We start from the raw sequence: 144,179 nt of genomic DNA on the forward strand, positions 1-144,179 counted from the left end.
TAGTATGATGTGGACCCTAAGGAGGTGCCCATTTAGGGGGGAGATGGACTAATAGTTACCAAAATACTAACAAACTGATGATGGATTACAGATGCATTGAGCCATGTGTATGTGTATCAAGGTATAATGCCCTGACACAGGTATTCACACTATTCCTAACAAACAGTCCATAACTAAGCCAGGCTCCAGCACAAATTAAGGGATAGGTGAGTGAGCTGTCCCCCATTCCTCTGAAAATCTCATGCCCAAGCAGAAATATTCACAACTGTAAGTAAGAAAATGCAAAAGTAAAAGCAAATTAAAGCTAAGGGAGAAAAAACCAAAAAGTACAGGAGTTCATCAGCTGATGGACTGTGCTGATATTGAGAAGCAATAGCTGAAACAGATGGAATGACAGCATTTGTTATTAGTTACTCTTTATGTTACCATGGAATGACCTGTCTGGTGTGGTTCTGTACATTTATGCACCCCCAAGGTGTTTTCTGCATTACCTCATGCACTGAAAATTCTGCCATTAAATAAGGGCTACATAAAGGAAGTTTCTTGGGCAGCAGCCATCTGGATCCAGCTTCTCTCCTCAAACCTTATGCATGGAAGCTACACTTGTGGGATAGAAAAAGGAATACGATAGGCAAAGAATTAATAAACCAAGAACTGCACTGCACAAGTGCGAGGACTGCACTCCTTCTCATTTTCCCAGCTTTACAATAAATAAATAAATAAATAGCACGTGGATACTGTATAATTTTTTAATCCAAGAGTATTAATGAGAGTTTAGGGGCAAATTTACAACAAACCCCTTGCTCCAGAGTCTTGAGGTGGTCCATGAGAACCTGTCGTCAATCTTCACGAGGAATTAGTCAGCACTCAGGACTGAAAGTTGGGTAGATGTACAGTTTGTCCTGTACACACCTAACCACCCTTCTGTAGAAAATTCTGCATTAGAAAGCGCCTTCCAAAACTCGTTCTATTGTGTCAGAGTTTATTTTCTTTGGGTTTTTTTTCAAACATGAGCTACATCCCTTACTGAACGGGCTGAGATGATCCCCTGTCGTGAATATGAATCTGCCACTGCAAAGGACAAGGTGGAAAAAGTAGTAACAGTTTCCCCCTGTGTGTTGTTTGAGGGCTATTTCTAACCCTCACAGACACTGTAATGTGTCACTGCACAACTTAGCCAGCTGTTATGCCCCTTGGTTGCCCAGTTCCAAGGTAATCTGCTGTTCTTCTGAAAGATTAATCATCTGGGTTTCTCTCTAGACCATACAATCTCTTTTCACCAGGTTGTCACTCTGTGGCAGAGACTTGGAGGTAGCAGCATTGGCTGCGTATGTTTTGTATTTATTTTTTTTTATGTTAAAGGATATACATATATTTTTGTCATTTATATGAACCACTAATTTTGTGGCCTCCTAAAAATTGCTTTTATTTCACCACTAAAACTTTTGTAACTGGGCTTTAAGTGCCCTAGGTAGAGTCAACTTTTCTGAAGACAGCGTGGCACTGAAAGAAATCCCACAAATATTTATTACACCTTAACAGCAAAGGTGTTCATGAATTTCCTTATCTCTCAAGTAAATAAAGAGAGATCATTCACTTGCCGTGTTCATACTCCAGAAAATTTATCTTTCCTGGTGCTGTGATAAATAGCCCCTGTGCATCTGAATTTAAGTTTCAGCTACATTACTTTCTCTGTCTTCACTGCTCAATTTTTCAACATAGCAATTTTCTCATCCGTCTCCATCTCTGTGCTAACTTATGGGTGTTCAAACAATGCTTTACACTATTTTTTCAAAGCAAAACCATAGGTAGTTAAATGCTAACTTTCTTTTTGGTGAATCTGGCCGTTCACTTTATTACAATATTTATGCCTGACACCTTTTGCCTCCTACAGCAAACCCTTTCAATCATCACTGGTCTGACTTAAATTTGGAGGTGGAAGTGCGGAGGGAGGAGGAAAAAACCTTTGGCAAGTTAACCTTAAAAAGCAAGGTTATTTCTGTGTATTCCTCTCTTTCTCTCTGAGCTCAGATGTGAGCTGCTGCTTGCTATTGATACTGAATTAATGACCCCATCAGCAAAACTATTCTCTGTCTCAAAAATCTTGCAAACCTCAACAATCTAGATGGCTTTCCTACTGAGTGCCTGTGCTATTCAGTAAAAAAAATTAATTCACTGTACATACCGTGCTTTAAACAAGACTAATGCACACACAACTTCAGTGTCCCTGTTGATGTCTCTTTCATTTTTCATCTCTTCCACATTATGCCTTTCATTTCTGTCAGCACCCATTCCAATGGTTTTCATGCTTTTATAAAGAAATTCAGAGGTGCTCACTGTGAAAAGAGTTATTTTCTTCAATAAGAAATATCAGCAACATATGATAAGGGTTTCTCATCCTGAGGGCACGAGTTCCTAATTCTTTTCTTCTCTGTGTTCAGTCTTTTCCTTTCTTTGTGTTCCACACTCTTGAAGAACACTTGGAGATTTTGCTTGGGCCTTACCACATAGAATCCTTTTAAATTTGACTTTAACTTAAAAAATAGCCTGACAAGAATCATGATCTTAATAGTTTCTCTCTTCAGCAGTCTCAGTCAGGATGAATCTTTTTTTGAACCTGGCTTACCGGAACTGTAAATTTCACACAAAGCTGTTTGTGGCTCCAAACCCAGTGTACAAAGTCCCTGCACTGTGCTTCAGAAGGTCTTTCTACTCCTTCCCTATTCTGAGATCCCCTTTTATTCTGGAAATGCATCGGGCTTTTGGCTTTGTTGGTATCTTCAGTGGCCCATCTATGTTCAAAACCGTCTCAAAATAGCTATTGTGCAATAGACGTTCTCCACTAGAGGTCCACTAAGATCCTTCTATTCTTATTTCCATTTTCCTGCACCTAAAGCACTTATAAGAGGAGAGAAGGTAAAAAAATCCTACTCCTCCAATTTCTATTCCACCTCTTCACTGGGGATTAATCCCTCTGCACAGGGAAGAGCACAGGATTCCGTGGAAAGTCTGGAGGACTGACTGAAATTGATGATGATGGTGAGTTTAAATAGGCCCCTGGACATCATACTGAGCAGCAGAAACACACCCTTGCTCCTCTTCTGCAACCTGTACTCTGTGTGCACTTGGAAACCTCCATGGGAGCAAGCTGTTACAGCTTGAGTGGCCACAGTTGTCTTGCAATGCCAAAAGGAGTCCTGCCCCTGCCTCCTGCCCAAGCATTTGTGCAGCCACGAAGTGAAGTCAGTTGTGGAAGTGGCTGTCAGGAAGAAATGAGCCCCATGGTTATTTTTGATCTCTGCAGATTCCTTGAGCTGGTTAAACCTCGTAGTCATATAGGGAACTGTACTGGAACAGTGGGTACAAGTCGTGGGTAACTGAGAGTGCCTGAAGGACTGGCTTACATAATTTTAAACCATTAACTGAACAACAGCTTCAGCCCTCTTTGGAAGTGTCTTCAGCTAAATTACGGGTAAGTATTTAGTGTAAAATAATTTAGTGCACTGAGAAGGAATATTGAAGAAATGATTGTTACAAAATGAGTTGATAAAGCACAGATTCCTTATGCAGACAGTTCTGGAGTCAGGACTGAAGAGGTTTCCTCTTAAAGATTTAGTGATGTGCCACAGGTGTCATTCAAATGGCTTGTTATAGCTCTTGTGAATAAATTGCCTGAATTTTCACTGAGATTTCTGCTGTTCATGGAAGAAATTCAAAATTCACTTACTCTAAATTATTCCTCTCCTAATTACCTTGGTTCTAATACTGTGTTGCCAGATACATTCTATGTTTCACCACTCCACTGAAATATCCCCAGAATGCTGTATTTCCCAGCATTTATTCTCTTTGTGACAATAGTTGGAATCAAATACCAACATTAGGATTGACCACAGCTTTTACAGACAGCATCATCCACTGAAGATGGAAATCTGAAAGCTGGTCCTTTTCCCTTCATTCTTTTGAGTTCAGCTGTTCAACTTCTCTTCCAGTGCTCTTACATGTTTCTTTTCCATTCTTATTTAAAACAGAAAAACAACTGCCAAGTAAAGCATGGGCCTTCATATTTTTGCCTGAATGACTCCACTAATAAATGCCAAATGAGAATGCATACAGAGTTTGTAAGAAGAGCAAAGAACAAATGATCTTTCACCAGCTTCAGGTTCACCAATAATACGCATGGATTGAACTGTATTTGTATACGAATTAAGAGTCAGATTCAGCCTAGCTCTTCTTAGCTATGTTAACTCTGTAAGACTCACAGGAATAAACAGTAGAGGACCTGGTTACTTGGACAAGCTCAAAGCTCACTCTAATACTAGCAAAGGATATCCAACCAGAAATTTAATCTAGTTTTACTTATGTTCTTTGACTGCTTACGTTTAGTTGATTGTTTGGTCTGTTCCTGACCTTTTCAGCTTGGACTTATAATAGTCTATACTTATAATAGTCTCTCCATATCTCCCTAATAAACAGCTACTTCAGAATAGAAAACTGAGTAGTTTTCAGGGTAAAGATGGACTTTAGCAGAGGATATGAACAGCTGCTATGCACAGATTTCAATAACCCTAAAATTCATATATTTAAAACTTGTTCTATTTAAAGCTAGTACAACATCAGTAATCATACTGTTCTATTATTCACAGATGCTGCCTGTATCATTTCCAAGGCTGTATATTCCTCTTGTAGTTTTTTGCACCCACACAGTGCTGCGTCATTTGCAACCACTTTTTCCATCTCCTAACCCGCTGGTTTGATTTTAATTCTCATTTGCAATTTTTCTATTAATCTGAGAACAACTTTTTTCAAGCTGTGTGATAGGACCGTTAGCTATACACTCGTCAGTGCTGAAGTTCAATCTGCAGATTCAGTTTACAGAAATAACCCTTACTTGTGCACCTTTGGACTTCTACAGAATCCGTCAATGATTTCATGTGGGGTTGTATCTCTTCTCTGTGATACTGAAAGACATTCAGTGCAGCTACAGAAGTGGGTTTAGATTTCACTCAAAAGTTCAATTTTCAGGTAAAAACGCTCACCAGTTACCAAACATTGTGCAAGCAAAACTTAGTGAAGTGAATGTGGACTGGTTACAGAATGTGAGCACTCAAGTGGTAAATGCCTGCACTTCCAAAATGTTTCCTATTGTCTACTAAACAGAAAAGTAAGTGAAATACAATGTAGAGAAACAAAAATGTAGATCGAGTTGAATTAAGTTGAATGAGAATGTATTTCGAAGAAATTTTACTGTAAGAAGACCTCTCTAAGACTGCAGATTACGTTTTCCTCTGTTAAACCATGGTGACACATTGAACTGAATAGATCCTAGGCTGTATATTCATTTTTGCAGTCTTTTATTTATAGAACATAAACTGCACAGGATCCTCAGAGAGCAAGAAAACCTAAAAGAGAGGGGGCTCAAAGTCAGGTTGGAGAAGAATGGTGATGAAAGAGAATTCCATAAACTAAGGGTAAACTTTTTCCAAATGAGGTTGTACAGCGGTGGGTAAGACTGCACATTCCACTTGGATCCTTTTTATATGTGTTTTGGGCACAGTTCTTATGCAAAATAATTTTCTTTTTTCTTGACTACTGCATACCAAAATGATACAAAGGCACTATTATCTGAATACTCCAGGGAACTGTTAGAACAATTCTCTGACTGCTGGTTCTGGGTAACAGTTTTAATTGCTTTCAAATATTGTACTTGGTTTTTTTATTCAGCTTCTTAGTTATGTTTGGGGATATGAGGGAATGGAACAGTTGCATAAATACTAAGCACATGTTTCTCACCACAGCTCTAATTCTAGCCCTAATTTATTATTATGAAACTCCAGCATTAGGAACTGAAGAGAGTTTGCTTCGTGGGAAGATAATAAACCCTTTTTCTTATATTGCTTTACCAGGTGAATACATTTAAAACATCGTAATTGGTCCAAGCAGAGTTAAGCCCTTCTTATCATCACTGAAATGCCTTTCTTTTATGACAACAAGGGCAGACACAGCCTTCTGCAGCTCTGATGAGGCAGCCTCCACCACACCAGCAGTGCTCACTGCTCCCTGATGGTGACTGACTTGTGATTAGTGATTGTGATCAGATGTGGACCTGTGATTACACCAAAAAAAAAAGGATAAAATACACTAGCCTGACACCTTAGATGATAAGGGGAATCCCAGAGTACAAACTCGTATTTCAGCATACCAAAACAGAGAGTCTTTAGGCCAGCTTTTCTGTTCTGGATTATAAAAACAGTGGATGGAACAAATAACCACATGCCTACTGCCCTGAATTATCCCCAGCCCCCTTCACTCAGTCTTTGAACAGGGGCAAGTGTCATCCCTCCCCTCTGAGACAGCAGAGGAGGAGGAGGAATGACCTTGGCTGCGTCAGACCTGACACCTGCCTTTGCTTTCTGATGACAGGAGATGGGATTGCTCCCATCCTGTAACCCCACCTGCCTCTTCGTGCTGTTGCATCCCCTGCGTCTGAGGATGAGGAAAGGCTCTTCCTTGGCAAGGCTGATTGTGCCTCTGGGGGTTGAGTGGGGCTGGGCAGAGGAGGGGACACCTGTACAGGTACACCTTTATAGTGTGTGACCTACAGCACTGGGCAGTGCTAGTAGGGAAAGAAAAAAGACAGCAGTCAGCTCCTGGTAAACCCACTGCTGGTCCTGGTAATCACACTGAGGTAAACATTTTCTGTCTTGAAGGGGTATCAAGTGAGAAAACACCATTCCCTGCAAATCCAGAACGGAATTACCCATCTTCTTGTGTTTCTTTGCAGGGGTAGTGCTTAAAATTACAACTGTGCCACTTGACCACATGGATTAATTTTGTTAAGTTCTATTTCTGGGTATTCTTGTGGTTTTTTCATTTGGGTTTGTTGCAGTGCAGGGCACATGCAGTTCAACTTACCAGAGCAGTAGCCCTCCAGCACCTGCAAAAGAAAGCTTGGATGGAGGCTGACTTGGGTAGTGAGTTACAAGTTATTCTCCTCGTTAATAGCTGTATCTGACTGCTCCATCTAAAGTTTCATCACCAGCTTCCCTGCAGGAGGAGATTCTCCTTGACCAGGAGAGGTTAAAAAGGAGCAGCAAGTTGTTCAGCAGCATGTTCAACAACTGCTTTCTATTTTGCAAGAGTTTAAAGGAATGTGAGCAGTCTGCCCAAATCCTCCTCATGTGACCAAGACCACAGCAGCAACCTGGAGCCAAACGAACAACTGAGCTCTTAGGCACCAGTACCAGGACCCAGCTGGAAGAGCATAGTGGAAGTCTAGCTTCAAATACAGTGAACAGGATTTTTAATCTCAGCAGTTTGCTCAGCTGGCTACTTTTCCACTATGGGACAATATTTTAATCGAATTCCCACCTCACCATCTTTAGCATATATTCCTTTATGACTTGATGTTTTTTATCAGATCTTTGAAAACTCAACTCTTTGTCCTCTCTGAGGGTAAAAAGTAGGAGGGGAAAAAAAAAAGGCTGTCTGCCCTATGAAATTTGTGACTGTTGGTTGTTACTTCTTGTTACTTCTAGTTCTATGATTTTGTGCTGTAGGGTTAGGATAAGAATGGGTCTCCTATACTCAGATGGGTACTTGAGCTGGATCATTATAAAAACAGAAATCAGAGGCATTGCCTGAAATGCAGAGATTTTGGAGAGGCTAAGGACAAAATTTTGGCTTCACACAGAAGGGCCTAGGTATAAACCACACTGAAATATGGTAATAGGTAAAAAATTTTCATTCTGTCTTCTGTGGACAGCAGCTGTCTCGTGTTTCAGGGCCTCTTATTTTTTCACACTTGAGTTGAAAAGCACAGACATTTCATTCATCTGTTTCTCTACGTTAAGCTGTGTCTCCCTTTTGGATATAAATAGGTTGCCTTATACCATCAGTTGTCAAGCCAGCTCACTGCTGTTCTAAACCTGCCCTTGAAAATTAGTGGTATGTGGTGTATCTCTATTCAGTAAAAATATATTTTAGCAGACAGTTGTCAGTGTTTATGAATGGGAAGTTATTTATTATGTTATATGTTTATTAACTGTTTTAAAGGAGGAAGTCCTGCTTATGAATTAAACATTTTAATTGTTGCTGTAAGTTTTTAATATATGTATTTTATGCTATTATTTATTTGCACACATGTATGTTATATACTATAATATATCACTTTATACTTGCCCATGATAGATATGCAAAACCAGAACAAAAATCTACCTTGGGGATACCACATATTTAAACAACACCTAACAGTCTGAGAATCACAAGGACTTCAGGGGACTATCTTTATGCCCTTCAGTATGAAGTGGATAATTGCAATGCAAACAGCTCCCCTCTGAGAACTAAAAGCTTGTTTCTGATACCCCCACCACCTGATCAGTAGAAATAATGAGCAGAATTGCTACACAGTATCCTTAAACAGGACAGATAGGGTGCTCACCAATTCTTGAAGTGAAAGGCACCATTTTCATGACAAATGTTCACTAATTTCTTTACACTTTGCAGTTTGGTTGCAGCCAAACTGACACTTTTCTCTAAGCCAGGGAAAAGCTCCATTTCACCTCAGTTGCCAGGAGAAAGGAGTTGCTGAACTCTTCAAGCAATGGATGGCAGCACAGGACAGCGAGGAGCCTTCTTTGGCAGTGACAGTACAGGGTAGACTAAGAACAGGAAGATCAAACCTACAAGAAACAGTGTCTTTTGCTGCTGGCTGGCTGCTTTTGGAATCCAGATCTTATCTATCCTCAGACTGTGCCTTGTGTTCAACAAGGCAGAAACAAAACACAAAACAGGAGAGGACTGCAGTTCAAAGAAATCAAATAATGGACTTTAAAATTAAGACTGTAGATGTTATCTTGCAGGAAAAAAATCAAATATTTCATTCCTTCCGGGAAAAGGGACGAACCTCACTGTGAGATGGTAGAACAAGTTTAAATCTGTTGTCAGTAACTGGTTATGAAACAGCAAAACATAATGCCAACAGCTTAGGAACTAAGCTATTGAAACAACTGCTTGCCTTCTTAAACCGTTCTGTAAGAACAGTGTAACTGGAGAGGTAAGACTGTAGCAAACTTTATTACGGGTGGCAATAATAAATGGTTGTTCCCTTTCAACAATCCCGGGTTTGGAATAAAATATTGTTCTTTGTGGGTGCAAAAGTATACTCATTTTTGAGCTGAACAGGCCAGAAGTCTGCCCTCCCAAGTATGAATCAGACCACAGCAATTTTAAAAGTTGCCATAAGTTCTAACTGAGGAAAAATTTCAGCTGATTGTGAATTTCAGACACTTGTCTATGCCACACATAAAAGTCAATTTAAAGTTTAACTACCCTTTGTAAGGTGATTTCTTTATAAATTATTGTTGTTGTTGTTGTTGTTGTTCCCAAAGCACAGTATAATGGTAGATGAGGACTGGAGGTCAGCTGATGTGTAGGGCTCCTCTTACATCTGGCCTGGCTGCCAGTAAGTTTTGGTTCAGGTCTATGCAGTCACATTTATCATTTCTTCTTTTTTGTTTTGTGGGTTTGGCCAGGCTGGTGATTCAGAAGTTAACAAACACACATTCAAGCTCCACCTCCTTTCTCACTGTGAAGGGCTTTTTTATAAGCTTCCTGCTTCCAGGATAGCTTTACAAGAATCTGTTCATGGCTATGAAAAAGGTGTTGTTTTTTTTGTTGGTTTTGTTTTGTTTTGTTTTGTTTTTTTAATCAGAAAAATTAATTATAAATAGGGATTTTCTTAGTGTTTTGAATCTTGTAGCTAAGGGTGTTGCCACTACCGTGTAAACTAGCAATATTTCTCAGTAGTTGGATTTAACCTCAATTAGCTACAGTAAGAGAGGCACAACAGCAACTTTTTGCTAGAACTGCATGTTGCAACAACTGCTTTCATGGTAACACGTGCTTTTAAAAACTGATTTGCAGAAACAAACAATTTTCCACTCAGCAAATGAGTGCATCCATGGCTAGGCTACTTCTGTTTTCCTGAAGAAAACTGGTGTTTCTGATGTGCCCAACCTGCACTGCAGATGGCTTCCTATCATGCTGGAAACGCTGTGGCTCCGCTGGTGTTATTGAGGACAGAACAAGTCTGTATGAGACAATTTGACCTCAACTGGCTGCGTGTCTCCCACCCAACTGCTCTCTCACCCTCCCTGCTCAACAGGATGGGGGAAGAAAACAGGGTGAAAAAGCCCATTGCTTGAGGAAAAGATTGGGAAGGTAACTCTGCAGTTATCACCACGGGCAGAACTGACTCAACCTGGTTACAATTATTTACATTCCCTGCCAATTAAGAGGAGGGTAACAAGAAATATAAGCAAGACTAAAAACACGCTCCCCCCCATCCCCCCCTCCTTCTCCCAGGGCTCTTCATTCCTTCATTCCTGACTCCTCTGCTCCTCCAGACAAACACATGCACCCCCAAGCAGCGCACATAACGCTTTGCCTCATCCTCATCCTGCTCTTTCCTTGCTACAACATGAGGCCCCTTGCACGGGACACAGCCCTTCAGAGACTTCTCCGAGAAGGGCCAAAAGCTATTAAAGGGACATTCCATGCCATGGAATGTCCTGCCCATTATAGAAGCTGGGGAGAGCTGGCTGGGAGGTGCTGGGCATCAGTCAGTCAGTGGTGAGGAATTGCATCGTGCCTTTCTCTGGTTGTACCTCTCTTCTCCTCTCCGCTACCATTATTGGTATTAATTTTACTGTGTTTCAATTGTTCAGCTGTTCTTAACTGAACCCACAAGTTTCACTGATGCCTTTTTTTATTTTTTTCCCCCCCTGATTCTCCCTCCATTCCACGGGGAACAGGGTAGGGGAGAGGGAAGCAAGGAAGTACCTGGGGGTAAGGCTAACTGTTCTGGTTTCAGCCACTAAAACCATCAGGAGTCACCAAAGTTACCCTGGAGAAGTTCTTTAAAACCATCAGAAGAGCTAAGGACTTCACCTAATTTACAGCACAAAGAGTAGTAGCATGTTCCCTAATTTCTTCATTATCATTATTAATAATGATAGAGCATATCCTTGAAATATCAATCCCCAGAAGGATACTCATGACTTCTTAAGGAAAAATTGATAAAAGTCAACAAAACTGTACAGCGAGGGAGTTGGTCTGATGTTTAAAATCAATGTCTTTTTACTCAGATGGTTTTATAAGGTCTACCAGCTATGTGATATTCCTCCAGCTTTCAGCTCTCATTTATACTTCTGTGTGCCACAAGGGTGTGTGGGAGATCAGTGCATCAGGAGAGCCTCAGTCTTCAAAAGAAAACTGTACTGAAGTGACACTGACTAACAAGATGCATTGCCAACAGCTAGCTTTTATTTGCTCTCCACCACTGCATTTTCAAAGTTAGTTTTACATGATCTTGCTTGAAACTCGCTGTAAGGGAGGAGCTGATGCTGTGGTGGTCTCAGTGATGGCTGCAGTTCTCCGCTGTGCTAGTCACTAAGGTGCAACTCATCTGGCTTGAAAGCCCTTTGAAGAAGAGGAGAGAAGCTGAAATCAGAAAGGGAACAACATTTTTCCACACCTATTTCAACACCTTTGGTGTCGTCACCCTCCTTGGTCCCCTCAGTGCAAAAATAAAAAGATGAGGTTCTCGCCTTCGCCCAGGGTTGCCCATTGGATCTCAGGGCCTGGATCTCACCAGGCAGCTTTCCTGCTTATTCCACAGGATTTTTCTGTTTTCCCTGTGTGTTCTGCATCCACAATGCTCGTCTCACAGGTTTCCTACCTGAACTGTTGTACAGGGGTATTCCTGCACCTTGGCTATGCAACTGTATCACAGGTCTGTTTTTGTCCCTTTGTGGTTTAGTATTATCTACGTATTGATCCATGGCATTACAAGATGCTGACAGGCTGGCACCAGTTATGTCATTAACAGTATTACAGTGTTACAAAATGCTTACATGTTGCTGTCATTTATACTGTTTTGGTGTATTTATGGCTACGTTCAAGGCATGCAAATATTAATTACACTCTTTTTTTGTGTGTAATCATACTTTATAGGAAGGGACAGTCTTCTATCTTAGCTACAATTTATTTCATCTTAAGCATTTGGCTTCCTTGCACTCAAAAATCAGCAAAGGCAAAAGAGCTCTATTTGCTGATTTTCACGTGAATTTATAGCTCCCAAAAGTAATGAATCCTTGAGCATGTGAGTTTGCCACAAAAATACTGCCAGGCACTTTCACTATAACAATTAATTGGGGATCTTTAATTGCAAGAGCACCATTTTGCCCTTTCCCAGGCCTCAAGGCCACCCAAAACTGCAGAATTCCATTTATTGGCAGCTGCTGTCGTGCAGTGTAACCAGCAAACCCAAGTGGTAAAATACAGCATAATGACTCTTTCTACATGGCCTTCTCCAACAACTATTTTTCAGTTCATTTTATTCTTAAATATGATTTGTATTCACTTCCCTTCAGTGCAGACAAGCAGTTGGCTGTTTCAGCAGCACTTTGGTTACCTTCTAGGACTACCAGGACACTTAAAAACAAAGTCTTTTACTGAACCAAGACATTTAAAAACAAAGTCCTTTACTGAAAGTGGTTTTATGCCATCTACCAGTCATGTGATATTTCATGGAGGCTTTTAGACAAAGTTTGTTACAGAAGCCCTGCCACTGAGTCACAACGTGCAGAAAGGATTCTCTAAACTCCTTCTCAGAGAGAAGCCTGGGTGTGGCTGGATTCAGTTTTAGCCTCAGATTTTGTCAATGGTTTAAATTTATTGAGTCACTTTGTCCCACAGGTTTTAATGATGGCAAACTGGGAATGTTCATATAAAATAAATAATTTGTTATTACAAATAATCATACAAAAGATCTAAATCATAATTATTTGCTATATAAAAGCTACATATAAAAGTATGAAAGCTAAAACTAGTAGTAGTATAGCATAACATAGGATAGTACACTACATTAAATCAATCATTGGAGCAATTACATTAAAGCTAGCAAAAAGAAATAATTATTAATTAGAGATGGATGTAACTTACCCATACCAACATTCATGGGGAGATCTCTTTCTCTTAACCTCGAGGGGTATCCCCACCCAGGGGAGGAATCTCCACTCATACATCCCAGGAAGGGTTGTGTTGGAAGAACCTGACCCTATGAAAGAGGACTGGAGCTTTGCAGTGAAGAGTGATTGACTGCCAGTCCTCTGACTCCAGTGGTTGCCTCAGCATCAGGATGTTAACTCAGGGCTGAAGCCAGACTGGTTTTAACACCTCCTCTCCTGGCCTGGAGGCCCTCTCAGCCCACCACTGATACATTTGCAAATAGGGCTTTGTCTTGGTCACATTCCTGGGGGGGTGTCCTGCCACAGACCACAGGAGACTGATGCAACTGTTAGGGCTGATTAGCTTCAGAGTATCTACCATTACAATTTAAACGGCTTTTAAATACTGTATTTTTTGTTTATCCATTTATTTATTTATTTGTATATTCCCATAGCCAGCGCCTTCTCTTGAAGCTGAAAGTTCTTGGCAATTTCTTTATTGTGCACTTTGTTTTTCAAGTCTGTTTATCAACTGCAGGTGATATGCAGCCTCCCAAAACAGCTGCATTTTTTGCTGAGAACAAACACCTCTACTACTAAAACATTAAGCATCCTGAGAGGTGAGAGCAGCATTAAACGAGCAGTCTCCTGTTTCTCAAGACAAAGATCTATTTTTACCTGAAGAAGAACTCCCCAGCTTATATTGCTACACAGCCAAATAATTGTCATTTTGTGACAACCAAATATAATGCACAAATTCATTTCTCAGGTGAATTTTGTCCCCACATCAAGTCTGTGGGTTCCACTAAAAGCTGATTGATTTTTTTTTTTTAGTAGAATATTTCCCGAGGAAGTGGGGGCTTTTTCAGCTAAAACACATTTTTTCCATAGGGAAAAAAAAGAACACCTGAGGTAATTTTGCTAAGTGATTATCTATGGAAACTACATTTCTGCAACTAAGTCAGTATGATTTTTTACATGCTCATCTCTCTATCTTGTAACCCCAGACAAGTTCTGGACCTGCTGGTTTATTCAAGTTAAACTGTTATTTAAATTTATAAAACTATATTTCTAAAAATGTTGTGAAAGCTGTGATTGCAAACAGCACAAAAAGTTCACTAGTAGTCCTTGGTCCAGGTAAGAAGACTACACCAAAATAAAGAAAAAGAATCCTCAATGACCGAAGTTTCCTCCTGTTCTGACAGTGGAACTTCAGCCAGAGCTCCTGATTATCTGCATGTGTAAACAAAGCCAACATCCATTCATCAGATGCAATTGTTTTAAGTGGTAACAAAAAAAATGCTGCTTTTTGGTTTGTGTTTCTGGGGGTTTGTTTTTTGTGTTTTGTTTTTGTTGTTGTTGTTGTTGTTTTTCAATTAGACTAATATGAAGTATTTAAAAGCTTATTTTAATTTTTGGCAGAAAGTAAGATCAAACTTTCCCCCTTTTTTTACCAGTAAAGAGAAAAAAATGTTGAAGCAGAGCAGCATAAAAGACTATGTTTTTTGTTTCTAATCTTTTTATGTGTTTTGGTGTGATTTTTTTTTTTTAAATAAAAAAAGGGTTTATTTTTACTTTCAGAACTGCACTTTGAGAACTTATTTCTCTGTTTCTTATGAACGCTAAGACATTTAATGAGCTTATGATTTTGTCAGATAACCAGGGGCCTTAACAGAGCCAACATAAAGACTAATTTAGTTCTCAAGGGATTAATTAAGCTGATTTGAAGGAACAACAAATTTTGTTTTGTTTCACTTAGACTGCTAAAATAAGCCTAATAATTTGAGGATTCTCCTCACTCTTTAACTGATTTATTTTCTTATGAAAGGAAAAATCTAAAAATTGACATGTGAGGGAAAAATGAAACAGCTTCTTTGCCAAGTAGTGAAGAGTTTGCACCATAACTATATACAAATTTGGTACAGTGAAGTGTCACCAGTTCTGTGTCATGAATTTATGCAGTAACTTTGCTTCTGTCACATCACTCTAAGTTCCTCCTTGTTCAGCAGCCTACCAGCTTCTCCAGTTTTATGTGTATGGGTCAAACACATTGGTCAAAATAAAATCACAAAGAGGAAACCAAAAATGGAGAAATAAAGGGGAAAACAAAAAAACAGGCAAAGCACGTGAGAAAGAGAGATAGAACAAATGTTTCTAGAGGTGAGACCACAGTCTCAAATATTTCCACTTGAGTAAAGTTATGCTTTAAGCTGAAACTACAAGAGGTCTCAAACAGAATTAAGTCTCCCCCAAAAAAATGTACAGTACAAATCTGTTCAGAGCCAGAAGTGCACAGACATTGAGTTTTACTGGCCAATGGTCACAGATCCAGAGGCAACAGAACCTTGAGAAAAAAAAATCTTGCAGAGTTATCAGATCAGCCAACAAGTTTAATGAGCTGTGGCAGAACAACCTCCTCAAAGCATTTTAACTTCTCTCATATTCAGGGAAGAGACTTTAGTCAGTATTTGTAAACAAATAGTTTTGTATCAAAGATAGCCTGCTGTGTCTCCAGTCTCTGGCTTGTGAAGACTCGAATATCTGACCAGTCACTTCAGTCAAAATGGATTGGAGTCAGTCATCGCATATTTTCAGTTTCTGAGCAAGTGCTGTTTCCTTTGTGTTCCATTTACACTGACATGTTTTGAAATTAATCACATTCTATGCATTGTCTCTGAAAACTACAAGGTAAATGTTTACTCATCTTGAAAATGCAGGCATGTATCAGTTTCCAGACTCTGCCATCTAGTGTACTGCAATATACTTGGAGCAACTTCTGATAGAGGTGCTTATCACAGGTTTGTTCGCGTTGTAGGTCTGTAGTCCCAGACTGCTGACAGTAAATTGGGACTGACAAAACTCTGGTTGACTATGGTGGTGCAGGATCCACCAACAGCTGAAGATGTTAGATTGGTTTAATGTTTGTGAACTGGGCGTGAAATTTCACTTGCCACTTGTAATTTTGAAATTCTCTTTAATCTTTGAATTGTATGACAAACTGCTACAATATTACAGTTGTCAGCTGTATTTAGATCTTTTTTACTTCTATTCACACTGACCCTTACAGTCCCATTTCATCCATGAATTAGAAGATAAAGAGAAGGAATGTACATGCTTGTTCACTTTTCAGATAACAGTTATGATCTCCTTTTTTTTCACAGGAATTTCAGCAAACGCTTCCATGGCTTGGAGCGTGACTAATCAGGGAAGAATTCTTAGGAATTAAGTGGGAATACATTGATCTGTCATCTCTCCCCACCTCCCCTCAGAAAATGATCATGAAACAAAACATCCTCTCCCAAAGTCTTTAACCTTCTTTTTCTCAGCTCTTCCCATCTTCAGATTAAAATCCTCCTGACCTCCTTGCTTGATGACCCTTTCTCAAGGTATGTTGCCAATTTGGGATAGGGATTTAGCACAAAGTGGGGCTCTGTAGTTTGAAAACCCCCAACTGTTATTTATGGGTTCGTGGTAACAATTTCAATCTAATCCTGTTTCCATCAAAAGCCAAATTTTCCAGACTGTGCCTAAGTCAAATTTTCTGTTTAAAAACAAGATTACCATATTTCCTCAAATCTAAATGCATTTGTCCTGAAACCATTTCCAAACTAGAGTGGCCAGTGCCTTGTCCATGGAACTCTCTTCCTTGGCTCACAGTGACAGGAAGCCACTGTGGTCGAGGTGCAAGGCTCAGTATTGTCACCCATGAATCAACAACTAAAACCAAACCAACCAACCAACCAACCATGGTGCACAGCAACTCTGCACTGTCTTTGGAATTTCAGCTCCCCCACGAGGTCTCCACCTCGTTCACAGCCCTCCTTCTGAAGCTCACAGATGTGTGCCAGAGCAGAGAAAGAGCTCAGCTCTTTGATTCGCATATTTTTAGCAAACAATTTTATGCAGACTCCACTGTGGCTGTGTTTTCTTTCCTTCTTTGTTTTTTATGCAAAAAAGAGCAACACTACATTCACTTAAAAGATCAGAATTAATTAATCGCCAATTAGGCTGACTCGCTGAGTAAAGCAAGCCAAAGGCTTCACCTAGTGAGTCCTGCATCTAATTTTGCAATAAACACTGGGTTTTATGTCTTCAAGTGGTGTGTGTTGTCTCATATTTGTTACAATGCTCAACTGTATGTCCTGTTAAAACAACAGTTCCTGCACAAACACTCCTGGTATCACCTGACAGCCACTGAATCTCAACACACCTTCACCTCCAAGACAAAACAACTTCTGGCATTGATGCCAGAAGAGAGATTTTGATTGAGGCATTGATGCCAGCTGTGAGAGTCAGTAGCATCTCCGTGAATCCACACTCTTCCTCCTCTCTGAGGGTTCTTTGTTCACAGGACTGCAGCATTCCTGCAAAAGCATTTGTTTCTGAATGTTGCTGCCACGCTCTTGCTCTTGACGCAGTGTTTCCTCATATTCACATGACTAATTATGAAGAATTTAATATTCACACTGAAGATGTGTAGGAAGAGGAGAAGTAGCTATTATGTGGAAGTAACTTTGCTTCTGCCTAATGAGACCACTTTTCAATCAGATATGCTCCTCAGGTCTGTTGGGTGCTGTTGCCATTACATCCTTGCCTTTACTTGTAGATCTACCTATAAAAGTCACGAACTCTTAAAAAGTAAAAGAGATGAGAAAAAATATGTGAATGGAAGTTAAAAATTAACAAATCTATGTTTTTGTTCAAGACACTAACAAATTTTCTGAGTTAAGGACCAGGCTTGTTTGGTATGCAATTTCTATTTCTCTTTAGGTTTTTCCACGTAACTGAAATATGGAACATATGAAAGAATTTTTCAGCTAACAAATGACTATTACTAACAAAACCTTCTTAAAAATTTAAGCAGAAGAAACAATAAACATTTAAAGAGATTGGACAGTTCCCTGCTACTAATGACTTATTAACCAAATTGAATTTAATGATTTCTAGAATAGGATACTTTTTAAAAAAGGATACTTATTAGTTTTGTATGACATCATAAAAGTGCTATGTGTGTATGCTCTTCACTGATGTATTCTCTGCTTGGGAAACTCAAATCTTCTAGCCTTCCTTTCTTTTTCTTTGTTTCTAGGTTGTGTTGGTTCTCAGGGACTGAAGACCCAGTGTAAGAGTGAAGAATCCTTAAGGCTGATGATCCTCTCCCAGAGGAAGGATGCTGTAAGCCATAAGCATAGCTTTTTCCTTCCGCTGGGAGAATTGGATCAAGTCAGTGGAGGAACACAGTAGTAAACTTCAGGTAAAATGAGTGTAGTCTGCAGATCTCAGGTGTTTCTCCTCCACAGCACATTCCAGAGGGAACATGATTCAGAGCTTCTTGGGTGTTTCACAAAGAATCTGTGTTTCACTGCTCCTAATCTTCCAAGTAAAAGAAAATTGCCTTTGTAAAGCTCTGTAAAGTCTGCTTCACTGGTGGGAACTATGGCTGTGGGCAGGCTTTTGGAAAGAAGGAAGTGGAAATCATACTTACACTGATGGTGGAATACTGGGAGAAAATGGCCATCCATTGCTAACTGAGCACTTGAAAGGCTTTCTGGAAGGTCTGAACAAAGGTGAGGTGTGATACAAGAATGCTGTCTAGCTCTGCTGTACTTGGTTCTTGAGTTCCTAACAGGGAGAAAGCAAGTAGGTTACTGGCATGTGCACACTCTCATTCTAGTATTTCTACTTGGGAGTCTGTATTACTGCTCAGGGAGTCAGTGCCAAACTGGAACTGGCACCTCCCTCTTCTCTTTTGTGGGCCTCATAGATAGACAACACAGCTTCCACCTCTTTAGTCTCCTGTCCTGATAAGACAGTGGATGTGGCTTCCTTTTCTTTCTAATACTTCCCAGTTCATTAGGAACTTTCAGGGCTGCAGGAAACTGGAATAGTTCCAGGAACCTAAATTCTTTTCTTTGCCAAAGACTAAACAACGTTTTTCAAGGATCACTGAATCACCGTGCATGCAAATAAATCAATCTTCTCTGAGGTCTTTATGTTGAAGGATAATGGCTCACTGTCAAAACAATAGCAGATTTAAAAAAAATAAACTCTTGGGGAAATAAGAATCTGAAGTAAGAATGTATCAAAGAAAGTGTGTGTGTGTTCTGCCCATGCTGTCATCATCCTGTAGCTAATAAACTAGCACCCTTCTCATGAATCATGCAGAGGGACCAAGGGAGACTTTATTCACATTGAAAACAAAGCCTTATAATGGGCAGATTGTGTAAATAAATAACTTTCCAGGCTTGATTAGAAGTGTCTTCAAGCACAAATATCTACCCACATAGACAAAATTACTGAGGATGATACTTTATTCACATATGCACAGGCATTCCTTAGTAATTGCGTTCTTGAACAAAAAGGGTAGTTGTCAGAATTCCTGCTACGTTTCCTTTCAGTATTAGTCCTTGTTCAGTCTCCAGATTCTCACAACTGCTTGAAACAAACTTGAAACAAACTGCTGCTAGGGAAAGTCAGCAATCTCAACATGCCTTGATTTTCACACTTAAATATAGATATAAAATAGGATAAATAGATTTAAATCTAAAGTTTCATTAAAAAATTTAAATCATGTTGACAAACAGTAATAGTTGGCATTACACAATAAATCCATAGCTATGCAAATTTACATGTGAGCTGAGTAAGAGCATGAATCTTCTTTCCTTTTTTTCCTTATATTTAATCTTAATTCCCTTTTTCTTCTGTCATAGAATGCAAATACTGAAATCCTCACCCTATTAAAATGTCTGGCAAAACTCCCAAGTCTGAAATGAAGCCAGGATTTTACTCAGTAAATCTGGTTGACTATTTTTGCATTTTAATAGTAGCACATCGTATATTTTTTTCTGTGTTGTTTTCATGCTATGTACCTCTATGAAAGTTTGTATTTGAATGAGCTAGCATGCTAATTACCTGTGAGTACATGTTTAGAGAAAAAAAATCTGAATGTTATTCTACCAGGTTTAAAATAGAGTACATGTGAGCTGCAGTCCTTTGTGCTCCTCTGACTGATATTCAAAAGCACCTGAAACCTCTTTTGATTTCTCACAACAATGCAAAACATCTGATACTTTCAGCATATTTCATACAAGATGTCCTCAGCAATTTCCAGCTAAATTCTGTGCCTCTCTTTCATTTATGGGGATGATTCCTTTGGGTAGGTCTTTTCAAATCCTCCACAATCCCAAGAGGTGCTGTGCAGTGAGATGCACAGGCATCCCCAGAAATGCCAAGGCAGCGGAAAGAATTCAAAAAGTTTATTTGGAAGGCCAGAACAGGAGAAACTTACAAATTACCCAACAGTGCAGTTTATGTACTGACCCCCAGGGAGAAAAGGGCAAGTTCCTGCTCTCTCAGGACCTCTTTGTCCTCTCAGTTTCTCCCCCGCCTTCCCAAGGCCCCTGTGCCTGCCTGTTGGGGTTATCTCTCTCCTCTCACATACCAGAGGGAGGCTGAGAACTTCTCTTGCTACGCAGTGGGGGGAGAAAACATTGAAACTGCCTTCGACAAACAGTTACCATTTCAGCAGAAAGCCTTCCTGGCAAATACAGAGTTTCCAGCTCTCCCCTTACAAGTTCTCCCGAAAAACGAACTACCCCTGCAGATGCTCTGGAGCACCTCGGAGTTAGGGTGTGCTCCATCTCTTCTCCTGTAAAACAACAGCTGTGGCTGAGCTAAAGACCAGTCAAAGCAAAAGCACCATTAGAGTTATTCTGTCCAACGGTATGTAGGTACCACATAAAAGGCAGAGCAGTAATAGAATCTGTGGAAAAAAAGTAGGAATATTTTAATGTTCTTAATGTTTTCAAGACAGGAAGATACCATTGGATCAAAGAGCAAGTAATTCAGATTAGCCTGCCTCTTATTTAATAAATTTAGAGGTGAACTTTCTTCCAGGATGATTTCTGCACACACACACACATACACATGCATGTGAAAGGACAGTTACAAACAACCCAGACTAACAAAACCCAAAACCAATACGGTGCAGAAAGTGGCTGGGAAAGAAAGGCTGTCACGGTCCCTAGATCTCTTGCACATGCATTTCACAGTGATAAGCCACCTGACAAGTAGGGTTTTGATGAACTTCACCTTCCCTGACCGCCAGGGCGTGCCACAAAGGCAGAAGCATTAAACTTTCAGCCATGATTTTCACTATGGGGTTTCGCACAGTCTTTCGAGTGTCCTGTACTTGGGCACTGGAGACAATTAGGAGAAAAAAGAGCATGTCTTTCATTTGTGTTGGGAGTCAATCCCACAGGAAAACAATGCAGGCATTAAAAAATTGCTCCTGGTACGCTGTTTCTGAGGAAACATTGCACACTGCTCTACACTAGCGGGGGATCAGCTGTGGCCTAATGTTTACACACACCCAAGCCTGCTGCCCCATTCCATATCAATCCCTCTAAAATTCCACAAGCGTATTTAGTCTTCTTTTCAAGGTAGAAGTGTAGGAAAACACCCCGAGGCCTGGACCAGGAGATATCACACAGGCACAGTGACCTTCAAGCCTGGAATGCTGGAGGAACGGCAAGGACTGTAAACGCTGTGATGAAGATGAAGATGAGGAAGAAGGGGTCCCAAACTCCCCCAGACTCAATTCCCAAAGGCGTGTGTCGGGTGGACAAATCTGGGGTTGGATGGACCTTATTACAAAATCACAGAACCCCTGGCTGAGGGGGCCATGTGGTATTTATTCTTCTGGGCCTTAGAAAATAAAGCTCTGCTTTGACTCATTGCTCTTAATGAGCTCAAATTTTCCTTTCCAGTGGTCACATACCTTAGTATGTAGGTTTCTAAGAAAGTGGATGTTGTGAAATCCACCTGCTACAGATATAATAATAATAATAATAATAATAATAATAATAATAATAATAATATTGGTACAACTATGGCTGGTCATTTGATCCCATACTAAAGTTTTTTCTAAGGAAAGGGCTCATAGTCAAACCCAGTAGTAATACCCTGACACTGAAGTTTAGTGGAGGGATCTGATTCTTTCCCATGCTGCAAGGTAGTGTTTAACATATGAACAAAACTTTGCTATTCCTGACTAATTGAACTGCTTTTTCATTTCTCTGTATTTACCGGGGGCGGAAATCCAAGTAGTATTTGATATATTATTTTTTTCAGTCTATCTCTTCTACTCTGCTCCTCTAACTGCCCTGTGGTGTGTCTTCCTCATATAATGATCTGGTGTCATTCATAACAGGACTGAATTTTTATTTTATTTTATGAATAACTTTATATGAAAAAAATATTAACTTTATGCTAAACTTTACTATTTGTTATGAATTAGTTTCATTGAACACCCATTCTTCTTCAAAGTACTTTGATTTTAAGGGTATATGCACATATGAACCCACATGAAACAACAGAAGTTGTATATTTATGTTCTTTTCTTCTGTTTTCTAATGTTTGTGCAAACACTTAGAAGGAATTTTATTTCTGTACTAGGCCCTAACTTTTTAAAAACACCAATCTGTCTTTCCAGCATGTTTAATGTCAAAAAAGCTGTTCCAGCAGTGTAGAGTCAAAAAAGGTGGTGGTTTATTCTGAAGCTGTGTTACATCCAAGCAGTGGCAGAGCCTCCTGCCTCAGTCTTCTCATACAACAGGAAGCTAAGAAAATGCACTTTGCCTTTCTGGCCCTATGTGAGGGCCAGAAATTCATCAGGAATTTACATTCACATATCTACCAAAGCATTAAGACAAAAATCATGTGTCCACCATCCTAAGCTGCACTTAGTTAACCTTGTTATTCAGCTGAATTTCCTATCTTCTTTCTTTCTTTCTTGTTCCTCAAGTGGTGGAAATGAAATGAAACAAGGCTTTGTTCCCAAGATGCTTGTTTGTCTGCGGCAGGAAAAGCAGTAGGTGGCACAAGGAGTGTGCAATATGAATATCTGAGTTTTGCAAATTTATCTTCAGATTATCATGGAGAGGTGAGTGCCCTAGTAACAACGTAGGAGAGGAAGTCTGCCACAGTAGTGGAGGAAAAAACTGACAAGTTTTTGCCCTGAATAACAGAGTATTATGTTCACAGAATCAGTTAAGATTCCATGGACATTGTTGTCTGACACTGGGAAATATATAATTTGTTTACTATTTTTGTCTGTTAGTCCTTTAAGTATATTCAAACTTCAGTGCAAAGCTAATTTCTCAATGCCAGGTACATAAGTATCCTGCTGACATAAACACACCCTAAGCAGAATAAAATCACATGGTAAGTACTCTATCTTTCTTTTTTTTTTTTTTGAAAAAAGTTGTTCCTTCAGCCAGAAAAGAGACTGGGAAGCTGAGATGTCTTGGCTGTGTATTCTTCTGAAAGTAACTTTTTTGATACAGCTGGACTTTTCATTTCACCCTTGATGTCACCCCAAAAGACTTAATACCTTGCACGTTGGTAAACTGTATTTATACACTATTTTAAAACATGAAATTGCTCAAATGTACTGCACAAAATTATATACACTGAAAAAAAAAAAAAAGTAATATATTCCAAATCAAATGCCTTTGTCTCAGACAATGAGCTTTTCCATGTTATTTCCTCCTCATGTCCTGCTAAGGAGTGGGGAGTGAGAAAGCATGTGAGGGCTTCTGGCAGCCACACAAGGTAAAGTACATTGTATGATGTTCAACCCCTTTTTATCCTTTTTCTGCACTCCTTGGAAGAGAGATGGTATTTGTAACTCCTAACGCTAATGTTGTACTGAAAAAGTATTGTACCATGCTAATACAACATCGTGCTGTTTGGATAAGGGAGCAACAGATTTGATACATAAATTATGGCATCACCTGGTCTGGGATTTATTTTCTGGGTCATTAGGGTAATTATGCATCGGAAGCAGTCCTTGGCAGGTTTCGAGGTAGGATGGTGGGAATTGAGCAGAATCAAATTTATTTTTAAGTTTCTGAATCTTTCACTTTGAGCGCTGAATTAATTTGAACTGACAAATCATAAGCATGAGCTCTGCAGCAAACGTAAACCCTTCTGCCTTGACAGATTTCTGGTGTGATCATAAAATATGTTCCCAGGTGTGGTAAATGGTCAGAATTGTAAAGTGTTGCCTTAAGACAATGAAGAATTGATGCAGCTTGTTGGGAAAAGCCCGAGGTGGGCCATCTGTTTATCTCACATCTGGCTCAAACAAGGCTTAAGGACTGACTGATGTCTGGAGCAGAGCAAGGACTCCTGTTCCGATGTTGTTTCAGTGAGGCACAGAAAAACATCAGCCCCTGTACCAGACAGTTGACACACTCCCTTCACCAGGAAAAGGAAAAACAATCCTTGTTATAAATCTGGTTCATTAAGGAGATAACAAAGCACACAAAGGCCCTCTGATGAAGGTCAGACAGCCTTTACTCTGCCTCAGAATGTGGAGGAGGACCAGAGTGTTTATTCCACCTCTTCTGTCAGTTATAAATCCTGACCAAAAGTAACCAAGACCCTCATTTATCCCCATTAATGTATTAACTACACACCCCTTGGGATGCAACTGAAGGAGAACATATTTTGTGAAATGCATGTGAGACCAAAGTCACCAAAACCCCCATGTGACTGTTCCACCCCCTTGGAACATGTCAGAATTTATAGTGTGAAAGGGGGGCTTTCAGGGCAGAAAACACTGGAGTGGGGAAAAACCTCTGGAGGAGGAAAAAAAATCTCTGGAGGGGAAAAATATCTCTGCTTGCTTGGGATTGGTCAAAGGATATTGTCTCTTCTATCTTGAAGGGATGCACTCAGGTGAGTGTCCTGGGTTACACAGAATTCTGGTATCCACCTTTTCTTTTCTCTTTTCTCCAAATGTACCTTTCCAGGTTTTTTTGATGTGTTGCCTTCTTTAAAGAGTTATTTTTTGACTTAGATCCAGGTGCATTTGGTGTCTCTCTCTGCGCTGTAGGAACCAGGGGTGTTAAATCCAAGGGAGGAGACTTCTGTCCGAGGTCCCTGCCCCTCCAAATTTACCTTTGAGTGTTGTGTACAGAACGTTTGTGCAAAAAATGCTGATCAATCTGTTCATGTGGGTGTGGCACCTAGACATGCATATATTCCCATATTCACTTTTGGCAATTATATCTGTCCAAGTGGGAAGAGGGATTAGGGTTGCTTTGGTAATGGGCTGTCTGAAATGGGTTTGTGACCCGATGACCTTTAAGACAATGGAATTTATCTGGGATTGTCGTGGTTTTGCCCACCGGCCAGCCCCTGGTGCTGAGGATGGGTTTGTCCAGGTAGATTTCTGGAGAAAAAGCCAGTCAAAAAAGTTCAGTGACACCTTTGCTAGTTACATATTTAAGAAAATGGAAGAGAAGGTTGTGGTGCAGTTGAAATTGGCAGCCCCCTCCCAGGTGGGGGCCAGGCCTCCCTCCTTCCCTGGCCCTGGGCCAGGGGCAGGTGTAGACTGAAGCCCCCCTTCTCTCCTATAACAGAGTAGAGAAAAAAACACTTTAGAGGACTGACTGCTTAGACAAAAACCACTGCAGAAGAATTCCGGCAGAGAGAGAACAAAGTGTTCAAGGCCAAAGCTGCAGCAGGGGAGAGAAGAGAAATTCTAAGTGGAGGGAGCTGTTTCTTCCTCCTCTCTTGCTCTCTTTCTGTCTCCCTTCAGCAGGGAAAAGACTGAAAAATAAATCCCTGCTACCTCTGGAAGATTGTTGGAGTGAGGAGACCCCCGTGCTGCTCATAGAAGAGCCTACACTGGAATAAGTTGATGCATGAAGAAGCCGAGACTTTATGAGAGACCTGAGGTGAGGCAGAGTCCTGTTGAAGATTTGTGACCCTGAGGGAAACCTCCACTGGAGCGAGACAGCCCAGGTGGGATGCTGGGATCCATGTGTGGGATCCATGCTGCTGCTGAAGATTTGTGACCCTGAAAAAGAGACTTATGCTGGAGCAAGAATGGCTTGGGTAGGGTGTTGGGATCCAAGTGAGGGATCCATGCTAGACCCATGTCAGAGAGGTCTGTCAAGGACTGTTCTCCCCTGGGGAGGGACCTCACAGGGAACAGGGGTGGACTCAAAAGCCATTATCCCCTGTGACCCTGTGGTGAAGATCCATGGTAGGCAAGTGTCCCCTTGCAATCCATGGAAGAGAAGATCTTCAGGGCCTGGGTAACCCCCCAGCCTCTGGTCTTAGCCCAGGAGGGGGGTAGGCCCAGCCCTGCCTGAGGCTGACACAGAAGAAAGAGAGAAAAATAAAGAGTTCCAGCTGCGACGAAAAGGAGTTGTCGTCCTGAGATAACAGAAGAGCTTTAGAGTGCTGCAGAGTTATTGAAGAGACCTGGAGCTCCGAGAGCAGAGAATGAGGCTGCTTCTCCTCCTTGGACTGATAAAAGGGGGGAGAGCTGTTTCTGTAAATACATAATACTTTTTACCTAAATAGAATTACTGTAGATGTAGTTCTTCAGTTTTATTTTGCTAGTAATAAATGTTCATATTATTTTTCCCCAATCAGGTCTCTTTTGTCTGCATAAACCTTCTCTCAGTTTAAAGTAATTGTGGGGAGGGGGGGGGTGGTGAGCAAAATTGACCCAGAGCAAAACCACGACAGGGATGTGTACTCCACGTTCCCTGCCTGCCCTAGCCCACCTTGCTACCTCTAGGGGTTTATTGACAACACCACTCAGCCTGAAAGGGGCACAAGGGAAGGAGATTTTGCCCAGCCTTTCTCTACCTTCTCTTTCAGGCCTGGTAGTGGAATCTTTGGGGACTTGGAGTTCTTCCTAACTGCCAAAGATTCTATATTCTTGATGATGATTCTTCCATATTTATTCACTACAGTCTATCCAGTGTTTAGAGACAGGGTGAGGATGTCTTTGGGAAGCTACCCCAAGATCTGCCCCAGAGAGTAGGGATGGTGTCCAGAGACCTGCCCTAGGGATTTGGGACAACCCCCAACAGCCTGCTCCAGACAAGAGCCATCCTGACTGGATGGGGATGTGGGAGAAGACAGGCCAACTTTTGAACATTCTGCCCCAATAGTTTGGAATCTCCACCCTGACCAAACACAGATCCCTAGTGAGATAGCAGAGTGCCGGAGGGAAAACCGCTCTATCCGTTCCAGAGGGGGCCAGCTCCTTGCAATGTGCTGGACCCCGGCCAATGCTTACTGCACAGAGGTCTTCACTGTACAGCACCACCTACACTCAGAGGGGAAGGGAAACAGTGCAGCAGGAAACAAACCAGCAGACACCACAGCCACCCAGCCTCCTCCAGCCAGACCAACAGCCACAGCCAGCAGCAGCCGCCCCCGCGCAAAAGAGAGGGCACAAAACTCCGCTGGTGCAGAACCAGGGAGAGATCAGGGCCCAGAATCATCACCGAGGCCCTGACCTCGGACGTGCTGTGTAATCTGTGGACAGACCCCAGTCAATGACCAGATGGGCCCACCAGGATTTGGTTGCTCCGAATTCGGGATGCCATCCTGGAGGGCACTCCGTGAAGGACACCTGGTCTGTCAGCATCAGAGGCTCTGTCAGTCGAGCTGGGCCTGCCCAACCAGAACTACTTCACAGTGTACATGGACAGAAAGTCCCCGTGGTGCACCTGAGACGTGTGTGAGGGAAACCAGTTTGGATTAGTCCTGCCTCAAGTAAAGGCAAACCCATCCCTGGGATTGCCTTGGCTCAAGGACAGCGTTTTACTTGGCGGGTAAAGCAGACAGATGGAGAAAAATGGCGCATGCACCATGAGTATTTTTGGGTAAAACTGTCTGTGACATTGTACATATATACCTGTAAGTTAATATATAGAGATGTATATAATTGAAAGGTGTTCATCAGGGCTTATTTGCAAAAAGCCAAAAAATAAAAAGGGCAATACAGGGGTGGGTAATGACCTGGGTCTCTCTCTCTTTACTGGAGAAACCAGGGGTACTGAATAGACATCTTATTGAATGTGATCAGAACTACAGTGCTGGATTGCTAAACGGCACCTGTCCTGATGCAAGTTCTTCTTTTGAACCTGACCAGACCTCCAGTGTTAAATTGGGTATAACTAGAAATTAAGCCCAGCCGCACACTCAGGCCCTCTGATCTCAGAAGACCAGCTGGAACACAAGGGGGTTTATTTTCTGCTAAATTCCCATACCCTTAATGTGATACCAGGTTCTTAATTTACTGTCTTTGAAATACGTGTAAGTTGACCTAAATATTAATTGTAAAATAGTAATAGTATTTAGATTAGACCACACAGTATTGCTGTGTTTGGCAAGTTAAATACCCAAGTGAATAAATAGTTAAATGTTGTGTACTTTTCCTTTACATCATGTTTTTTTCCAAGCACAGTAGTAGAAAACCTCAAAATCATGTATTTTTTGTATTCAAAAATATATAATTTTCTAGAATCCTGTCAGGAACAGCTATATTCTAGACGTAATTTTTGATCTTATTATTTATGACATTAAAAGTGACCTCCACAATAAGGTTGACCATTATTTCCAAAGTAGATGTAACTGTACCTAAGTAGAGATGAATATGTCTTGGAGAAAATACTTGCAAATTGTGCAGATCAGCCTTCAAAATTATGTTCAGTGTCTAAAAGCTAATTAACAGTTCATTCATTACAAATAAACAGGGCTAATCCAATCCAAGAAAAAGGTATGTCTCATTTTGTCACCACCTTGAATTCATCTCTTAGGCATCCTATCCAGAGTGAACTGATCATAGTTAGGTCAAGTTACTTTAGTGTTTTTTGCAGTACTACATGCTGCTACAAATATCTGCTGAGGGATAGGAGAATTTGTTCTCTCTCTTGAATTCAGCACAGTGTCATAAAGGACACATTAGTGAACATGTATTTATTCAAAATATTGACCAAAAAGATCTTTTTTTCTACTTCATTTCATGCAGGTTTGGAGCCAAACGAACCAGATAACACAGCTGCTGTCAAAAGGAATGGTCCAGCCATTTATTTTTTTCTTACCTCCTCCTCCCCCCTCTTCTCAGTAAGTGGACCCAAATAAAAACCCCTATTTTGTATTTTACATAGATACGTTTTCAATGCAAAGGCAGCTCCAAATCCCCACACAACTTCCTTGTCACGAGAGCCAACACAGGGTAATCAGTAGGAGTGAACATCAAAAGGGCAAAGAGGATGGGACCAGTTGGCAACAGCACAGCTTCAGCTTGATTTGAACCAGTCCTGAAGCAGCCCCTGAGAATGAAAGATGTGAATAGGATACTTCCCACTCTTTCTTTGCTTCCTCTCAAGCTCAGAGTAATTTTTGACTGCCTAGCAAAGTGGCAGCCTGTAGACTTGTCATATCTACCGAGTTTACAGATAGCCTGTGGACACCCTGAGTGTAGAAGTTCTGCGATTTCACTAGTCATGAACTTTGGTTGTTGTGCAAACACTTTTCTCTTCTTGAGAAAACGGAGTATAAACTCAATCCAAACACCTCCTCAGTCCTTCCCACTGCATTTTTACTGAGTAATTTACTGTGATTATTATGTTCTTTATCATGTTATCTTTAGACAACTGCTGTATACAAATATGAAACTCAAGTAGCAGTATCAAGACCTTGTTTTTCAAATAAACCAAACTTGTCAGACCTCTCCATATTATAGCTACACTGTTCCTTAGAATTCCTCTCATCTTGATGACTGATTCAGGAAATTAACTCTCCACAATTCAATAACAATGCAAGACTAGAATTATTTTACTTTGACAAAGAGGAGCAAAAAATAACTGTGAACTGACACAATTATTTCTCATTAGTACAGTTATAAGAGTAGTTCTCCATTCTAGGGTTAAGATTACTTTCCTGCAACATACCCACTCATTGGCAATATTATTCAGTTTTGCAGATTGAGAACTATTAATTATTAAAAGATATGTTGATATAAAACTTGCATTAGTTTGAAAAGGAGGTAGAGTTTCAGTGTGCCAGCCATGGGAATAGTATATCTTCCACTGCTGTTGGGGTGAAAATCCAGTAAACCTGGGCAGACACTTGTGCATCAATTTGATCTGTGCAACAACGAGGATTTTTTGCAGTTTTTGCAGTGAGGGCTGTTACAGGACACCAATAATGATGTTGTCTGTGCCAATATCCATTTTTTAGAAAACCTTTGCAAGATGTAGCTTTGATCTGCTGCTAATGGAAGGGGTTGGATACTATATAACTCATAAAGCATCCTGTTTATTAACCTGGGATAGATTACAAATGGCATGCAAATGAAGGTAAGTTTAGGAGACAGAGATGTATTTGAGGATTTTGTTTTTAAAGCTGTTGCCAAAGAGAGGATCTCTTATCAGTAATTTAGAATCATAGAATCATTTAGGTTGCAAAAGATCTTTAAGACCACGAAGCTCAAGCATTAATGTAACATTGAGAAGTCCACCACAAAGCCATGTCCCTCACTGACACATGTACATGTCTTTTAAACAGCTCCAGGGATAGTGGCTCAACCACTTTCCCAGGCAGCCCATTCTAGTGCTTGATAACCCTTTCAGGGATGAAATTTTTCTTAATATCCAATCTAAACATTCCGTGGCACAACTTGAGGCCATTTCCTCTTGTCCTGTCGCCTGTTACCTACCAGAAGGCATTGACCACCACACCCTTACAAGCTCTTTTCAGAGAGCGATAAAATCTCCCCTTGGCCTCCTTTTCTCCAGGGTAAACAATGCCAGCTCCCTCAGCTGCTCCTCACTGGAACTGTGCTGCAAGCACATCACCAGCTCCATTGCCCTTCTCTGGATACTCTCCAGCACCTCACTGTCCTTTTTGCAGTGTGGGACCGAGAACTGGACACAGGGTTTGAGGGTGTGGCCTCACCAGTGCTGAGCACAGAGGAATAACAACTTCCCTGGTCCTGCTCTCCACACTGTTTCTGAGACAAGCCAGGATGCTACTGGTCTTCTTGGCCACCCAGGCACAACTGCTGGTTCACGTTCAGCCAGCTGTCCACCAGCACCCCCAGGTCCTTTTCCACTGCACTATTTTCCAGATGCTCTGCCCCTGGACTGTATCACTGCACGGGGTTATTGTGACCCAAGGGCAGGACCTGTCACTTCATCTTGTTGAATTGGCCTCAGCCCTCTGATCCAGCCTGCTCTGATCCTCTGCAGAGCCTTCCCACCCTCCAGCAGATCAACACTCCCACCCAACTCAGTCTTACCTGGGAAATGACTGAGGGCGCACTCAATTCCAGATCACAGTGTCAATAAGGCTTATGTTTCTATACCTTGCAAAGGGCATGTCCACCCCATCCATGAGCAGCAAGCTTCTCCAGGACAGTGGCCTGAGAAACAGTGTCAAAGGCTTTACTAAAGTCTGGGTGGACAACATCCACAGCCTTTCCCTCATCTTGTCATAGAACAAGGTCACCTTAGCCTTGTACTTCGTTCTTCTCAAGTCAAAGTTCTCTCCTGATATAACTGTGACTTCCAGAATGTATAAACTACCTCCTAAATCACCTCAGCTTATTACATAGGTATTAGTGCATTAGTTATATACATGTATTTATACATATGTAAACTAAATAGGTATGATACAAATACCATATACTGTTAAGTGTATCAGTTCATGCTAGATAATATAGCTATTTCAAACGTGCTGTGAAGTTCAACAAGTCTTTAGATGGTATAGGTATAGTTTGTCTTTGTCTAGGGTAACTGGAAGTAAGAGGACCAGACACTGGAAGAGTACCTGAGAAAAGACCTGAGACTTTCTGAAAGCAAGAGTCAGAAGATAGCTTAAAAAAAAAAAAAAAAAAAGGGGGGGGGGCAAAAAACCCTCTTTTTGCCTTACACAGATTGTTAACTTCTTGTTGATAATGTCCATTATGTACTTATATGTATATTTAGATATGTATATAATATACATATTATAATATATATATTATCTACATATAATTGTATGTAAATAATAAGAAGATAAAAGGTATTGGGATGATGTTTCTCTTTCACTAAACTCTCTTCTTCAGAGGTGTTCATCTGCAAGTGCCCCAAGTCTTCTTTAGAATTTATTCTTGCAATTTCAGTACAGCTGTTGGAGTTACCTCCCTAATAGGCTGACTCACTCGCCCAAATTTCTCAGACACACAGAACTACCAGTTTCATCTGTTGCTGCAAGTAAAGAACATTACCAGGCTGAGGCAAGTTCCTCTCCTTGTTTCTCAGGCCACAGTAGGTTTGCAAGGCAGGAATGCATTCCTCCACTGTTATTTGTGATACCATTGACTGAAGAAATGTAAATATTCAGCTACTGAGATTAAACTGAAGTAAAATAATATCTCTGGTGTAAACTAGCTATCTTCCAAATTAGGAAAGTCATATGTTCATCTCAAGACTCCACCAGGAGTTTCCCACCTTCCTCTTCTAACACCACCACAGCTGTTTTGTAATGTTAAGTGAATTCAAAGTAGTTTTTCCTGCAGTATCACAAACTTGTTTTCTCCATCACTTAATTATTTGAAAGTGTGATCTTTGTTTAACAGTGTTAGTTGTATAACATACTGTAATTCTGGCATGCTCTGGTTGAGAGGTGAAGAGCGAAGAGTGCAAACTTTCAGGATCTTTGCTTTATAGGACCTTTCAACTTTGGCAGTGGGTATTTGGGAGACTGTGGTACTCACTTTTTGCACCTGATGAATAAATTCCCTGTTTAAATTTGTTATATCGTTCCTAATACCCTTTATATTGGAGAGTCCTTGTTTTTTATATCTTATTGTATAATACTTATTATTACAATAAGTAATCTCTTATTGTTGTAAGACTCTCTTATTGTATTAATACTGCACACAGAATAGCTCTTTTTGTACATCCCCTTCTGAATCACTCTAACCAGTAGTTCTCACTTTGACAAATCCATGTGAATACCCATTTATTCATGGAAATGGATTTGTTCATTACCATGTTTCCAAAGGTGGTGGCTTTATGCTCTCCAATTTACATTCTTTATATGGAAAAGTGTATGATTTTTCAATGTAAACATACACATGAATAGCTCCTGTATACTACCATGTGGCCTAATTTACTCATAATACCATCCAAGTTTTAAGAAACAGCAATCAGAGGGAGGAGTGAGTGTAGAATAAAACAGCAGAGCCATAGTAGTTTTTAATCTATCAAGAACATTTTCCCTTAAGCATACAGGCCACTGGCTGCATCGCTTCCACACACACTTCGCTTTTTCTTTTCATTCATCCCATTTAACCAGCAAAACAAACAGCTGTAGATTCAACCAGGTTATTGCTGATAGAAAGCTCTAGGAGGTCACACCACCGTGTAAAACATGAGTGCATCTTACACCTCAAATATCAACATCAAGGTAGTGTAGACACAACATTTAGTCTGGAAAGGCTTTACAAAGAAAAAACAAAGAAGTTTTACCTCGTTTGCTCTACAGTAAAAACCTCTAAACTGTGCTGTCTCTAAAGTAATAGTGTCAGTTTGGTCATTTGAAACCTGAACTTTTAAATGTCCTACAATACATAATTGTAAAGCTTATTCCCTTTGCTAGATTTGCTGTTGGTGTGAGAGAGGGAAAGAGGGAGACCCACAGCAGTCCATCCAAGAACCATTACGGACAATGGTAAGTTACCACTCCTAATAAATAACAGAGATTCATGAAATTGGCTCTCTCTTACATGGAACACCAGAAGGCAGGCGAGAGGTGGATATAGGATCTTTTGGTCCTGCTCTCAGTCTGACAGACATTTCACAGACAAAATCAGTGGTTCTGAATGTCCCAGTATGGAAGAAAGTGGTGACAACAACATCCCCAAAGAAGTTATTTTTTTCATTAAATATTCCTGGAGCACAAATGAGCATCAACTCCACCCACCCCCAGATTTGGAAGAGTAGAGCACTTTCTAGGCAAGCTGTAAGGCCCCAGCCCCAGAGCAACAAGCTAACTGGGAGTTTTATTTCTAAAAATATATAAGGCTCCAGAAATACGCCCACCAGATTTTTGAAAAGCGCTCAGTTCTTCAATACCTTGAGGTCGTGTAAAGAGAAGGTGGTGTACATGTTTTGTCAGGCGATACTTTCACTGATATGTGGGAGAAAATAAGAGATCTTGGCAAAAGGTTAAAGGGGTGACATACAACCAAAACAAAGCACTCCGCAAGGATACAACTCGGCACACGGCAACCCACGCAATTTAGCAAAATCGAACCCACCGGTTTTTAGTTACCCAAAATATTACGAAAAGAAATTCAGAGAAGGAGTAAAGAAAGAGAGAAGAATAAGAGAAAAATAGCTACCACCAGAGAGTCCTGTACAAGTCCAGCTTCCACACTGTGAGGGAGGTCTCAAGTGAGAGACCAGGGTGCTGTTTTCAGGTGCTCTGGCCCTCTGTGGCCACCTCTTGAGTTGGCTCAGACCCAATAATTAACATAATAATACAGTGTCTCACAGTAAGCCACTTGAAAAGATCGGAAAGGCATTGCGCATGACCACTGTAAATCTGTTTCCAGTGTTTAAACATGCAACAGATGCACTCTGCAGGCAATTCTGCAGTTCTCATACACTAGTCATCCAGGCTGCGGGAGACAGAATTATGTGGCTTCCTCCTGCCTGACTTACACGGATTTGGCACTGCAAAATAATCCAGGATACACAGAAGGATAGGCTCTCAGGTCTCAGACTGTTGGGATACAGTCTGGACCCAGTAAAATGCTTTTAAGGTTTCCCTGCTTGGATGTACTCAGTGGCCTTCAAATCTGTTCACTCAAGTCTTACTGTACTCTTCTCCATTATCAGGCAGACCTGCTTATTTGATGCTTGGAAGCTTCTTATCCATTAAGTCTCTGTGTGTGTGTGGGTATGTGTGTCTGTACGTAAAAAGCATTTATTTTCAAGTTGATACTCTGGAGACATTACAATCCAGTTTTACTACCAGCATACATTCTTCTTTTCTCTAAGGTAACAGGTATATCATGTAATACTGAAGATAACAAAAAAGTCTTTAAATCAGAAAAGTGGGCTCTCTCCCTTTAAATAATGTTTCATTCCTTTCTTCCATCCCATGCTCATTACTGTGATGCATTAATTAAACAATTAAAAATATTAATCACTATACTAGTGCAGAACTAAGTGTCAATTTACCGGTTGTTTTCTGCTCCTTTCACTCTAGAGATGTGTGATCAATTCACATTTCTTTCACTGAATCTTAACCAATAGAGGAGCACCACAGAAATTTAAACCTTCCTGCACTGATGGGAACAGGTGTGTAATAAAAATCTGAAATTATTCAGGCCTGTGTGAGAATTGCCTGACTTGATGTATTTACTAAGACCTGTTTATCCCAGAATTACAATGATTTTGAAGTCAAGGACTTAGGGAGAATATAATTCCTTCTACGTAACTATTTAAAATTATAGGTTCTGGATGACATTCACAAGTAATTGCAAACTCTTACTAGTTTGGTTACTGTGCCTTCAATAAGCCTGTGCAATGACTTTGAAATTATATGTCACTAGTAACGACATTAGTTACTTTAACATAAGCAAATTAACTGCATTAGCCCTGTATCTTTAAAAAATGCCTGCATAATTAATTGTATTAGTTCCTATTTCCCTCTGTATCTCATGATCCTTGATCAGTTGAGGTGAACCCAAGATCTCAGTTTCATGTAGCTCAGAGCAGAAGAATGAAACTGGTTCCTACACTCAAAAATACAAATCTTCCCCTCTTCCCCCAAGAAGGGAAGATTCAGCTTTTCCCATCAACCAGTGTGGTTACCTATAGTAGGATGCCTACTCCTGCTTGCTCCCAGAGCCTGCTGATGTGAACACTTTCCTAGAAGGCTGCAGAAGACAGGGACAGCTGTCTACAGAAGCTAAAGTTACATCTTGTTTGTATTTATGGGAGGAGCCCAGTTTAATCCTCTGAAATATTTCTGGATATTTAGCACACATTAGCTAATTACAGTACAGATAACAGCTTTCGTGTCTTCTTACAGTTCTTTTTTCAACATTAGCACCGCTTTGAGTTTACTAAAAATTGTGACATTCCCCTGATATCTCTTGATTTAGAGGGAAATAATGCTTCTGTCTCATGCTCTTATATGAGCAGTTTTCAGAAGTTGTTTGAGAAAGCTCAGAATTGCTCCACAGTGAAGGACACTCAGCCCTGATGCAGGATGAAGACATTAAATAACTAGGATTTTCTTAGCAGGATAGCATGGAAATCCTTAACTGGATCACAGAGAATCATTATGTTGGAAAAGACCTCTGAAGGTCACATAGACCAATTAACTGCTCGAAGCAGAGTCAGCTTCAGAGTTGGGATGGGGTTGCTCAGGGACTTGTCCAGGTTTGAAAATGTCTGAAGATGGAACTTCCACTGTCTCTGGGCAGCTCATTCCAGGGTCTGATCCCTTTATGAGGAACAAGCTGTTGTGTACATTGAGCCAGAATTTTCCCTGCTGTCTCCTGTCCTTTTGCTGTGCACCTCTCAGAAATGTTTGGATGATTAAGACCATAGCCCACCCATTCACATTGAAGAAAACTGCTTAGAAGCATAAATTTAGGTATCACATAATTAAAACAAAGCACATACAGATGAAAAAAAAAAAAAAAAACCAACAAAAGACTATCCTTGTGAAGGAAAAGAACAGGTGCCCTGTAAATCATGTTGAATTTACCTCACCTGCCAAAAGTGACTCTCCATAACATAGTTGTTCCTCCATATTTTGCATTTCCATTATGAACAGCTAAAGCAAATCTTCAAAGCTGGTTACACTGCAATACACTGGCATAAGTAACTAGAAAACTCATTGCAGCCCTTATCTAGATAGGATAGATAGGCATCTTGTAGCTAGATTATGGGATCTACCTCCGTCTCTGATCAAATGAGAGAATTTTAACACCACATTCCTTTTTTGCTCATTCAGCACCCCATTTTTAATACTGTTGTTGGTTAGACAAATTTTATTAGTAATAATGCTAGATTATTAATAATCATGCATTTTGTGTTTCAGCTGCACTTTCACTACAATAAAGACTTAAAGGAAGAACCATATGGCAGCTGTGTTCCAGCCAAGTGAAGTAACAGCCATCCTCATAAGAGGCCTTAATTTATTTATTTGTCATCTCATTTCTTTTATCTTCTTTCATTTTTCAACAGTCCCTTTGCTACATAGATCTCTGTACAGAAAATAACGTTGCAGTACTGGTAGCAAAGCTCGAAATGAAGAACAGGTGTTCCTATTTTAAAATTAAATTGATTTCACCCACACTGCCACATCCACGTACTCACAAGCACCAAGAAGTGTGTGTCCAAGAGGTCTGTCATCCGTCAGGCATCAGGTGCCACTTGGTGTGCTGCTGGGTGTCTTTACAGCATTCAGATTTCCTTTGGCTCACAATCTGGGTGTCCTGCAATGATGGACACAGATTTTTTGTTGTTTGTCCTGGTACTTCCACTCAGAGACATTCCCATCAACACCAACCTACACCTTTCTGTTGCATTTCTCTCTGTCCAGCTAAACAAAGAGCCATTTGTCAGGACTTAGCAGGGGCGACACAGACAATTGCTGGCCCCAAACTGCTCCAGGATGTGGGTATGCAGGAATGCCTGCTCATCTGCAGGTAACCTGCAGCAGTCCTGGCACTATTCACAACCACCTGTTGTGCAAATGTCGTGTAGGAGATGCTGAGAAGGTGAGCACAACATGCTAAGACAGAGGTAGTAGTAGCTTCAGCCCCACCCTCTTCCCACACAGGATGCACTTGATGTTGCTACTTGGAAAATCTGTGTTACTTGTCTCCTCTGATCCATGAGTTGTCCACACAAGAAAAAACCATTTATTTCGTACCTACCTGATTAAAAATTGTATCTTTGGATTCTCTGCAACCAGGGGTGACAAAACTTCAGGGATCACCTTCCTCTATTGTGCTACAGTACAAAACAACAATCTCTTAAAACCCAAGATATTCAGATACTATCCTGTTGCAAAGACTGATGATTTCTGTGAGCACTTAAGACTTTGTTACATGGTAAGCTTTTTTTGGGAGGGTTAGTTCTAAACGTCTCCTAATAGCAGGAACTTATACATTATTTTGCTTTCTTAATGGAAGCAAATTCACTTCAGATCAAAAATTAATAGGAAACATTTACCTCAGTATTTTTCAAACAATTTTCTTTCTGTAATGACTTTGCTGATAGGTTGGTTAGCTTATTTCAGATTCACTTGATTCATTAAAAAGTCAAGATAGAACAGTTTGAGTTGACTCTCCTGTATTTTTCAATATTGATTAAATTTCCATGAGGTATTATTTATTTATTTATTATTATTCCCAATCATCATATGATTATATAATATTTATCAATGTAGAAAAGAGTTAAATTGAAACTTTCACAAAAATAAAATTAAAAAAAAAGTGAAATTCTAACTCTGCTCAGACAGGACTATGTTTTCCACAGTGAAACATCTGAATGACAATCATTTGTGTTTGTTTAAAACGTGATAGAATGCTTTATAACCATCTGTATTGTAAGATCTGCAGGGTATAGAAAATAGTATATAACAGTAAACTAATGAACTCTGTATCATGAGATATGTTCCCAGATTACAAATTCATACACTGGATCTGAAACAGCACAGTAAAGTCTTGTCAGTCACTGCTCAGTACATTCCAAAAATACATGTTCATGGAAGACTGAGAGATAATGCATTTTAGAACTATCCACTTACCTGTCAGATGTTCATGTGAATTGTGATTTTAAAAGTATACAGTACATGGAAATACTCAAGATGTTTAAAAGGCACAGGTAATCCACAGAAAAGAATGGAAGAAACTGTCCTGCAATTATAACGAAATCAAAAAAATAGCACATATCGAGCTAAGAACACTCAACTGAATTGTACAGATCAACATCAAAAACTAGACAAAAATCAATGGCCTGCACCACGAGTTCGGCAAACACCAGCAAGGAACAGAGTAAAAGTGAGTGCTAGTAGTGAATATTTGCAGTGAAATTTTAGATTATGCATATAGAGAGAAACATATTACAAAAAAACTTCCTCACTGAAAGGGTAGGTAAGCACTGGAACAGGCTGCCCACAGGAGTGGTGGATGCATCTAAGGGGTGCAGAGATGTGACACAGAGGGACATGGTTTAATGGTGGACTTGGTCAAAATCCAGTATTTTTATTAAATTCAGTTAGGGATTTTTAGTCCCCTTGCATGAATGTTTGCTCCCAGTTTTGGTTTTGATGTTTTGTTTTGTTGGTGTTTTTTTTTTTTGTTTTTGTTTTTTTTTTTTTTGTTTTGTTTTTTTTTTTAATCTCCCCAGAAGGAAATTAAGGCACAAAGGATAGTTATTTTGCAAAAATACTAATGGTTGTAAGTGGGTGTCTCCATCTTTCAGGGACTGGTTCAGTGCTGGTGAGGCAGTGTTTGCTCGCTGTGGCACCACATTGTTTCCACGAAGACATATGATGGATGCAATGGAGTGCATCACATTCTGAGTGCATATATAAAATTCTTACATTTGATGGTTCAGCTGTGGAGGGTACTTAAAAAATAACTGTATGAATTTTCATTTCATATTGCAGTCTATATAGATGGGTTTTTTTCAGTTTTTCTTGCCGTGCTAGAAGTGCTGAGCCCCTCAAACTATATTTTCCTTGCATTAATCTTATTTTGTAAATTTCTTTTCAGGTTCTGTTGCAAATGCAGTGGGTGTAAAATAATTGAGGCTTTTATGCAAGCATATTTTTTAGATGGTTGCTGGTTTTATGAAGGAACTACTAATGCCTGAGTTTAAATGCACCTAGTAGTCCACAGGTTGCTATTTCTGTTCATGTTCATCATCCTACCAGAAGCTTACTGGATAAATATCACTATAAAAACAGCCCAATTTGTATCCTTAGACCATCACAGCTGAGACCATTAAAATACAATAAATCATTCTGCCTAGTTTTGTACAGACTCCAGTATCAGCACAGAACAGAGTAAAGCCTAATTTCCTTTTTACACAACCCATGCACAAGAAATGCATCTGACCTGAGAGTGACATGCCTGTAATTAAAGAAAAAAAAAAAAAGTAGTAATGAAGTTATTACACATAAAAAGTGAATGAACAAATGAAAATAACAAATACAAAGTACATGTTATGGAAAATTGAAACAGAATGAGGCATTATGCTCATAATGTAACTTGAAAATACCTTGTAAGATTTCCTAATTAAACCAACGCTACTGGGAGAAAAATCACACAAGGTCATCTACACAGTATTTTCCATCTTGTATAGAAATACATTTGCCTTTCTTAAAAATAGATCACTATTTCATATTTTTTTCTCTCCTCTCACTACTAAGTCTTTGAAAGAACAGTCTTAGTTGAAAGCTATTAATAAGTTGGGATGACACGCCTTTTTTTCCAAGATTTGTCACATAGGTTTTTTTCCTTCCTGCTGTGTACTTTTTTGATATTATTCTTTGGTTTCCCTGGAAAGTTTTAAAGCACATTACAGAGACAGCACGTGTGTCTCAAATCCTTCTGTACCTCCTCTAAAACAAAAACTCTCAGGATGGAAATGGTGGTCATGCAATTGCAAAAATGAGTTGTTCACTGAGTCTCTCATGTTTCAAAGTCCACATAGAGGAAATAATGAAAGAAAGGTATATTTTGGAACATGTATCTTCCTTGTTGGTCATGCAGATTTTCTCTATCTGCATGGATATTACAAAGGGGAGAAATGCTATACTTTGTCCAGCAAAAGGCTGAGAACTGTTGTTTTTGCGTACACGTGTGTGAAAGTGGGGAGGGAAGATACAAGAGTGAGGGAAGAAGGGTTTAAATTTCTGCAGCGGTAGTATCACCCATTTGGCACTCTCTCTTGCTCTGACCAAAGCAAGTATATGAAGAGGGGGTCTCATCTCACATGGTAGAAATTTTTATCTGTTTTATAAGGTTACTATTGTCAGGTTACTATCTGTGATTCTTCTCTTCAGGCATATTTATTAGACTCTTTCCCCTTCAGTAGCTTATCATTCCTTTAAATGTGGTAATAGATCATTCAGTTATGAAAGGGTTGTAACTACACTGGTAAAAAATATGACTTTTATTAATAGGAAGAAAAAAGTAATCATGAATTGAGACAAGTTATGAAAAAAATAATTAATTTTGCCACAAAGACTTCCCCATCAAACCTCTAAAACCTCAGTTAGTTTTTGCATTTTGCTCAAAATTAAGATTTAGTTTATTTTATACATTTGTTTTCATTTACTTTTTACATACATTTCCATTTGCAATTTACAATTTACAAATTCATTGTAAGCCAGGTCTGAGAAATTAAATACACTGATCAGAATTCACGCTCTCTTCTAGCAGAGGGTAGACACCTCTGACAGATCTTGAATTTCAGTTCAGTATTAGCTGGAGAATCCCTTTAAAGCTGAGCTTTATTCACCACTTCCTAAAGCATGCAAAGATTAATTTTAAGAAAGGTAAGTTTTAAAGTAGATCACCAACATTTGAAGCTTATTGCTGTTTTACTCAAATTGTTAAAAGACAGGTGTTTGCTTCCTGTAGAGAGGATATTACATAAACGCAGCTATGCCCTTCGGTAAACACACTAGAAGGTGGCCTGTGTTTTCCTTAATTTTAAATAACTTCTGCGTCAGCTTTATAAAAATTTGCTTGGAATAGACAGATTTACCAGGGCACCACCTAAAGTTACCCTTTAATAAAGACATTAAGTTCCCTTGCTTAGTACCTTAAAGAAAATTTAAACAACAGGCTGGCTGATCCCAGCATTTAAAGATGTTGATTGGAAACCAGGCCTGGAGGCAAGATGTCATTCCTCCTTCAAACTCACATCAAGCAAAGATTTTCCCACTTGGATTAAGAAGGTTCTGATTCTACCAACAAGTCAACAGAGCCCTGTTTCTTCAGTACTTAAGGTTGATTCTTCTTAGTCTAGGAAAACTGTTGGAAAAGAAAATTTTTCTGGAACTGGAGGGAACCTGGTTCCTACCCAAAGCATTCCAACAGCCTTCAAAGCTTGTGGGAGATTTCAGCCATACTGTGCCCAGGAAACTTAAAGCATTTCATAATTCTAAGAAGTCTTTGTACATCACTATTTTAAAAAAAAACACACTGATAAGTTAGAAGGCAGTTTGCAGGATATTATCAATTAAGCTAAGTTGCATTCTGAGTTCACAGTATGATTGTCTCCAATCTAATTCTTCATGAATCTTAGGGTACAGGAATCCAATTGAAGAGTGTTTCGTGGGTTGTCATGCATTAAAAGTTTCTTGTCTTATGTTATTGTATTAAAAAAGTCATATTATATCATGCTATGCTTGCCAAGCTCTAATGGAAAGCTTTCCAGCCTACTGGAACCTGAAAGCAAGGAGCACCAATGACAGTTCAGCACGTCCACCAGGATTGTGTCAACAACTTGTAACCTGTGCCTTTTTCAGCAGGGATTTTTGAAATGTTCCCCAACCCTCTTTTTTTATTCCCCTGTTCCATAGATGACCAAAAAGGCCACAGTTTTAAAGAAATCCTTCTAAAGGAACTACTCATCCTCCATTCCAAGAAATGTTTCTGCCTCTCTCCCATTAAGAAGAAAATTTAGCACAAAATGTAGTATTTGCTTTTGCTTTTGTCAGCATTTGAGGGCCTCTGTTGCTTACAGACACTTTGCCATGTCACATGAAGTGCTAATTAGTTGTCAGATAGCTGCACACTCCGGGGTTTCTCTGCACAGACATGGCCACCTCCAACTTCCTTGGATAACCTGAATGGACATCAGGCTCCAGGGCTGTGCTCTGGCAATCCACAGATTCACACAGTGTGGATGAAGGAGGAGGTCAGATCCAACGCTGCCAGGGTTACACAGTTTGTTGTGCACAGCCATGCCCACAGGCAGTCAGGCTGTTGGCAATTCAGAAGAAAGAACTAATGGCCTTGATGGGCAGTTAATTTCAAATGCTTCTCCATGGAGTGATCAGTCTCCCATGCCTCAGAGATAATAGCACCTTTGATGGGCATGGAATGGGAATTCATGATCATGCCTTTCTCCTTCCAGCCATGAAAATGGTACCTCCTTCTGTGGACAATTTCCAGTATCCACAGAGAACCTGGAAGAGTGGTTAGCTCATGAAAGCATGGATAGCATCCGAGGATCCTGTCTGTGAGTGTTTTCCAAGGTAACGGCTCTCCCCTTGTTCTCAAGAGAAGAAAATACAACCACTCAGATACAGCCCAGGACTAACAATTTCCCAGTTACAGTTTCTCTTTTAAGCTCTTTCTCCACCACCCCCAGTCCCCAACAACACAATGAAACTACAAGGAATGTCAGCAGTGCGTGCAGGACTGAATGCAGTCCTTGCTCTTAGGATGCAGGTATCCCTCCAGAAATTAAGTCTTTGTTGATTTCACGTGGTCTGATGACTTCAGGATCAATAAGACAACACCAGGTTGCAATCAAGCAGTATTTCGTTCAAGAAGCAGCCACATCCCATTTTTGTTCTATGAGCAGAGAAACAACCCTGTGGTACAGCTGGAAGGCTCGTGAGTCAGGGTGGTAAGAGCAGATGCCAGCAGTGCGCATTGTGATCTGGCTCCCTGGATACTTAGGCACATCTGGACTCAAGAACTGTGTCTGGAATTGGTTCTTATATGTGACGGACTGAGCAGAAGCTTCAGATGAAGTTTATCAGAGAGACCTTCCCATTGAGACAGAGGGGTCATAAAAGGCTCCCTTGCTTTCTAAACTCCTTCTCAGAGATCAGTCTTGGTGTGGCTGGACCCAGTCCTAGTCCCAGACTTATTCAACAACTTATGCCTAAAGGATTGCATAGGTGTAACTGAACCTTTACATGACTTTGTCCTGCAGGATTAAGGATGGCAAATCAAATACATTTATATGAAGTAAATAATTTAATTGACGATAGCATTTAAACTAAAACACTTTATTCAGAATTGTGACTACCAGTATAGTGCTAGATTCATTAAATCAATAATTTCAAAGATAGATTAATAATTATTACATAGAGGTTCATGTTACACACTGTAACATCTCACACTAGAAGGCAAGGGTAACTGAGGTTCTTGTTAATAGATCTCTTGGGGCAGATTAGAGTGAATGGGTATTGAACAATCGGTGTTTACAAGTATATATATATGTAGGGTTTAGTTTAGAACAATTTGATTGCAATGGAAAGTAGGTATGTAGCCATTTGGGTTATTATTATTTGGTAATATAGCAACATAAAAGCATTAAAATAACACCTTAGAAAATATATAAGGAAAAGAAAGAAAGAGAAGGAAAGGATAAGAGTAGATCCACCTGTGAATCCAGCAATGAGACTTGATTGTTGCAACTTAGACATCCACTGGTCTAAGTGATGGTTGCAGTCTTGATCCCTCAAGCTGGGAGAAGCCCATGGAACACAAAATTCAATGGGTTGATATATGTTTGGGTTCAGGTGGAAACGCCCAGGTACCTCCCCTGGGCGAGGGGAGTTTTACACCATCTGTTGTGACACTGTATCAAGGCAGTCCTCTGTGGAAGGCCCCTGAAATGAGTCTGGAGGTGTTTCAATGGGACTTGGATGGTTTGTCACACCTTTAAGACCTGACAGCTGCCTCTCACATCAGCACAACTGAGCCAGCTATGCCCCATAATAGGGGATGATGCCTATGTGAGAATGTAAATGTCCTAACACCTTCCCTGGAGGCTGGAGGAGGGGGGAGGGGTTTCACAAGGGAATCAGTTGTGAATGGGAGGACATTGGCATGACAAAAACCACTATCCCACCTCCAAAGGGTCTGCTTCTTAGTGGCCTTCTCGCTTATCTGGCTTGGAATCCACCACACAGAAACGTCCTCACCCTCGGTTGGGGGGGTGGTGCCAGGCAACAGCCACCTCTGCAAATGGCAGATTGTTTTGAGTGATTGTTTTGAGTGATTAACATTCTAATCACTCACACTCACCCCTGCCAACAATAAAAGGCAAAGTAGCCTTGAGGAAGTCCCCACTCAAGAGAGGAATCTCCACAGGCACTCCTAGAAGGAGTATGTTAGAAGTCCCTGCTGTAAAAAGTGGGACTGGGCTTTCATAGTATAAAGTGATTGACTATCACTAATATGCTTCTAGGCCAGCTGTGTCAGCTCAGCAGCCTTTAGCTCAGAACCTATAGATAAACAACGAGTATCATCATTGTCCACCACATTCTCAGCAGTGTCAGTTTCTGTCAGGACATGTTTTTCACATCCTTAGAATGAGGGATTGATGAGTCAGGCTTGTTTCAGCATTTTTCAACACCAAGAGCAACATGAACCCCTTCCCCCTCCATCACTGATAGCTTTTGCAAAAAGGATGAAGGTTTGAGCTGTTTTGCCCCCTCTTAGGCAAAGCATCCTGACACAGTGGGTGACAGCTCAAACCCACAACAGTGGGGACAAGACTTTTTAGCAGTGTCTGTAGCACCAGAACAACAGGCAATGATTGTAAGCTAGAAGAGTATGGATTCAAAGGAGATAGTAGGAAGAAACTTTTTACAATGAGGGTGATGAAACACTGGCACAAGTTGCCCAGAAAAGTGACAGATGCTCCATCTCTGTGAATATTTGAGTTCAGACCGGACAGGGCTCTGAGCAACCTGATCTAGTTGAAGATATCACTGCTCATTATAGGGGAGCTGGACTAGATGATCTGTGATCTTCCAACACATACACTTCTCTGATTCTATTCCTCTTTTAATTTCAGGAAAATTCAAGCCATGATTGCTTATCTCAACAGCTGTCTTGTCTCAACAGTGATATGCAAAGCTGGTTATGGATTTTATAACCCTGCTTGGACAGTAGAGCATTATTAAGCTGTGCACTCACCTTTACCAATCCTTGTCCCCTACTTCATGGTTTCTCACAGTCTTTCCCTTTCTCAGAAACATCTTTCTTTCAATTGCAAATGAATCATCTCCCAGAATCTGGCAGACTCTTTTGTCAGAGGAATTACTGGTGATATGGTCCCTTATTGATGAAATTAAAAATGGTGAAAATAGCAAAGAGCTAACTAAAAATATGATTCTTTGTTCTCTTGTTTTGCCAGTAACACTTTTAAGCAAAATATGTATATTTGTACCTTGTTCCCGTACATGTCCCAGTATTTTATTTTCTGTCACAGACTCTGAATTCACGAATTATGTGATCTGTGATTGTAATTTGGGAATCTGGATCTTACCCTGCACATTTGCTACCATTGAACCAAGAAATCCCAAATATTCATCCTTTGAAACAAATCATCCCTTCCCCAACTTGATTTCATTTTTTGGATTCTGAGTGCACATGAGGCTCTTAGCCACAGTGCAAAAGCCCTATGCACTTTACAGGCCCTAATACTTTACAGCTCCCTCAATGAATGGAAGTTTGTCTTATGATGGAATAGAAAAACTCTTGCTGTGTCAATACTCAATACACTTGCCAAGCCTTACTTCAAAAGAGTTACCAGTTAGATTTGTTAAGGCAGACCAGGCCCTAGCTGTTCTCCTGCTTTCACAGTTAAACTAATTTATTTGTCAGAAGATAACATAATCTTACAGATGTTTCCCCTTTTGCTGTCAGCCTGACACTGTGAATGGGTCTTGGAGGTCTACACTTGAATGATTTGACAAATTGATGGCTTAGGATTTGATGACATTGTATCATATTTTCATCAGAACACCTACAGATGATTTTACTTTTTTATTTCCTATGATTAAGTGCTTAGACACAGTTTCATCTGAAAATTTCTGGTATGGCTTACCAAATTTTTTGTGTCTCACTCCGCCTAGATCACGCACACTTCACTAATTAGAAAATACTGCCCATGAGAGTTAAGCAGCTTGCTACTTCTCTCCTAGGTGTCTTGGCATTTAACACTAATGGTTCAGAAGATGACGCTTATCTGTGGTCTGCCAATTGCTGAACAAATCTTGACTACTTGCAGGTTTTCTGTTCAACTGCCCCCTCAGGTGCTGTCTCTCAGCTTGCAGGGAGCACCCCAAGACAGCCCATGACCTCTCAGGTGTTCTCACACCTCCTCGTTTTGTTTCCCTAATGCATAGGTGACAACATCTCTTTACAGGAACCCTTAAAAGTTCTGAAGAAAATCCTCTTTCTCCATCCCAGTAGGGTCGCCTCCCTTGAAATGAGAACACAGTGCAGTGCAAAATGCTGTCGCTCGCATTGTTTACAAAGCACTTTGCCAGCTCAGGTGAAATGGATGTCGGCTTTCTGGCACCCACACCACGCTCCTGGGCTGCTGCTTCAGCCCCAAGCCTGCCCGGGCCCAGGTGTGTTTGGACAGCGGGGCAAAAGAGGCAGCTCCGAGGCACACCCGATGATCCCTGTGCTGGGAAGGGCTCAGGAAGGAATAACGGAGAGCGGAACCTGGAGGGTTCAGCCCGCCTGACGAGTCAAACCGGCCCAGTCCAGTTGGCTGAGCGATTACACAACCAGAGCTAAACCCAGCACACCGCGCCGCGGGGTCGGCCCGAGTTCAGCGGCTCAGCCATCGCCAGGGGAGCACCACGAAGGGTGCCCCCACAAAGGACCCTCTCGGTGAACTGCGCACTCTCGGGTGACTTCACGGGTGCATCAATCACCTCAGGCCGGGCGGAGCCGCCACAGCGAGCGCTGCCACGGAGCGCCGCCCGCTCCCCCGCGCCTCGCCAGCCCCCCCAGGCGTTTTGCTCCCGATTCCCGTGGCACGCGTGGCTCCCCTTAACTCGGGACGTGTTGTGACTGTGTGCAGACGCGGCCGGCAGCCCCCCCGAGGTGCGGGAGCAGCCGCGGCCCCTCAGGCGGCTCAGCGGGCACGGCCCGGAGCGGGCGGGGCGGGCCCGGCGCCCGCCGCAGTCGGGGCGGCGCAGTGCGCGTGCGCGGAGCCGGGGGAAGGGGGGGGCGGCGCGGGGGAGGAGGGCGGGGCGCGGCCCCGTGTTGTGAGCGGCGCGATGCGGGCGGCTCACTATTTGGCAGGAAGGTGAGCGGGCCTCTGTCCTGGCGCCGGAGCGCGCGTAGGGAGAGGGGGATCCAAATGTGGCAGAGGCGAGCAGGAGGCGGCGGCGGCGGCGGCGGGGCACGGGCGAGGCGAGGGGAGCGGCCGCGCGCGCCGCCGCTGCCGAGGAGCTGAGCGGCGCCGGCCGGGCAGGGGCCGAGCGGCAGCGCCCGCACCCCCGGGCGCCCGCCCCGCCGGCAGGTGAGCGAGCGGGGCGAGGGAGGGGACGGGGGGAGCGCAGCCCGTCGCGCCGCCCTTGGCCTGGCCCGGCCCAGTACCGGGCAGAGCCGGAGGGAGTCGCTGTGGGGGGACCGGCGGTCCCAGCCCGGCCGCGCCTCGCCTCTCCCGGGGCTCCCGCCGCTCATCCCCCGCCCTCCCCGCACGGAAGGCGCGGGGCGGCATCGGGGCCGCGGGGGCCGCGGTGCGGCGTTGCCGCCTGCGCCCTCCCTTCCCCCGCAAGCGCCCCGGCTGCCTGGCAACCCCCCCGCCCTTCCGGGCTCCGCGGCTCTGCCGCCCTCCCCCGGCACGGCCCCGCGCCGCATTCGCCCCGAGGGGAGCGCTGCCCTCCCCCTTCCCCGCTGCGGAGCTATTGTGTGCGGGCCGGGACTGGGGCCCGCCAGGGGCTGCCGGCGGATCAGCGGCCCCCGGGGGAGGCGGAGGCGGGAACGCGGGGCGAGGGGGCCGTGAGGGCGGCGGGGGAGCCGGAGCCGCGGGAGGGTGTGCGCGCCCCGCGCCGCTGCCATCCTTTGTCTGCCGCGCCGCTTTCCCCTCCTCCCTCGCTCCTCTCCTCCCTCCCTCCCCGCGTTCCCCTCTCTCCCTCCCTCCCTCTCTCTCTCTCTCTCCCAGGCTCCAAACGTTGCTGCAGCTGCAGGTTTGTAAATACTGGACCAACACTCACACACACACACACACACAACATGGCTGACGCTCGCCCTGCTCCTCCGCCAGGGTCTCCGCCTTCTCCCTCAGCCTCCGCCGCTTAGCCGCTCCTCCGGGCAGGCTTTTGTTTCTTACCCCCCTCATCGCACATCCCCCCACCCCACCCCCCCAGAAAAAAAAAACGAAAAAAAAAAAACCCAAACCAAAACAAAAAAAAACCAAACAAGGAGGAAAAACAATTCACCCTCCTTATTTGCGCGCATGGCGGGATTTCAAGGGTAAGGATCCTCGGTTTGGGAAGCTTTCTCCTTTCGTTTTGGCCGCTTTAACAACGAAACGAGACGTAAAATCAGCGGCGATTCGGGAACCTGGCAAGGCCTGGGGCGAGGGAGGAAGGGAGGGAAGGAAGGGGGGAACTGGGTGAGCCCCGCTGAGAGAGGCTTGATTGGAATGTGCGTATCTTTTTCTCGGTTTTGGGTGGGGGGAGGTTGGTGCACCAGAGTGCTGGCAGAGATGAAATACTGTGTTACACTTGCAGAATGATCTAGGGCCGTTTCTTTCATTTCAGGACATAGTTCGGTGTAAGGGATCAACTCGGCAACAGTCACATTTAAGAAGACCTGAACTAGTTATGTCAGAATAGGCATTGTGTAGGTAAAACCCGTAGCATAGGCTTTTTGGATTTCTTCGCGTTCCTTGTATCTCCTTGTCAGTATCTTGAACAGCTTGCAAATCATGGGATACAAAACTGGAATTAACACTTGCCAGGTCTTTGTGTTGCTGGTTTTCTGTCATAGATTAATTTGTCCTTGCGATGACAATAGCACGAACCGAAGCTTTTCCTTTATGCTAAAAGGAGCAGGCCTGCTTTTCAGTCTGGGTGGGTTTTTTTTTTTTTTTTGCTTTGGTTTCTTTTTTGATTTGTTTTGGTTTTAATTTTTCCGGGTTTGTGTTTGTTTTTTTTTTTTTCTTGGCTGTAAAAAAGGCATGGCGTCCTGAACTTAAGTGAGCTCCCAAACTAGAAACAAGACAGCATGCTGTTGACCTCTCTAATAGTGCAAGGCAAATGCTCATTTCAGTACCTATCCCCCCCCCCCCAGTTATTCAGAGCACCCCCTTCTGGCTTTGATAAATCTGGTTTGGTTTTTGGTTGGTTTTGGTTTTGTGGTTTTTGTTTTTTTTCTTCTTGTGACGTGAAACCAAAACAACATTTGAAGGTAGTTTGGGCATATCTAAAGTGATCTGCCATTAGACAGTTTTATTTCGAGATTGGAACCTGAGGGTGAATGCTGAAGGTGAAAAGACGTGATGCTTTATATTGCTTTCTAGACATGTTACTGTAACTCGTAGTAGATGTTCCATTTTTCAAAGATTGTATTTAAAGACGTGGTTTTTATTGAATCATATACACATGGATAGCCGTGCTCAAAAGTAGTAAATGTCCTAATGATGCCGTGTTTGTCTACTTTGCTTTAGAAACTTCTAGTGCAGGAGCACTGATATGGTATAATCACACAGCTTTTACTGAGATGGATACTACAATATAGGAATTAAATATAATCTATTAATACTTGTTTCTGCTGCTTTTTCCATCCCCACTGGATGGAATCAACAAACATTGGTTAACCAGAGATGAGGAGAAAATAACATGCAGAGAGTTTACAATAACGTAAAACTTAAGACGTGTCATCCAAGTTACAGGATCATTTTGGAATGTGTATCTACGTCATGGCCCCTGAGCCAAGTGTGCTACTTCTAGATGGAAAAGTCCCAGCAGAAGTCTGTAACCTCGGTAGATTCCTGCAGCAGTCCTTTACTTTTTTTTTTTTTTCTTTTCCTTTTTACGTTTTGCAGCCTGAAGGCAGTATTGGTAAAGCCACTGGAATAGTTTACCACTTGTAGTTAATTAGCCATTCATTATGGTAGCCACCACACTTTGAAATTATTGCTCTCATAGTGAAAATCTGAGGTGTACTGAAGCATTCAGCTCCTCCCTCAGTATAGGCCTTTGCATGCTTAGACCAATTCTTGGGACGAAGAGCAAAATAAACAAAATAAAAATAGGCCATCCACAACAAGTTTAAATAATTGATCACTTAAAAGCAGTCATGTTCAACTCTTGTACATTGTAGTTTTTTTTGCTGTAACTGAATTTTAGTCTGCAGAATTTGGCTCTACTTCATCAGCTTTGTAAGTTGCTTGTCTACAGCATCTTTAGCTTGCCGTTGCGTTCTTCTCTGTGACGCCTGGGAGATCTTTCTTTCTGTCTTGGTTGTGTTGATTTCATCAAAAATCAATATTGTGGGCCCATGAGGAGCACATATGGTTGAAGAACTTGCCAAATCTTTGTGCCTAAGTGAAGACACTCCAGTGTTTCTACCATTGTGAGTAATGCTAGGCTGTGTTTAACCAAATTAAAAAACCTGATACTAGTAAAATCTTTTCAAAAACTGTTTACTTCTACATACTGGCAAATGAGACTGAGGAAAAAGAAGACTGCAAGAAAATCAATTGCAGTGATCAGGTTGCTGGAAGAAGCTAGAAATGAACTAATTTTTTTTAAGAAGACATGCTTTTCAAAGCATCTTCAGTCAAGTAAATCATGACTCAGTGTAGTTTCTAAATATTTACAGAATTATCATTTAAAAAGTTCAGTCCTAAGGGGTAATAAACACTTGTAGTTGATCTCACTCTTCAGTACTTTCTTTGTATTTTCTCAGTCCAGTATTCCATTGACTTTTTACCCTATATGTTTCCTTGCTGTCTATCGGCAGGCTGCAGTCTTTGACATTTTCAGATCTGTAAACATCTAGCTGATGCAAGAGCTGTTTTAGAGTGTGTTTTAATGTAATGCATGATTTGCTTAGCATTTGACAAATTAAAGATTTTTGGTAGGATTCTATTTACTGAAGCAAAACACCATTTTTATTTTTTTTTTTTTCTGAGAATGAAGCCTGTTGCTGTAAACTTCTTATGCTTCCATTTTGGTTTTCCTTGTCTCCTTTCCTTTCTTTCCCCAGGTAATAGAAAGATCAAACTTGACTTCTTGATGGTGTGGTGTGAGATTCTGTTTTTGTCGGTGCCTAAAACTGATTCAGCAAAGAGGTTTAAAAATTACCTTTGAGAGCTGTTCATTGAAGCTGAAACAAAAGAGAGAAAGTTATTTCCTGTTGTATGGTTAGATAGCTTGTTTCTCGTGACAGGTGTGAGAAATTTTTTTGGTTTGCTGTTTTTGTCATTTCCCTTCTCTTACCACGTTCAGAGTTTGGTTATTTTATGATCTGAAGGTGAATGCTGATCTTTCTTCACATGGGTTTTCCTAATGAGTACTTCCCGTATATCAAAATGTCCCACTTGCTATCCAGGTGCTGTCTGGATGTCAACATCCCACGTGCCTTAAAAGAATGGGGAATGTAACTGCTCTTGTCTACGTGTGTAGACTGCTTCCATCCACATCTCTGTGACATGAATGCATGCTGAGATCCTTGAAACAGTTCTGGTAACTGATGTGTATTTGTCTGTGAACAGCTGATTGCAGAGACAAAGGGGCCTCATCACTGATCCACGTCAAACAATGGTGAAATAATTTGAACTAACTGCTTTCAGCGTGTGGTGGTTGCAATAACTTTCTGTTGCCGTGTAAAATGTGAGTCTGCTGGTGGCATACAGAATTCAGGAGGTGAATGCATTTGTCAGGTTGTGGAGTCTGGTTCTAGAAATACAGGTTACGTTCTTCTGTGTCTTTCTTGTAATACATGTTGTGAAACTGCTGTAAATCTGTGCTACATGAGGTCTTGAATGACTGACCTGGAGACTTCACTGTTGTAAGGGTTCCACAAACTGCTGAAATGTATAGAAACAGTTATGATTACCTGTGGTGACTACTAGCCTCAACTATTACCTAACCATATTTAAGTGTTGCAGTTATTGCAAGATGGTTGGAATGTTTTGAAACATTTTTCTGATTTTTTTTTTTTTGTTGAGATCTGCTTGCAGAATAAGTTTTACTGTAATCACTTGCAAGTGGGTTTTTGTAGTGTTTTTGGTAAGACTGTAAAGCTTATAAACCCCATGAAACTAATTTAGTATTAGTTTCATTAGCAAAATTCCTTCCTAGTGTGTCGAACCAAGGCAGCTTAAGTTCGGTGCGTTATCTTGTGGTTTCGGCTGAGATTTTTAAATATGGAAATTTCCGGCATTCAGATAAAATATTTTGTGAGCTGAGTAGCACAGGAGAAGGCATGTTCTAGTATGGTTCCCTGATGACAATGCTGCAAGGTTTAGTTGATAGGCTTTTAAAAATACCTTGACAAAATTAATGTTTGCTGAAATTCAGTGTAGTGCTTAGGTTTCTTGTGGTAGGCAAAGGTTAAGTTCTTAGAATGGACTGGGAAGTATTCCATGTGTTCTTCTGCATATCTGTGACTTACCTCTAGTCTTAACTGTGCACTGTAGAAATGTCTGCAGATTGGACTTTATGAAATTGTCTAGGGATGATAAAAAATAATAAAAACAATGCTTCAAGTGTTGTGTAGGTTGTGTAACTCATATAATTATAGTTGGAAGAGAGTTGGCTGTGTCTGATTCTGGACAGTTGCTTGCCTGTCCTGTCTCATAACCACGTTATGTATTAGACAATGATCTGAACATCACAGTGAAACCAGAATGGGGGCAAACATGTTAGAGATCAATTTACTTACTTCTCAAAACCTTGCTGTTGCAGAGAGCTTTGGATGTAACGACTTTTTTATTTGCTAATTCCCTTCAGAAATTCTTTGCTTTAATGGTGAAAGATGACACACAAATTCATTAATTGTTGTTTTGCTGTCCGGGGAGCTACATATGAAGTATTGTGATGATGAGATTTCGTGAGATAGGATAGGCCAAGACCCATACTCTGACGAGAATATATTCAAAAGGGAGCAAACAGCCTTTCCTACCTGTTGGAGTTGCGGGGGATTTCACTCCTGCCTTCAGTAACACCTGTGTGTACACACCAGTGGCTTGTGTGGAGATAGATGAGACAGATTAATGTTACATCGTGTCACAAGGAATATGTGGCTGTATTAACAGTGGATGAAAAGTCCATGTTCAAATGCTGTAACCTTGGTGGCTGACGAGGGTGAAGTAGGCATTGCATTGCAGGTAGGTTTAGGCTAGAGGCTTGTAGAATGTAATTTACATGGATTTGTTTGAGGCAGGGTTTTTTTTTTTTTAATTTCCTCTTATTTGTAATTTAATTGAAACAGGAAAAGCGATGGTGTGAATAAACATCTTAGTTTTCGGTCGTACTTAGGCCTCAAACCACACTTCTAGGAGACTTTATATTTGGATGGGTGCAGTTAGGAAGCAGGCATCAGCATAAAAGGCAGAGGTGTGGTTGTTCTTGTGTGTGCTCTGCTTATCAGTGGGACAGACTTCTAGAAGGCCTCACCTGCTTTTATGGGGAAGGATATCCTGTCTTTTGCTATCCTGTTTGCTGGAAGATACCACGTTTTTTCCCTTTGCAAATTTATGTTTCTCCGCTACTCTGCTGCTCAGTTAAACAGGCCCAACCTTTTTTTGAGCATCACAGGACAATTTAGTGGTCTGTGCAAATAAGCATGTGCATTTCAAAAGGGAAAAGGGGTGTGGGTTTTCTGGGAGGGTTGTTGTTGTTATTACCAATACCCAGGCTGATGCAGAATCTCAGGAAATACAGTTAAAATTTGTCAGTGAATCTAGTTCAGGTCAGATACAAAGCTTTCTGGAGAGAAAATTAGATTATGCAGCCAAAAAAAAGACTACCTGTTGCTGCTGCTGCAAGTTCTAGCTCCGAAGTCCTATCATTATTAATTTACTTTTTTTCATTTCACTTCCATTTGTGCTGCACGTGCAGTGGAGTAATTTCAGAGCAGTGTTTTTGAGGAGAGCTTATGACCAAAGTTAAAGAAAGGAAAGCTTATTTACTGTGGGTCAAGCAAGGCATGGTAGGGAACAAGTTATTCAGAGGTGGTCCTCATTCTGAAAGCCGTTCTGACTTCCTTCTTGCCATCATTTTGTCACCTTTCTGCAGCTACAGAACGAGAGGAATACAGTGTTCTAAGCCAGCTGTTTCTGAGCAAAAGTTTTCATATACTCAAACACATGCAGATGAAGTGTTAAAGCCTCAGAGTAACTTGAAGCAATTTGTCCTTCTCATTAGTTTAATGAGTATGCAGAACTATACCAGTTTCAGAGTTAATATTTTGTGTGTTTCTCTTCTGTGCTTTTTTTAAAAGCACAAGTGGTATGAGGATTGGTCTGTTCTGATGTCTCCACTGCTTTTAGGGAGAGTCATTGGTTTCACAGCTTGATATTTTTTTTTCCCCCCTCTCACTGTTTTCTTTCTCCTCTCCAATACACACACATGCTTTAAGCAGGATGTGTGGTGTTTTCAACCAAAAATCTGAAAGACCTGTACACTAGCAAAGGAATACCATGTAATGTCACAGTGCTGATTGTTCCCATCTTACAGAAAAACATATGATTGGCAGTTTAATAAGTTATCATTGTCCTTGGTGGTGGTTTCAGTGGTGACTGCAGTATCTAAATTAATAATAATAAAAATATCTGATCTAACTTCTCTACAGCTATACAGTTGTTTTAAAGAAGCAGGTTTTGGTTTGAAGTAGTATTCTTTCACTGACCCTCTGTATTTGCAGAAATGAGTGTAGTTAGCAGTAGCTAGAGCACATAATACATTGCTGAATTTTGTTTTCAGTGCCTTGCTGTTGCTGCAGATTAAAACTTTGACATCTCTTGCGGCTATTCACCATTTAAAGGTGATAATCTCTTTAGGTTGAGATTTGTATTAACATTTTAGATAGTGAGTAAATATTCCGCAGTTGATCTGGAAAAACTAAGTTTGCATTATTAGCTGGTAGCCATGTCAAGAGACCTACCACTCTTAGCAGCAGGTGTTTTCACTTTAGTGGTTTGCGTTTCCAGTGTAAACAGTTACCTGAATGCCTTTGAGAGCTGATTTAATATAGGCTGAAATGGTTGAAGGTGAAGGAAATGGGTAAGACAAATTCAGTTTATAACTGGCTGCTCAGCTTTTTCAAACTGCAGATTAAGGGCAAGAGATCACTTTCCCTGAATCCTTTTTGCAGTTTTGTTGTTTTTTTTTTCCCCTGATCATTGCAAAGATAGGATGAAAAACTACTAGTGGCTTGAATTGTCTAATCCTGTTTATCAGCTTTTCTTAAAACCAGGTGTGTAGAGAGAAATCTTTCTCTGCTTTGGGTGTGAACACTATCTATCTGTCTGATCATACTTCAGTTTGCAAAAATGGTATTGTTTGTTCCTTCACCGAAGTAATTCCTGACAGAATTGTCTGTTTTGTTGGGACTAGAGGAGGCCTTAGCTTACCAATAATTTCACTCTAATTCCTCCTCCTACTCCCAGCTGATTTAAGAAATAAGAGAACTACATTTTCATTAGAGTCAGTCAGTGTTTGTGTACAGTGGAGACCCAAGTTAATATCTCTGATTCATTAAACACTGTTATGATTGTACTTGCTGTGATGTTGATTATGGGGAAGTACATGTGTCTCAAATCCATGAGCAAATTGACTCATAGTACATCTTGTCATAGTTTTAGTGGTGTACAGAGCTTATGTGGGTGATTGTATTTTTCTAACTTGGTCCCTTTTAAGTATTTTGTGGCCCTACCGTTTTTTTTTTTAAATGAATTACTACTTATTTTTCAATATCATTGGTTACTTAGGTTGGGATTCATAACAGCTAAATTTTGACTTTCTAGTCAGTGCTGTGAATAATCAGTACCTTATCCTAAGAATTTTGAATGCTTATGTCTTTGTTTGCTTATAAAACTTGTAGGTAATTGCTGTAGCACAAATATTGATGTAATAATTACTTGGCTTACTTTGACATGCACAGTTTTTGTTGTGTTCTGGCCCTCTGATCCAAACTGGTGGACTGCCACAGCTCATCTTCAAGACAAGTATTGATTATGTCAAGAGCTGCAGAAATTGGACGTAACCGGTAAGAATAAAAGTATATCGTGAAAATTCTTGGTCTTACAAAACCGTCTGATGTCACAAATTTTTAAGTTTGGCTTAGGAAAATATCTTTATTAGACCTGGTGTCAACGTAGTGTTGCAGTGGCATCTTGTCCATGTACTCAACACGTGCCAAAGAATAATATAGTACTTATGCCCAGACCACTAGTGAGCTAAAACGCTTGAAAGTGCTCTGTCAAACGGCAGAGCATCCCCCCTGCCCGGTAAAACTCTGTGAAACTTATGTTCCCTCCATGTTTGAAGGTATGTGCAGCAGCACTGCTAGCCTGGATTGTTGAGAGCTGGTTGTTGTGCACTTAAAATGACACTTAGAAAGATCAGCCGGCCCCCAAAAGAAACGCAAACCCAAGGGTTTGATTTGCTGTGATCAGTGAACCTGACAGACTTAGTGAAGTGCAATAACTTACCACTCCATTACCTTCTAACAGCAGGGTTAGGTATGTTTGCCCTAGGGTTGCTCTTTGACAATGTTTGAGTGATCCTTTTGTCTTTGGAACATTGCTTCTTTGACTAACACAATGGAAATTAAACCTAGTCTTAAGAAAGGCTGACCTAAGTATGCACTATGCACTATGAGTAGAGGGAAATGCCGGACTTCTCAAATACATGTTTCCCTCTCTAGTTTCTAGAGATTTGTCTTTGTAAATGCTACCAAACCAAATTGAGTAAACTTGCTCTGAGTTGTTATAAATTATTTGGTTCAACTCCCATCTGTAAGAGCATGAGTAAGAAAAAAATAATTACACCATAGAACTTAAAGTTGACTTGCATTTAGCATAGAGTGGTAGCAAGCATAGTAATTGTACAGAAGTAAGATGCTACTGTCATATCCTGGACAGCCAATATTTTGTGCATATATTTTTTTGTGTTCAGGGGGAGATAGCTACTTATCAGTAAGGAAAGCTGCAGGATTACAGAGTGATTTGGATTGGAAGGGACCTTAAAGATGATCTAGTTCCAACCCCTCAGCCTTGGGCAGGGACACCTTCCACTCAACCAGGTTGTTCAAAACCTTGTTCAGCCTGGCCTTCAACACTTCCAGGGATGGGTTATCCACAGCTTCTCTGGACGATCTGTTCCAGTGCCTCACCACCTTCACAATAAAAAATTTCTTGCCAATATCCAATCTAAACCTACCCTCTTTCACTTGGAAGCCATTCCCCCTTGTCCTGTCGCTTCACGCCTTGGTAAAAAGTCCTTCTGCAGCCTTCCTGTAGCCCCCCTTCGAGTACTGGAAGGCTGTGTGAGGTTGTCCCAAAGCCTTCTCTTTTCCAGGCTGAACAAGCCCACCCCTTCTCAACCTGGCCTTGTAGGAGAGGTGCTCCAGCCCTGTGATTGTCTGCTGAGAGGCTCACCTGGTCTGTATTTGCCATGATGCAAAAGGACTTCAGGCAATTGCAGCAGCCTGTGCAAGTTGTTACCATGGTGTCAGTGCAGGTTCTTGCCTTGTGTTTAAGTGCAAGGTAATTTGCAGTAGACTGTACAATTGCGGGTGGGTTAAAATTTACCTTTATCCAAAGTGATGCAAGGAAGGTTATCATGACTTTGAGTGAGTACTGGATCCCTTCTTCAGATTTTTATAAAAGCTTTGTCTTGTAAGATTTCTTTAAGCGTGTAGTGCCATGTAGGTATTAAATGATCAGTTCAGTAAGTTAAACATACACAAGGTTAAGTCAGTGGGTATTTTTGCAGGTATTGCCTGTAAGGGGATGCTTTAAATAAAATAATTATACTTCAGAGTGTTGGTAGAGTATGTAAAGTCACAGGAAGAATTGTAGCAGTGTGGTGAAAAGAAATTAAATATTTGTTATTAAGTATATAATAACTGATTTTTAAGGTGTTAAGCTAAACTGTAGCTGTTCATGATGGTTCCATAGTAGAAGGTCAAAATAATACTGAAATTAAGCACTGCCTTCTGTTAGCACAGGCAAAAGAGGTTGTGCTTATCTGTGCTACTTGAGAGAAGAGTAGACTAGAGCTCTAAAACAAGTCTTTAAAAATGCACTATGTGTGTCTTTATTGTTCTAGTACTAAGGTGTGCACACTGTTGCAATAGTGGGAAAATTTTTCTTATTTTCAAAATTAGTTCTACTCTACCAAAGAGTGACTAAAGGGTATGTGTATAGGTAAAATGTTAGCCTTTAGAAAGAAAATCAACTTAGAAACTTTTTTTTTGTTTAAAAACTGCTACATGAATTAATGTGGAACTTAAAATTTGATGTTGACAAGCTCATTGTTTTTGGTGTTGTCTTTTTTTATTTAATGAAGCTGTTGGAAGCTCATTTAGCACCTGTCAGTTCTCTTCTACATTTTCTGGTCCTTCTTCTTTCTCTGAAGAATTCCAGGATAATATAGAGCAGCACATAATTAAATGTAATGAAGAAAGTTTTGATCAGAGGTTCCCAAACTGTTTCCAGTTGATTCAAAGACCCAAATAATGGGACAAGCCTTGATCTGTGGACTGTTGAGATGAATCAGCAGAGATGAACATCTCTTGCAGGTGCGAGTGTGTGTTCATCAAGGGAAGATTGATTCAAACCTCTGGACAGAGGTGGGCTAATTCCCACACAGCAATACTGGACTGAATGTTCCATTAGTTTCACTAGAGAAATTTCTTGCTGCCTTTTATATGGAAAACAAAGGATGAAAAATGGATGAAGCATGATTATAGTTCACCCTCTGTTGAAAGTGAAATCATCCCCTTTGTCCTTCTTTGTCCATCTATTTAGCTGGCCTCTGGTTTGCTTATTTGGTAGCAGAAGGGGAGTCAGTTCTGTGCATCTGCACTTCCAGTGTTACTGCAAAGATTGCTCAGTGTGTTATGGACATGCAGATGTTAGAGATGCTGTCTGTACAAGTTTGTGAGTTCAGAGAACTGTAATAATTTGATGGTTATATTCAACATAAGTCTGAGTACAGTTATGTTTTTTGTGTTGTTTTCACTCCAGTGACTTCTAGTCCTGGTTGTTAAATAAGGCTGCAAGTCTAAAGGTGGTTGTGGAGCTGTGGACAGTTAAATGTTCACAGGTTCTACTGAAGCATGTGGTGAGTTTATAGGTACTTCCCTGAGGGTTGAGAGGTGTCTACTCAATCACTGGTATTAAAAGCTCATGAGGGCAGAAAGAGAAATTCTTGCTGTTGAAGATGATTGGGTTAATATTTCTGTGGTGACAATGATGTTTTTTTGTATTGAGGTGTTGCCTAGAAGATCGCAGAGAAAGGCTCCAGGCCAATTTAATGTATGAGATAAGATAAAGAGAGCAGATACTTTCATCTAAGGCCCAGGGGAATACATACCACATGCTCCCCTCAGCCAGCAGTTCTGTGATTTTGTAATAAGGTTCATCCAGCCCCAGATTTGTCCACCCCCAGTTCTGCCCCGTTCTGCCCCCAACACACGCCTTGGGGAATTGAGTCTGGAGGAATTTGGGACCCCTTCTTCCTCATCTTCATCTTTGCAGCATGTGCAGTCCTTGGAGTTCCTCCAGAGTTCTGGGCGTGAAGGTCACTGTGTCTGTGTGGTATCTCCTGGTCCAGGCCTCAGGATGTTTTTCCCACCATTCTACCTTGAAAGGAGTCTAAACACGCTAACGGAATTTTAGAGGGATTGATATGACATGGGGCAGCAGGTTTGGGTATGTGTAAACATTAGGCTGCAGTGTGTGGGAAAGTACAACTACGTTAAAATCTACCTTCACTACCCAACTGCTTCTAAAATCTACAAAAATTAAAAATCAAAAAGAAAAGCTCTGAGGCATCAAGGTATAATTATAAAATGTGGTGAGTTTATAGGTACTTGTGTATATGGAATTGTCTGGAAATTTGTTGCTACTTCATCACTTATTCATTGTGGGTTTTTTTAAAATCACTGTACTTTTGCTCCATAAGGATCTGTAACTTGAGTCAAAATCTGGAATCTCTTAGAACAGAAGGCTTTTTTCTTAAGTACAGTGAAGTACTGTGAGGGAATGGTATCAGAAAATACATTATTTTTGTCAACTAAGCTTCAGATGAAAACATCATAGTTTAACTTACTGAAGCTGTATGTGTAATAAACTTTAGGTGTGCACTGAGAGCTAGTTTTTGTTAGGAAGACTAGTTTTTTCAGCTATAGAAGGTGCTTGTGTAGGTATGACTTGTTCCATCATGTTCTGAGGAGTTCTGATAAACCAGTAAAGAGTTTCTTCCTAATGCCTAATCTAAACCTACCCTCTTTCACTTGGAAGCCATTCTTGTCACTACATGCCTTGTAAAAAGTCTTTCTGCAGCCTTCTTGTAGGTCCCCTTCAGGTACTGGAAGGCTGTGTTTGGTTGTCTCAAAGCCTCTTTTCCAGGCTGAACAAGAGCAGCCCTTCTCAACCTGGCCTTGTAGGAGAGGTGCTCCAGCCCTGTGATCAGCCTTGTGTCCCTCCTCTGGACCAGTTCCAGCAGGTCAATGTCTTTTGTGTGCTGAGGCCTGACACTGCAGGGGCTCTCAGGAGGGTGGACTAAAGAGGCAGCATCTCCTCCCTTGCTGGCCTCTCTGCTTTTGATGCAGCCCAGGATGCAGTTGGTGTTTTGGGCTGCAAGTGCACGTTACTGAGTCACACTGAGCTACTTCTCCTCCACCAACACACACAAGTCCTTCTCTGCAGGGCTGCACTTCAGTGCATTCTCTGCCTACCCTGTGTTTTTTGCTGGGGATTGTCCTGACGTAAGTGCAGCACCTTGCCCTTACTCAGCTCTCTTGAACGTCCAGAGTTTCTCGCAGTCCCACCTCTCAAACCAGTCAGGGTCTCCGTGGCATTCCATCCCTCCGGCATGTTGGCTGCACCGCACAGCTCGGTGTCCTCAGCAAACCTGCTGGGGGTGCACTTGATCCCACAGTCTGTGGGATGGACAGGGCCGGTCCCCGTGCGGACCTCGGGGACGTGACTCGGCACTGCTCTCCGCTTGGGTGCCGAGATGCTGACTGCAACTCTGTAGTTCCTAGCCCTACAAACTACAGAGTTAGTTATATAGATACATAGTAGCTATACTGTTGAAACAAAGCAAGGAGTAGTAAGCAGCTCAGAAAGAATTTCATGTCGTTGCCCCTTCAAAGAGCAAAACTGTCCCCTGCGCAGATAGAGAATGAGTGAATATCCTGTTGATCTAAAACTGCGAATCAGCCTCAATTATTTTGCTGTCTTTAACAAAATAAATAGGAAAGCACTGTTCTCTTTCTCTAAAAATGTTGGTTATCTTACTCATTCTGTATACTGTAAGACTGTCCCTTGCTTAGTGTATCCGTAGTGCTCATCTGTCTAATGTAATAATTGTATTTTGTGTTCAACTATAGTAGGGAAGGTTTTTTCTGGGTTTAGAGCTGTCCTACCTCTTCAGTCTGTAAGGTGAAGAGATCACTTGAATTAACTAGTGTATTTCTTTCTTCTCCTATACACAGTTGTGTATGCATTGATACGTTGCTTGAAGTGCATTCTAAGCAGTACTGGTTCTCATTAGCAGTATTCCTGATGGATGATGAAGGGTGAAGAAAATCACAACTATTTTCAATTGCATATTAACTCATCAAGGGAGAAAGGCCTAGTGAAGTGTTTGGTAGGACTTGGCCTCGTAACAATATTAATTTTGTTTGATTTGCAGAATTGGGTAGATTACTTTTGGGAGTAACTGGAAGGAAATTCAAAAATGTTTCTAAGTCCTGTACCGCCTCATTGTTCTTAAAGTTGTGACTAGTCATGTAAGATCAAGTGTGTAAGCTAGTGAGTTCTATGCACTGTAATGAAAAATGCTGCTCTCATTTAAAGTACAAAGGCAATAGTTTGGACAGCTTAACTGGTACTTTAATATTTGAAAAGCATTTTTTCTTCAAAATTTATAAGGAATTGCAGTGTACTTTCTTATGTGTGTCCTGTGTTTTGCTGTTGGCTGGCTAAAAGTCTCAAATACTTAACTGAAAATGAGGTATGACATGATCTGTCAGGTATCAGTTAGTTTTCTGACAAACTTGGTTCATTAATGAAAATTCAGCACTCCACTGTAGTGAGTGTTTGTGGAGGAAGAGCTGCAAATATGTTAGAAAGCATATTCACAGGCTGCCCAGGGAAGTGGTGGTGTCACCATCCCTGGAAGTGTTGAAGAAATTACTGGATGTAGTGCTTGGTGCTATGGTCTAGTTGACAGACATGGTAGTGTTCTGCCAAAGGCTGGACTGGATGATCTTGGAGATCTTTTCTGACCGTTAGGGATTCTGTGATTCTTTATTTGTTATTAGCTGAGGAACTGAATTTATGCTATAGGCTTTTGATTAATTTAGATGACCTAATTAACTGTAAGTCGGTGATCTTTGGATGGAAGGCAGAAAGGGACCACTGGTTCTAAGACTTCGTAGTGAAACATCAACCAGTCCTCTGACAAAATGGTAGAAAGACCAGTGTGTATGTGGTCAAAATACATTGGTGTAAGATGAAGGATTAAAAATTGCTTCCTTTTGTTGCATTTTGAACTGGTGAGGTGATTGGTGTTGGGAGTTGCTTCTAAGAAGGCTTATAAGAATTTTGTGGTACTGCTTGCTTGCAGTTCCTCTTGACTGCCTGAGGTTGTCCATTAATACTTGCACTTCTTAGTCTGGATGTATGCTTAAAATTTTTTGAAGTACATTTACAATAAAATGTTAATCAGAATTTGATGATATAGCTACGAAAACCAGGAGTGTTCTTCCTGCAGGAAGAAACTGCAGCCTGCTTGATTAGTACTTTAACATTTAAATCCAAGGTGTGAAATTGAGGAATATAAAGAGTATCTCTTTAAGGACATAGTGTTTTTCAACTCGAAAAAGCAAACAAACAAACTAGGGAGTTGCTAATGAGTAAAATCGGCTCTGCAAAGACAAGCACTGAGCAGTTCTGGTTCGTGCATACATAGCGGAGACCCACTGGAGTTTGGCAGCCAGATCCGTAAGTGCCCATGTCCTTTGTGTGCAGCATTGTGCGGGCTGGGTAGGATTGCAGCCACAATTCCGTGGTGGTGCTTGCTGCGCTGCTGAAGGCAGCCACTGAGACTTGCTTAGCTTGTGTTCTGAGATCTACCTTGTGCTTTTTTAAATGGTTTTTGCTACTGACTGAAAGGCAGGCTGGAAGTTTTGTTTGTGACAAGTAGCCCTCAGTGAGAAACCAGAAACCACAGAGAAGTATGTATTGTGGTTAGTTTTGCAGGCAGCTTAGAACACAATAAAACTCTGCAGTGGTCTCAAGGTTATTGGTATGTAAAAAAACGGTTGAGCATCTTGTTGAATTAGTCATGGTGAAGTGACTGAAGGACTTCTTCTATAAAGTGGTGGTAAAATGGCTTATGTAAATGTAAGGAAGACTGAAGGCTGGAGTCAGGGAGGGGAATGATGCAAAAAGAGTGTAAGGGAGTGGTTGAGAAGTAAGGTATTTCTAAGGTTTTTTTTAAAAGAGGGATTCTTGGCTTGCTTTAGTTCAGTATTTCAGAGTGGCAGATAGCTTTAGAGACTATGATAGAGTGGCAAGTGCTTTTGACAGGTAAAGAGGCTCTGCCAGCGTGGAAAGGTAACCAGTGTGAGATAAACATGGGCAGAACCAGGCAAGCCTGGTTGCTGCCAGGGGCACAGACTGCACCTGATACCCTTGATAGAAGCACTTGAATGTGTGTATGTGGCATCACTGGTCATCTCTTCTGTGGGCTTGGTAAGGCTTTTCTCACCTCATAAATGGTTATTATGCACATACTTAAAATGCTGTGAAATGTGAGAAGAGCAGAGCTGTAATGAACGTGGAAATAATTAATTGTGGTTTTGTAAGGAAAGCTGTGTGATTAGAGTGAAGCAAGCTTACGGGGTGCTCAACTTTGCCTTTAATATTTGTTTAACTCTTACTAAATAGCAATGCATCATGGCAAGTTCAAAAGATCCTACTAGGAAAAAGGTTAATAACACTTTTTTAAAAAAAAAAAAAAAAAAGGCCTTGAGTTCAGTAGAACAAGTCTTTAAAAAACGTAGTAGTAATTTAGAAGCCTTCTTTAACTTATCAAGCAGTTGTCTGTATGCAGAAGCTTGAATTTAATTTTGCTATTTCTAGGTTTGATGTCTGAATTGGCTTTTTATTAAATGCAATTTTTAGATAAGGTTCAAGTATTTTAGGTTGGTTTCAAGATGCACTGTTTCAGTATTGTTCACTGCTACTTTGTTTTGTGGGGGGTTTTTTTGCATATTCTTGGAGCAAATTTTTTTTAATTGGTCTGAAATAAGAACTGTAAAATTAAAACGTTAACACTGCTATCTTGGAGTTCCAACAGCTTGGGCAACAGCAGTTCCTGCTTCAGATCTAGGACTTGATTGTGGGCTGTGTTTTATTTACAGTGTTCTTAGTAGTACAGAATGTGCTGAAATAAGATCAATGGAAAAGTGCCTCATGGTTTTAACATCTGTGTTGTGAAGTAAGGTTCTTTATCAGCTGTTTGATCAAAAACATGTATGGGGGTTCTTGTTCTTACCTTCTCTTCCATTTAACAACTCTTCTCTTAGAAGAATGTGAAGTCATAGCTTTAGGTAATTTTGAATGTACACTGATTCTTTTATCACTTGGGTGATAAAACGGAAGTGTGAGGACATCAAGAGCACAGTTGCCTGTCTCAAACACAGTCAGGGCCATAGAAGGAACTTGCCATAAGGTAAGTCTCTACAACAGGAGCTTGGGATAAGCACAGAAGGGAGGAATTTGCGAGAGGAAGATGCTAATTCCAGGCCTGGCAGAGATGAGGTCTGTTTAGTGCATCCTGGTTAAAGCATCCAGACAGAAATTCCAGCTGTGGCAAACTGTGTGAAAGGAAGCAACTGCTGATACACATATCACCAGTCAGACAAGGATCACTCCCAGTTATGGGAATACGCCTCATGGATACCCAGCACTTGGATTGTACAAAGCTGGTACCCTGGTGCGATGCAGGGGCATGCTCTGCCAAGAAGCCCAGGGTGAAGAAGGACCTGTGGGACCCTGCTGGATCCTCGGCTATTGATGTACCCTCTGCTTGATCTCCCTCTCTCACCCTCTCTCACCTCTTCTATTTCTTTCTATCTCTCTACCTCACGTTGGTTGTTAAATAAAATCTGTGTTGTTGACTTCGGCATATGGTCTCATTTTCACCTTACTTTGGGCAAAGGCATCTCTCACTAATTGGATCTTAACATCAGGTTGTCGTCATGGGCCAGATCCCTTGCATGTGGTAGTCATCAGTGCGGTGCAAAGCTGTTGCAATGTATTCTGGTGTGACCTGGAGCTGTTTTTTCTCCAGGAGAAAGTCAAGCTGACCCTCAGATGGTCAACAGGGAAAAAGACATTAACCCTCAGTGGGCTAATGACTGATTCCAAAGGAATGACCAGGAGTGACTGCAGAGGGTGAGTCAAATGGGGATGTCCCCTCCTGATGAAATTTAAGAGATAATGCTAAACCTTCTCCTCCTGGATCTGAACATGTAAAAATTGGCATGATCTACAGTCATTGGCTGATAAAATTGCAGTTCTTACAAAAGAATATAAACTAAAACCTGGCAAAGGAAAGGCAGTTGTATATGCTGTTTTGGTGCTGCCCTTACAGAAGCACAACAGGAGTGCTCACTGTTCTGAAATCTGAAATAGGATTTGGTGAAAGAACTGAACTGCTAGCTAAAAGAGGAAAATGATGAGGCTCCAGGCAGAGGCAGTGCCTGTTGCTGAGCTTGAAAAGAGGCTGTGGGTAGAGGCATTGCTTTCTGCTGAGCACCATCATATTGGAAAGTTTCAGGCACAGCTTTGGGATGCATGTAAGAGAGAACTTTATGGATTAAAATGGTGCCATATGCAGCTATTGTTGTATCAGTCTGGGCATAAATCAGGTGAGACTGAAATCCAGCAAGTGGAATCCTGTGAATGCATCCCATGCATTTGGATTCCAGTTGTTTCTCATCATCAATAACATTTCCAATAGATGTGGCAGTCCAACATTCCGTATTAATGCAGTGGGATGCTGAGAAGCTGGGTGTGTGAACTGGATGGCAAGGAGTTAAAATCACCATAGTAGACGGAGCAGGCATTATTTGCCAAGCTGCTAAGGTTAATTTATGGCTCCTGGGTGAGAAGCAGAAATCTGCTAACCCTAACAAATCCAGGGACTACAGTGTGTTTACTCCATGCAAGACCTGATTCGAGGATTGCTGGTGTATCACAGTGTAAGATTTTTGCTTCACCAAAATGGAATTTCTGAAGTTATAGCTGATGTGGCTCCTGTAACATCTGCAGTACCCAGTATTGCAAACCTAACAGCCGCAAAAGAAGCATTCACATGCTTGGTCATTTGATGGGGTGGTTTCACACTCCCTTTTCTCCTGTCTGGCTGGTGCATGAGCCAAAGAGACTGTCACAGTTTACAGTTTATTACAGGAGTTGAATGCTAATACTGCATCTTGAACTTCTGCTCAATTGGCACTTACCTGGAAGAGAGGTAATGCACCTTTAAAAGATTCCCACAGGGGTGTAGGCATTCAGCCACGATTGTGCAGGCTGAACTTCCACCATCTCACTCCCTCCAGCCAAGAAATAGATCGGATCAGACCCCCCTGACAAGGTAGGGAAGCAACAACAGCAGTGGGGCAAGTGCTTCATGAAATTTCCACCTGAGAAATACCAAGTCCAAGCTGTTAAACAGCGTGAGCCCCTAAGGGATAACCTGTCCACACCAATCCCTCTGAGACTTGTATTGTTTTATTTTTCCAGAAATGATTCTAGGAGTGCTGCCAGAACACCCCCACTGGAGATCATGAGTCACCCACTAGGGATGACTCCCTTCAGCATTGCAACACTGTGGTCCCCTCGGTCCTCCTGGAGAGCAGATTAACCAGTTGGAGTGGGGGACTGGGCAGTGAATTCATATGAGGAGCTCACAGAAAACAGCCAAGGAGATACAATAGTCACTTTTCCCCTAGACCCCTTAAAGTTTTTAGTTACTTGTGTGATGGGCACAGGAACAGAATTATCACTCAGTGGATTATTCCTTCTTTTTAACAATTGGTCTGTAGTGGGCTGAATTTTCACTTTTTATAGGAACCTGCTAACAGATGCCACCGAGCTGTGTGGAACTGATGGAAGCTTTAATTGCCACCATACGTACCTGCAGTTTATTAATTCTAGTGATTCGTTGGTGCTTTTATCATGAGTGACTTGTTGGGAGACAAGATATTAGTAGGATTATATTAGACCATTTTATGTATTGCTTGATTTTTGCTAAGCTTAATTTGCCTTTTTACTGGGGGAAAAAAAACAGTGTGAGAAAAGCTTTTACTTTACATCTTCCAGATGTTTAACTTTGTCTCAACAATCGAGAGTTGGGGAATTCAGCCAAATTCAGTGTGGGAGCTGGTACAAGGATTTATGCATATTTGGAATCATACAAATCAGGGAATGTGTATAACCCTTCCCAGTTTTGCCTCAAAAGGGTTTAGATTTGTAATGATTTGCCTAAATTTTTAGGAGATATTGACAAGTAAACTAGATTATTTTAACAAAACAAAAGAAAATGTTACATAGGAAATGATTGAGTCCCCTTTCTTAGACCAGAGTGAGGGATAGCCACGGACTGCAAATGGGACATGGATGGAATACCAGCTCTCATGTAACTCTTCCTGGAACCATTTATGGAACCAAATGTTCCATATCACTCATTAGATATTACATTACAAAATACCACTTCTGTTCCCTGTGTGACAGTACCATGGTGGGTTTTTCCAGATCTCCAAGAGATTTGTGTTCCCACTTGAAGACCTGATTGGGTTTCTCTTGGGTGCTGCTGGGTTTCCTACCACGTGTCCTAAGGGCCTTTAGCTTTACCTCATTTCTTTTATTTATATCAGTCAGTATGGTAACTACAGTACATTCTGCACTGCACGTGCATCTCAGTTGTGGGTGCAGTTTACTGTGGCAGCAATTGTAAAGGAAGGTCATGACCAGTAGTAAAGCACAGTGTTTGTTTTTTGTCAGGATTAAATCACAATAGAGCTCAACTCTGTCCCCTGGAGCAATAGAGTATGGTCCCAGTGGAAGGATGTGTTTGCATGAAAACCTGTTGGATGAGAACTTCTTGTATTTTGCATGAGAACTTTTTATGCATGGGTGGCCTAGCTGAAGGAACATACTCTCGGTAATGGGACTAGATGTGCTTTCAGAGACTTTAATTTGCAGGTCCGACAAGTGTCAAAAAATGGCTTTACAAAATCAGTTGGCATTAGGTGTGTTGTAATTAAAGAAACAAGGGGTATGTGGAATGTTAAATCTCACTAAAACCATGTGTTGCCATTCACAATGCAACAGCATCAGTTGAAGAAGGCAGAGCCAAAATGGAAGAAATCTCTGCTAATCAGTCCAACCCCAAGATTGGCTTCCAGGAGTTATCCCCCAGCTCCTGGCTGATGTCAGTGTTCTGATCCTTGGGACTCGCAGGGTGGGGGCAGTGGCTAAGGAGAATTGGGTTGATGGCTGTAATTGGATTTTTAGTGGTTGGGATAGCTATTGTACACTGTATGATTACCTGTGTTACTGCTTCTGCTGCTTCTGTCCTGTCTTCTGCTGTCCACTACATGTGCATCACCCCTGTGGATAACCTGTGAACCAAGGAAGAGTCCACAGAGGACTGTGTTGGAGCCACAGGGTGGTATAATAATACTGGTCAGACAAAGATCACCCCAAGTTATGGGAGTGTGCCTCTGTGGACACCTGGCACTTGGACTGAATAAGGGCTGTGTCCCCAGAAGAATGATTTGGGGACCCCCACCACTGAGAAACCCTGGGTGAAGAAGGACCAGTGGGATGCCAGTGGAGCCAGGTGGTGGCTATCTTCTGCTTGATGGACCAATCTCTCTCTCTCTCTCTTTCTGTCTCTCTCTTTCTCTCTCTCCTTCCCCTTTTCTATTTCTTTCTATCTCTCTAGCTCTGATGGTTAAATAAAATCCGTACTGTTGACTTCAGCAGATGGTCTAGTTTGCACTTTAATTCAGGCAGATCTTAAGACCGAGTGATGAAGTTCAGTTTTAAAACTCCTGCTTAATAATAGCAGTTTTAACATCATCACTTTTAATCACTTGGAAATTACATTTTGCTGCTACGTGAAGTACTGATGACAGGATAATGTCAAACCTCTGAGAAATTTTATGGGGCTTCCTATGTTAAGTGCAGTTCAATTTCATAACTTCTGTGTGACAGTCTAATAATATGATTACTAATACTGTGTAACAGTTTATTCTTAGACAATGTCTAGTCATGGTTCTTTCTGTAAGCAGTCCTCTGACCATGTATGAAGTCAGCCAAAAAACAAACGTGGCTCACTTGTTAGCACTTTTATACTTCTGATTGTTCTATCCTCAATTGTTTATCCTTATCGTATGATCTTAATTTCACCCTAAGAAGTGTGAGAAGACTTTCTGTGCACTGATCCCACAGATCTATGCACTTCAAGAGTAGGGTTTCCTTACCATAGCTTTCCTTACCATTTGTAATAAGGCCTTTTTTTTTCTACCCCTCAAAAAGAGTGAAAACTAGACTAGTACAACCTGGGCTTTTATAACCCTGAAGATGAAAAGCAGTTCTCTTATGATATGTTCATACATACTTACTATTTTGAGTGATGTGTTCACATATGCTGAAATTGTTATCCAGATGAAGAGTTCTGCAAAGAAAGCAAGGAATTTCTAGTTGTATTGTGCAAACAGATAAAGGTTTTATGAAGATTTTTCGGAAGGAATAGAGAGGGGAAAAAAATAATTTGAAACACATACAGGTTGCACTACAGTGCTCCTACTGTGGTCAACAGTTACTGCCAATAATCTGTAATAGTTTTAATCTAGATTGGGAGAAAAAAAAAAAAAAGGAAAGTAAGTTGAATTACACGTGAGGCCGTTCTGTGCTTTCACAGCACAGATGTCCAGAGAGCTGTTTTTCAGATAGCCATTTGACTGCCAGGCTGGCAGCTGACCTGCTGTTCGAATCACCTCTGGGCAGTTTGTCTGGGGCAGTTTGATCCTTACTCTGCTTGCACTTGTGGGCCACTGAGTAAAGTCTTTGATCTGTGCAGTGCATGTCATGGGGTGTCCTGTGGAGCTGTGTTTATGGTAAGCCACTTGTGAAGACTTTCACTTCTTGAGGCCAGAATTCTACACTTGTGTTTTCGATGTGGAATTTGTACTATATCCTGAAGGCTAGCATAAAATACCAAACCAGTCAGATGAGAATCCTGTGACATTACCTTAATTTGTAGTTGCCCAGGAAGTCTGAAATAATCCTTTGATTGCAGTAGGATTTAGATGCACTTTAGAAAGTGACAACTTGGTGTATTTCAAAAGAGTAGGTAGGCACTGGATTCTAGGTGCTAAAGGTTCCCAGAATGCTCTTTGGAGAGACTTTGCCTCCTGAAGCTGAACTTCCATAATCAGTTTCTGTGATGTGGCACCACTTAGATCTATGGACTCTTATCTTGGGCTGGAATACATTTGGGAAGCCTCACATTTTCCAGTTACTTTTTCACCTATGAATTTTTTTATTTAAGTATGTAGTGCATATATATGTGAGTAAGACTAATGCCCTATCCTTTGTCGTATAGTGCTTGGAATTTTGAAATTGATTTCTCTCCTGATCATCCAGGGCTTTACAAGGAGCATCTGCTCCTACCACCAAATTATGTCCCAGTGTGATACAGTGTGTTCTTCCTGTAATGTAGAGCAGTTGTCCTGCGTGGTAATGTTGAATGTAATTACTTTGTGTTTTGGGTTTGTGTTGGGTGTTTCTCTGTAGAAAGTGAAAGGTCCTATTTCCTTATTTTTTTGGGGTTTTTTTTGTTTTTCATGCTACTGATGGATGAGTGCTCTAATGCAGACGAGAAGACAGTTATTTTCTGTGCTTTGAATCTCCCGTAATAATGGGGGATATTAAACAGTGCATACATATTTATGTAACCATAAGGGTAATGTAGGCAAGGCTGAAAAATATTTATAAGCTTGGAAGAAGATAGATCTTTTTAACATTTGTACTGTAAAAATTAAAAAAAAAAAATCAGAAATAGCTGCATTCTAACATGGGTGCTGAGAGTCCCGTGGTCTCCTGATCTCTTTACTGGTGCTTTTATTGGAATTTAGAAGTGTAGTGAGGGAGTTCTGAAAATTATTCTTGCAAGGTAATACTCTGATCCTCGGAATGTGTTAATCAAGTCCCTGAAATTAAAAAAGATAAGCAAGTTTGTTTAAAATGTTGCTTCGTAATACTGACTCTAATGAAGTTTTTACTGCTGCCTTTACAAAGTGGCTCAATTATACAGTCACAGTTTATTTCAAATTACAGCCACTGCAAATCTTAAATGCTAAATTGGATTAAGTGAGACAGGCTGCTTTAATGATATGGTATGAGGACAACATAGTGGAAGTAAAGAACAAACTGTAGTGTGGTCTCTTAACAGCTGCATTTACTAATTCAAAAGGCAAAAAACAAGCGTGGATAGGGAACAGTGGAAATTACACTTTCAGGATTTCTCTCTGGCTGTTCTTTCCATTTATTTTGTACCTGTGTGTGTAAGAACTTTAAAATTCAGTATTTGTAAGTTATAATTTACATGTGATCTTGTAAAACTATACTAATGCTTCAAGTTATTGAAGATAAACTAAAAAGAAATAAATATTAATCCAGCTTTCACCTGGATGGATCACTGTTCTTAACTCTAGTAGAGCATTGGTAAGGTCATGTGTTAAAAGATAGTTTAAATAAACTTGCTCAAACTACTACCTGAGATAGAGGACTTCTAAAAGAGTAGTGTCCTTTGTAAAGCTGCCTGTCTTAATTCTGAACCTGTGGGATAATTCTTCAAAATAATTACTGTCGGTGGTTGTTGTTCTCCTGCAGTGCCTTCTGGCACCACCTGGCGGGCTCCAGCGTTTTTACTTGGCTGTCTGAAACATTTCTCCTGTGAGCAGCTCCCTGCTGAGAGCTCCCCCTGCTCTGGCAGCAGGAGCAGACCTGAGAAGAAGTGAGCCTGCCACTTCTGTCAGAAACGGTATAATCTCAATACAAGCAACAGATCCCGTTACGATCCCTCTCCTTCCAGATTTTTACCCGGAAAGCGTTTCCTCAGCAAATTGTTTCCCTCTGTGTTCACGGTGGTAGAATTTAGATGTGCTGTTAGGAACGAGGCACTTAAATTTGTGGGCTTGGTGTCAGTAGCATTAATTATCACTGGTTTTGTGCTACTAACATCCCTCTTCAGTGGATGGTGTGGTCATGAAACTTTCATGAGAGCACAGTAAACAGCATGGTAGTGTGTGTGTTGCAGTGAAATGCATGCAATTTTGTGGAAATACAGTCATGAATGATAACTAAAAGTTAAGCTAGAGAATTATTTCAGGTGGTTACACTTTTTTCATGGAGTTAAAAGCTCATATAAACATTTTAATGTTTCTAAACAACTAAGTTTATAGGGGTTCACAGTGAAAACTGCAGCCTGTGCATGTTGGGTTTTCCTTCATTTCCCTTCATGCTGCAAAAATTATTTTTTTTTACATGGCTACATTTTTTTCTGTCTTAATATCATACTTTTCTTCCTAGTCTGATAGTGTGATAGTACTATTTCCATTGACACTCATATGGTTGACAATTTGTAGGGCTAACACTTAATGTTCTCTGAAACACTCCACAATAATTAGAGCACAATCAGACAAAGTAGTCATCTAATTTCCGTGTGGGTTTTTGTAAAAAGTATGCTGTGGTGTAGAAAAGTTTGTAAAAACAAGCAACACACCTGGGCTGGTGAGCAGCAGCTCACAAGTCAAAACAATATGCCTTTTAAGTGAAAGCTGCAGCTGCACTGATGGTGACCTGTGCTGAGGAAATGGGCTGTCTGTCCTCGAACTACATAAATTTGTTTTCAGAAAATCGGGTTTTGTGCCCTCTTAATAATGTCTGTCTTCAGAACAGTCAGTGTGCAATTGGAATGTAAGTTTAATCCAGAATGCAAGTGTTGAGCTCAAGTTTCATCTTCAGTAAGGTTTTGAATTAGTTGCTGTCTTAGTTTCTAGGAAATCAGCTTGAATGGCTGAATCATGTTTTGACTTCAGTAGCCTTATGTTCATCCATAGGTTCAGTGAAGCACTTAGTATTAAGTGCTAGCATGTGAACTGTGACTTCTAAAGGATTAGAAATAAATTTTCCAGTTTAGAGATATGATGTCAAACTTGAGGCATAGTCATGATTGGGGACATTCCATTAAAAAAACCTTAACTGGCAGAAGACTTTATCTTTTGAGGTGTTACAGTTATATTTCTAAACATAGCTACCTCATCAGTGCAATCAAAATTTTTTTCCAGGAATTGGAAATAGTGTGAGGAGGAATTATATAATACAGATACTAAAAATATTTACAGCTTCCTTGAATAATACAGTAAAAGGATATGTTGTTTTCTAAATCCGAAGGATTTTCACATTTTGTGTATTTGTGGAGGTAGTGGTGGTTTGGTTTATGTTTAGGGGGGTGTGCTATTTGTTTTTGTGGGGTGTTTTTAGAGCAGAATATGTAATACAATCTATAATGTATAATACAAGATTGCAGTTGTTTCTCAACTCACAGCTTTTCTGGAGGAAAGAAGTGGATCTCTTGTATGTTTGTTTACCTGTGAGACTGAATATGGTGATGTATCACAGCAGTGCTCTGAATTCAGAGTTTGGTTTTTCGTAATCTGTGATGTTTCTGTACTGGAATGTTTTAATCCGTAGGAAAATATTTTTGAGTTTAGTAACAAAACCCATCCCGATGCTGTTTCCAGGAAAGTAGTTTAAGCAGGCTAATTGCTTCCTATTACATCTTCAAGTGCTTTTAAGAAGTTGAGAGTTATTGCCCTGGTATCCTTTAGCATCGTTGTGTATACCCTGGTAGATTTCAGGAAGAGATGAAATGTGGAAAGAATAGCAAGTTCCTGTAAATAAATTTTTAATTCCAGTGGTTCTTATGAATCGCTGCTGTGAATATCTTAAGTTAGCTCTTTCTAAAAGCTGCAGATTACTGAATGTTGTCTCCCTATTGCTGTTTTTTCCGGGGGGAATTCCTCTGTGTTGCGTTATTTTTCCTAGAAGTTAACAGGCGTGATTCTTGAAAGAATTGTCAAGTATTAGATGTTAAATGCATTTTGCTGCTTAACAGCTTTACCATACCTCAAGGCACCTCCCTTCTGCGTTCCCTCAACCGGATCACTAGTTAGGGGGATTCTTCTGGTTTTAACCCTTGTATGAAAATTGACAACAGCTTCCAAAATGGAAATAAAAGATGGAAGACTGGTGCTGATTCACAGATAAGAGAGAACATGATTGCAGCAGTGACATCTCTAAAGGAAATGATCTGATCTCACTTGCCTTTGTTGCGGGCAACACTGAAGTAGTGAATTATTCTGCGTAAATTTCCAGAAATGTTACTCTGAAATAAGTTAAACTGTAATTCTTTGAATTTTTTTTTTTTTTCAGGTGATGACAAATTTCTGGAAATAAATCCTGAAAAGGACTTTTAAAAGATTGTCCTCACCTCCCTCATCTAGAGGAATGTGATGACTAAATAAACACTTCAGAAATTTGATGAGTTTAGTTGTAGAGAGTTACCAGAAACTTCAGCAGATCTATGAACAATCAACTTACTTGACGACTTAGTGGCTTGAGCAGTCATTGCAGTGCAATATCTTTTCTTTAGTGCTTGATTTTTTTTTACAAGCTTTTTCTAACTTACCCTGCTATGTGATTGGGAGCGTGTTATTTCTAAAAAAAGGAAACAGTTGATTTGTGCTTTACATCTGGTGAAGGTAGTACAGTTTCTTCTAAGCTTGCGGTCATTCCTACCTGTATTGGCTCGGTGGTTTGTAAGAAGCTTTCCTTTCTGTATGTAATTGACATGCTGATATGGAACTTGACTGTGACTGTGAGGGGAAAGTAGCACAGAATCACAGAATCAAGTAGGGTGGAAGAGCCCTTTGAGGTCGAGTCCAGGCTAACACCGGATCCTGGCACTGATGCCACATCCAGTCTCCTCTTAAAGACCTCCAGGGATGGTGACTCCACCCCCTCCCTGGGCAGCCCATTACAGTACCCAATCACTCTCTCTGTAAAGAATTTCTTCCTGATATCCAACTTAATCCTCCCCTGGCACAGCTTAAGACTGAGCCCTCTTGTCCTATTGCTGATTGCCTGGGAGAAGAGACCGACCCCCACCTGGCTCCCCCCTCCTCTCAGGGAGCTGCAGAGAGTGCTGAGGTCTCCCCTGAGCCTCCTCTTCTCCAGACTAAACAACCCCAGCTCCCTCAGCCTCTCCTCACAGCACTTGTGCTCCAGTCCCTTCCCCAGCCTCCCTGCTCTTCTCTGCCCCTGCTCCAGCCCCTCCATGTCCTTCCTGCCCTGAGGGGCCCAGAGCTGGACACAGCACTCCAGGGGTGGCCTCACCAGCGCTGAGTGCAGGGGAAGGATCACTGCCCTGCTCCTGCTGCCACACTGTTCCTGAGCCAGGCCAGGATCCCTCGGCCCTCTTGGCCCCCTGGGCACACTCTGGCTCATGTTCAGCCTCCTGTCACTCCAAACTCCCAGGTCCCTTCCTGCCTGGCTGCTCTCCAGCCACTCTGTGCCCAGCCCATGGTGCTGCAGGGGTTGTTGTGGCCAAAGGGCAGGACCCGGCACTTGGCCTGGTTGAACCCCATACTGTTGGGGTTCTTAGTAGCAGCCCTAGTGTTTGTTTTGCTGTATGTGCCCTCTGTTTGCTGAATGTTTTCAGAGTAACAGAATATGAGGGAACATCCTGTTGAGTAGGTAAACAAGCATTAAAGTGAGACTTGGTTAAAAGGATATTTTTCTTTTTTCAAATCAAGCTATTAAAATACTTCACTTGTTTTGTTTTTCAGAGTACTGTAATTGAAAGTGCATCCTCTGCATTTGAGGGAGTATTAAGTTCTTGATTGAATGGTGGATTAATAAGTAGTAGTCTAATTCTAAGAGGAAGAAGATATCCTGGGAGTTGGGAAGAACTGGATTTTCACCCTAGTCCAGCAGCTTTGCTGCTCACTTAAACACAGATGAATGAAGACCCCATTTGGAAAATCACCAGGTCAGCGGTCCAGAGCTGATGCAGGTGAGGTGTTTTTTCTGGGTGGTTTTCTTTGTTTTTAACAGATAACAGTGATCTTACTTTATTGACTTCTTAAATATGTTAATGATTTTGTGCAGATGTTATCACTCCTTTTTTCAAGAACAATGACTTTGGATCTAGATGCTAATAAACTGAAAAAAATGTACAAAAATTTAATTTAGCAGTACAGACACAACCTTCATTTTGTGTTGCATCAGTGACCTATAGGGTCATATCAGTCCCCTGTAGGGAAACATAATGCAGCATATTTGTTATCACCAGCCATTGTAAATCGGAGCTTTCATAAAATTCTCAAGAAACCAATCAGCCAACCAACCACCATATCTAATTAGGAAAGCTCAGTTAGCTTTTAAATCACCCAAGCAACAGTCCATTCTGGTGCTTTCAAATACTCTGACTCACTGAGAATGAGAGCAACTGATACTGGAAGATTTCTCTGTAACCCTCTGGGAACTTTCAAACCTATATTTTACCTGTGACCGGCTTGCAATTTGCTGTCACTCATCTGAAGCATTTACTGATTCCAGGGGTAACTGCAGTAGTTTCAAAGGAGAGACTCAGGACAAAGTCTTGAACACCTTGTTTTCAGTGAGTTTTCGTTCCTTCAGCTGCAGAGTCCTTTTGATGCTGTCAGAATGCCCGTGGCAGTAGAGTTGTATCTCTAAGAGAAAAGAAGGGAGAGCAGGCTTGGGACCTGGTCCTTAAGCTTAGTCTTGTTGACTTCTGAGCATTATTGTAGCGCTGTTGCACTGAAGAACTGGCATCAGGTTTCTCAGGAAAATGTTACAAGAATTTTCTCTGACCACTCCAATGTGACATGTAATGAACAACAAAACTACAACACGTGAAACTTATGTAAAGGGTGATTATGTGGCTGGATTATTTTTCCTAAAAACCAGAACATTAAGCTAGGACATTTTACTGAAATATGTTAAAAAAAAAAAATGCTTCCTAATTTTTTTTTCTCCTTAAACAAAATAAAAAATTGATGTACGTATTTTAGGAGTCACTTTTCCAATTATTTGTTCATTATAGTTTGTCCTGTAACTGGCATCGTGCTGAATTGCCATTGAAATTGACAAACAGATTTCTTGAGATGTCATTTTTGCTTTTCAATGTGTCTCTGCCAAAGTTAAAATTTGTCTTTATCTTTTTTTTACTCTTAAATGGGAAGTCCTTAACTTACATTGATTTGATTAACACAGTATCAACTGTCATTTAAATGCAGCCCATAAATCATTCAGTCTGTCTCTAGCCCTGGCATAGTTGTGGCCTGGGCAGGGAAGGTGCACTGCAAACTCACTGCTCTGGGTTCAGGATATCAGACTTTGGTCTCTTCAGGACTCTGCTAAAGTCCCTCTGCTAAAACCCTGGAGGGAGGAGGGGCACAAGAAAGGTGGTTGATGCCCAGGGACCAGCTCCTCCCAAGGTCAGGAGCGATGCATCCTGGCAGAGAGGAAGCCAGGCAAAAACACTAGGAGGCCTGTGTAGATGAACAAGGAGACCAGGGAAAATAAATGTGGGCTCTCTCTGGAGGGAAACAGGAGACCTGGTTACCTGTGGTAGAGCTACTCAATGATTTTATCTCAAGTCTGCAGGTGCTGCAGCCACATCTTCCAAGTCACAGAAAGCGAAGGCAGGGACTGGAAGGATGAAGAACTTCCCACTGTAAGAGAGGAGCACATTCAAGACCATGTAGGAAACCTGAAGGCACACAAGTCCATGGGACCTGATGGAACTAGCAGATAAAGTGACACTATCCATCAGATTTGAGAAGTCATGGCAGTCCAGTGAGGTTCCTACTGATTGGGAAAAGGGGAAACATAACCCCCATTTTTACGAAGGGAAAAAAAGGAAGATGCAGGGAATTACAGGCCAGTCAGTCTCGCCTCTGTGCCTGGCAAGATCGTGGACTTAAATATTCCTGAAAACTATGCTAAGGCAGGTGGAAAAGAAAGAGATGCTTAGTGACAGCCAGCATGGCTTCATGAAAGGCGAACTCTGCCTGACAGAAAAATATTAAAATATTTCCTTGAAATAATGGATGGTCACACTCAGAGTTGCAGTCAGCTGGCGCAGTTTCCAAGTGGAGACCAGTGATGGGTGGCATTCCTCAGTGATTCTGTTTCGACCAGTGCTGTTTAATGTCTTAGTCAGTCACAGGGACAGTGGGATGGGGTGCACCCTCAGCAAGTTTGCCAACAAGAGCGAGGGGTGTGGTGCAGTTAACACACTGGAAGGAAGATGGGAAGGGAGGAATGCCATCCAGAGGGACTTTGACAGGTGGGCCTCTGGAAACCTTGTGATGTTCAGCAAGGTCCTGTACCTGGGTCAGGACAGTCCCACGCTCAAATACGGGCTGGACAGAGAATGGATGGGGTGCAGCCCTACTGAGAAGGACTTCAGGGTGCTGGTGAATTAGAGGCTCGACGTGGCCTGGCAGTGTACACTCGCTGCCCAGAAGGCCAAGCACATTCTGGGCTGCATCAAAAGCAGCATGACCAGCAGGGTGAGGGCGGTGGTGTTGCCTCTCCAGTCCATTCCAGTGAGACTCCACATGGAGTACTGCATCCAGGCCTGGGGCCCCCAATGTAAGAATGATGTGGACCTCTTGGAACAAGTCCACGGGAGGGCCACAGAGATGCTCCCAAGGCTGGGGTACCTCTCCTGCAAGGTCAGGCTGCAGGAGCTGTGGTTGTTGAGCCTGGAGGAGAGAAGGCTCCAGGTTGACCCAGCTGTGCCCTTCCAGTAGCTGAAGGGGACCTAAAAGAGAGCTGGAGAGGGACTATTGACAAGACAGAGTAGTGACAGGACAAGGGGGAGTGGCTTTAAAATGAAAGAAGGTGGGTTTAATTTAAGTATTAGGAAGAAATTCTTTACTGTGAAGGTGGTGAGGCACTGGAACAAGTTGCCCAGAGAAGTTGTGGGTGCCCCGTTCCTGGAAGTGTTGAAGGCTGGACAGGGCTTTGAGCATCCTGGTCTAGTGTCCCTGCCCATGGCAGCAGGGAGTGAGGTGATCTTAAAGGTCCCTTTGGCCTCAAAGCATTCTTTTATGTGGTAGTTAAAGAGGTAGAGGTTTGATGTGTTTATTGGATGGCTACACGGAAACAGTTACAGTCAACTGTTCCAGTATCAAACTGGAAACCAGTTTTCATGAATGGCATAGACAGGGGGATTGAATGCAACCCCAGCAAGGTTGCACATGACACCAAGGGAGGTGCAGTTGATTCCCCAGAGGAAAATGTTTTTGGGCAGAGTTAACTGAGCCTCAAGATCCACACAGACCACATGACAATTAAATATTTAATCCTTGATGGAGTTTGAGTTCACTTTCTATTACAAAAAATATGTTTCTGTGCTCTTAAATCATAAAATAATAAAGTAGTTTGAGATTGAATGGACCTTTTGAAGGTCACCTAGCCCAACTCTCCTACAGTTATCAGGGACATCTTCAACCAAATCAGGTTGCTCAGAGGCCCATCCAACCTGGACTTGAACACTTCCGTGGATGGATCATCCACCACCTCTGGGCAACCTGTTCCAGTGTTTTACCACACTCATTGCAAAAAATCCTTTCTTATATCTAATCTAAGTAGACCCTTCTCCAGTTCAAAATTGTTGCTACAGATCCTGCTAAAAAGTTTGTCCCCATTTTTCTAAAAGTCCCCCTTTGCGTATTCAGGGGGGACAGTCAAGTCTCCTCAGAGCCTTCTCCAGGCTGAACAGTCCTGGGTCTCTCAGCCCTTCCTTTCACAAGAGCTACTTCAGCCCTCCAGTCATGTTTGCAGCCCGCCTTTTGGTCATTCCAGCAGGTCTGTGCCTATTCTGTGCTGAGCATCCAGAGCTGGATGCAGTGCTCAAGGTGGGGTCTCACCAGAGCAGAGCAGAGGGGCAGAATCCCCTCCCTCGCCCTGCTGGCCCCGCTGCTTTGGATGCAGCCCAGGACACAATTGGCTGTCTGGGCTGTGAGTGCACTTTGCTGGGCCATGTCCAGCCTCTCACCCACCAGCACCCCAAGTCCCTCTCAGCAGGGCTGCTCTCGATCCCCTTGTCCCACAACCTGTATTGATACCAGGGTTACCCCTTCGCAGATGTAGCTCCTTGCACTTGCCTTTGTTGAACCTCGTGAGGTTCCCACAGGCCCACTGCTCAGGGTTGTCCAGGTCCCTCTGGATGGCATGTCATCCTTCAGCTGTGTCAACCACGCCACTCAGCTTGCTGTCATCTGCAACTAAGTGACTGAAGCATAAGTCTTGTCAGATGCATCAAAGTTTTAGTCTTCCCTGCTTACTGCAGAGAAGACTAAAACTGATCCATTTGCTTTGGTTTTCGTTGGCTATTAATTTTTTTTCTGGTTTTATGTTCAGGGTAATTCTGATGTAGAGACCATCTTAATTGCTATCTAAAATAAGAAAGTTCATGTAGTTTCCTGCGTAGTTCTAGCAGTGCTCATGCAGCCATGTTCCTCCTCCCTGCTCAAAGGTTAGGCACAGCTCCAAACTGCGGATGTTATTGAGCTTTGGCCCAACAAGTAGCTCACAGATTTCTTGCAGCTTTCTAGTGATAATAGAAAAAGTAATGTTGAAGGAGTTCTTCAACAAGGACCAAGAAAGATTCAGCAGGCATGTAATTCTGGTTTTGATCTTGTTGTTAGAATATGCTAAACATAAGGATTCTGTTCTGTTCCATCCCCCTGTCTGGAACTGCTGTAGAGGACAAGCTCTTGTTCCAGTTTCTCCAAGTGTCTAGCCAAGCAATTCAATAGTGTAAACTGAGATGTCTTTAAAAGGAGTTTACACATCTCCTTGAGACTTTACTGAATTGAGACAGTGCAGAATAGGAGGGTGAATTGTGGTAAATAGGCATTTGGCTGGTACAAGGGTGAGTTTGACCTAGCATCTTAAACTACTTGATATTTATATTAAACATCAAAATGCCACAGCTTCATGTGTGAAACTGGAAGCTGTCTTGAGGTACTGCCTGACTTGAGATGATGAGCAGTGCTTAGTTGTCTTTGTTGGCTTTGGTTTAGTGCTCACTACATCAATGAACAAGTTGAATCATATCAAAAATACGAGGTTCCCAAGGGAAGAAGTTAGCAAGCAAGGCAAATTCCCATTCCCAGAGGTCTGCATAGCTTCTCCTGTGTATTTATTGCAGAGGCTGTAATAAATCTTTCTGCGTAGGTCTAGTGTTTCTGTTTTTCGCTTTGGAAGATAAATGCTTTTTACCTCCCTGCTTGTTCACAGGTGTCAGGAGTCCTTGAGCAGAGGACAGAATGCAAGCTCTTGTGTTGAACCATTCTGTTATTTTGTTTTGGTTTTAAATACTTGAGCTAACTTAGCCAATATCTTACTTTCCTCCCATTAGCCAGTAATGTTAAACACAACGTGCCTGTGCTGGCGTTCTGGTGATGCAGTGTCTCTATTTCATAAGAACAGTTCTCTTTTTCTTAATTTTTTTTTTTTTAAATAAAACATCACCATGTATTTATTAAAACATGTTTTATTACATTGTGTATTAGCAGAACGCAGCCACCTCATATACAGAAGAGGTAGAAAGCTTTTTCTGGTGGTTGTAGTAAAGCCCAAAAGTCTTGTGGGTTTCTAATCAGACTTTCTGCGATACCGTTTTTTGTCTTCCAAACACGCAGTTCGATTATTTGGTCTTGTAACGGTCAAAAAAGTTGCAAGTAGAGTCCTTACTGCAGCAATTGGCAGGTAAGGCTTAATTTTTAAAATCCAAGCATTTCAGATGTCGTTACTGCTGGAAGTGCAGGTTCCTGAGGTTCTGATACAAACTTGAGCACAGTAAACAACATGCAGTATTATTTTAATTCCAGCATTTTTGTAGCTTTGTATATATATTCCTCTTAAATTTTTCGCCTAAAAATGAAAATACTGAAATATTTATGAAGACTTTGAAGGTTAATGGTACTTCCAGTGCTTGACTCTCCTGTGTGATGTTCTTAATATCATGGAAGTTTTGAACACGTATATAATTTCAAAGCCGTTCAACACAGTGTTAAATTTAAAAGAATGGGTTTGTTCAGGTATACAGTGAAATTAAAATATTTCTCTGTAAGTGTTAATTTAAGCATCCCTAGTTGAAATTCTGGGCTTGTTTCTACATAAACATGAGGCAGTAGCATTACACTCAGTCTGACGCTGTGATCAGGTTCTTTTAAATATGGCAGACAAGCAGAAAATCCAGAGCAGCCCAAGATAAGTTGCTGTGAAGAAATTCAACTCTTATCACAGTCAAAACCAGTACAATGAGGAGAATCAGGATCAAGCCAGGTATCTTCTGGATACTTCTTACCCTTGACATCACAGCCACCACTTTTAACAGGGGCTATTTCAGTCAACCCTAGTAAATGATCCCTGTACACATGGTCATTGGCCATGATCTGAGCCTGCAATTTTTATTCTGAGAACTTACTTTGATTTTTTTTTTTCAGCTGTGCACATCACCTCTTACATACAATGTTATCTTTGGAAACTGTTCTTCTGTCATCTTGTTCTTGCATATTTCCCCTGCTTAATTCTTCATAGCTGGTCATAAGTAGCTTTCTAACAACTAGCAGAAGCCTGCTTTCCTGCTTTCCACTTCCCTCGCTTCAGCTTAGTGGAAGCTTTCCATGGTTCCTATCTATCCCAGAGTATGACTGGGAGGAGTGCAGTGTTCTTCTATCTGTATAGATTTGTTCATAGGGTTTTTTTTTTTTTTTTAATCCTCTGTTAGGCACAGGTAGAGCTGGTCTGGCTAACTTGGGAAGACGTGTGTTTGCATCTTTTTTTCTTATTAGGAATAAAAGCTTAAAACAATTCATTCACTTACCTACTGTTGCTGACTGATGATTTCAGCTGCTGTAACGATTGTCTCTGTTGTGTTCACTTGAACTTTCATTTTAATTGTTGCTGTCAGTCACTCCTCGCATTCATCCCTGAGCTTCTCTGTTGGGTTTACGTGGCAAGGTACCAGGAGGGTGCAAGAGTGGCTCCTGTGGGAAGCAGCTGGAGGCTCCCTTTGTGTCCAGCAGAGCCAATGCCAGAGCTGAGCGCATCCATGATAGTAGCACCTCTGGGATGATATATTTAAAAGAGGGGGGGAAGGATTCTGCACAGTAGCAGTTGCAGCCAGAGGAGGGGAGTGAGACTGTGTGGGAGCAACAGCCCTGCAGACACCACGGTCAGTGCAGAAGGGAGGGACGAGGTGCTCCGGGCACTGAGCAGAGGCTCCCCTGCAGCCCATGGCAAAGCTGATGGAGCAACACTGGAGCAAGGAGTGCAGGAAATCTGCACTGGAGCAGGTTTGCTGGCAGGACTTGTGACCCTGCAGGGGACCCATGCCAGAGCAGTTTGTTCCTGAAGGATGGCACCCTGTGGAAAGGATCCATGCTGAAAGCTGTTCGTAAAGAACTGTGGCCTGTGGGAAGGGTTCACGCTGGGAAGTTTGGAGGACTGTCTCCTGTAGGAGGTGGCCCACACTGGAGCAAGGGAAGAGTGTGAAGAGTCCTTCCCCTGAGGAGAAAGGAGCAGCAGAGGCAACATGTGATTAACTGACTGCAACCCTCATTACCTGTCCCCTTGTGCTACTGGGAGTCAAGGAGGTAGAAAAAAGTGACAGTGAAGTTAGGGCCAGGAAGAATGGAGGGGTGGGGAGAAGGTATTTTTAGATCTGGTTTTATTTCTCATTATCCTACTTGGACTGGATTGGAAAGAAGTTAAGCTAATATTCCCCGAGTCAAAGCCATCTTGCCTGTGATGGTAATTGACGAGTGATTCCCTACCCTTCTTGACCAGGCGCCTTTAGCTGTATTTTCTCTCCCCTGTGCAGCTCAGGAGAGGAGGGACAGTGCAGCTTTGGTGGGCACCTGTCATCCAGCCAGGGTCAACCCACCACAGCTTCATGAACATATTGCCCATGTCTGTCTCTGCACAGCCTTCTCGCATTGTAGCAGGTCACTGATCAGTCACAGCATGAAGTGTTTGTATTCTTTACATTTTGACATTCAAAATGAAGACTTTTTGTGTCAGTTTTTAAATTATTTTTTCAGTAATTCCAACGTCTTTTATATGTAGGTCATGCAGGAGTGTCTGCCAGCATGATGAAGAAGAGGACTTCCCACAAGTAAGTTGTTAATATTTTTGCTAAAGTATAGCTCTCAGTAACTGCAGGTACTGTTCTAGAAATATATCTGTATTGTTCCACTCACTTTGTTCTTGCAAATCACGTGGAATAATATTCAGTATATGTGTGCAGAGTCAGACTTTTAATTCTTTCAGGAGAGTGGTAGGAAGGAAAGCCCCACAGATAAAGACTTGAACATTGTTTTGACTGTTAATTGTATTTCTCTTGAATATAATTTTGTAATTCTTTCTGGAATCCACAGAGAAGGATATGCCAAAATCAGCCATGTGTACTGTAGGGTGTCTTTTCTCTGGCACAGAGTTCATGCATTGTCACCAGGTCAATAAAAGCTGCAAATCATGCTTACTGATAACCCAGTCTGGATGTAATCTTAGATAAATCTAATCATGTATGCACTATAACTGTAGTTTTGGAAAAGATTTTTCTTTTTTTTTTTAAATAAAGAATATACTGAAATACTTCTGTAAGGAGGCTGCTATCTGTGTGGGAAGGAAGGATACCTGCTTGTGCTACACTTTCATGGCATGTATTTTTCCATCTACAACATTTTTAAATAGTAGCAGCTGAACATTGGTGAGTAGCTGTGTGAAAATAGAGGTAATCTTCTGGGTATAATTGGTCTCAGATGTCATATCTGGCTATATCTCTGGTGGAAGAAATCTAAGCTGGGTAAGTGTGAAACATGCTAAAATGCTGCTAGCCGTATTTTAAGTATAAAGTCATGTAGTGGTACATCAAAAGCAATTTGTTCAGCAGGTGTATTTTCTATGATTAACGTAGTTAATCACTGCTAAACAGTGTTAACTGTATCCCAGAAAACACCACCTGATGTAAAACTACTCTTAATCCCTTCCACCAGCTCTTCATTATCCGTTCTTGTCTATCTTCATAGAAGGCAAAGAGAAACATTTATTTGTCTAGGGGCAGGTAGAGTTGGTTAAAATTTAATTTCTCTTGTTCTCTTTCAACCGCTCAGAGAAAGGAGTGTATGATGGGAAGACTATCAGAGGTGGGTTGCCTTTCGTACTTGAGGGTGGCTAGATTTGTCTTTATTGTTGTGTTAATATACACTTATTTAAATAAGTAGGCTGTTAATTTCCTAGCATAAAGGCTTTTGTGGGACATGAGAAGTTTTGATCTTAAGTGTCATCATAATTTTGAGGCATTTAACTTGAGCATCCAGCTAAGTTTTATGTTAATTTAGCCTAGTTCAATTGTTTATTGTTTAGTAAAGGTTTTCTATGTGAAGCCAAGATGATTTCTTGTGTGCTGCTCTCTGACTTATCTGAGAACGAGGCAGAGTAGTAGAAAATTGTTTATAGTTTAACACAAATGAGTAGGTTATGAATGATGATGTAATACTGTATGCTGATACTGCTCTGAGCTGATACGAAAGACCATGAGTTGGTAATGCACACTTTGTCACTGGTTTAGTTGTTTATTTAGTTGCTCTCATTTAAAGGAAAAGAGGAAGAAGCCTAATGGCGCTCAAAGGCCATTGAGATTTTAAGTCAGCTTCAGAAGGTTCGCAGCAGAGGAAGGAACAAGGCAAGACACAGTAACTGAGGATGTGATAGAATGAGCAGTGTGGATGAGCCTTCTGAACTCTTCTTCCCTAAATGGTGGTGAACTGTTGAGCCTTTTGGAGATGGTTCCCATGAGTATAGGGCAGTTCTTCCAAGTGCTCTGTCAATGGGTGGTGGTGATCTCTGCTAATACGAAGCTGACCTCACTGACATCAGATGGGTCAGTAAACTCATGGATCTCATTCTTTCCACCCTTGGAAAGGGTATAAGGAAAGAATATAAGAAGTTGTATGACTGTGAAACTCCATTTTTCGTAGGCTTTCCAGATTTCATGTAGTTGGCAATTCAAAGACTTTGAGGTTCAGGTTATACCTGCTGCAATTTAACTACAAGTGAACTTAAAACATTCTGAGATTTTGATCTCACTTTAAGCTAAGATAATTCTTGGTTTCTGCAACACGTGGAGCTGAAATTCACAACTGAATGATGGCTTTTGAGGGCGTACAGAAGGTACTTTAAAACTTCTGTCTTAACCTAGTGTGCCTCATAGTCTGAATATTATGAAAAGTAGTTAATAACAGTCTCTCTTCACCATCTTGCTATTAATGATAGGCTGTAGTAAGATCACAACTGCATTAAGTTTTCTGTCCTATTTTTAATAACTTTTCTGCTAAGAACCATGAAAGACTTGAAAGTGTACTGACCGCTGCTGCTCTGCTGCCTTTATAATGTCTTACAGTTTTCCTCCCAGTTTTTGTGCATTTTTTCCGTATCTGAGGGGTGTGGTTTTCCTGTTTTCCTTCACCCTTCTGTTTGGTGGTTTTTTTGTTTTTTTTTTTTTCTCATTGTGGTGTTTCTCTGAGGTGAGATGATCTAGAAAAAAAACAAACAAACAACAATCAAACCCAAATGGATAACTTTATAGGTTATTGGGAGTTACCATTCTCCTTTTCAAAGCACAACTCAGTTGATTTTTCTGCTGCCAGTCCTGTGAAGTTCTGCACTGGGTTGGTTTCCCTGGGAGCGGCTGCCAAATAAAAGTTTGTGTGAGGACCATATAAACACAGCTTTAAAATCTGGAAAGGCTTCTTTCAGGCTGTGCAGTCTGCACTGTCTGGCTCTGGTAATGAAACTTTTCCATGTAACTAGGTTTTACTTAACAGCTTACAGCCTGCAAGATAAAGAAGAGGATCTGAAACTTTTGGGAATCAAAAGGCCATTTACAATGAGGATGTGTCTGATGTGTTGAGCTGTTTCCAGGATTTACTAATTTCTGTTTCTCCTGGCTCCCTGTTTTCCGTGTCTGATTGTTCTCTAGTCTTCAAGAGCAAATCTCTGTGGAATTTTTGAGATAATTTTAATGAAAGAGAAGGGACTTCTCTTATTGTGAGAAATTGTGTTGGACCTTCTGGATATAGCATCATAGAAGGTTATGAATATTTGTTGTTCTTGATGTATCACAAAAATAACACTGCTGAGGAAAGGAACATTGGTTAATTGGTTGTCTTACATGGAAGTATATTCTATATTATTTATTAATATTTAAGAACTTATGCTTGCTTTCTTACCACATGTTCAGGATGCAAGAAACAGGCTTTCCTTAGTAATTTACTAGTTTGAGTAACAGTATGAACCACTGCAAAAGAGAGCGAGCAGCTGTATAGTAATACAACCTTCCAAAACAAAACTTTGAACTACAGGTACACCTGGCAGGTACTTGACTTTTAATTAAATTTATAATGCATTTTGCTCTATGAGGCATTTCAAACACAGTTACCCATTTGAACTCAGTTAGGTTCTCTTTTTCCATAATTTTTTTTAGAACGGGTGTGAAACTTCTTGCCTTATTGTTCCAACTTAAAGTGCACTATGCTCTGTAGGCAGAAGGTAAAATTGACTGTGAGGTTGAATATGAATGGTATTATAGTCTTTTTGAAAGGTGAGATGATTAGCAGCATAAACTGCTTCAACTAGATAAAGCAATGTCAGTTTTAACTTTTATCTTTAGGTTTTTTTAAATCCCTTTAAAATGAAGCAGTGATTCATTAGAACTACATGCGTGAATTATGTACAAAACAACCTCGATTTTGCTGTGCCAAGAACCAGATCTGCGATCTCATTTTGTAGTAGTAAGCTATTACTGGCACTATTGCAATTAGAAATTCATATATATATGTGTATACTTGAGCAGAATTACAGTTTGGAAACGTGATTTAGTTTCTGCATAAAATTAGAACCAGATTTGTGGGAGGGTCTCTCTTTACAGGAACTCCCACCTGTTCCACTTGCCTGTGCTATCAAAGTTAGGAACACAAAGCTGGAGTTTTAATCTTTGAAAAGCTCAAATGATCGCAGAAGTGAAATTTGGCAAACCCCCATGCTAGGACCTTCATGGTGAATTAAACCCTGGAGGTGGGACAAGCTGCTGAAGGACTCGTGTGTCTTGTTTTTAATAGTTGTGGTTATATCTTTAGCATTAAGCATTCCAGTATCGTATAGGGGATGGGTTGTTCTGAAAGAGCGCTTCCAGGATTTCAGTGGTATGGTTGCTGCCTTCCTTTTTTTGGATCATGCAGAGAGTTCTGGGAGAGCAGTTCATTGTTCCTGGAGGTATTTTTCTTTGGTCACTGTTTCTAATCTAAGGAAGAGCGTTGTTTCCTGCAACTGAGACTCTTCTGGGCGTTGCTTTTAGGCGTGCTAGTTGTGTGCATAGATTACTGCCACTGAAAGGATGTGTGCTGCAAGTGTTAGCCCAAAAATTGATTTTACAACTAGCTGACATTTTTTATAGAGAGAATTTTGTATGCTGTCATAATATCCCTTAGTTTCCTCCATTTGGATTCAAAATTGTCAATTTCTAATAACTGGATAGAACGAAACTTGTATAACAGTTTCAGTGATTTGAAACTCAGATAGTTTACGTTACAGTTGATCAGAACAGCAACTGCTGTTCAGCAGAGGGAATTTCCATGCCAATTCCATGAAAATAGAGGAAGGACAAAAAATGTATTTAATCTGTTTCCCACATAAGGCAGTATCTCTTCTGTGGCCATTTCCATTACATGTAATTGTTCATTTCCCATACTGAGAAGGAACAACACAGAAGTGTTGTTGCTACCGTGTGTCTTTAAAAATAAATACTCTTGAGTCAAAAATATCTGTAAATGAAGGAGGCTAAATTTTCTTCAGTTGAAAACAGGTTTGTTTTAGGGGAAAAAAAATAAACAAAACATCTTGTAAGAATTTTAGTCAGCCACTGGTGATATGTTTGCACTGACTTTTGCCTCCTGGGACAGGAGTTGTTTACTGTTCTACAAAGAGCAACAAGGTAGTAAAGTTGTAATACTGCCAGGTACCGTGCTGTGAGACCTGATCAGGTGAGTTTTACCTTGGACGTTCAGTGTAGCAAGGGGTAGACTAGTACTTTTGGCTTAAGTAAACTATTTTTATAGTTTACTCTTAGGAAACTGACCACATGAAGCACATAAAAAATGTTTCAATATTTTTTTTTTCCTTTTTCTGATAACAGTGTGCTATGCTTTACGCCCTAATTTGAATAAAGGTGTGCTGAGCTGTAAAATATATTGTGATGTGAAAGCAGTACAGCTACTTTCTGAAGTAGAATTTTGAATATGTACGTACTTGTTTAATATTAATGTTTGTATCTGTGCACAGAAAACATAGAAACAATGTGGGACCGAGCAAACCTATTTCTCAGCCACGAAGAAACATTGTAGGCTGCAGGATACAGCACGGATGGAAGGAAGGGAGTGGACCTGTAACGCAATGGAAGGGCACAGTGCTTGATCAAGTTCCTGTAAATCCCTCTCTCTATCTCATAAAGTATGATGGATTTGACTGTGTGTATGGACTAGAACTTCACAAAGATGAAAGAGTTTCAGCACTGGAAGTTCTTCCAGACAGAGTTGGTAAGAGGTTTAGGTTTTTTCTCCTAAGTTCATATGTGTGTAGGCTGACATTCACCATTAAATGTTCTCCTCTGATGTCTGCAGACTTACCCCAAGGTGACATCTGAACACTTAAATGTTATTAGTCAATTTCATTTATGTCTCATGACATGTAATCTAAAATGCTCTACATTTTTTTTGGTTCCACAAAGTTTTGATGATAGTAGTGAGTGCAGTTGCTATCTTCAAGTAATATACAGTACATTCTGTAGGGTTTTTTTCTTGATTGATTTTGATGTTTCTGTTAAAATTTAAACTGTAAGACATCTTGGTTGTGTTCTCTGTTGTGTGTGTCTAACAGTAATAATGTCACATAAGTACATGGAGAAAACCTCGTGAGGGAAACCTCGTGTAGTTCCCCCCAAGTACTTTTAATAGTGTGGGGAAGGCATTCTCTAGATGAAATAAGTTGATTAGTAATGATGCTTTTTGATGTTCAGAATTAGCACTGGGTTGTTAAACTACAGTTTTTCAAAGCACCAAGTTTGATATTTGAATACTAGTTTATAAACAGAATAAGCTGTTACTTCTCCTAAATGCAAAGCAACTGATAGCAGTCTGTAGTGTGAAATTAAGAGGAACCAAATCCCAGAGTTCTGTTAATAACATTAATTGTTCTGTGACTGGCCTTTCTCTTCTCCCATCTGCCTCTCCCTGTGCAGTGTCCAGTTAAAATACAAAGAGTCTTTGCTGCTCTGGCCTCAGTTGATCTCCCTTTGCCTTGCATTGTGATTGTTTCATCATAGGGAGAGTACAATAATTCACTGATACTTTAACAACATTCTGAAGTTTTCTAAATCTTCAGTGGTAAACTCTCTGGAATGGACAGTGTTTGTTTTGTTTATGAACTGACTGACTTCCAATCAGATTTGTGTATGAATAAGGGTAAAGATTATTTTTTGACAGAGATGTATATCTGTGCTTCTGAATGAACTTGTGAAATGCTGTCATTTCAGCTTCATCTCGAATTAGTGATGCCCACCTGGCAGACACAATGATTGGTAAAGCTGTGGAACATATGTTTGAGACAGAGGATGGCTCAAAAGATGAGTGGAGGGGGATGGTTTTGGCTCGAGCTCCTATTATGAACACGTGGTTTTATATTACATACGAGAAAGATCCCGTCTTGTACATGTACCAACTCTTAGATGATTATAAAGAAGGTGACCTTCGCATTATGCCTGATTCAAGTAAGTAGGGCAGTTACTGTTTTTCTTCTGGCTGCTTTTTGTGCTTAAACATTTGTCTGTGCTTATTTATGAACAGGAGAGCTGGCAAACAAACTTCTGGTTTTGTTACTCCCTTTAATTTCATTCTTTTTAAATATCACAACTTTGTCTTACTTTAAAAAAGGACTTGAAATGTATTTTAAGTCTGCTTTGGTTTCTTCCACCTTTGGGGCTGAGGTTAGGGAAAGCTTGTATGCTTTCTTACCATTTAAGTACTAACTGCTTTTAGTGCACTTCTCCCATCAGCTATTGACTGTTGATGCTTGCCTGTTTTCCAAACACTTCTGAATATTTGCTTCTTTCCCTGAATGTGAATGGTTCCAGATATTTTGAATTGTGTCCTTGAGTCAATGATTGGAAGTAGTTCTGTAAATTTGGTGGAACTTACCATAATACTATAACTAAAATTTCTAGAGTACTGTCTCTTCTCAAATACAAGCTCTGCATATGTTAGGAGACCAAATTGTAGAATATTTCTTGGCGGGGGAAAAATGTATCGCTGGATCTGATACTAAAACTTTGTCCACACTTTTAAGTGAAAGTATGTGAGTTGAGCTTCCATCTTTACCAAGAAAGACTCTTCACGTAAAACTGATATTAAGAGCAAAATAACTGTGTGACAGTGCATTTTTAGAGGGACTGAAACAAAAATTGAAAGAAGAAACTTCTCAAGTTTGTGGAAGAATTTTCAGTGTGAAAACAAGGCAGTCTGTTCATTCCCTGATGAGGGTTTTTTGTCTTTTGAGAGTTCTTTCAAAGCTCTCAGAACTGAAAATAAAATGGATGGAGTCTGTAAGGGATTTTAAATTCAAACTTGGAGCAAAATTCATTAATTTTAAAGCTTATGGTTTCCAGAATAAAAGCCACATCAGATTTGACAACTGCTTTAGAAAGTTTCTCACTGAAATACAAACCACAAGTTATCTAAACAGGGAGCAAAAGAAGAGGAGCTGAGAAGGAAGGTGTGGTTTGCTTCTGGTTCTCTATACAGTGCTTTTTTTACCTTATTTCATACTTTTTCAGTGATTGGCTTGTAGCCAGTCCCTTGGCAGTCGGCCTTTTACAAATCACACCTTCTGGTATCCAAATTTACCGGAGGGATCATCTAAAATACAAGGATATTTCTGGTTAGGTTTTGCTACAGAGGAAAATAATATGGTTAGACTTTACCAACAGCAGTTGCCTTCCATGTTGCAGCATTTTATTAATGTCTACTAAAGCTCGCTGGATTTATTTTACAGATGATTCACCTCCTGCAGAACGGGAGCCGGGTGAAGTTGTGGACAGCCTGGTAGGCAAACAAGTGGAATATGCCAAAGAAGATGGCTCAAAAAGGACTGGCATGGTCATTCATCAAGTTGAAGCCAAACCATCTGTCTATTTCATCAAGTTTGATGATGATTTCCATATTTATGTCTACGATTTGGTGAAGACATCCTAGACGTCATCATGAACTTTTGCCAAATTTGTGGAACTATTAAATGTAAAATTTGTAGACACAAAGACTTGACTGCTTTCCAGTTTAATGAAAGCTTAAATGTCCCTGCGAACCCACAATCTCTGCCAGCGAAACTGTTTCGTTCTGAGTGATACAAACATGACACATTTTGTGTAAAATAACTCCTTTTCTTGAAGGAAGTCAATATGTTTGGGCAGGAGGGAGTTAAAAGCAAAGAACAGCTGCAAATTCAAGCTGTGTAAAGTTGATCTAGTATTGTAATCATTAATCTAAATTTTTTCATAGATTTTTTTTCTTTTTCTTCAGCCTTGCACTCACTTGTTCAACTGCCACATGCAAGTGTAGTTTGATATTTGATACACCTTCTTTTGTAACATTAAATTTAATTTCCTGGATACTGGCAGTCCTTGTTTTCAGGGTTGGGACAGAGGTGACTTTCCTGAAAGGTTTAAACAGTTTGTGCGGCATCAAGGAGTGCCTAACTCAAGTAACATCAATCTGCTGTGTTTCTACCCTTTATTTCAAATTTAGCTTTTTAAGAAGTTGCAGTACATGGAAATACTTGTGCATTTTTTTACTAGTCACAGGGCAGTAGGATATCAAATGTTTGAATTATGCACCTTTCAGTGAAAAGGCTTTAAACTGTAAAAATACATTTAATCTGTATAGCCAGTTAATTAGAAAATGCAGGTTAATGGCCCATATTTACAAGTTGTAGGAACCAGTAAAATACATGCAACAAGGCTGCCTTCAATCCTAAATGTTGTACTTCTTTCTTTGTTATACACACTTCTTAGCAAAACCCAAGTGCTTGGTGCCACAACTTTAACAGTATATATGCTACTTCAGAAGACTTTAGACTACGCATTGGCATCAGTAGTCTCATTTAATATCAAAACCTAGCAACCTGAATGTTTGTGTGTGGACTTAGAAGCCTAACAGTAGTTAATATTTTACATGATAAATACAATCTCACGCCAGGGGAGTGGGAGGGGGGTGTCCTCTTACGTTGAAAATGTAACTTTAGAGAAGGAGAAGCATTTTTGTTGCCTTCTGCTCAGTCTGTTGCATTCCTTTTGTGTTGGTTTGCTTTTAGTAGTTTTGGTTCGAGGAGGCATCTTCCCCAAATTTGTTCTTTCTCTGGCTTTTCCACGTAAGGAGTGTCCGGACAAATCTACAGTTTTAAACCTGTTGTTGCCTTTTGTGGTGTGCATTGTACTTGCTTTGAGGTATGCTGTTAACATGAACTTCATCCTACGAACACTAAAGAGTTCTGCATGCCAGTGGTGTACTATCTAATGGAAGCTGTAGGCAGTCTCTGTGGTCCAGTCATCTGCATTAGATTGTGGATGTAAATAGCAGCCCACAACTGCAAAATCCTTTCACGGTTTTGATCTTGCGAGGTAGTTGTAAACGAAACTTAGGGTTTCTTAAATGTGTGGCAGCTTTTTAAAAGTATCGGAAACGCAACAACGAATCCAGCGCAGCAACAAAATTGTCATGTTGAACATTTTAAGGCAGAGCTCCGAGAGTTTCAGAGAACTGCTTCACAGCAGCACAGTGTGTGAAGACAGTCAGCACTGTTGGTGGAAGGAACAAATACCCTGATATCCAACCATATGCCGTTAGTGGAAGGATGCAGGAGAAGTGCTGTTAATCAGAGAACAGAGGTCTGGATGACCTCTGTCGTGGGTATTCTTGACATTGAAGACTCAGTGGTTTAAGCCCCTTTCTGTCCATTGGTTTTTTTTTTTTGCCTGATTTCATATTTTAGCCTTAAGGCTTGTGCCTCATTATGCTGTTGAATGGTAATAAATACTCTCCGTATAAGTATGATACCTTAATTCTTTGTCCATCGCTATTATATTGCATTATGTCCAGTATTTCATCATGGGCAACCAAAGGCAGGCTGTTGTCTTTCAGTGAATAGCTTCTTGATGCAGTCCTTATGCAGTAAGTACCTGAGTCGTAAACGTTTCTTGTGTTTGAACAAAGTGAGCAGATTTGCAACACAGTGTTTTTCATCCTGCAGATCTGTTGTGTTTTCTATTGACTCTTAAGAGTCCTGCATGTAAATCTCAAAGCTGAGCCTGGCTCCATGAGCCCAAGTCGATATTCGTGGCACAGGAATGAGTGAGTGTATTGATTATACACGAGATACATGAATTACTTAGTACACTGAACTTTGGGCTATATATCTTGAGGAACATGAGGTTTGTTTTGAAATATCTGAGGTTTAGGTCTACTGGAACACTTTTAGCGTTAGGCTTGCATTTGTGGGTTTTCTGCAAGCCTCTTGAATACACCATGTAATTCTGCCAATTAGAGTATAACCTACAAGCTGTTAAATTTAACGGTTGTATTTCAGTGTCCCCATTGTCTGTTGTGTGGGTATTTTATTTTCACCTTTTTTTTTTCTTTTTTTCTTTTTTTTTTTTTTTTGGATAGCTTAAACCACCTTTTTGAGGCTTGAGACTAATTCCACTCCCTGCCCATCTGCTTTGGGCTTTGTTTTAGGCTCATGTTTCAGATCTGCATGCAGTGCTTGCGTTACCCTGGTAACTAAATGTTGGTTCCTTGTTATAGGGGTTCAACATTACTTTCCAAAATCACATAGGGCTTGTGATGGCACAAGCCACGGATCTTTGTATAAAAGTTATTCATCTTTCACATTTACCTGCTGTAGTATTGTTGTATATTGTGTGTGTGCGTGTGTGTGATGTCAGGCTGCCATGTAAAACTTTCTAAAAAGGGAAAAAAAAAAAAAAAACACCACAACTTAAATGCAGACCATCCTTTTTTGCATGCTTAGAGGGTTAGAACATTCAATGTAACAAACTAAAGTTGCATGTTAAAATGTTTAGGTTTTTTGTTTTGTTCTGTTTTTATTTTGTGTTCAGTTTTTTGTGAATTTGCTTATTGTGCTGTTTAATGGTTGTTAGTAGGATTAAATGCACCGGTGAGACGAGCATAGTGCCAACGGAAGGTAATTTTCCAGTTGTATGTGTCATACAGCATTTGAAGGGACCATGTATTCTGTTAAAGAAAAAATAAAATCTCAGTTGAATAGCAAAACATTACATTCTTCTTCTTTCTTTTGAGTGCCAAACCCTAAACTATGTTGGAGTAAACACGGGGAAAGCCCTTTTTTTTTTTTTTTTTTTTTGCAATGGGTGGAAGCCTTCTCTAAGTGGATTGTTTAAACATGGGGGCTTTATCTTCAGAGAGAAGTAACTAGCTGCGTCAGGGAAAAGAATTACAATAAAAACAGTTTCTGGTTCCTTGAAAATGCTGTGCATTTTGTATTTTACATCATTAGTGCAATTAGGATGGTTCTTGGTATGTGTATAGTTCAAAGGTCTTCGTGTTCACATTTTTAAATTAGGTAGTGAATTCATCTTTAGAGCTTGGTTTCATTATTTTTATTTTATTTTAAACAATGTAGACAGTTTCCCTGTTCTCTGCATTTAGAAGTATAAACACTTTAAATCTGTTACTTAATTCTGTAAGTAATTTTTATAATTATGATGTAACTCTATCCTTAAAACATTTAAAATAAACCCTTTATGTGCAACTTACGCCTGTAAATTTGTTCTCATGAGCAAAATGTAGTGATGTGATCTTCGATTGTGAAGAAGCAGTTTCTTCATTTTTGTAATTAAAAGGATTTGTTATTTTAATGATGAGCCATGTAAGCTGGTATAAAAATGCCCTATGAGTAAGTTTGCTTGCAAAGCCAAATCTTTATTGTTTTTTTTTCAAGGAAGTATAAGTGCTGGTTGGATGGAATTTGGCTAAGGTAAAACATAGTATTAAATTGTATTTTCACTGAACACAGTAAAACTCTCCTCCAGGGGACTGTGCAGGTCTCTGAAGCAGTCTCTATTTCCAGAGCACACAAAATATTTCAGCAGTGGCAAACAGCAGAAGCATTTGGCAGTGATTTGGTGATACATACATCTACTTTGAATTAATAAAACTCAAAATTCAGTTGAGTGTATTTTGCTGGTGAGAAAATGCAAAGTTGATCCGATTTAGAGGTGATCAGCAGAGAAGAAAACATCACCATGTTGTAAATTTTATAAAGTCCTATAAGTTGTTGTGAAGACTTTGTATGGTTAAATTACTGAGGCAGACTTTCCATGTTGAACAGGTTTTCTTTATTACCTACCTCCTTTCTGATAATAAAGGGTGCATGGCACTTAAGGACATGGTATAGTCGTGGACTTTGTAGTGCCAGGTTAACAGCTGGACTTGAGGATCATAAGGGTGTCTTCCAACCTGAGTGATTCTGCAATTCTGGAATACATTTTAGGCACCAAGCTCCTCAGATGCATACTGAAGATGAATACCCAAGCCTCTTCTGATGCCCTAGTTCCCCGCCCCACTGATTGTGTCTGGTTGCCTGAGACACTGGTCCCAAAGAGGGTTTATATTGTGTATCTCTGAGATTAGGGAGAGTCTGAGACTCTGCTTTGGCAGGAGTATCACCTGCAAAAACCAGGTGCTTATCTGTGTGAGCTGGCTGCAATAATTATTGTTAAAACTTGAGATACTGGCATTCTATGGCAAATGCCTCAACCTGTGCTGTATTACCAAACTTCTGATAAACCAGCTTCAGTTGGTTTCTTTCTATAGAAAGAAAAAGAGGAGCCATATAAAGGTGAAGGGTGTTTTGTTCTCTGCTACTGCAGGAATGAAAAATGCCCCTGAAGGCTTGGTTGCTGAGGAGCTCACTTAGGAGCAGCTCTGTTGTCAACGCTTTGAAGACAGTCATGTCCCACAGAGGTATTAGGGTGGCAGTAGGGGTCCTTCCCAGAGCTGCAGCTTCTCACATTGGTCAGGTTCCTCCTTGGGTGTATGAACAGGTTATGTTTTGAGAAGGGAAAAAAAAAAAAAAAAGCTGCTCTTTGGTCGGTGAGTTATTTATTTTGACAATTTTATTTTTTTTAATATACATGCTGTAAGCAGGTGATGATGTCAGGGGACTCCATTCTTTACTGGAAAGGACAAACTTCAGTAAAGATGTTTTGGAGGAGGTTGGGTTGCTGCAATTTAAGATCATTAGGGTCCAAAAGAAGAAGTAAGAACAGGTCAAGGAAACTACAGGTATGTTCTTTCATCCTCAACCACTGGATAATAGACTTTCACTGTTTTTACACAGAAGCATTTTTTTTCAATCCAGCTCTTGTTTCTCTTTCAGTAAGTTCCTGCCTTGGCATGTTACATCACTTAGCTCTTTGCCAATAACAATACCTTACTGTTTTAATTCATTTCAGGATTGGCAGCCTGGGAAAGTTATCAAGCTAGTAAGTGTTTTTTCTGCCCTTCCCACTGCCTTGTGAGTTTCCTGATCTCCAAATTCTGAGTGTAGAGCTGCTTATGCACAAGACACACCTGTGTATGCACAGCAGAAAGCAGCTGAGGTCTCAGCAGTGTAAGGTGGTGTCAACACTTCCCTATTCTGCTTAGATGTAATTACAAATTTCTACACAGTGTCCTTCTGGAATCATTTATGATTTGCATAACTTCACTCGTACACGACTTGTGTAAATGATTTCTCAGCCTGACAGTTTAAAAACCTCTCTGCTTTGGCACAGGTTCCACCCACACCCGTGCAATTAATCCTTAAATTTTCTTGTATTCAATGGGCTCTGACTTTTACAGGTCCTTTTTGAATATTTTGGTGCCATGTTGTTCCTCAGGTCTAAAGACTGAGGACTAAAGATCTGTTACATCTGCACATTTACTTTGATTTGCATAATCTCGTTACTTCTTAAGGATGTTCCACCGTGACCTCCTCACCTGTGAGGGGCGTATTTTTATTAAGTAAAAAAAATCAACACAACAATGCTACTTTAAACACTGATTCATGTTGACCAAAGTGATCTTAGATAAACAGACACTGTTTTGGGAGGGGAGAGGGGTTTTTTTCTTTCATTTATCTTTAATTTATCTTTTATTTTATTTTATTCAGTGAGAGGGCATCATTTATCTGGGTTTTAGGCTGATGCTTCTTAGTCCTGCTGTACTACCTACCTACCTATGGTATATTCAGCTTTGAAATGGACTGTGGGATGACTTCTTAAATTATGTTCATAAAGACCTTTACCACTGGAGCCATGCACTGGGAACACTGTCACACTTTCCAAAACAGCTGACATTCATTTGATTTTACAACACTGTTTACTAAAATCTAGCCATTTTTAACTTACATTTTTCTAACTTAGGCTCTCATTAATTTAATGAGTCAAACCCCAAATTAACTCTTAATCTGTGAGAACAGAGTAAATCAACACTAATAATAGCAGAAGCACCAGAGAAGATAAAATGAGTCTAAGGTTATGCCCAAAGTGTCGAGAGGGTAGCGGCAGCAATTTTTGCAAGCAACTTTTTGCTACATTGACACACGTTTTGTTATGAGAGTCGAAGCTGCGTCTTGCTGGGGATCCTGAGTATTTTCCAGCATTGTTCACACATTCAGTTCTCTGCCTTAAAAGGATATCCATTCAGCCTGACACAAAATTCTCTGCTATTGTCAGTGTGGCTCAGAGTATTGTCTACTCAGAAGCCCGCAGAGGAGAAGTAAAATGAAAGGGCGAGTTACAGTGCAGCTTTATGAAACAATGAGGTAAAAAAGCTAACTACTCTGATTCAGAACTTCTGATGGTAGGGGGAAAAAAAAACCATCAGAACATAACAAAAGGACCCATTATCTACTGATCGTGAGCTGCAAATAAAGAGTTCATTCTGAAAGAAAGACTAAACAAAAGGATGCTTAGGTATAAGAAATTTATTGTTTTACTGAAGATAATTAAGATTAATTATGGCTTACAGTGGGCAGTGCTTTCTAACACTGTAAATACAAACATCCTGGCCTTTAACTTGATATTGGAAGACTTAGCCAGTGCAAGACTAGAAGATGCATAACATTTTGACTTCCACAGATTTGGTCTACCACATGGAAATTCTCATATTTAAAACAAACAATGCAGGCAAGTGGCCCAAATTAACATCATATGTGCTCCAAATTCTGAATTTTTACTTCAACGAATACCACTCTTGCAGATTGCAAAATTACAACTACCCAAAATTACTACTAGTTGTTACTATGTAACTGTGCTCCTTAAGATAATCTGACAGTGTGCAAAGGAAGATCTGAATTGCTTCAGATTTTTAAAGAATAGAGTCATGTGGAAGGTAATACTTGAAGAGTGCTGAAAACCTTACCACAGAAAGCCTGTGATGCACTTCATGCTCTGTGTTGAGAAGCTCCTCTGTGGAATATAAACATTTTTTTGCGCTCAACATGTGTTCTGGATTGCAAAGATAAGTGGTGCTGCTGAGTATGTCTGTCTGTTTGAGTCAATTAGTAACAAAGAAAATATGCACTGTGCTGTTAAGACAAATTGGAATACTGTAGATATTCCCTTTTAAATAAACTATCACTGCAAGCATTTTAGAAATAACCAATGCAATTCCTTACTTGTTTGGGTTTTCACACCAAGATTAGTCCCTAATCTTGAATGGCTACCTGGCAGAGTAAAAGTGCAGAGTAACCCCCCAGAGAAAATGGTGCCATGGAGTGAAATCACCTGGGGCTGAAACCTGAACTGCCCTTGAGGATGGCAGTGAGACAGCGGGGGACGGCAGCAACTGAACCTGCTGCTCACCAGCCTTTCTGCCAGAGCTGTAAGGATACAAATACTTTGTTCTGAAGCGATAATCCCTTATGGACTGGGCCAGGTTAAGCTTTTCCCACTCTGTAGTGCTGTCTCTGCAGTGTGATTCACAACAGGTAAGGATGTCTCTGGCACTGGGGGTGTCCTGTCTGACTCCGGCTCAAGATCCAAGGCCGTCTCACAGAAAGATTTTGTGCCACAGCCAACTGGAGATGCAGAATGAAATGTGGTGTTGCTGTGAGGCTTCTTTCAAACTCAGCTGTCTGTTTATGGAGACAACACATCTGATCCTTCTAGTGGCAAACAACATGTAGAGCTTCAAGGTCCTTGGATCCCAGACCCGACTTCCCCACCTCTTCAGCGTGTCCCATTTGCAGCAGTCTGTTCCTGTGGCTTAGCCCTACAGCCCTCCCTGGGGCAGCCGTTTTTGCAGAGTTAACAGCCTTACAGTTTCGTGAGGAAGATAGTCTGAGTTAAAGAAATTCCTCTTCTGATTTGTTTCAACCACAGAACGAAGTCAACTGAAACACAAGAAGTTCCAGCTCACGAGGAAGAACTTCTGCACATTGAAGGTGGCAGAGCACTGGAATGGGTTGCCTTGGGAGGTCATGGAGTCTCCCTTTCTGCAGACATTCAGAACCCACCTGCATGAGCTTCTGTGTCACCTGCTCGAGGTGACCCTGCCTTGGCAGAGGCATTGCAGTGATTGATCTCCAGAGGTCCCTTCCAACACCAACAATTCCGATTCTGTGAAGGAGCAGCAAAGACCAAGTGTAATGAGCTGATCACAACCCTGATTTTCCAGCTCCCTGCACCAGCTGGGAAGGAGGAGGTAGTAAACTCAGTAGTGAAATTGAGCCTGAGAAGAAGAGGGGTGGGAGGAAGGTATTTTTGGTTTGGTCTTTCTTTATTACCATCCTACCCTATTTGTAATTGGCAATAAATTAGTTTTCCCCAGATTAGGTCGGTCTTGCCTGTGGTGGTACTTGGTAAACAATGTCCCTTAAAGACCATCTAGTTCCAACCCCCTGCCTTGGGCAGGGATGCCCATGAAAATTATGTGATTACATGAAAACCAAAGTTAACGAGGCACAGGCTAGCAGGTAACACCTGAGTCTTTGACATCTTTCATTCTCCCAAGTTAAATGTCATTTCAGAGCTCTAAAATACAGTCACTGTTTTAACTGATGCTTAACCGAAGGGACAGGTGTTATATTCTTAGGTTTTGGTCTTTGGTACTGGAGTTTTTAATCTATGATAATCTAGTGACATTGCTCTCCCAATTATTTCTCTGCTTCTAAGGGTTTTAAAATTAGAGCACATGATACCATAGGCTAGGAAATATTATGTATTCTGAGAACTTCTGTGCCAAGGGAAGGTCTCTGGCATTTTACAGTGGTTAGATAAAGCATGTGCAACATAAATGGCAATCCCAGCCCTAAAAAACCATTCCCTTCCTACAAACAGCAAAACCAGAGATTTAGCATGAAAATGAGCATGCCGGACAGAAAACTCTCTGTAGACTGTCTGCAAACCCCTGAGACAAGTGACTGCAGCGAGGTCAGTGTGCTCTGCCAAAACTCCTGCTGGCAGCTCCTGCTAACAGCTGCAATGTAGCTGCACTGGCATCTTGCTTATTGGCAGGAAAGTATTCCAGCTGCCAGCACTGCAGAACTTACATTGGCTTCCCCAGGACCTGTTCTTTTTTTTGCTGATGAAGCAAGATACCAGAGGGTGAAACAGGAACGTGGGCTATACAAAACCAAAGCTGAATACTCAAAGCATGCTCTGGTTGTGTTGATGTTACATTGTGAATGTGTAATAAACATGATACTCTAATGGAACAACAGGTCATTTCAAGTGTGTATCTTAAAGATGAAGCTTGAAAATATATTATTAGGCTGAAACGATGACATTATACATGACAAGCCTCTTAGTAGTGTCCTTTCCCCTTCTGTAAATAAAAATAATATAATTATTTTATTCTTTAAAATATAAATCTCTCCATGAAAATCAATATTGTGAATGCTCTCCTGAAATCACTGGTTTGATTAAATCATGCAGTCAGTCTTGCTGGAGGAGAGGCTGCTAACAGGATGGGCAGGAGTAGATGTGGGCTGTCCCCTCTATGACTGAAGACTCCATTTGAGTTTTGACAGCAGGGGATGTGCAGAGGCCAATCACTTTTGTATGCACCTATCAAGTTACTTAAAGCACCTGAAACTACTATTAAAACTCCAGAATCCTTCCTTGTGTTAGAATGCTCATGACAGTCGGGCTTTCTTCCATCCAAAGCTCTGGCAAGCGAATAGGGTTAGGTGGTGGCTGACAGTGACAGTGGAGGACTGAGCCAGATTCTGCAGGAAGACTCATGCAACCTTACACTTCTCATACGGCACATAAATGCAGGGTCTAATGCTGGATGGCTCTGACCCTGAAAGGAATGCATCCAGTAAAAGGAAAAAAAAAAACAGAAAAAAAAAAAACAGAAAAAAACCCCACACAAACAACCAAAAACAAAACAAAAAAAAAAAAAAAGAAATAAAATTTTTTTTAAAAGTCCACTTAGTTACATTAAATGGCCAAAAGGAAGGCTGGAGCAAAGTGAAAAGTGGGTCTGAACTCAAATGAAGTAGAGCAGAGTTTTACTATGGTGTTCTTCCACTTCTGCAGGTACAGATGCTGCTCCCTGTTGCCACGCAGCTTGCTGCTGTATTAGATGGCTCTGCATTGCTTCCCTGTTGTACCTGTTTGGGAGTCAGAAGTATTACAGCACTGGTATTTAGATTATCTAGCACTATTTGACAATTTGATATGCACTAATCAGGATAAAGTTAGATGCAAAGGATGTTTGAGCCAGGCTTTTCATACTGCAAGGAGAAATTCACATACCTTTGCTATTTTCCCAGTGGTCAGCACTGCTAATTTTGAAATCAAGAGAATGAAAAGATTGTCCCCAGAGTTGCTGCACTTCCTATAACAGATTTTTGGCATAGCTAGGATCTATTAATAGGTTTCAGTATTTCCTGATTAAAAGGAAAAATAGTCCTTGCAAACTCTCAAATCCAGGTAATATTGCAAGCGTTTGTAAGGGTATTCTTTCATCCTTGCTGTATGTGCTGTTGTTTATTTACACCAGTAACCCATGTTAAAATGGGACCCAGGGCTATGTTTCAAATGTTTGTTTTAAAACTGTTATCATAGAATCATAGAACATACTGGTATGGAAAAGACCTACGAGCAACCACCTAATTCCAGCTCCTGGCTGACCACTGCTGAGTGTGTAATAATGACCCATGTGTTTGGGTCTCAAGAACCCAGCTGAGGTAAAAGTGTTCCAAATGTGTCAGCTCTGAGGAGTGCTTTGAATATCTAATAACTGCTTCAGTTGGCAGGTTGTGTATGGTAAATTTTAAATTTTTTCTTTTTATTTATTTTATTTTATTTTATTTTGGCTCAGTAATTCTTTGTGTACTGGCTTCTTTCCACAGCCCATTGGTGAAAATGTTTTATTGATACAAAGAAACTTGCTCTTGTCTCTTTACCCTCTGTGAACCCTGTAGAAAGTAATTTTACCTGTTTTTCTCATCAATAACTCTGATTATAATAACTCTCTGCTGCAAAGCATGTTGTTATGTTTTATGAAAGTGGGTTAAAACCCCAACTATTTCATCTAGTTGTATCAATGATTGCTACATATTTAACTCTTCAATCCGCTGGTATGTAAGAATAGCAATACTTGAAGCCAAAAATTCCAGTCTGATTTTGTACAGGAATAAACTGAGCACAAGGTCACCTCCCACACACACACCCCTTTCCCTCCGAGGTCTTTTTTGGAAAGAGTTTTTCTTCTACCCACTTGACCCAAGACTTTTGTTTATCTACCTGTCACTTTCTGTCCCGATTGAGAGAAACAAGGTAGCATTTTAAATACTTGAAAATGTGAGAGGAAGCCCAAAGAAGAACCTCAGAGGTAACATATAGCAACGTTGTGGGTTTTTTGGTAGCATTCACGAAAACTAAACACCTGGTCAGTTTGGATAGGGAGATGCCTTCATCTGCCCTTCTCTTACCTGGTTTTTTTTTCCCTTTTATTATGTAGATGTCGCTAATTAAAAGACCGCTTTCTTCTTGTGCGAAAGCTTGCATATTTAAAAGAAAATACTTCAGTGATCATTATTTTCTAAGAGGTATTTTATAAGCAAACCAATCGTTACAAATCAGGCCTTTGTATTTATGTCCAAGTATAAATTACGATTCTGATATTCTAGTGGAAGAATGGGAAGAATTGCTTAAAATTGAAATAGCTTGAAAAGTGGTTTTTATTCAAATGCAGCCTTTCTCCATTCTCATGGACTATTGACCTATGTTGTTTTCAAACCAAAGTATCTCCTCTCATTACAGGAATGATATTTAAAACAACATAATCCTCCCATCTTTCACATCTCCCATCAATTCTTTCTCCAACTTTTGAGTGCTGTTTTGTGCTGTTCCCCCCTTCAGACTTCCACCTGATGTCAGAAGTAGAAGAAAGAGGAGCTGTGAAGGCTGCACTTCTTACAATAGCACAAATGAGAAATTAGGCTCACTGATTCTTTGATTTGCCACCCTCTGCCTCTGTGAGACTGCTTGTGAAACGGTGGAGTTGGAGCCTTTGAAACCTGCAGAATCACCAAGAAGCAACAAAAAAGTTTCCATGCAAGTTCAGGCTACCACAGGTTCACTATTGATATTCCTACCAATTTCGCCTTCAACCATTAAAAGTACATTTTCTCATTGCTTATGAACTGAAGCAATGAGGTTCGTTGTACCCACAGTTTGAATGTGAGCTATTTTTATGCTAGCTCCATTAGACACTTCGAGTACCCATTATAAACACTAGAATTGGTTCTGGGAGACTCTGATAATTTTTTAAAGATAAATTCTCTTCTAATTGGGTATTGTGCAATGAAAAGGAGACAGTGTAACCAGGTGTGGTTATCACCCTACTGCGATCCTTTAATTAAACTGCAATTTAATACCCCTTCAGCCAAATCATCTTTAATTTCCTTTTTGCAGGTCGCTTTAGGCAGAAAAGAGATTGCATATTTGTAATACAATGTCATTTTTATTAATTTCTAACTCAGTGTCATCTGGAGGGGAAAAAAAAAAAGCATTATTCAACCCAAACACGTGATAAATGCACTGGAATAAAACGAGAATTCCTGTCACCTGCTCGGACAGAGAATAGACAGCCCCCTTTTATAGCCAGAATTCTCCAGGTGATTTTCCGTGCCACGAAAAAATTCGGTGTTGGACATCCGACAATAACGAAGCTCGGTGCCAAAGCCGACCAAGCCTCGTGGTGAGATCTTCGGGGGAGACACGGTGGAGACCGCGGTAAGCTGAAGGGGGCCCGGCGCTGCTGTGCAGGCGATCACTGCTCAAACTCACCGAAAGTGAGCTGTCTTGAGCTGTCCTCGCATCCCCAGAGAGCCGATTTGGCCCTCGCAGGAACGAGGGCAGGGGCCGGGGCCGGGGCGGGGCCGCTCCTCCTTGGCTGCCGGGGAGCGCCGGGCGGCTATAAAGGCAGGGCTGGCGGCCGGGGGATGACAGGGCTGGCGTGTGGCTTGGCCGGGGACAGTGTCCGGCCCAGCCGGTGTCCCGGGAGGGTCCAGCCGGTGTCCCGGGAGGGTCCAGCCGGTGTCCCGGGAGGGTCATTGCGGGGCGGAGGCGCTGCGGGCTCCGGGCGCTGGCAGCATGGTCGATGTGTTCAGCGGGAGGCTCCTGGTCAGCAGGGACGGCCGCAGCGTGGACCCCGAGGAGGCCCTGCAGAACAAGGTCGTGGGCTTGTACTTCTCGGCCGGGTGGTGCTCGCCGTGCCGAGACTTCACCCCCGTGCTCTGCGACTTCTACACGGAGCTGCTGGAGGAGACCGAGCCGCCCGCCCCCTTCGAGGTCGTCTTCATCTCCTCCGACCACAGCGCCGAGGAGATGGTGGGCTACATGCACGCCATGCACGGGGACTGGCTGGCCCTGCCCTTCCACGACCCCTACAAGCAGTGAGTACCCGCGGCCGGCGGGGCGCTCCGCTGCCCTCCGTCAGCATCCGTGCCGGCATCCCTGCCCCGAGGGCCGGGAGAGGGCTGGGGGTGGGGGGACGGTATGGAACAGGGCAGTCCCTGATGCGGAGACCTCCAGCTCTGCCCCACCGACCCGCGCCTGCCTTCCCACCCCATCCCCTGGAGCCCGGGGTCTGTCCCTGGCTGTCCCTGCGCTCCCGGGAGCCGCGCCGGGTGACACACAGACTGTGACAGCCCTTGCTCTCTGCAGAGAAGTAACTTGGCTTCAGCCCGTCCCACCTGTAAAGAGCGCGGTTTTGCGTACTCAGTTTAGGATCCAAAACATCTTCTGGGAAAAGTGGGGACCCCAAGGGTTAACGAGATGACGCGAACAGTGAGTTGAAAAGAAACCAGTGGCAAATGAGGGGCAGGTGACTGCTTTTCAGGACGGCAGGAGTTGTTACTGAGGTTGTTCTGCGTTTGTCTAGATTAATGCTCTGGGAAAAAGGTAAATGAAGAAGCAGCAAAATTTGCGTTCCTGTTAAGTAGCTTGCTCGTGAAAAATACAAAAGGAAAGTTCGTGTCTGTGTGTAAGTAGCGGGGTGAAGCATAATACCAAGAACTGTTTTGATGACCCAAGTCAAGGGTGGAGACTCATTTGAGTGGCTTTGAGAAATCTGATTTACCTCCTACCAGGAAGTACAGACTGGGATTACAGGGGCAGAGGTAAGATGTTTAATGCCCCTGAAATACCTGTAACAGGAGACTTAAAATAAGTGTAAATAGTGGTTAAGGGATTCTGCTTCCCCACCCCCCACCCCCCACCCCCGAAATAAGTAGATTGTGGAAAATATTGTTGCAGATGACATCAAAGTCAAGGAGTTAATGTGAATTTTAAATATAGATTGGTTAGTGAAACTCCCAGCCAAATTTACTCTTCTGATAAAGAACTCTATTTTAGTACTTCTAGTAACTTCTAGTTTTCATTTAACTCTAGATCCAGCCCAGTGTGTTACCTGGGATAGAGCTGTGTAACACCCCAGCTACTCACTAAATGGGGAGAAGTTTTACTGATCTTCTTTTGTCAGTGCACTTTGACAACCTTTCCTTGCCTTGTTTGTGGTGTCACCCACCAGTTAATGTTAGGCCTTTTAACATCAGTTTCCACTGACTTCAAAATACATTGAAATGGTAATGTTATCTCCCATAATACTCCAAAGTCTTCCTAGGCAGTAGCTGTCTTTGGTGTCTACTAATCATAATAGAATGCAGGCAAGTTTCCTGACGGAAATGCAGCACTTGCAGTCCCTGCACCCAGCAAGCTGTTCAGTGCAGCCTGTGAGAATGCGCTTACAGCTTCAGCCCCTGTGGATTAGAGGTCTATTTCTGACTGCTCTTGCTCAAGTCATGTGGAATGGAGGTACAGAGATAGATTAATTGGCTTTTCTGTGGCAGGCCCTAATGTTCTTCAGAATCCTGCAGAGAAACATGGCTTGTCCTGGCAGATAACTGAGATCGTAGTGGCTTAACGAAGAACAAAGTGCAGAGGGATAGGAAAAGGTAATGTTTTTAAAGTTGTATTTCTTGCATGGACCAATAAAGGTCTGTGTGGAGATGTCCAAGGTGCTTAGGTTGGATTAACTGCTATTTTGGTGTCAGGGATATTGGGGAATCATTGTAGACTTAGAGCAGATGGATGTGTATTCACTAAATCAAATTATAATTCTGGCCAGGTACTAATTCTAAGTAAGAATATTATTTTAAAATTTACTAATACGACTTTTTTATTAATAGTATTTATTAACTTATTAACTGATACTTTAAAAGTTCCATTGCAAACGATTTGAATTGCTTATTTTGTGGACTGTGTGAAGAAAGCATTTCAGTATCTTCAGTGAGGTTAAAACATCCTAACTGGTTACTTCAGTGTTTAAGATACACAACTGCAGCAGAGACTGATTTCTCTTCTAGACACAATAAAGACAATTTTAAGCCTACCATCTAAAATACATTTCAAACAGATGTAGAGAGTTTCTTGGTGATGAATTTTGTCTTGCTAAGAAATAGCCAGCATTCCTACTCATAATAACACTGCAGTGTTAGGGACTACCTTCAGAGAAGCAAAATTCTGAATTCAGAGCAGGATTTCAAGACTCTTCCATGCTGTCAGCCCTGACTATTCCCCTGAGATGGGACTGCACCTTTACAACTTCATGTGGTCTGTGGCATCACTGATAGGAAATACTGTTTCTGATGCTTTGACTGTCTGCAGGTTAATGTAAATTCTTTTGCTGCCTGAGGCACAGAATTTTGATCCCTGAAGGGGAGTGTGAAGATGGTCTAGTAAGAAGTAGTGGGCTCTAGGAGGAGAAAGGGAATAGCAGAGAGGAAAAGTGGGTGTAGGACAGAACATGTCAACAACAAGAGCTAGTAAATGGGGGTGACATTTTAATTATGACTCGCGAGGACAAACTGCTGTGTTTGTACTGAACCCTGCTGTCAAAGGCACCATTCCCTGTGAGGGTGCCCAGCACATGCAGGAGTTCTTGCAGGTTTCCAGACTGACAGCAGGTATTTACCAAAACCCTGACCTGTGTGCCTCAGTGAAACTTAAAATCACTTAATTCCTGTAAAAGGAAAATAAAAAGGTTGTACCTACATCTTACCTCAGGAAGCTTTAGGTGTGAAGATGGACTGACACCTGCAGGGATACTGGGAGGGGGTCGGTTGCCAAAAACAAAGGCAGAAGAAGAATGTCAGGCATCTGAGCAGTTCTTAGTCTTTTCAGACTGCACTCCCAGGATCTCAACAGACACTTTGAAACTGAATCCCATCCGAGTGATGTGCGTGCTTATGCATCTGACACTTAACGCTGGAGAAATTTCACTTCATCCACTTCATGCAGAAACTTCAGAAGCAAAAGAAAACGCTTACAGCTGTGCATTAGAGGGTGTAATGCTAGAAGCAGATTAGCAAGGTGGCCATCACTTTCAAGTGACAGTGCTTCCAAGTGGAAGCCGCTAAAATTCAAATATTGCCAGACGTTGCATTACGCGTGAGTATAACGTGCACCATTCACATTCCCAAGAGTACATTTAATTTGCCCCATGTTGTTTGCACCCCAAAGAGCCTCCTGTGATTCCTAAACCTTTGCATGAAAGTGCTCGCTTTTGCCATGGATCAGCCTGGTTAGTCCTGGATCAGTCAGGTCCCTGCTGGGTCACTCCCTGCCCCCATGGGATGGAGGAGAAGAACTGAAGGGTGAAAGTGAGAGCACTTGTGGGTTGAAATAAAGACAGTTTAATAGATAAATCAAAGGGGAACATGCAAGGAAAGCAAGATGCCAAAATCAGTCACTACTTGCTGTCGGCTGACAGGCGTTTAGCAATTTCCAGCATAGCAGTGCCTCTCACGTGGTGGTTGCTTGGGAAGACAAATGCTCTGACCCTGAATGTTGGTTCATTCCCCCTCCTTTCCTCAGCTTTGAATGTTGATCATAGAGTTATGTGGTATGGAATATTCTCTGGCCAGTTGGGGTCAGCTGTCCCGGATGTGTCTCCTCCCAGTTTCTTTTGCACCCCCAGTCTACAGCGTGAGAAACAGAAGATGCCCTGGTGTTGTGTAAGCACTGCTCAGCAACAGCTGAAACACCGGTGTGTTATCAATGCTGTTTTGGTAACAAACCCAAAACACAGCACCTTGCAAGCTGCTGTGAAGAAAATTAGCTCTGTCCCAGCCAATGTCAGTATTATCAAGAAATGTAAAATTCACCTTCTTCTAAATTTTCATCCAGCCTTCTCATAAGAATCAGAAGACCTAACAATTGCTATGACTCCCAGTTTGTGTCAATCTTAATGTCATGTGTGGGGCTAGGAGCTGGACTTGATGAGCCTTGTTGGGTCCCTTTCAACTCAGCATCTCCTGTGATTCTGAGAAATGAAGGTTACCCTTTCACATTCAGACCTTCATGGCCAAGTTCTGACAAAGGGTTTGGCTGAAAGATTCCCTGTGTCTGTCCAGAGGTTACTCAGTCAGTCTTCCATAGCTATTATTTTAGTAGCTTTCCTTCTGCTTTCTCTGTTTGAGTCAGTAAGGCACAGTACACAGCTTTACTCTTAACTGGGGATACCCAGACAACTGAGTAGGAACGTCATCATTTACATCACTGTATTTTACTCTAAGAGTTGGGTTTGCCTTTGTAGCTTGTGATATTTCTGTTTATGGTTAATGATTTTATAAGTTGCCTTTGCAATCAGTCCCATGGCACATATGTCATTTGTTCACGTGAGTCATGGGATTTTAGATCCCTGTAGGAGAGGGTGATCTTAACAGGTTTTTAAAAAGTCATTTTTGTAAGCACAAGTACACAGTGATTAAGAAGCATTGTTTGCAGAACTGTTCCTGAGCCACCTTCAGCTCCACTCTCTTACAGGTTGTGTGCAAATGTAAGCAAAATCTGTGCGTTCTTTGGTCTGATTTGATGCAAGCAACCTTCAGCCAAGAGGCTGTGTAAACGAGATGTTGTGCTGGGGTGCATCATCTGCCTGTGCATTCCCTTAGGAAAGAGAAGTGTAGGCTTCCAGTCTCCATAGCAAATCACCTTCAGCCTCCTACTGTTCTGTCTCTGATTGCTGCAGTTTTGCTGGGCATCCCAAGCTAATTTACTGCCCACTGAACCAGTAGGAAGCATCTTCCACCCCACCCGTCTTGTTTGCCATTCAAGTGGTATGAGGTGACAGGATTTTACATGGCTTCCACATGAACTTGATTTGGAATGTCGTGGGTGCTTTTCCTCACATTTTAACAGGTTTGGGAAAGATTCGATGGAGATTCTTGGTGGATTGCTTTCATTTCAGAATTCACTGAGAAAGCAATCCTGTTTCTATAACTTATTATTGCTGCTTCTGAAGTATTTCCTGAATTACTGTACAGCCAGTGTAATGGCAGACCTGAGTCCTTTGCCTGTTGATTTTATTTCTCTTAAGCAAAAATATAGAAGGGAAGTCATGTTTCAGGACTGCCTTGCCTGGATCAGCATTTTGCTTAAGTCTTATTTTCTATATTTTTGCTCTCTCTCTTCCCCCCCCACCCCAGGAAATCACAGAGAATGTCTTCATATTATTGCCACGTTTTTTAACAATGTCTATTTTCTTTTTTTCTAGTCAAAGTTCTGTGGCCTTTGAACCTCACACAGGAATTTTTCTTGCTTGTGGGGGTGGTGCTCAGGCACTACATTTTCTTTTGGTATTTACATTTTGTTTTGAAAGAGGCGTTCATATCTTGGAATTTGGCTATTCTGTTATCACTTCTGCCTGTCCTCTGTTTCTTCTAAAGCTACTTAATTTCTGTTCACTTTGATTGATATAAGGCAATGCAGGAAGGTGATTTTCCATACAACAGGTTACATCTGTTTTGGCAAGGCTTTTAGTTCACTTAATCTGTTTCTTACACCCCTTCTGAAACATGTGACTTCTTCTTCAAAAACTGATTAATTTTTTTTTTTCTGGAAACAATTTAGGCTGCATAGCCTTTGTTTCAGGTGTAGATTTTATGTTCCTCACTTTTCCTGTTAGATGTCTGTGACTGTAGGTTGAGTCCCTGCCACTAAAATTGTGGGGTATTGTTTGTGATGTGCCAGAAGGTATTTTCTTTAACTTCTAAAATGAACATCAGGAATCCATTAGAATCAATGTTGTTTCATTCACAGCTCTCTAGTGTGAACATCTACTACAATGAGTAGATGTGCTGAGGAGGTGGGTAATAGTTTTTCTATCTTTTGGCTTACTTTGAAAGGGGTGAGGAAACCAATCCAATGCATTTCTGACCCTATGACCATCGGCCTGCTTCTCTGCCTGATGATTTGTATTCAGCAAAGCTTTGCTTTTCTTCTCTGGACATTTCATGTTAGTGAAAACAGTGGCCTTGCTATTGCTGTGTTTTGAAAGGATTTGGTTTTGCAGTGTCCTGATAAATATGAAAGGAAGCTTCAGACATTCATTATCTGCTTTTCTTTCCGAGCTGCAGCTGGGGCCATGAGCTGGTTCTGGAGTTCCTGGAAATGCTTGAAACTCTTCCTATTGACCTGCACTCTCAGCAACTAACTCTGCTTTTATCTGATGCATTCAGATAAATTGTTTTTCATAACTCTCTAGTCTTCATCTTACTGATAACTTCCAGCTCATCTGTATGAACAATGAATTCTGTTTTACTACACCACGGGGCTGACAGTGCACGAACACCAGCCTTCCTTCTCTGTTGTGTGTATTACCAGTCACACCTCTTTGTTTTTTATGTGCTCCTGTCAGCAAGTCTTCTTGTTTCTCTTCGTACGTTTTGTGCCCTCCAGGTTTTCCCCCCGCAAATGTTATTTTTATTAGGAAATCTATAAATAACCTGTTTTCCACGTAGAATTTAAGTCTCTGCTCCTGTGGAAACTGCAGGCAGGAGTGAACAGTAGTTACAGGAAGGATGCTGCAGCTCTCTGAACTCCAGGGCTGTGTTCCCTCGTGCAGACTCCCAGCCCAGTGCTCTGTCCCAAGCTCTGAGGAAGCCTAGGCACTCACCACTTCTGCTCCCCAAAGCTCCTGACTGCAGTAGCCCTCATATAAGAGACCAGGACTTTTCTTAAAATGCTCCTAACAGTATGATTTATTTGTAATTTTTTTTTTCCCCCCCTCAGTGATCTGAAGAAGAAATACAACATAACAGCAATTCCTAAACTGGTGATTGTGAAACAAACTGGAGAAGTCATTACTGACAAGGGAAGAAAACAGATCAGAGACAAAGGGCGATCCTGTTTTCGGAACTGGCTCGAGAGTGCAGACATCTTTCAGAATTTTTCCAGCTAAAAATGACAAATGAAAGTAAGAAAAGGCGTCGTGGAAAACTTGGTAGAGCTCTGAAAAGACTCTTGACTTGTTCAGAATAAGAAGGGTAAGGCTTGTTTGTCTTTGCTTGTAAACGAATTTTGGTTTTGGCTAGAAGATCAGCTACTCCAGTAAGTCATAAAATGCAGTTATTGTTTTATTTGTATTGTTCTATCTGTGGAATTCAGTATGAACCAAAGCATTCCTGATAATACTGAAGAACTTCAAAAGCATAGGCTGTTTTAGACAGTAGTGATGGGAAAACTGTACAAACTATACAAAGATTACTTTGCAAAATCTGTACAGTAAAAATAAATGCAAAAAGACCTATTTTGTTGATGACAGTTTTTTTAGGTGATTAGAATATTTTATTAAGAAAATTAAATTGTTTGCTTTAATAAATAACTGTTTATGAAATGTCTCTTGTGTCTTTCTTATCCATCTTAAAAAAGATAATCAGCAAATGTCATGATTTTAAAACAGAACGCGTTTGTCAGTAATGAAGAAATATTCTTTTATTATATTTTAATTTTTTTGAGGGATTTATTTATATATATTTATAGTTTTGCTTAGTTTTCTTTACCCCTGGACTTGTCCCTAATAACCTAAATTTGGGATTGGAACAAGGTGATCTTTAGAGTGTCTTCCAGCTCAGGAGTCTTGATTCCCCAGAACAACAAAGTGTGGTTGCTCTGCAGACACTTTTTTTTCCATGCCTGGGCTCAAAGGGTTTTCACCCTCCTTTCACTAATTGCTATGTCTCTTCTGCAGTCATTGCTTACTGATCCCATCCACAACCCTCTCCCTTGTTTGTTGAGAAGCATTTGCCTCAGCATGAGAAATCTCAACAAAGAGGGTCTGAAATGTAACGTGTGTGAATAATTTTATCATTTAATAACACAATTGTGTCATTTTCTTTCAATGGAGGACAAAATCTTCGCTGAAGAGTGAGAGGGAATATTTGTAAGAAGTCATGTGCACCTTACAGTGTGTCAAAGAGCAACCAGGCCAGAGAAACTCAATTTAAAATTAAAACCAATAGCTCTAGAAAGTGCTCAGCAGAGTTGTGAGTTCTGAGCATCTTATAGCTGTTGTTAAAATTGCATCTGGGCATACCCCAGACAATTTCTAATTTTTGCCATCTAACCATACAGAAAACATTTGTGTTCGTTTCTAATGAACTCCAAGGTCCTTGGCGAATTTTTTGTGCCAGTGCCTGCTGTTCTGAGACCAGCTAATGGCAAGTGTATTTCAAGTAAAAGATGAGAAAAGAATAATCCAAAAGTTTTAAGATATGTTGCCTGAACGTGGAACAAACTGTACAGCAAAAGTACCCCCTGTGACCTATCACCAGACATCAGGCACTACTTCGGCTGAGTTAGCTTGTTTTGCTGTTTGTATGCACACACGTGGAAGGAATCAGTGTTTTACAACTGAGGTAGACCTAGGTCCTTCGAATAATTGACAATTCAGTAACATGGATTCAAAGTAAAATTCAGCTGGGAGGTTCATAAAGACGCAACAAAGGTCTGGACTGCACAAAATACTTGGTTTGGCTTGAATCAAGGAGTGTGGTTTCTGCACATCAGCTTTTGGAAGCTCAGAAAATTTGCTTTTCTCAGTGCTGAAATAATCTATGTGTGACATGGATGAAGTACAGGGCAGTGGAAAATATGTCCTTGTGGAATTAGAGGAGCAAGTGTTAGTGGGTCTGCTGTCAGGCTTGTTATTCCTTGGAATGTGTGTCCATTGGAAATGGAACTTACCAGTCTACTAATGTTTAAATTTACAGTCCCTTTAACTTTCTTAAATTCTTTCTCAACTCACTAACAACTTTCTAAACTCCCTCTTTGATATTCAAGGTAACTGTGACCAATGAGTACTCGTAGTTTTTCAGCATAGGGAAGAAAAAATGCATTTTTTAAATACCACAAAGGACAGTAGCAGAGTGGTATTGACTGGTGCTGCACACTCACAAGGAAATCAACTGAAAATCAGGCAAGGTTAAGGGGAGAAACATCTTGATTATTCCACTGGATAAGATATTACCCATTATTAGTAAATGATTTATGGGTCAATGCAAGATAAGATTACTTAAAAAACTATGACATTCAATTTTTTTGCAGAATTTGTGGAGAATTAATTTACTAGAAAAAAAAGTGGCAACGACTCTGAGTTGACACTTTGTGAGTTGACCCATTGGGATTCACTGATTTTTGTGGGACTGACTTGCTGCAGGATCTCCTCGGCTACAGAACATATCACCTGGGAAGAGTCAAAGCAGGCTGGTGGCAGATTCAGACACAAAATAAACATCACCTTCAGAAAGGCTATGGACACCTCTCTTTGTCAACCTTCTATTTCTGTAACTCCTCATCACATACAGCCCTGCTACCCATAAGGCAATTCCTTCTTCCTCCTGCAGAGCTGCTGTTTGAAAACTGTAATGGTTCTGTTCCCATTCAATATTGTCCAGTAAGTAAAATATTTTTATTAGTAGAATTTTTAAAGGCAAGATTTCTTATTGGTGCTTTGTGTTTTAAAAGGAAGAATAGTGCCACATATTTAAGATGCAAAACTTTCAAGGATAATTGTTTTCATTATTGGTCTCTGACATAAAAACCCCCAAGCACCTTGTCTCTGTCAGCATTATGGATTGATTTTTAATTCTGTGGTTTTGATTCTTTCTGAGTTAAGGTCACAAGAAGCCTCTCAGCCTCAGCCACCACAGCTCTCTCTCTGCTACATACTCTTTAATGAAGGAATATTTTTAATTTACCAGCACCAAACTCTTTTGATTTTCTCTGACATATTTTATGCATGTGTCTTCTAGTTAGCAAATTGGCTATACCAAATGAATTCTTATTTCTGTCTTGTATTTGTCTTTCAGTGTCACCGTAATGGTTAAAATATCAAAATCAACATCTGACACTAATAAATAAATAAAAAAAAACCCAAACACGAAATTACCTTGTCTGTGAACAGTGGCCTTTGCAGGTACAGAGACCCTCAAAACAGAGAAAACGGAATAGTTGAAATGAAGGGATTTGGGACCCACTGAAGTTTGCCTTCATCTCTCTGCAGTGCCCACTGGAATTTAAGCATGTGCTTCTGCAGCGTACAGAAAAGGTCTCCAAACCGAAAACAACTTGAAAAAATTGTCATTGTCTGTCTGCTGCTGCCTGGATGTTGTTTGGCAGCATCTCCCTTGCCCTGCTGCTCCCAGCTGGCTTGTGGAACAGCACAGACCAGGCAGAAGTGCTGAGTTAGTCCAGCATCTGCCTCGAGCTAAAACTAGCACCACACACACACATGCATGCCTGAAGGTTTCTTTTCAGTCCTTTCCTCGAGTAGTTGAACTTGCCTGTGACTGTTCCCCTGAGTTTAACAACTGCTTGTCATGGATAAAATAGAGAACCAAGTAGAAAATGCCAAGATCGTCTTTTCTGTGCATTACATGGTAAAAGAAGTTCATTGATGTACTTAGAGAATTTCAGGCCTTTCTCAGTTGTGCTAAACATTTACCTGGTAATACAACAGTGTTAGTCTGTCATTGGATCTGCCACTAAAAGCTTGAGTGGCCTGAATGTGCTTAAAGATAAAGAAACCTTTACAAACCATCATATTACAAAGGGTGCACTAATCTGAATAATGAATTTCGCAGAAAGCTGCATTTTCCTTTCTGGTTTTATCCAAGACAAGAGTCACGTGTTCTGACAAAGCACGAAAGTGTTGGGTTCCTTTTGTTCCATGCCATGGTGCTGCACCCTGGGCTGCCACTTTCTCCTGTGCAGTCTGCAGGCCAGTCCTGGCTCACAGAAGCTGTTGCTGTGGTTGACAGCCACTTTTCCATCCAAATGATTTCTGAAGTGCTGCAGTGCCTCTCTCTCTTTTCTGAGAAACTCCTCCCGTTCCCTAAAAATCAGGTTTGGGAACAAAAAGTGAAGGTCTTTGACATATGTCAAGTCAGACACGTTGGGTGCTTAAGGTAACGTCATATTTCCATTTCAGCATTTGAGTAAAGCATAGAGTGTGGCTGCTCTCACTACTGAACACAGCTAATTACAGAATATGCATTAAACTGTATAGAATAGCCAGAAAGTTTTGTGTCTTCTCTCTATCTCATATGTGGGTGTCTCACACAAAGCATTCCTTGAAGAAGCAGGGTCTGAAGAATGTGCAATAATGTAGGGTTTTTTTCCCTTAATCTGTGTTTACTTTCTCATATTAATGTAATTTTTTCAAGAACTTGCAATGAAAGGAGCTTTCACTCACAAATTTTAGCCCTTGGATCCATTATAGACAAGATTCTTTTGCAAGCTCTGTTGAGAAAACTGCAGGTCTTAGGCCAGAATGTGATGTGGCCATGATAAATACCTATACCATAGGTAAATACCCAGTTATGATTGTCAAAACTCCTACATTTTCTCTGAAAATAGAAAAATAGGAATTTCAAAGTTTTTGTCACACACACCCTGTTTAATTTTGAGATTTGGGCAGAAGAATAAAGATCTAAACAAGGCACTTGGAATTTTCTTGAAATGCTGTAATGATATCTTGATATGTATTTTAAATACTAACTCAGACTTTCACTTTGCATCTCAACGGAGAGTACATGCAAAATGAAATATCAGTCACTCTTTTTGCAGTAAGAGTAAAAACTAGACTGCAAACGGGGGTTCTTCAGAACACAAGTAATAGATGACAGAATTTCTTTTGCTTTTCTGGTTTTGCCTTTTGTACAGCTGATTTGTTTGTTAAGCCCAAACACAGATAAGGATCAATTCTAATTGTTATGCATTCTCTGGGCTGGTGATATTCCTAAATGGGCAACCCTAAATTTTCTTCTTTCAGTTTCCATGAAGATGGAAATGGAAATGAGTAAATCCAAACAGAAACTGATCTAAGCCCTCTACCTCTTCAATTTCATTTAAATATCTTAAATATCACTTTCAGAACATCTCATGACTCTGATATTAAGAAGTGCTGTCAGTGCCAGCTCAAAAAGTCGCTATGAAAAGTGCTGTTCTATCAAAAGCTGCATTTAAGCACAGTGGTGCAGTCCCAAAGAAATACTTGGAGCAGAAGTTGAAGTCATTTAGCACAGGGGATTTCCTAAAGTCCTTCTTCCTCTCTGAGTAGGAACTGAGAGGCAAGCCCTAACAATTCAGATAGATAGATAAAGGTGTGCAGGCAGGCTGTAAATAGACACAGGCACTGTCCTGGAAATGTTTATGCCATGCTGTTCGAGGAACTCTGTCTACTTAGGATTGCAGGACATTGATAAATCAATAGATTCTTGGAACAACAAACAACCATTTTACATAGGCACTAGCTAAACCTCCTCAATCCTTCTTACACTAATAACCTTAAGGGGCATGCACAGGGCATCAAAGAACATGTTTTTTTCAGAGATTACTGCTTTTCTGAGTGTAACATGAGGTCACATTTGCCATGCAAACATAAAATTTACCAGCGTTGCTATGCCTGGATAAAAAAATGTTTCCAAAGGAAATTATTTTACTTGAGTAAGTAAGGCTTTGTCCCAAAACAAGGCTGCTTAGCAAGATTATGTGCCTTGGTAGTAGTTCCAGTTTGGTTTTGAAAGGCAGTCAGGTTTCTAGCAGCATTGCCAGAGGCCCAAGCTCTCTTTAGCAGATAGCATGCCTGCTTAAACATACAAGAGGATGTTTTTAGCCATGTCTTATTTGTGCAGCCGTCTACTGGTTATGTTTATTTCTAACTTTGAAATTAAAAACAATACCATCAACCTCAAATAGTGCATTGGGGCTCTACTTCATTGTGCAAGTGACTCTGTCACTCTGCTCCTAATTTCTTCTGGTATAATGTATAATACCACAATGAATGCTGTCTCTGAAGACTGAGATGTTTGAAGGGTTCTCTGGAGCTCCAGGTGTGCTGATGCATTATAATTTATATAGGCTGGCATGCAACTCTATCTTGCTGGCATCACCAAAGCAAAATTCCATCATCTACATCGTGGTACCTTAAGGTCCTAAAGCTGCTACCACATGCAGGCACCAAGTGTCCCACGTGTGGAAAGGAGAGAGACAGAACTGACTGCTTGATGTGGAAGTAGCTGTAATCACCATGAAAGGAGCTTGCGAAGTTGGTGGAACTCTGGACAGAAGCAGGCGTGGGGTTGTGAGAGCAGAATTCTCCTACAGTTGTTTGAGTCATCCTGCACTTAAGACAGCGTGACTTCCTTTGCAAGTGAACAAGAGCAGCCAAGAAAACCTTCCAAACCCTTCAATTAGATGTCAGTAAATTACAAAACTCCAAACCTTTAAGTTTCCCCTCAGGCTTAGGTAGCAAGCACCAGCTTTGTCTGAATCTTCTGGCAAATATACAGAACTAAACAACTTTCTGGCAGGTACGTGGAGGCAGGCCTTGCCATGATCAGAACCGTGCCTAGAACACAGCAGCACCACAGGGGAGAGGTGGAGGAGCTGGACAGAGGTGTGTGAGTTTGCAGGGCTGTAGTTTCTGGGTTGTCAGGAAGAAACGGGCCCATCTGCTGAGACACAGTTCCCTTCATACAGATGCTGCTGCCCAGACTTATCAAACCCCTTCACAGACCAGTTTATATCTGCTGTAAATGCATATAAAGCCTGGTAGTGCTCTGTTATGTCATGGCTTGTATTGATTGGGGGCTGAACGTCCTATGGCTGTAGGAATAAAATTCTGACTACCTGACCTGGGTCTGTGAAGTAGACTATGTATTTGCACCATGACAGGTATTTTGTGTAAGAATGCACAGGAGTGTAATAGTTTAGACCATTTCTTAGCAATTTGTGTTCTGCTGTATTTCAAGCCTGCAAATTTCTAACCAGACGAAGGCAACCCTGCGAATCCACACAGAACGCTTCTTGCTCAAAAATCGAGCTGTGCTTTGTAATCTGCCCTACCAGATTTGTTTTTAAACCCTGTTTTGACCTTGGAAGGAGGACTATTGGTTTGAAGTATTTATTTTCAATCTCATCCTAGAAGTGTCTTACCTAAGGGCCAGATCCCAAAACAGAATACGCAATATAAGATCAGAAGGCTCTAGAAGCTGTGTTAGAAGCACCTGATCTGTTAGAGCTTAAAGGAAAGAACTTGGTGGGACCATCAAGTGCAGCCTGGTTGTGTCACAGTATATTCCCAGCTGTATTTGTTGACAAACTGCACTTGTTGACAAATAATTTGTTGCTACACTCCAACTGCACTTCACGTAGATAATCCAAGGGCGCTGGGCTTTCAGAAGCGTTCCTGTGGCTTTCAGAAGGGTGGTGTAATTACCATGCTGGATAGAGCTCGGGTGATTATTGAAGTGGGACATGGGTGGGTCTCTTCTACTTAAAATAGTAAGGGAGTGGGTGTTTGAGAGTTACCCAAGAGACACAGCCACCTGCAGCTGCTCCTGACTGGGAGGAGGAGAGGAAAGGAGCAGTGTGTATTAACCTGGAGTTGCTATCAGCCTGGCCTCAGGCTGGTATCTAGACCCAAGGCCAAGAGTAGCTCAAGAGTAGCTCCACCCAAAGATGAGGACAAAGAACGGACAGAGCAGTCGTACCCCTCTGTTTTTGGGCTTTCTGTGTGGAACAGCAAAGTCAAGATCTGGCAATAGAATCCAAACTGGGGTCCTCATGGAAGGGTAATAAAGGGGCAGGCTCGGTCCTTTTCTAGGCAAGGTGATGGAGCAAAGAACTTGTAAACTGTGTTTCTTACATTCTCTCTCTCCTTGCTCCGTGCTATGGCCATACTGGGACATCCTGTCTGCTCAGCTGCCAAGAGATGTTCAGATTCCCCTCTGAACCCTTTTATCTAAGGGCTGAACCCTCTGAACCTGTTTCACCTAAGGGAAGGATTCTCAGCTCCTCAGGACTCAGGAGCAGGGCTATTTTAATCTCACCAAGTATTGCAACTCACTGAACACAGGGCCAGTTGATGCAGTGGAGTGGTCCCCTGCTGGTTTTCAGCATATAATCTTTACTTTTCCAGTTGTCTCTCCAGTTTTTGTCATCCGTATTTATCACTCTTCTATATACCATTTTGTGCTGAAGGACACTAGCTCCTAAATTTTCGTGCATTAGTAAGAGAAAATCTTCAAGCAGATATACTTTATTTGTGTTTGGTGTAAGTTACAATGCCTGTTAGAAGAAAACTTGATTTTTTTTTTTTTTTAAATGAAAATACAAAGTTGGACCAGTGGGTTACAGTCTGGAAGTTAAGATGAAAGATTAAGTTAAAAATTTAAGGTCTGTGTGTCTGATTTAAATGTGCAGAACTGTGACTTGTATCACTTGATATCAAATGACCTCCCCAGAAAGAGATCATCTTATAGCACACAAAAACTAAGCTGTCCAACAGGATACCACTGCATGAAGGTATTCCTATTTTACTTTTGTGATACTTCAGGGAATTTCTTTAAGACTTAAATTGCTGCTATGGGACCTTGAAAATAAACATGAAACAACTGGATAATTAAGAATAACGAGCTCTAAGAAAGCAAAGAGGCCTGCTAATCAGACAGGTAGGCATTTGTAGTTCATAGCAGTTACCCAGGGTGGGACAGTAGCTAACAAATGCACAACTGAAAAAAAAAAAATTAGGAAAACTGGTCATCTCTCTCTCATGCTTATTTAGTGGTGCATTCATGACTCCATGTGTATTAGGTTTCTATTAGCAAAGTTCCACTCTTACTGGTTTTATTCCTGACATGCACCGCTCTAAAATACCTCTATCTTGAAGCTTGACTTGAAAAAGTAAACTTTTACTTAATAATCTATATTATTGAAAAGAGAATATGGACTCACAAAACTTGCACATTATTCTGGCTTTCCAAAATTTTAAAAAGGCACGAAAACTATGTCCCTAGATTTTAAACAGCCTTGAAACACAAAGTCTTTTTTTCCACCAGTGATTGTCCCGGATAAAATACCACTTCTTTAAAGAAATATTTTCCATGAAAATTTGCTTGGACATTAAAATTCCTTTGTCTCTCCTAAATCATATTGCAAACTGCTGCAAGAAAATTGCTTGTCAGCCTTTCATTTCTGTCTCTGGATGATAAATACTTAAGGAATGTCACTGACCTAATGCCCCCACAAGGTAACTGTAGTGGTGTGAATCCATCAAATGGTTTCTCAGCCATCCGGTTTATCATAGCGGGAAATATATTGCTGTGTGTAAAACAAAACCTGCCACACAACAGGGTTTCTATTCAAGATTAATTTAATATTTAATATTTTTTAGTCTCTCCCCTCTTTTCTTTTTGGTTTCAGAGGGTGAAATAACACATTGTTAGCTCCATGCCTGTGAGAAACTGCAGAGTACTCAGGGAGTTTGCTCACCACCTCTCTGTCCCAGGTAGGTGGTAGTCTCCAGAGAAAAACTAAACCACACTCATAAACACCCCTGGAATGCACAGATGTCCATATGAGACCACACAGATTCTTGAAGAGAAACTCTCCCCAAGGCTGGAACAGGGTCCATTGCCCATTTAAATTAAACCTCATTCTGAAAAGACAATTCAAGTGAGAGTTAAATAACTGAAGAAAGATTTTCAGCATAGCAATGAAAATTCTATTTCTCTCCTACCAGTGATCTCACCATAACTATTACATTGATCTCCAGGGACATCGTTTTCTCAGTTTATGCCCAGTTTCTGCTTGAGAACATTTCCAGAATTTACATAAATATTAACCGTAGTTTTAGAAGAAAATACATTGTAAAATAAGTCCTATTATGCAGCAAAATAGCTATTATTCCCCATGTAAAATATACCAGTCTAAGCATTTTGGTCAGCATGCTCAGAAGTTATGATTCTTATAACTGAATATTGCAAGTGTCGACCGGCAATATTCTTGCATTAATTTGCATCAGGTGGAATTCTTCAGCTGGGTAGCAACAACAAAAAGCAGAATGACTTTTCTCTTGGGACTCACAACTGCAAAAATAAATGGAAGGGCATTGTTTTTTACTATGAAACCAGCAAATAGATTCACAAGTAGTAACTAGTAAGCCCAAGAAAAACAGCAGAGTCCAGGTCAGATTTTTAAGGTTTCCGGTTAAACAATGTGATTCACCCACTAGGAAAAAAATTATCTGTTATGAGAAAAAAATGAAGCAACTGTTTTTTTAATTTAGTCTTGTAGAAGAGCCTTTCCTTCCAGCTATTGGAATCTGTAAAGCTGTAAACTAGTCAGGGAAATGCTGGCTTAGAAGTCGTCCCAAGCAAAAGTGTCTCAGGCATTCTGTTCAAAGCATTGTGGTAAATTATGTCATTACCCAGCTTTAGGGAAGGCAAGGCAGTAACTAAAGGAAGAATTATTGTCTTCTGCTTGACAGTTTGTTTGCTTTGACTTTCTTATCTTGTAAATGAGTCTACCTCTTTTCTGTGATGGTTAAACCGGCTAATTTTTTTCCTCAAACATCTATTTCAATGAAAAATTGTGAGCATTCTTTGCTATTTGATCATTAACCATTATTTTAAATTTTCTAGCCTTTTTTTTTTTTTTTTTTTTTTTAAATTCTGTCCAAGGCTAAACTGAAGGATTTATTCGATAAGATAAAGTAAAGTTTAATAATGACACTTTGTGCCTCTCCGGTCACATCCACCTGAAATTCACCATTATCAGAACACCAGTCATCCCAACATCCTGGGAAGCAGCTGATATGATCTATATTAATTTCACTGAGGGAGAAAACAAGATATAATGGAATTGTCTGGAAAGGTTGCCCGTGAAATTTGTAGCAAAGCCACGACCTGAACACAAATTGTTGTGTGATTTGATTCCTAAGCCAATGGTTACCAAACTATGGATGCATTGCACAGTAATGGCAAATAATCTATAGATCATTCACAAAACCATACAGCCTTTAGAATGTTTTCACTTAGGGAAGCTGATTTAAGGGACTGTGAAAAGTTATCCTGCCTTGGCCTGAAATATTTGAAAGGCACCACCTTTTCCTGTGAGTATGAAACATAATGGAGCCAAAAGGCCCTGTAGCTGTGATTGCTAAATGAGTTTGTGCCTTCATGCATCTGTACTTGTTTTCTCTTCAGAGGATTATGAATGAAAACCACCATTATAGCAAGGTGTGTTAATTACATGTTCACACCAGCAAATGTATGCATATAGTAAAAAAAAAAAACCAAACCAAACCAAACCAAAAAAAGGGAGAGAATATTTACTTCAAGAAAAATTATATCGTTCTAGGATATGAAAAGAGCATTTACTCCAAGAAGAATGATGAAGTTCCACTGCAGGCACGGCACCAGACATAATGTAGAACACAGGAAGGATGCAGAGTCACTTCAAGTACCTCCTAAGACCATTTAAAGAGACAGCAATACTGGCTGGTTGTCTTAATGACATCCTTAATCACTCTTTGTGCTGTGGCTACTGCACCTATATTTCCAGGACATGTTCTCCTCTCTTCCTCTCAGTCTTCCCCAGGCAGATTTTTGGTAAGAGCAGTTTGTGCCTGTGGTTTTTAATCTCTGTGAAAGAAGGGAGCCAGAGCTGTTGTGTGGGAGGGAGAGCAGCAGTACCTGGGCCAGCAGAGCAAGAGGAGCTGAGCAGCAGGCAACTGGCTTTTGGACAGAGAGCTCAGGCTGGGGTGAGAAGACAGCAGCAGCTCAGGGCGAGGAATCTAGAGAGAACTTTTGAAAGGAGTGGGATGCTCCAGAGTGAGAGAAATTGAATTTTTTTTCTTGCAGAGACATAATTCTGAGCTGGGATACATGAGTAGTGTCAGGACAAGCAGGGACTGGAGCAGAAGGGGCTGGGGGCTGTGTGTTATGTGAGGGCCCAGGAGGGATGGGGTTACACTGGAGCAGCTCCACTCTATTCCCACTCAGAAAACCAGGCATTCTAAGGTTTTTGGACCAGAGACAAAACTCATAACTTGATGAAACACTCAATAAAACCAGGTATATAGGTGCTACCTTCTCTTTTTTGGTACTGGAAACCCTGTTCTGTCACCAGCAGACCTGTCAGGAAGGAGCCACAAGGTAATTGTGGCACCAAGGATCATCCACAGAGTACACAAAGGGTATTTTTCTGTCTGTCTGGATGTACCCTGAGGATTCTACTGCCCAGAGAAGACACTGTGGCCACTGGAGACCTGAAACAGTGTCTTCTGCTCATAACTTTAACCCAACTGGCTTCACCTACAGGTACACTATTGCTACCATTTTTCTCTCTTTAAGCACTTTATATGTGCAATACCCAGCGCAACTAAGTTAGCCATTTTTAAAAAGTCTTTTCATTCTTTAAAATATGTTTGCAGAGTGTTTGAAAAGAACAAGTTATGTCTTGTTCTCTCAGCATGTGTGCTCCATCCCAAATAACTCGAAATTGAGAGTTCAAACAAGGACTTTGGTAGAGTGAGGTTTTACTTAGCCACTGCAGTTTCCTACCAGCATTTATACATACACACACATATATGGAGAAGAGGAGGAAAACAGGCCATTCTAAAATCAGAACATTTCTAGGTTAATGTATTCTAATGTGTAGTTTTGCTGTGGCTGCTAACACCTGCCCTTCACAGTGAATGGCAAGAGCTGGGAATATTATTTCTTGTGTTGAGAAGAGCAGGTTTGTTAATGGTTAACATTCTAGCAGCAATGCTTACTGCAATAATCCTGTGTACAACACTGACAGTGACCCATATGTAGGCCAGTGTGCCTTCTTCACAAAGATATCCTGAGATCATCCTGCACTTTTGTCATTGCACCCATGTGGACTTCAGAAACATATCTAGGCGCAGGTAACATGCTGCTTTCCTTAAGGCAAAGCCAAGCTAGGTAGTCCTCAGCCTTCCTGGCCTCAGCCTGTCCTCTCCTTCTTTTTTTTTCGGTCCTTATTCTTCACCCCCAGTTCACAAGTTGAACAGTCCATCTTTTGCGACAAGATTCTCTGAAAATATCTGGACAAAAATCAAAATCAGCTTTCTTTATAATATAAAACTGCTCAGGACAGCCCATTTTTAATACCTACAGTCATCACGGCAGGCCAGTCACCCACTCTATAACACATATTTTCAATACAGTCAATAAATAGTTCACAAGTCCTCTGAAATTAACCCTAACTTGCCTCCATCCCAGCACTCTATGCAGTATGTATTACTCTTTTAGGAGACATGATCTGAACTGCTTAGTCAAATGCTTCGTGACAAACAGGACAGAAGGGGCAGTTTTAAAGCAAAGCAGTCCCGGGCAGGTTTGACTCTCAGTGCCACAGCTCTGTGTGGTTGCTCTTAGGCCAAAACACTAAAAAGTGGTGCTTGTCCCTGTGTTCCTCGAGTAAAGAGAATCCTGACCTCAAGTATCTGGCATTCACAGGGATGCTTTGGAGCCATAGCCCCAGAGGTACAGCCCCAGCCAACACACTGAATTTTTAGTAAAGGCTGGATCTCGGTCCTGCAGCACGCCACGAATTCTCAGCTCTGAACGTCCTGAGCACACGGAATGGAAATGTCAGGAGGCTGAAGCGCCTGCCGCGATGAGACTCGCAGGATTAACAAACCGGTCCGGCTTCGGGGCTGGAGCTTTGCAGCTTTCCACTTCAGCGTTTTCCCACGAGAGGGCAATGTCATCCCTGCTTTCCATCCTCCGGCAGCAAGAACACATCCAGAGCTTTGGCACCCCATGCACTGCCCCCTGCACTGACAGCTCCATGCTCTGTGTGCTGAGCTGTTCTCACATAAATAGGTTTATTTAACGTTGTGGTTATTAATCTTCAGTAACTGGTCTACAGTTTTTTTGGCAAAGGTGCTGGAGCACTGGTAGCTGTGAGGCTGTTCACTGGCAAAGGCGTTGTAAGACCAAAAGTTGTCCATCTTTATGTGAGCCCCGATACTTGTACTCAGCTCCTTTGAAATCTTGTAATTTACTTTCCAGATACATATTTATAAGAGGAAAGCAGCTTCAGACTTTAGTGCTATACTTAAGCAATACAATTATCAAGCAGGTGAAAGGAACGTGAGTCCAACTTGTAATTTTTGCTGATGGGAAGCTGTGTGTGTTTGGGGGAAGGGTCAAGAAGAGGAGGGTGGGATTTATTGCCCAGTGATTTGGCAGGACATCAGTGCATGGGTACACACTAGATAAGTTGTCCTGTAAACCAGTCTCATGTTTCATTACTGTGCTATAAGAGTTCTCCATACATAACAGGAGCAAAATGTGTGTTTGCTTTTTTGAACCCAAGGTGAGTGGATTGTGCCCTACTCCTCATCCCCCAAACCTCAATGGTTAAAGAGTGCAGTTTTTACAGCTGGTTTTTGTTCCCTTTGCCTTTATAGGCAGACAAGACAAGACAGCAACATCATCCAATCCAGGTTTTTTGCCATCTGGCATGTCAGCAGTGCAAGCACAATATTGCAACATCCAGCTCCTCCACATCATTCTCTCCTCACCCCAGCAGCAGGAAAGATAAGTGGTATTCCAGAAGAAACACCTCAGCAGAAATCCATGCCAGGCCCACATCTCTGTGTCTCTCAGGAGGCCTGCAATGCCTTTCAGGACTGACTCTGCATGAATTATCAAAAGGAGTGTGTGTCATGTCCAGGGCTAGGTATCAGGGCTTCCTGGCTCCAGGCCTTCTGTTTTGACACAGCCCTTTGGAAAGGAAACTGTAGACCTATCCAGATGGTAAGCCTTCAGAATTGCAACTGGTGAAGCTTGTACAACACTTTTCTTTCCTCAAAACATGCGCGCTGGAAGTTTAAAAATCCTAATATCAAGAGAGAAGGGGTGAGGGGGAAAGCATTCCAGTTTGAGTTTTGGCATTCTCATTATTCTGCTTGAGTTATATTTTTTTAAATAGCTGTCCAAAGCAGAGAAAACACTACAATTGGAATAACTCTTTTTTTCTCTGTGATACTTTTGGGGTTTGGTAATTCAGGGATCAGAAAAGTTCAGATTGCTGGTGTTTTGAAAACGTTCCCAGCAGATGCCTTGTCTGCATTCCTTGATGCCTCCTGCCATTGTGGATCATGTTCATTCAGTGCAGTCTTGGCTGGTGTGGTTGGTTACTCATGTGCTGCAGCGGTGATGCTCTCTGAAACATTCAGTTGTTGTGTGATGCAAGAGGAGCACTGCTGCCTGATTATGAACAGTAAACATGCTGTGGTCTTTTTTGGCTGCTCTGCGGTTTCCATTGTCTGAACATTCACCTACATCAGCCCAAAACCTCTTCTGCTACCTGAACGGTGGAAAAGGATTTAGAAGAGGGCCATAAACATCCATAAGGTTCATGTTACATTTGCTGCATATCTCCCCTCTTGTTTTATCTAGAGATGGTAATTTAATTCCCCAATACAGTAGAAGAGCCCAAACGTATTTACAGAGCCATTTTTTCTCCTATCACCCTCTTTGTTTAGGCTTTTTTTTGCCTTTGGGGGTTACATTTAGTAGAAATGGCAAAGGCCATTTTTTTCCACTTAGGTGCATCTCCTCAGTTGTTTATTAATTTCATGTTTTACCTAGGTACAGCCTAAAAAAACTAGCAATTAAATGTTAACTGAACAAGCTAAACAGTCTCTTAGGAGCAAGTTTGATGGGAAAGAATAGGCAGTGCATTCCTTTGTCCAACTGAAATGAACCACGTCGCTTACACGACTTAACTTACTGCCCCTCGCAGTCTTGAAACTTTAACTGTAAAAGTGCATATTTGGGGATTAGGGCGAGCTGTTTTCACAGAGCCGGTACTTTAGTTTTTTGGGACCCTGGCTCAGAGTTTTGGGATGTGTGAGACACCAGGAACAGATTTCCTTTTGCCCCTAGATGGTTCTGTTTTCACAAATGTGAAACTGCATTGCCGGTGGGGCGAAAATGTAGACCATGACACACGTGACTGTGAGAGCCTCTCAGCTACACTTGGCAAGTCATGCTACAGAAAAAAACCACTTAAACAAGACAGATGACTAATCCCAACAGTGACACTGTGGTTTGGTTGAACGTTTTCAAGCCTACATCATTTTTCTAGACTACCTGGATGTGCTTGTAAACAGAACCCTTTGAAATGAACCCTAAATGCGCTTTGTTGAAAATAAGGCAGTTGGAATAATTAGGTGATTTTTTTTTTTTAATTGGCTCCTATAATCATTACCGTCTCCTTTGCCAGGAAAGAAATCTAGATAAAGGTGTCAGTCACTCTTATTTGCACTCAGCTGATAGAAGCTGACATGTTTTCATTTCGTCTTTCATGGATTTCGGCAGAGGAATTCAAATGTGTGCTTTGTTCTGTTCTTTAAACAGAGCACAGTGGTGACCTGGGAGACACTCAGTCTGAAAATAATGGTTTAAAAAGAGAGATACACGTATCAAAAAGGCAAATGCTTTTGACAGAAGGTCAAAATGCAAATGCAGCACACTGTTAGAGTTCTGTGTTGCTGAAGTCTTCGAAATTTATGTTTCTTTAAATTACATCAGTATTTGTCTGAGGGTTTGAAACAGAAAACCTATGCATAGAAGGAGAGACTATAAAAGAAGTTTTATTTCTTTAACACATTTGCAGTAAAAAGAAGGCAAAAGATCTGTACAACAGATCATTCAGCCTGCAGTGATAACCTGCTGGTTGTTACTTGTGCAATGGTCCCTACAAATGCCACCGTTATCCTTCAAAAGCAACATACTAAAATATTAAAGCCTTGTGATAGTGTCATAACTCACTGTTTTCCTATCATGACAAGCAAGAGGGACTCGTCTTTCTTGCCAAATCCCATCCCTGCCTGTCTTCTGTTTATCGTTCCATCTCCTAGAACACCACTGACAGTTCCTTCCCATTGTTTTTCCCCACTGCCGACTTCCCCATCTTACAAAATGGGGGTGTTACTGCTCTAGGGGATGTGTTGATGATCTCTTTTCCAGAGGTGACTGGTAAGTGGTTACCTCTGCAGTGATGCAGAAGACATGGCAGTGTCTTCCTACCTCACTGGGAGCTGGAATTGTGCAAGCCTGAGTATTTCCTTTCTGCTTGGCCCCTATGAATTACGACCATTTGCTGGAGCTTTGCTTAAAGCATGAGCACAGGCTACTCCTCCTCTGCTCTCTCTACATGCTGAATGCTCCTGTTGGTGAAGGGTAACAGAGCAATTCCCCCACAGAGAGATCAGAACTTGGTGAGCGGATGGTGGGAGCAGGCACCAACTTTCCAGGGAAAACAAAGCCCAGCAACATCAGGCGTGGTAAAGGAGCTCTGTGCTTCAGGGTGTTTTTTTTTGATGAGGACATCAGTGCAGTAGGGTTGCAATTCATGAGAAGAGCCAGTGTTTGGGAGAGTACACTTCTTTGTGTGTGTCGAGGATCAGTTCTCTGCTTAGAGCTTGCAGTGGCAGAGGAAATATGATGAGCCATCCCAATTTCATTGCCAGCCTGTGAAACTTGGATCAGATGGATTACACTTAACAATTAAAATCAACAGTTGATTGAGACTGTGATTACTGTGACTCAGAGTACCTTAACAATATAATTGCCTGCAAGATGAAGCCTCAGCATTCTCAAGGAGATTTGTTATTTTTGTGATCTGGGCTGCGAGAGCTCTCTAAAAATACAGTGTGAATATAAGAAAGCTGTGTCATGACCTTTATTATAGCAATAAAGTGCTGCTTTTTCTCTGAGAGTTTTTTTATAGTGAACAATGAGCTCATCCTACTGTATGTTCTGCAGTCTGTGTGGCACTGCCAGGGACGTTATCTTGGAAAGAATAGGTGGGGGTTAAAATCTGTAGATGAAGTGGGTTGAAAATGGAAGACAGTCTCCATTATAAATATTATATATAATGTATATATATTAATCCTGTGTATGTGGATCTGTTCTGTGACTGAAGAGATGATGAGAGTTACTGTCTCCTAAGGGAAAGCTGCATGAACAAGTGACCAGGGGAAGATACCCAAAATCAAAGTGGTTTATTTTCTTTCCAGTTTCTGAAATTCACTTGCTCTGTGACCTTCTGACTGCTGTTTCCCATGAATTAAATGTGGATGAAGGGTTTTTTTTTTTCACTGAAAAATGCCCTGAAATAAGAGGATATCAAAAAATGTGGAAATCATCTCAGGAAACAAAGGTGACCTGTTGTGCTCAGGTAGGTGCAGTAGAAGTAGGCAGCACCTTTTCCCTTAGTTTTACATTACTAAACATTCATAATAGAGTTGTGAAGGGTTTCCTTCTTTTTGTTTCCCAGACTTTAACCCCTTTTATTCCTCTCACTCCCCCAGACCTGTTTTGAAGCTTCTGGAATAGATGTGGCATAGCACCACAGTTTAAAATTAAAATAAGAAAGACATAAGGAAAACCAGTTTTGAAATGCACCCAACAATACTTTGTACCTCACTGCCTTCTCTTCTGCTTGAAATAAATGAGGATAAATCTGGGCAGTAAATTTTCTTCTTAGAGGTGGATTCCCTGGTCAGTCACAGGCATGCTGTGTCATCCCAGCCCTGGTAAAATGGGATCTGTCAGATCTTACACACACAGAATCAGCAGAGGTAAGTGAACTGACCTGCCCTCACACTATGCCAACAGGTTGAAGTATCCACGGGTAGCTGTAAAGAAGCTTGAATTGTGCTGACAGCACCGACCTCCTCACTTCTATTTACCTGACTTCAAAACTTTTCCATTTGCTTGTTCACTTCTGAATTTCAGCAAAGTGAGTACGCTGACTACCCTCTAAAAGAGAAATCTGTGCCTGAAATAAAGTGCAGAGTCTGTGATAACACTTTTGGTTTTCCTCTCTAGCTGACCAGAGGGTGCAGAGCTTTCTTCCTTTGATGGGAAGTCTGTCTGAGCAGCTGTTACATTCCATGGTTGCCATCTCACCTTCCCCTGTCCCTACTCCAGTGTTCTACAGACTGGTAAGGGCAGCCAGGTCTGTGCTGTAGGAGACATGGTGTGGAGCTGCACACACAGACAGTCTTCCACTAGAGACCTTAGGAGAACCAAAGAGCAGCACTCTTGATGGGAGGGATGATTTCAGACCGCCTCCATGCCTCCACTGGAGCTTGTTTTTTAAGGAAGAATGAAAGAAGTATTTATAATTCATTTCCTCACTTGTGATGCTTGATGTTGCAACCATTCCTTTCTTGTCGGTGCATTTTTATTATATGTTAATATTACCTGTGGCATGTTGTGTTTTTTTTTCCCCACAACACAACTGCAGGATGTGGTCGTACTTTCAAGACATGTACTCTGACTAAAAGAAGTGTACCACACATGTTGAACCACTGCCTGGGGGAATGCTCTAGGCTCGTGGCAAAATCGGGATGAGGGGATTCAGTGGCAGCCTTTTCATTCTGAATGCATGTTTTATCTCAATATCAAATCAGGGACAAGAATAAGCCATCACAGAAAACACAGTTCTGCTACATCCTCTTATGTTCTGGGTGTGAAACAGCACAAAAAATGGCAGCTGCTGTTCGAAGGAGTTTGAGGGATCCATGAGTCAATAATATGTCCATGATACTGCCTCACAGAGCGTGATTTAATAATTTTCTTGATGCTGTGATTTTTGAGGCAGTTCTCAGCAACGACAGTGAGTGCATGTGCCACTGGGCTGAACATGCCTTTGTTGAACGGGGGGATGATGGGGCTCTCAAAGTGTCCCAAGTCTCTCGACTTTCATGGTTCAGCTCTGAGAAGAAGAGCTTCGGTTGAATTCAACAGGCTGAAAGTTCTGACCCTTGAGAACTCAGGTGATTCCGAGAAAAATAAAAGTCACCACCAAACCCACACAAGCTGTAGTGACTTTCAAGAATTGCTGGCAAGCCTACATGTAAGGTTTGTGTACTAATAGCTCTGTGCATGCTTTGGATGACTCACAATAGGCAAATCATTTATTTCCGTGTTGTTTTTAGCACTGTACAAAATGTTCTACAATTAGATAATTCTTCTGAAAGCAGACATAGGTTTGACAAAAAAAAATCACATCTCAAGTGGCAAATTTGGCCCTTGGAGTACTCTTATTCAAAAAAAACCCGACACCACCTATAAGTCAGTAGAGACTTAGGGCTTTGCATAGGTCACACAGTGAATCAGTGATTCAACTGAGATAAGATGATTACCTCTCCTTTCCCCTTTTTTTCCCCCAACTATTAGATCCTCCTTGCCACAGGAGGATCTACAAACAGTCTGCATAACTGGGTGAGGAGGTTAAAATGTCAGGTCGAGTTCATTTCAAATTGCTTGAGCCATTTGTGGAATGTAAACTCCGAGATGAAGTTTGTATTTAATCATGAATCTTCCAAAGCACTCGGTACTGAGACAAAACCTGACTTGGACACCAAGTTGTGGCTGCCTGGCAGGCACAGGCCAACAGCATAGGTGGATCACCTAATCTTCTGCTGGAACTTCTAAACTGTTCTCCTCTCCCCATGTAGCACGAGTGCTCCGTTCTCACCAGAAAAGTTAAGCCCAAGTAGCTACACCAGGATTAGCCAACACTCAGCCCTGCTAAGCAGGACTTGTTGGAGTAGGTAAAAACAAAACCACCTAATCAGCTCTTAAGAATGATGAGGAAACACTCATGATGTTTATGCAATTTAGCATAATAATGAAGCAAGGGCCTGTGAAGAAGACAGAGGGACACAGCGCATGCCCTGCTCTTGCTGGTAGGATTTGTTGCACCATGTGCAAGCATTTTGGGTCAATACAACTTGTGTTCATAGCAGCTAAGGTAGTGTGGCATTGACTTTAGTTCACACCAGCTCCCCCAGGCATAATCCATCTCCGAGATAAGCTTGTTGCAAAAATAGGAACTAAATGCCTTAATTTCTGCCCCTCTTTTTTGCATTGTACTTTTTCTTTCAACAGAAAACATGGAAGTTTGTGTTAAGAACTAGTTTCTGCCATCAAGCTCCCAATCTGAGAAGCAACAGAGGCAGACAAACAGCTGGAAAAGGTGCTGTATTGTTTCTGAGAACTGCAGGCAAAAGGCCTGGCCATGTTCTCTTGTCAGTTAAGGATCAATCCTGTATTCGTGGTCCAAGCCCCTTCTATCCTCATTAACTAGCTCCCTATGGTGAAGCTCAGAGCAGAAGAACTGTGGCAAAAGGCAAACCTGGTTTAAAGCTCATACCAGCTGTGTGGATGCAGCAAACCCAAACCTTTTGATCACAGTCACTGAAAGCTGCCCAGCCAGTCAAAGGCTGTTGAACAAGCAAGGACACCTGGGGTTACTTGGCCAAATCCAGCACTTGGAGCAGGATTGCCCCTGCTGGCTGCCTACTCACTTCTTGAGATGCCTGCAGTCCTACAGCAGCTACAGATCAGGCAAAGACGTCCTGCAGGCACTTGTGCATCTCTGCAGGCGAGTCTGGAGCTGCCCATGCCTGCCAGGGCAGACATCTCTTCCTGCTGCTCCCCTTCATGGGTACCACACCGAATGATTGTCCCAGAACCCTGCTCCAGGTCACTGTGGAGAGGAGGAGAGAGGATGTCACTCCTTTTGCAGGGTTTTGGGTTACCCTTCTGCATCCAGAGTGGTGCTGCAACACACCCTGGGTGTCAACTGCTGCTGAGAGGAACATGTAGGAGACAATCCCTGAGCATCCATTTTATTAAAAACTGGGTTATTTTTGCATAAAGCATTAGGTGTAATGACAGAAACCCACATTATCTTGCTTAATAAGAGACCTAAGGGCAAAGATATCTCTCCGTCTGGAATTCTTTATCCCCTGCCCTGTCATGAAAAAGCATAAATATTGGTTTTTTTTCTTCACAAGAGCTCAAAAATGAGATTTTAAAACTCTCCTGACTGTCCTTCATGTTCTCCAGTAAGTCAGCCTTGCCCAAGTTTCCTCTTCATCTTGACTATGTTTTTTACAGAAATTTTACATTTACATTTCTTACAGCAATCTTATAACCCCATCCCTGCCTCAGCCTGGTTGGCCTTTTAGTTTTAGAAAAGAGAACAGTAAAAACTCCAAGCAACTCTAAAAATAGAAGTGAACAGGAAGAATCCCATGAAATTGCAGTGTAAGCAAGAGGAAGTCAATTTGATATGTAAACTAGACCAGCAGCTTACGCTCCCACCCCTCTCCTTTCCCCTCTCAGGACACCCTGGGAGAGTGGAAGGTATTCCCCTTTTCCTTTTCTGTCCTTCCCCTTCCTCTGCACAGCCAGATTGTTTTCCATTGCATAGCTGGAATGGTAATCCTCTTCCCTCTGTTATTTTTTCTCTCTCCCTCAGGCCTGACCCAAGAGACATTTAAATTAAGATAATTAATAAAGTCTTTTGCATCTGACATAGCAAGTCTGTGTCAGCAAAATTCGGTCTCCAGCAAGAGTTGCAAGAGGTGTTGTGACATCAGGAGCAAATTACTGCTTGAAACACTTCTGAGAAAAAAACAGACTGCCAATTCATGGCCAGTTTACAGTTAAGACTTTGATTGGGAGGAAGTTTCAAAGTACTTTTTATTTCTGAAAAAATACAATCGTTTCCAAGCAACAGGACTGTTTCTTACTAATATTGTTAAAAATAATCACTGGCATTTAAACCTGCAGTTAGTCCCTGGTAAATAAACTAATGAGGAATTGGAATTTTCCACCACTGTTGGGTGGAAAGGCACCTTTCTGTCAGACAGCTTGGTTCACATGCAGAAGTTAACCTAAACATTACCAAAAAAGGCCAGTGAGGGAGCAGGGTGGTACTAGACATGAAACAGCACTCCTGCTGCTGTGAACATTGTTTCTTTAATGAAATTAAAGATTTCTCCTCTCTAATGATGAGAAATAACCAGAAATACAGAGTACCATGCACAGACTGAGGAAAAGGGACCGAATTTACTAGTATTTCAAGAAAGTAATAACCTGCTGAAACAGAGATGAGTCATTTGTGCTAGACGTTAAAAGATTGTTGTGGCGTGAAAAATACATACAAACTTGCCTCAGTGTGTTGCTGTAGCACACAAACTACTTGAAATGATTTATTCTGACCTTGATTTAATCAAGAAGTAGTCAAGAAGAAATCCTGGTGGAGTTACATCAGACCAACAGTGTGCCTACAGAAGGGGGGGTGGGGATGTTTTTCGAAATACGCCCTAGCTTTTCATGAAGTCTGAAATCAAACAGAAGAGATAAAATGGATGGCAGCGTGCAAAATACACAACCACCTGAGTAATTAAGGTCTAGTCAAGGGAGGAAAAGGCAGACTGGATAATTCTGTGGGTAGAGCAGATCTATCCAGCAGTATCTGAGTGCGGGACCTGGCCCTCAGCCACGAGCTGCAGAACGTCCCTTAGGAGGACGGGGCAAGACTGAACAGGATGCAGTGCAGCTCAGCGTGCTGGGACTCACCGGTGCTGAATTAACCCAGGCAGCATTTGTTTAAGCAGATGTAAATGAACCGTGAGGTTGCGGCTTTCAGCAGCTATTAGCACGGATCACAGCTTTATTTGGTGGCGAGAAAACAGCTACAGGCTTGAAATCGGGGGGTAAAATAGGCCAGCAATTTGCACGCTTGCCTGGGAGTTAGTCATGGCAGGCTGTCTCTGGGCAAGACACATCTGCCTGTGCCTCGTATGTTCTTACCTCACCTCAACTAAACACCAAAGGTTTCCTCCCAGACAATGCTCAAACACCTGAGAAAAGGTGTCTAAACTCAGTTCAAGCCATTCTGTGAATGATTTTATACCGGACGGAAAGTCATGAGCCTGGTATGCTTTGCTGTACCAGAAACATTCCTTTGGCAAGCTATATCCATCTTAAAAAAACCCTCAACAATAAATCCTCAGCCATCACCAGCCTAAAGAACTTGCAGTTGTTCTGCACAGGACATGAATACAAACACAATCAAAACCAGCCCCATTTTTATTCCCCTCCCTCAAACAAGAGCTCTCCAGTTTCGTGCTTGTGTATCTGCCTCTACTTCCCGATGCTGTGCATTCCTGGCATTTCTACTCCTTCCCAAATCATGAGCCCTGGCACTTCTTATGGTTACTTTCCTCCTGTTGCCTGCCTCTCTGCCTCCCTACTTTTCCTTCATGATTTGAAATGCTGTGCTTTCAGTGGTGGGAGATCTTCTGTGCTGATTTGCAACTTCTTTTTCTCTCTGCGGGTGAGCAACTAATGAGATGATGACTGCAGTCCTTTCTTATGCAGTTCTTACCCTCAGTGACATGGTGGGGGGTTGTCTCAAACCTCTATCATGGCATTTCCCAATGAGATGTGTTTTACTTGGCAGAATGGGCCTGTTTCCAGCAAGGCAATGAAGCCATAAAAACTTAGCAGCTTCTTATTTCACTGCCTTAAGTGCAAAATTACTTTGTAGCTGAAAGCAAAAGACTTCATTTAGCAAGCCAGGCTATTACAGAAGAAGATTATAGAAGTGCATTCTGGAAGGAGACGGGGAAAGAACAATATAAACAATAATGCAGGAAAGTGTAAAGTTTTTAACTCTATCACTGCCTGGAAATCCATGATTCAGAGGGACAAAGGAGGCAGCCACACAGCCCAAGGGTGAGAAGGCCCTTGGGAAGGGCGAGGAGGTGTTCCTGGGGAGCTGACTGCCAGCCTGTGCAGGTTGGTGGTGGGAGAGGGATGCCACGTGGCAAAAAATGTTCCTTGCTGTGCCTTTTGTTTTCATTCCTTCCCCATCAAGATGCCCTCAAAGAAACTCGAACGTGGAGGAACTTCTACCCTTGCAAGGGAGCTGTAGCTTCACTAGCCCATTTCCTCCTCCACGTCCTGCAGAGCATGAGGTCTCCAAGGGTGAGCTGGCCCATGCTTTCAAGAAATCAAAGAAGTAAAGTAGACATAAACTCAGTTACCTCAGCCAGAGCAAGGGAGAATACAGGAGTGACCATGGGCTGGACTGCTGAAACCAGTACATGGGTTCCAGACCAGCACCACTCTTCTAAGATGCCACAAAGTTTTAGGAAATAACAAGTATTTAGAGAATGAGCATATCGCTTTCAAAGATGGAAGGTTGAGCTGCTCATTTGCCAAGGGGCTCCTTCAGTGGTAAGTGACAGGTAAACTGTAAATTCACCCACTCCAAAGGCGCTGGGGATGTGGGAGACAGAAGCGGAGGAGCGATGAGAGGAGAAGCATAAACCAACACATTATGAGTTGACACAGCTGGGTGAATATCAGGTTCATGGAAACAACAGATTTTAGACACTGGCTTTTTGTGTCGCAGTAAAAACACATTTAAGGACAGAACTGAGACATTTAGTGTTATAAACAGTTCCTGATTTAGTCTTTAAGGAGATATGAATGGGCCTGATTAATCTTTCTAATACACATCTGCAGGTGAGGACAATCTCAGTGAATTTAGGCCGTTTTTTTTTTACGTTTGGAAGCTGAGACCTGAATAATATGCATTATACTCATAAAATATAGTATTAACCTGGACATACAGACTTCTCTCTGTTTTCAACTACAAACAATTTCAGTCTGTATTTCTGAATCACACAAAGACTCTGAATTTAAAAAACCAAAAACCCTAGCTTTGTTTACTAAGAAGGAATGGCGCTTTTTTCCCCATTTTGCATTTCCTCTCCAGCATGTTCCTGATCATTGCTGGGTTTACTGTGCCCTAAGCAGAACAATCATAGGTGAAATTCTTGCAAAACGCTTTTTACATTGCAAGAGTATTTTTTTTTAATGCACCCCTGAGTGCTGAGAAATGCAAAGGAGAAATAGAATCATTGGGCAGATGGATATAAACCAGCCTGAAAGTAGCACTTTTGCCTGATATTGTCACTGGTAGCTGCTCACATGTTCTAAGCATAAAACCATCCAGCTGATCAACCCAAAACACTGCCTAGGGAATTTTGACAAAGGATTCCCAGGAGCCTCTTTCATCGCAGCTGAAGGGATAGTTCCAACAGGTGGATGGCATGGCTGCATATCAGAGGTGGTGGGGTAGACTGGGTATAGAATTAAAAACAAAGATAGACCTTCATTTTGTGTCAGGGGAGATTTCTTTTCAGCAGAATGTCAACAAATTGTTGAATTTAAGTCTGGATTGATGTTTTGCTACATCAGATGATTATGGTTTTCATAATTTTGCATCCATTTAGATCATGAATGGTATTTCTGCTACTTACAGAGAACACAAGTTTAATTTTTGATCAAATTAATGGTTTAAATTTGCTGATAATGATCAGAGTTATCAATATTAACAGAAATTGATAATTTATTTTCATTAATATTTTGCAAAGGCATACTAACCAAATACAATACTAACTGGGGAAAAAAAAAGTAAATATAATAATTTTAACCCAGTATGCTGAAAGATAAGCCAGCAATACATAAGCACACAGCTTGGTGTTCTGACAGGAATGTGCATCTGTTTCCCATTAACTCTGCCTGAGACAAGCAAGGAATCAAGGTTTCCTGTGATTTAATTTTGAAGAGCAATTTGGATTTCCTGTGCCTCAGCTGGAGGTATTATTGGTATGAGACCAGAAGTGCCCTGACTGTCCTAGGAGTTTCATGTTTCTCAAAGAATAATGCCTACAGAAACTCAAACAGGATGTCAAGTGTTACATTCAGGCTCTCAGGGCTCTTCAGTGTTTCTAATACAAGTTCACAGAATCACAAGGCCAAACAGTGCTAAGCCATGAGTTTCATTCTCTCTTTCTCCCACACAAAGGGATCAGCTTGGAAAAGATAATAAGCTAATGGATGCTGCTTGGTAGAGGCCAGAGTGGAATTCTGTCCAGCAGAGAAGATCAGATGCCCTGAAAATGACATTACTGACCCAAGCAGCCAAGACTGTTGTTCACAGAGATGGAACAGAGCCTGGATAGATGGCCATCAAGCTCTGGTTGTGTGCATGGTGCTCAGAAAGGGCTGAACTCATTACCTGTGATGTTTCTCGGGCTGTGCACACAGAAGTACAGACACTCCAGAGTCTTACTTGCTCATTTAAACCGCTGCCTTGGTCCCTCCGACCAGCATAATGCTGATGGTCTATCTGCATGAATAATTAAACATTTAGGGAGATAATGACCATCAGTTACTCCTTCTAATGGATTTTTTTACAAAGTACACTTCACTGGCTTTTACTTTTTGAACGAGGAGAGCAATTATTTTGAGCCATTCAGGTTGCCAAGAAGTTAACACATCAAGGCTTTTATGGCTCTCTCTTCTTCAGGTGAAATCTCAGCCTCGTTGGAGTCAGCCCTGGACAACTGAGAGAGGTCTGGAGAGTGGAGAAACTGGGATTTTTAACAAATCTTGTTCTCAAGAAAATTTGATATTGTGCATTCTCGTGTTGAGACAGATTTGTGTCTAAGATACTCAGCATTTACATTTCCTCCTACGCAGAGTAAGCTGCAAGACACAGAATTTTAACTCACCTCAAAAGGGGTAATACCCGTTATTATTTGCAGTTTTCCTCTTTTCAGCTTGTGGTATTCTCTGTACTTCATAAAAAATATTTTAAAACTCAGTCACTATCAGTTGGGAGGAAAAAGTTTGCACCGTTTCTTTGACAGTGTAAACTATCCTTATTGCTTATTTTTTTGTGGTTATGGTTAAATTGTACTGGATTTCATAAGACCATGCCACTACTGGATTCTTAAGGAAGATTTACATCATTCTGCTGTTAAAATGTCCAGAAAAAGAAATTAGTCTGAAAAATAATGAAAAGCTATTTACCTGATTGCGACTGCAGTACATAATTCTCCTTAATGAGTAAAAAAAAAAAAATTAAAAATTTAGGCTATGAAGATGCAAAGTTAGGGTTTCCTGAAAATTCACAATTTTTTTTTTCTGGGTTTTTATTATTGTTGTTGTGTCTTTTAAATATTAATTTGGTATCCAGACAGTTTTTTAAGTGAAAGTCAGAAGAGTTTCAGCAGAGCAATTCACATTTTGGAGGCCCTGTTGATCTCAAAAAGCAAGAAAGCAAACAAAGCGTGTTACTCTGCTACACTGCTGAACTTGTTTTAGGCTTCTCCAGGCTATTCCTGGAAAGTACACTTTCCAGTGCTTTTTTTCTGCTTCTGGCATTTTTTAGTATATGAGATTTTCATTTTTCACATTAAGATTCTTCAGTGTTACTGATCCCACAGCTAAGACAACTTATGATTTATTAGTCTATATTTGTAGCTGACACGTGACGTTTTGTCATATTGTTCCACATAAATATTGTCTCAACAGTGCAGCAACATTATCTAATAAAAACATGTCTCATGATGAACAGAAATTCTATGCAGCCTCCCTGATTTTTTACTAAAATTGGAGCCACATGCTTACACATTTCTAGTCAGGCAGCTGAAAATTTGACCTATGACATTCAATACTAAGCAATAACTATTCACATAGAGACTGAATTTTATTGCTATGTGTTGGCTGTGGTGGTCTGTTGGGTGTAATACCTCTATTATCAGGTATGGAAAACTGCATAAAGAGGTTTATTTACAGTTAATAGCTATTGTATCATGTATGATCTTCAGTTAGCAAAATAAAACAGGTTTGGGTTTTTTTTTCCCCCCATCAGACACTGTATCTCAATTTAAAGCTTTAGGGATCTGTTACAACCGGTGCAATTTTATCCCTGACTGGAGCTCAAAACAATTCTGTAAATAACATGAGAAGATCCTCTTTAATCATACAACCTCCAGGTCCCAGAAGGATAACGCAGTGCTAAGATGGAACATGATTTTAGTTCTGTATGAACAGCCTCTCATTTCTCCAGATCCAGAGCAAGATGCTTTGGTAATTAAGTGCTGAAACAGCAGCCAGAAGTGTGACCTGGCCTATTTTGGTCATGTTCCCTCAGTAGTCTGCAAGTTTGCAATATTTCTTTCAGGTGGTACGGCATCCTACAGTTGAAATGTGCAGAAATTCTCAACAATTTACTTTGTGCATATAACATTTGACATTCAAAATATTGGCTTGGAACAAAAAAATTTTTTTTTTTTTTTTTTTTTTGGCTGGTACTAGCACGTATTTTCTTGATGTTTCCATAAAGTCCTGGCCATGCCAGGTTCTGAGAACTCCCTTGGTGACAGAGAACATCTGTTGCTGTCCGTGGAAACCTGGACCTTGTGCGCTCTGTGTGACCCGAGAGCCATATGGATAATGTTTACACAAAGTCATTTTTAACACTGCTGATAGCACAAGTGAGACCTGGTTTTTCTCATGGTTGGTACTTTTTTTTTTTTGAGAAGTCAGAGTGGCACATCCCTGCCCAAGCCATACTTTGGAAGCACAGCCTGCATATGCCTGACTTCAGCCAAAACTTTTCCTTTCCTGGAACGCTTCCAAGGCTTCCATGTGTTAAAACAGTGTTTCCCCTAACTAAATAATAATAATGAAAAAAAAAAAAGATTGATTTAGTCAGTTTTCTCTTACTAAATCAAGGATTGAAATGAAAATGGCCAATAACCAAATGTACACTGAATGACTAATGTGAGAAAATGCTTTTCTTACATCCCTAATGTATTCCCATAGCTGAGACACAACTCTGAGAAAGTTCTGGCAGCTGAGCTCAAGAAATCCAACACTTACACTTTATTACATTATATCTTTCATTAAGACAGGAATGATCTCTGACCCAGAGAGCTGAAAAAATAGCCTTGCATGAACCTTGGTGGACTATGGATCAGTCGCATGGGATTTCTTTGGAAAGGCAGATGTTAGATTTTGTCCCACCTAATTTTAAACATTTTTATATAAGCATCTATTAAGTCACACCAGTCAGGGGAAAACAGGACATGTTATCAGTACTGTAGTGTCTGCTTGAGGATGAGAGGAATCATGTCCCACGAGGTCCTGTATTCCTCTGTACAGAGGGGAACTCGGGCCTTGGCAGACGTAGACATTTCCATTTAGTCATTTAGTCAGATGAACTCAATTCTTAATCCTCCCTCTGTGAGTTCCCTATGAGTTCCTAAAACATCTCTCCCAAAGGTGTATTATCAAAATGATCTGTGCTACACAAGTCTCCACCCTAACCCTAACCCAGCACTTGGCAGGCACGTTTCTGATGGCACCACGTGAGTGCTGGGGGCTTTAAGGAAGAAGAAATGTAAGTGTAACTTGTAAAAGCAACCAAGAATGCTCACTCCTCTGTTTTTTTTTTTAGGTAAAGAATGCTTAAAGGATAATTTTTGTAACTATTTGAACAGTAAAAAATAGGCTAAGTTTCCCAATTAACTCTTCAAGTCACACACCTGAAAGAGGGGAAGTTGTTATCATACAGTATCCACTC

At 41.2% G+C, this 144,179-nt stretch overlaps 2 protein-coding genes across 4 annotated transcripts; both read left to right on the plus strand.

Annotated features, from left to right (window-relative positions):
- The first annotated feature begins 47,875 nt into the window (after positions 1-47,875).
- On the plus strand, positions 47,876-96,992 carry SPIN1 (spindlin 1). Of its 3 annotated transcripts, none has more exons than XM_050329670.1 (6): positions 47,876-47,944; positions 76,834-77,060; positions 85,163-85,211; positions 90,434-90,687; positions 91,683-91,916; positions 93,197-96,992. In XM_050329670.1, exons 2-6 carry the CDS (start codon positions 77,009-77,011, stop codon positions 93,394-93,396), a joined length of 789 nt encoding a protein of 262 aa, XP_050185627.1. In that variant the 5' UTR covers positions 47,876-47,944; positions 76,834-77,008; the 3' UTR covers positions 93,397-96,992. The 3 variants fall into 3 exon arrangements, with proteins under 3 accessions (XP_050185627.1, XP_050185626.1, XP_050185625.1); XM_050329669.1 differs by lacking the exon at positions 47,876-47,944 and adding an exon at positions 48,024-48,160; XM_050329668.1 differs by lacking the exon at positions 47,876-47,944 and adding an exon at positions 48,866-49,116.
- Positions 96,993-106,822: 9,830 nt separating this feature from the next.
- On the plus strand, positions 106,823-114,349 carry NXNL2 (nucleoredoxin like 2). The gene is made up of 2 exons (XM_050329671.1): positions 106,823-107,137; positions 113,817-114,349. The coding sequence occupies exons 1-2, from the start codon at positions 106,836-106,838 to the stop codon at positions 113,983-113,985; spliced, it is 471 nt and encodes a 156-aa protein (XP_050185628.1). The 5' UTR covers positions 106,823-106,835; the 3' UTR covers positions 113,986-114,349.
- Positions 114,350-144,179: the final 29,830 nt, after the last annotated feature.

Source organism: Myiozetetes cayanensis, unplaced genomic scaffold (assembly GCF_022539395.1).
Source record: "Myiozetetes cayanensis isolate MyiCay16 unplaced genomic scaffold, myiCay2020 scf4, whole genome shotgun sequence".
Classification (NCBI taxonomy): domain Eukaryota; kingdom Metazoa; phylum Chordata; class Aves; order Passeriformes; family Tyrannidae; genus Myiozetetes; species Myiozetetes cayanensis.

Bases quoted from the DNA above. Each gene is read 5' to 3' on its own strand.
- SPIN1 (XM_050329670.1), top strand. From the start codon at position 77,009: ATGAAGACCCCATTTGGAAAATCACCAGGTCAGCGGTCCAGAGCTGAT. The intron at 77,061-85,162 runs GTGAGGTGTTTT...TTTTATATGTAG, and splicing joins GCGGTCCAGAGCTGATGCAG to GTCATGCAGGAGTGTCTGCC. The intron at 85,212-90,433 runs GTAAGTTGTTAA...ATCTGTGCACAG, and splicing joins AAGAAGAGGACTTCCCACAA to AAAACATAGAAACAATGTGG.
- NXNL2 (XM_050329671.1), top strand. From the start codon at position 106,836: ATGGTCGATGTGTTCAGCGGGAGGCTCCTGGTCAGCAGGGACGGCCGC. The intron at 107,138-113,816 runs GTGAGTACCCGC...TCCCCCCCTCAG, and splicing joins TTCCACGACCCCTACAAGCA to TGATCTGAAGAAGAAATACA.